This window comes from Xyrauchen texanus, chromosome 23 (genome assembly GCF_025860055.1).
Source record: "Xyrauchen texanus isolate HMW12.3.18 chromosome 23, RBS_HiC_50CHRs, whole genome shotgun sequence".
Classification (NCBI taxonomy): domain Eukaryota; kingdom Metazoa; phylum Chordata; class Actinopteri; order Cypriniformes; family Catostomidae; genus Xyrauchen; species Xyrauchen texanus.
The window spans coordinates 19,981,576-20,103,471 of NC_068298.1; the positions used below are offsets into that span (position 1 = coordinate 19,981,576).

Sequence of the window (121,896 nt, forward strand, 5' to 3'; positions counted from 1 at the left end):
TCATGGATTCAAGGTTTTGAAGCATTAATTAAATGTTTTGGGTGAGTTACTACATTTTGCAGACATGCAGAAGAATTGTGATGTCCCATAAAACAGTTGAGACAATTGCACCTAAAGTTTAGAGAATTTTAAAACTGTTTCAAAAAATGAGCCAAAGAGATTGAGATAAAATCCTCAAGAATCGTATATATGTGGAAGCCTGGGAAGCTCAGCAGGTAAAGACGCTGACCACCACACCTGTAGTTGCAAGTTTGAATCCAGGGCGTTCTGATTGACTCCAGTCAGGCTTCCTAAACAACCAATTGGCCTGGTTGCTAGGGTGGGTAGAGTCACATCGGGGTAATCTCCTCATGGTCGCTATAATTTCGTTCTCCCCTCTCGGTGGGGTGCGTGCATGAGTAGAGCATGGATGCCGCGGCGAATAGCGTGGGCCTCCACATGCGCTCGCTCAACAAGCCACGTGATAAGATGCGCGGATTAATGCCTCAGATGCAAAGGCAACTGAGATTCGTCCTCCGCCACCCGGATTAAGGCGAGTCACTACGCCACCACGAGGACTTAGAGCACTTTGAGAATTGGGCATTCCATAAACATTACCCTCAAATCTAAGCTATCTTGTCTCTTAGCTATCTTCAAAAACACTACAAAAAAGATGAGAATGATCCAGTCCTGTCATAAAATATACAAATTCAGTGGTCATTCAAGCATGGACGTCTCTCAAAGGTCTTTCCAAATGCTGAGTGTCAATAAATGCCCAGAAGAAAAATTACTTGATTGAATTTCCCATGGATCACAACATTACCGTCTTTTTTGATGCAGAGTGCATTCACATAATTTTTCTTTATGGGTTTTGTACTAAGTATCACCAAGTAATCTCCCAAGATGACAGCAACCTGTCACAAACATCTTGCAAGTCACTGAGCAGTATCATGGGAGAGAGTTTTGTCACTTTCTTGTTTTCCTCTGACTGTTGGGACAATAATTGAATATGAGGTTAATTTCGTCTGTCCCTCACATTTGATTGTGTCCCTCCCAAAACATACAACATTTGGTTATCTTTTTAGTGAGCAGATTGAAATCAGTTTTGGTTCATTTACCAGCTGCTGTGTAAGTGCCACAGGTGCAGGTGCTAATTTTATTTCTTGTAGGTTAGGTTGCAAGGAGTGGGTGGTCTATACCTGATTTGGAAACAAAACATAGATCAGTTGGCACTGATCATTGAAAATCAAAGAAATCAAAGCAAATGCCAAAGTTTCTGTATTCATAGTAGGATTCTGTAATCTGTCCAGTACTCTTGAATGGCTCGATTTCCGAAAGACCCAGTGAAATTGCTTGATGAGTGCATTTTTCTTTTCTGTGTTGATAAAAAAAGTACATTTTGAATTTATAAATATGTTAAAATGCATATGCACCTTTTAGGAGTGGTTTCAATGGCAACAAACATGGACTTCAAGCCACAAAACTTCCATTTTGATTTGATTTATTCGTGAGTGATTGTTTTCTCTCTTTCTTTCTCTCTCTCTCTCTTGCTATCTATAGATACAGCAGAAAACTTAACAAAAATGAATTCACAAGTCTGTTATGGGAAGAAAATGGAAGCATACTTGAAGGGTTAGTTCACCCCAAAATGAAATTTCTCTCATCATTTACTCACCCTCTTTCATCTGCTGAACACAATCAAAGATTTTTAAAAGTATTTCTTAGCTTTTTATGACCATACAATGTAAGTGAATGGGTGCCAAAATTTTGAATCTCCAAAATCCATAAAAGTGCTAAATAAAAGTACTCAACCTACAAAAGGGGCAAAATAAAAGTACTCAATCTACAAAAGGGCAAAATAAAAGTACTCCAGATGACTCTGGTGGTTAAGTCCATATTTTCTGAAGTATGATAGGTGTGGGTGAGAAAGAGATCAATATTGAAGTCCTTTTTATACTATACATTCTCCTCCATGCTCAGTCAAATTCCACTTTACTTTCACTTTCTCATTCTTCTTCTTCTTTCTTTGGCGATTCACATCCTTCTTGCAAATCGCCCCCTAATGGGCAGGAACCATAAGTTTTGCCAACTTATGACAAAATATTACTTAATTATTGATCTGTTTCTCACCCACACTTATCCTACCATGTCTGAATACATGGATTTAACCATTGGAGACTATATGGATTAATTTTATGCTCCCTTAATGTGGATTTTGGAGTTTAAAATTTGGAGTTTAAAATGTTTGCCACCCGTTCACTTGCATTGTGTGGACCTACAGAGCTGAAATATTCTTCTAAATGTCTTAATTTGTGTTTTGCAGAAGAAAGAAAGTCATACACATCTGTGATGGCATAAGAGTAAATCATATAATGTTTCATTAATTTCTGGGTGTACTATCTTTTAAATAATGTTTTTTACTTGAATCAACCCAGTTAAATAAAACATTAACACAGAAAGCATATTTTTTAGGTTTAGGTTTTTTTCATGTCTTATATTTCAACAAGTCATGGTCTTAAAAGAATGCCATTGCATTTTTTTTTTTTTTACATTATATTATTAAGCATAAAAAAGCATGATTAAACAAATTACAAATATTGGATGTTCCTTCATTAATTGTAACCTTCTACTAAAAACAACTGCAGTCCAGTATCCAAGATCACAAAAGTGAAACTGTTAAATGTGTGCCAGAGTTAATGTGGGTGAAAAATGTATTTGCAGACAAAAAGGCCTGGACCTCTGTGTATACCTTTTACATGCCATGGCATCATGATAAGTTGTCATACGACATACATTCATAATTACATACACTTAACTCCAACCCCATACAGATCCGCTTCCTCCAGCCCTTGCACGCTCTCTTTGCACGTCGCTACCATCTGTGCTTTAGACAGGCAGTATGCTGTGGTTAAAAAGAGGGCATTTAACAAATCATGTGTCTCCAGTGCCCCTGCCTCTCCTCAGGTCTGACCTTGGCTTTGACTGCCAGGCTGACTCAGAGCTTCATTGTGACTACAGGAAAACAATCAGTGCAAGGAGACAAAGCAGCTCTCCTCTCCCCTGTGTCCCACCACAATGACTTCCCTGTTTACCACCTCGCCAAGGGCTCTTAATTCCTCTTTTGTTTTGAAAATGGGAAAAGGCACAGCAATAGATAAATTCATTCATGGGATGGGGTCTCCTGTGGAATTTAAGCAAGCCCTCTCAGCTTTTAGCACAGACACATTTTTTTATACACAAAAAGCAATTAAAGCCCAGTTTCCCAAATGGCAGACTTTTGTAAGCTGTTGTCCCAAAGGCAGGAGGGATGAGTGCTGTAACTTATTTCCCATCTTCCCTGTGTCTCCTGCAAATCAGGAGGGATGGGATTAACTAAGTGACTGCCAAATATTAGTGCCTGTGAAGAATTTAGGATTATGGTTTGAAGAGGACTGCAGTCAAGTGCGGTATGCCAAATCATGCCCCCTCAGATTTAGTAGATTTTGAATGCAACCTTAAAATAAATATTACAAAGAAAAAAAAATTAAATGGCAAATTCGGCCATCATCTCCTGTCACTCGAAGTTATTGTCAAAATGTCAGTGCTGTTCTTTTCCATATAGCAAAAATACATAGTGATATTCTTATGCTGTCAAGCTGCAATTTAGCTTAGTTTATTTACCGGTATTGTTTATTTATTTCACAATCTGAAACACCCTGAAGACATCTTTACATTTTAAGTGAAATTATGCAAGCATATACAATTTCTCATTAACTTTATGGTCTTCATCATGAAACATCCATTCCCAGGTGTTAGTTTAATATAACATTTAGTGTTCCTTTATAATTGCATGTTAGCATGTCTTTTAGCATGCTTTAGATGTCATGGGATGTTCCAGGACACCCATGAGAGTGTGAAGGTCATGGTATGGGCTGAACTATTGTGCATCAGCATTCATATGCGAATGTACTGTACTGCACCTTAGCAACTCCAGTACATGAATAATAACCTAATCACTTCCCACAGAGAAGAGAATAAAAACCAGGCTCAGTCACTGTTTATCAGGTCAGAAGGAAAACGACGTGCTGGACACAGAATTTTTTATTTTATTTTTTTCAGTAAGAAGGACTTGAGTTGTGATAATCTCTAAAACAGCTAAATTACATCGAAAAATCTTTATGTTTGCACTTTGCAGGTCCAAAAATCTATTTGCATTATTTAAACAATGCAATGCATGTTGAAGCCATGGTGCTGTGTGTGTAGTGCACATGCTTATAACACATGTGTTAATAGGGATGAAGGTTCGAGACATGTAGAGACTGTGACGACTTTGACATCAGGATGTTCCAAATCTCATTCCTTCACGCTCTCCTTTCACTTTCCTGTTTCATACAACATAATCTCAGGTGTTACTGTATAAGTAGTGTTCTTTTCTTAAATGTGTCTGCATTTGCTGTGATTTATGTAAGAGAGTGTGTGTGCATCTATGTGTCTAGCTGTCACTCATGCTCCTCGGGTCTATTAAGAGAAGCAATTAAATAGAGAATATCTTTCTGTAAGCAGTTAATGAGGTTTGGTCCCTGGAGGAGGTGGCTGATTGGTTGGGACTATGAACTGGGGGAAGTCAAGGGCACCATGCAAAGCAATGCATTGTGGGAGAAGATGACATTATGCACCTATAGGAACCAGAGGACTTCAACAGTATCAGTCACTTGCCTTATTTCCCAGAAACAGTTTTTACATTTTTGAATTATATTTTCTGCTGTTTTTTATGATATCATAAAAGGCATTCATCACTTACAGGGTTTGTTCAGCCAAAAATGAAAATTCTCTCATCCTCATGCCATCCCAGATGTGTATGACTTTCTTTCATCTGCTGAACACAAACAAAGATTTTTTAGAAGAATATCTCAGCTCTTTAGGTCCATACAATGCAAGTGAATGGGTGCCAACATTTTGAAGTTCCAAAATCCACATAAGGGCAATATAAAATTACTCAAAATAACTCCATACTTAAATCCATATCTTCTGAAGTGATATGATCAATAGATCAATGTTTAAGTCCTTTTTCCTTGCCTTTCACTTACTCCTTCTTCTGTTTTTGGTGATTCTTATTCTTCATGCATATTGCCCTCTACTGGGCAGGGAGATGAATTTATGGCAAACAAAAGACTTAAGTATTGAACTGTTTATCACACACACCTATCATACCACTTCTGAAGACATGGATTTAACCATTGGAGAATTTTGGCACCCATTCACTTGCATTGTCTAAAGAGCTGAGATATTCTTCTAAAAATATTTGTTTGTGTTCTGCATAAGAAAGAAAGTCATACACATGAGATGCCATGAGGGTGAGTAAATTATGAGGGAATTTTCATTTTTGGCTGAACTATCCCTTTAATGCATGAAGAGAAGTTCCAGCGTGTCTATACAATACCAGGGTGCTTTGCATGGCAAATACAACAAGCATTTTTGCTTTATCCCTGATTTACATAGCTCCGAACATGCACAAATAGAGTTGCAACCTTTATTCTTGAACACTGTGGCAGCGGGGGCGTGGTCAAGCGCCCGTCCGGGAGAGAAAAGCGGTAAGGGCGCTTACACCTGAGCTAAATTATGTCTAACACCTGTCTCTAATTTCAGTGAGCACGGGGAGAGCGGCATAAAAGGTGTGCACATTAATATAATAAAGAACCTCACCTCCGAGCCACTGCGTCAAGTGTCATCCCTTGGAGGAGATCTTTACAAACACATTCAAGTTAAATTCACAAAGTGTCTTTATTGGGGTGACTATTTGCATTAGGTATAAATAGCACCTGCCACACAGTGTGGCTATTTGCACTTAAATAGGCCTTTTTCATACTTCCGCGTTTCTTGCTTACGGGGCTGGCCCTCGCAGGGTAAACAAACTTCTTGTATCAACAACGGGTATTGAAACGTGAGCAAGATCTGCTGAAATCAAAGTCTTCACACAAATTAAATAGCGTGTAAATGTTTGATCTGAATTTTTGCTTTGATGTCGCCTCTTCAGAGCTTTAATTAGGATCTTGATTATGGTAAAAGAACATTCTGACAACTATGAGGAAGGCATAACGTGACTGAATCCAGCATATTCATTGAGAAATTCAAGCTGCCACTTAGACTACACTGATTATAAATAACTTGTTAATTCGCTGTCATTTCATTCTATGTGTCTGTTTGGGTCAGCTCTGCATTATCGCAAGTGAAAGCAGCATGTTGTGTGCAGAGAAAATCATTGGCACATGGGAAGTCTGCTCCACTCCCTGTCCAGCTCCAGAAGCAGCGTGTCTGATCTTTCGCACCATATACACCTTCATAAAAAAGGAAATTTCTGTCACCTTTTTCCAATATTTCATCTCATTCACATGCTTCTGAGACCATCATTAAACGGGGTTTCAATAAAGTTAATGTTCAAGTCAACATTCCTGATAATATTCTTTAAACTCTGTACTTTCTACATCATGAAGAAAAACCAACTCATATATATATAGGTACACTCAAATGTCAAAATAAGATTTTTTTTATTATTATTATTATTAATATTTTATCATCCTTATAAATAAAAGAATGAAACCCTTACTAAAATGTTCAGGAAAAACATAAATTTCATGACTGTTTCTTCATGAGAAGTTTATACTGTATATATATATATATAGAGAGAGAGAGAGAGAGAGAGAGAGAGAGAGAGAGATAATATTCTTACTCTGTTAAACTGTAATGGCTCTTATGGCTGCTCATCATCATCTTAAAGTCTGCAAACCACACTGTAATATTCGATTTTGTGCTAATGTGCTTATGCCACGTTATGTACTCCTTGTTGTTATAATTAGTATTAAATACATTATTTAATGTACAGTTTCTTATTGCTCCCTGTTGATCTTTTACTTTGATGGTAATTTATGGAAGTAGGTAAATACATTTTAAAATGGACATGATGACTTGGTTTCATTATTAAATTTGATTATTTTTTCTTTAAAAAGAGTATTTCATATTTTTGGGAGTTTCTTACGAGGTTCAGTTAAAACAGTAGCATTTTATTTGTATTTTTGGTTGAATGAATGTTCCTGCTAATAAGATGGGAGCTGGCAAAGAAACCAACGCAGCGCTGCATTTGAGCACATAAACTCAAAAGAGAATGTTGCCTTAATAGCCAAATCAGTTGGGAAAATGGGATAAATCATTTCTGTGTAGCCTATATTATGTTGTGACTTGTTGAAAAACAGACCATACAGAAGAGGTAAGCATTATTAGATGCAAATGTTAACTAAAGCAATAGCCACAAACCCATAAAAGTAGCTTTACCCTGCGGTGACGTAGTTTCTGATTCTTGTGAAAAGGTTAATAGCACTATGTAACTGTCACGATTCCCTGGTTGTCTGCCCCGTGTTTTCCGTGTCACCGTCGCCATGTTTCTCCGTCACGGGGGGGTTAGCAGACAAAAGAGGGTACTCGGAGGCAGACTACCAGGGAATCGTGACGGAGAAACATGGTGACGGTGACACGGAAAACACGGGACAGACAACCAGGGAATCTTGACAGTAACACAATTTTAGTTCCTGGGTAGTAAGTGTTATTTCCTAATTTCTTATGCATAAAAAGTATAGAAAATGGCTATTATTCGCCACAAAATCGCTTTTGTGACCAGGACAGTGATATTTTGAAATGTAGCTACTTGTCTTTTCGTTCACATAAAGTCAGAAAAAAACAACATATGAATCCAAATTAACATGTATTTATACTAAAGTAATACACAAATAAATGACTACAAACTATTTAGAAGTGAGTAGTTTTTTGAGACTTACGATTACACTGTAAATCACTTTTACGAATCAGCCTCCAAATGTCTCCCATCTTGTTCTCTTTATACTATCCTTGGTAGCGGCATTCAAAGTCCATATATCCTGATGGAAGTGATCGCCTTGCACACACCCATGTTCTCCTTGAATTCATCAAGATAAGCATGTGTTGCTCCAATGGTGTAGTGAGTAAAGATGGTGTAGATGTGTTTTTCTCAGGGCCGTAACCACCATAGACATTGAGGAGGAAATGTTCCCCCTCAATATCGTAATAGTGGTCTACTGATATGGGTTTTTTTCCATGGTTGATAATTATATTATTACATTATTTATTACAATTACTAAAATAGTAAATTATTTTACATACTATTATCCCTATTCAATTTTAAGAAACCCTCAGGGAATGTACTGTATCTGTGCTTTTAAGAATGTGCATACTAATTATTTTGGTTTGATTAGTTTTTTTTAGTGATTCTATAAAGGTTCATATGACAGATTCTGTGGTTTTGGTAGAAAATTCCAAACAACTGTTTATTTTTTATTATAAACATGAACATTGATATGGGCTTGTTTTTACACTGACCACAGTGGACTTTTTAAAATAGAACTTCATCTGGAAATAGCAATACCGATATACTGTATCAATTATTTTACAGTAGATATACAATAAACCCTTTATTTTTGAGTAAAATATAAAAAGAAAAATGTTTGAAGCAAAAACAGAATTGTGGTTTTTATTACAAACCATGTCTATTTCAGAATAGAAATGTCTGCCTAGCAGTCAGAAAATCACATAGACGTCCACTGAAACAGTCCCCATGCATATCTAGGGATCATGAGTCTTGTGGATGGTTTCTTTTTGACTCGTAACCATTTAGTAATGCCCTAGCAACTCCCTAGCAACTCCCTAGCAACTTCCTAGTAATTATCTAAAACACTCTGACACTGCATAAATACAAACAAATATCCACTTTATTTATTTATTGTTGTGGATAATTGTCTCGTTCGTGTGTTTTTGTCAATGTTTTGATTTTCTTGTCTTTTATTTTGTAGTTTAGTTCATGCTTCCTGTTCCTGTTTCTTGTCATGTGTCTTGTCAAGTGATTTCCTGTTCCCACCATGTTTCATGTTTTTTGTTCTTATTGGTTCATTTGTTTATTAATCTTGTCTTGTTATTGGTTCATGTTTAATTTGTCTTGTTATCTTGTTATCAGTTCTGTTCTGTCATTGGTGGTCTTGTAATCTTGTTCCCCCGTGTCTGTATATTTAAACCCTCATGTTTGCTTTTGTCAATTGACAGGTATTATTGGTCTAATGTTTGTATTAATATTGTATTCTAGTATTTCTCAAGTCAAGTCAAGTCTGTTTAAGTTTTGTTTTCACTTTGGAGTCCTGTCTGCACATCGTTCCAATAGTACAAAGACATTTTCACCAAATATAAGATTAAGATTTGTTTTTCAGTTTTCAACTCCTAAACAGGTTGCAAAAATGGCCAGAACAAAACAGAATTGAGTCTATACACATCCATCAAACTTCTTCCTGGTCTTGCTGTGAAACTCACAAACACTTTTGATATTTACTTTTACATTTATGCATTTGGCAGTCGCTTTTATCCAAAGCAACTTACAGTGCACTTATTAAAGGGACAATCCCCCGGAGCAACCTGGAGTTAAGTGTCCTTGCTCAAGGACACAATGGTGGTGGCCGTGGGGATCGAACCAGCGACATTCTGATTAACAGTTATGTACTTTAGCCCACTACACCACCACCACTACATACCTCCATTTAACCTAGCCAGACTGCTGCCCTCTATAATTAATTACTCTTTTCATTCCTCAGGATGGTTGAAGTGGTTTGGGGTCCTTACCAGTCTTGTATCTCAACGCTGGAGTTTAATTGTCCTTGTAATTGACTTGCTTTCTGGTTAGGCCTGTAGTAGGTTTTGGATATTGGTAACAGGAGCTGCTCGCTGTAGCGTGGTTAGTACACCATTCATATACTGGAACATAGATGGCATGCTTACACTGGGAACTGTTACTTTGCCATTCACCTTTAGCACAATCCTCCATTCAACAATAAACCAGAGACTTGATGGTATATACAGCATAAGTGAGCATCCACATTATAGAACTACTTTACACAGAATTAATTTTTTTCATAAATGGAGGGATAGTTTGCCTTATTAGCTCATTTTTCATAAAAGTCTGTAATTTGGGCCCAAGTTTGTGAACAAATTACTTTTTTTTTACTTCTCATTCTTTCTTCCATGCACTCGGAATTCCCAAATCCCTTCCCTCTCTGATATTATCTCAGCCAGTTCTCTGCCTCCCCCTCCCTTTCCTCCTCCACTTCCTCTTTTCTGTCAGTAAAGCTGCCCCATTAGCCCCTTTGCAGGAGTGTTAAGAGTAATGGCCCTGCCAATGTGAGAGCCAACACAGGGGAAATAACGCTTCCCTCGCCTGGCCTGGAAATATCAGAGCAGTGTAATGAATCCTTATGAGAGTAAGGCAGGGGTATATTGTTCCCTTTTATGGGGGAGGAAGGTGGGCAACAGCAAATTGAAGAAACTCACGAGCTGCTGTTGGTGTTTTTGCAGGTCATTAAGTCTGTGTTAATCATCTTGGAGTGTTTTCATAAGTTTACTGGGGAAATGAAGACCAATGAAAGGATGTGTTAAAAGGGTTGCAAAAATACACCGTACCTGACCACATTCAATGTGAGCTAACTTACCTGAACACTTTGTACATTATGACTATTTTTTTATGTCCTGTAACGATGGCCAGTGATATGGTGTGCTTAGAATCACAGTAAACATCACCTGCCTGCCTCTCACAATGTGAATCCAAATATACATAGACTAAGACTTCTATAGTCAGGACAATAATGTTTTGTATTTTCAGGAATTGTTGTGTTGGTGCATCCACCGGGTGGTCTTGACACCAGTCTAAAATCTTATTCTGTCTGACTGTGGCTAAATGCCACACTTTTTCCAGTACCTCTTGTAAGGTACCTCCAGACAACTTTGTGGTCTTGCATACATCACACAGATGTGGGACAAACGTTATGTGGATAAGTAATGTTTAGGTAACACTTTACATGACTGTTCCCGCTGTTAAGTGTTTATAAGGGGTTCAGTAGTGGCTAATAAGTTATATACCAATGCATTATAATTCATTTATTTGCAGTTATAACATGATGCATTTAAATGCAACTTTCATCTAATACTTGCCGAATGAGCATTTGTACTTACCTGTTATAAATGCTTAATTAATACACTCATTCACTTATTTATATTAATCAGGAAGATAAAATACTGCCCAAATTCATGATTTATGTTGCAATGTAACAAAATAGACTGGATTAAAACTAGGGGTTATGCCAATTTGCGACAGTCCATATTTATGTTAACTGTAAGTGTAACATTATGTTAAGCCGTTCTTATCAGTCATCTAAATATGCCTGATAACCATTAAAGCAAACTGAATTTTTAAGTATCTGTAAAGGTTTCTAATGTTGGTGACTCCGTAATAAATTCTTCACATGTGTCCACTTTACAGTAAGGTACATTTTATATGTTACTGATGTTGAATAAGTGTTATTAGGCATTTATAACATGTGATGTAAAATGTCTCACTATTTGGCAGATATTGCAAGAAAGACACAATTTGTATGCATGTTGTTACAACTGCATATCAATGATATATAATGCATTTATAAATGAATTATTAGTCATTGATGAACCCCTCTATAATCCCTTAACAAAGGAAACATTATTGTAAAGATGTACCAATGTTTGTCCATGCATATCATATTTATTTTTGCTTTTCAGTTGCTACTGCAGAGATCCAGTGGCTCAATGCAGAGAATAACTTTTTTATGTTCTTTTTAGCGGCTGTATTACAAATTGAATGCTTCATTTATGGTTCCAACAATGAGAAAAGTGGCAACGGTATTCAGAATTAATGATGCCTTCCAACAACACATTTTATATGTGAATTCATTCTAAATAAACATAATCTATTCATATATAAAGCCCCCCCCATGTACTTCACACTAGCTTTTAAAATATTTTCCATGTAGAGAACATTTCTAATTGTAGCCTGGCACAAAATCTCTAGTAAACTTGCTCAGTGACCCCTTGTTTCCTATAACTGCAGTTGAATATCTTTATTTCTCTGGCTCAGTAAAATTCTACTGTTTATGTGAAACCAGCACATTTCAATTGACATAATTTGCACTTTTCCTGTGTGTGTAATTCCACACTCTGCATTTACTTTCTGTTCACTAAAGAGCATTGCACAAAACCTTAAAAAAATCATTTTTACCATCTAAAGTTATATATATTGTATCAGGATTGATAGAGCCCTTATTATCCCTTTGTTATATTGTTTTTGTTGAATGTTTGAAGATCAAATAGATTATGCATTCATTGTTGTATATGTCTTTAACCACCTTATGGACCAATTAAGTAATGGTTGTGGGTGTAGAAGTAACCCTCCCCAACACCTGGAGGCTTGCCAGCAATACCTTTCCACATCTGGCTCTTGTTTACTCATCTTATCTCAATTCCCTTCAGTTTTCAACTATGGAATCATTCCTTCTCTCGAAGCCAACAATACCACAGTGTGTTGTTTATTGTTCTAGTCAATGAGGGTGTGAGAAGGAAAGTGATTGCATATCCGTATCCCATAGACTTTTGCTAGTTGTCTTGAAAAGCATATTTCATATATTTTGTTAGGCCATCATTTAGGACATGCATGAGGTGTATCCTTCGGGGGCACTCACAACCCACAATTCTTTTCTTCAGCGGAAATGTCTAAAAGAAATGATGCCAAGTTGAAGTACCTCAGTAGATGGGTGCAGAGTATATAATATGTATCATTATATTAATATAAGTATTAGACTAAAAGTACACCTGTAAAATCTATTTTCTTTTCTCTTTTACATCATTATAACTCTCCTAAAATGTACCTCATAGATACCCTTCTAAAGGGACTTTGTTCCATTCCATAACAATCTGTTTGTCCTATGGAGGCTGTCTCATTTTAAAAGAGGCTCGTTTGAAGGAGGACACTTGGTATACTGTAGCCTTCAAAGGACACATCCTACCAAGCACGCAGCCTTCCAGACAAGCCTCTGTGTGCTCAATGTCCTTGAAAATTGTGCACCGTCATATTCTCCTAAACTAACTTTTTTCAGTTTATTACATTAACATGTAACTACTCCAGATGTTGACTCCTCTTCTTTTTATTCAGCTTAATTACTAATTGAATTTGCCCATAAAAGAGCAGATGCTTTCAGCTTCAGAACACAATATGTCAGGGCACAAAAATGACAGGAACATGTTGGGAATTGGACTAAAGCGCTGAGTGGTTTTTAACTCTTTCCCTGCCAGGGCTTGTAGTTTTTCTGTGTCTGTTTAAGTGCTTGCAAACAATTTCCAACAAACAGTATAGGCTATGTGTTTGTTGACAGTAAAAGATTGACATTTGTACAAAATAAAATAGGATGCTCAACACGCACATCATCAAGTAAACCAGCATGTCCAAATTATTAAGCATATTAGCATAAGTGTTGTTATTTTATTGACTTATTACACTGTTATGATATTGTTGAAATGAAACATTTGATATTTCCCAATGTTGAACTACTCTGATACACAAAATGTAGTTGGGGTAATCAGTGTAGGTTGCAGCCACATGAGGCCAATAAACTCTTCAATAAAGGAAGACCATGGGACAATAATCTCTTGTTAATTTCCACAACTATTAAAGTAAATGCTGTTTATGCTGTAGCCTTTCCCATGAAAAATGTGGTCAGAAAACCATTTCAAGTGGGAGTGGGAAATCTGACATTTTTATTTATGTTATTCACCACACATGTTTCCAATTTGCAGAATAACAGCATAGCTGGGTTATGCCCCCCCTCCATTACAATACCATTACAAAACAATGCACTTTCTTTATGGCATTTGCTATCATTTTAACAGCTCTTGCTCCATTTTGTACTCATTGCTTAGTCCTCAGCTTCACAATCCGTGGACTGGCTATGTGATCTGGGGAACACTTTTCATGCTGTTTTATTTAAGGATGTTATTGTTGGCCCTTGCACAGGCCACAGTCAGCCCCTGGGTCTTTTTCCCAAGCGACATAACCACCCATATGTCATCCATCATCTGACCCCTGTCTGCACGACAGTTCACTTCTGCTTTTCCACCAGGATGCACTGTGTTTGTTTATGAGTGTAAATGTTTAGAGGCAGTTTTGGGGACAGTGAGTATAAGATAAAGTTGAGATACAGATCATACATATGTGCAATGTTGTCAAGAATGTGGTTTACATAGTGTACTTTAAACCCTCTTCTTAATAGTGTTGTACAGTTTCTTGCCAAACTTTGCAAATGCTGTGTAAATTATATGCTATTTTATTGTTACAAATAGGTAGACTATTATTGTACTAGTTAAGGGTGTTTGCATAGAACTGTTAATTAGCATACAGTCTGAAAAATGAAGGTTTTTAATATGATGATAAAAAGGAAACGAGAAGAAATGGCTTATGTAGAGTAACAGTGCCCCCTACTGAACATTTCTTTAATTTCAAGTTGTACACCAATAATTGCCCAAAATCTGATATTATTAACCAGCTAGTGCAAGTAGAACTTTTGTTTCATTTTATTGTGCATTTTGAATGCCATGCTCACTTTATTCATGTTGCTTCATTTATTACAATTTTATCAGTACAAAATGCTCTTTCTAAAATCTGAATGTTGATTTTGAGACATAAGATCAAATAGCTCAGCAAGGAAGGCTTAAAATATTCCACTTTATTTCAAGGACCATTTGGTCAATGTGTTTTTACATCAGCTAAACGATCTCTCTTGCAGATCCTACTTTTAAGTCCATACAATTTACATTTTCAGTGTTTGAGATGTACCATTCATTTTTTTTACAGTATCACTTTCCTTATGTCTAAAACCAAAATAAAACTAAGACAACCATAACATATCCAACCAAAAAATGTTCTGTGACTGAAATGACATTTCTCATCATTTATATTTTATTTTCCACAATATATTCTTAGTTTCATCCATCTATTTGTGTTAAAAGTAAATGTAGTATTTCAATTGCATCATTATTACAAAGTGTTGACCTTTGAAAACAGAAATGCTTAAATTCATAAATAACATATTCAACTAAGAATATCATACTAGACTATAAAGCAATATTTTCCAGCTATGTTTGGTCAAAGCTGTACATAATATGTCCTTGGATATATCAGTGATCACAGTAATTTTGTTGTTCGTTTTTTCTTATAAAGTACTGATTTTAGAGGATATCCTATGGCCTAATACACTTAATGCTTTTAATATTTGATTACAATTGTTTAATAAAGACCTTTCTATCAAAGACACATTTTGATCCAGAAGCTAAATATTTTCTGAAGGATGCTTTACTGAATGTGTTTCCTTCAAAGGCTTGATCTTTGCAGTCAGACTGTCTAAGGATTTCTTCATTGAACTTGCAGCAGTAATTGAAGCAGTTCCCATGGGTGTAGTGCATTTGGGGACGTTAAGTGCTGTCTCTTGTCATGCTATGTTTTTTGTAAAATAGGCTCTTTTTGTCAGTTTCCTATGTTGTTCATCATTGTTGTTGTTGTTTTCATTTATTTATTTATTTTGTAAAAGTGTGCAAGAAGCCCCTAATGCTTTTTTTCCAGGAGAGACTCTCCTCTATCCCAGGGGGCTGTCGTTTGTGGAAGGGCCTCCATTTTCACCCATCATTAAGATAGCCCATCTACCAGAACACACAATGTCTTGACGTTTCAACTCCTGAGAAATGGACTGGCTATTGGAGCCGACACCCAGAAACTTACTGCGTTCTCCCGTGTTACTGTCCCAAATAGGCAGATGTGACTGATAGAACTTGGCAGTGGCACTCATATCTGATTTAAATGTTAACACTTTATAATAAGGTTATTTTTGTTAAAGAAATATTCTGGGATCAATAAAAGTTAAGCTCAATCGACAGCATTTGTGACATTATGTTTATTATACCACAAAAATGGAATTCAACTTGGCCCACCTTTTCTTAAAAAAAAAAAGAAAGCACAAAATGAGGTTACAGTGAGGCACTTACAGAACAATAGAGGTGAATGGGCCTACCCATAACCATTAAAACAGGCTTTTAGAAATAATATGCTACACATTTCTGTCTTTAAAGCCTCAAAAATTGGGTCAATTCACGTTCATTGTAAGTGACTCACTTTTACCTCTATTTTACTTCTTCTTCTTTTTCTCCAAGTTTAATTACATTTTTGTGGAATAATCAACATAATGTCATAAATGAAAAGAAGGGATAAGTTGAATTTTTTGTGGTAATTAACATTGTCACCAATGTTGCCAATTGATCTTGTGTTGAACCCGGAATATTCATTTAACATTAGTAAATGTATTAGGTATCATGATCTAACATTATTTATTCATCTTGGTTAATGCAAATTTATGAAAAATACAGCTTTGTTATTTCATGTTAGTTCATAATGTATTAACTAATGTTAAAATAGGCCTACAACTTTTAGTTTAAAAAACGTAATACATGTTGAAATAACAAGATTAATTAATTAACAGGGTTGGGGAGTAATGGAATACAAGTAACGGGATTACATATTTAAAATACAAAATAAAAGTAACTGTATTCCACTACAGTTACAATTTAAATAATTGGTCATTATAATACAGTTACATTCAAAAAGTATTTTGATTACTGAAGAGATTACTTAGCATTTTATTGTCATTTGTTTCATTTAACATTTAGTCCTTTCAGATAGAAAACATTTATAAATGATGCGATCCAAAGAGCATTTGAACAGTGGTGAAACAATTTCTTATGATGTGTTACATTTATATGAGCAGACAGAGAAGTAAGTTTGAAGTAAGTTTGGAGCAGAAGAAAAATAAATAAACCTTGTGTAAATTGTCAGCTTCACACTAAGCTAAAATGTTATTGCTAGCCATTTTACATGCACGTAACCAAACACGATCATATTTTCAATCAAGAAAATTCACTTTTGGATCATAATTTCTTTTTTCTAGAAAGGCCTTTGATATTAGGGCAAACATCGTATTCTTGATCATAATTTTTGTATTGTTTTCCTGTAAAAATATCTCAAAATCCTTAAAACAAGATACATTTGATTGATCTTGTTTTAGTAACAACACTGCATAAAATATTTCGTTTTTTCAGAGAATGTATTTTTAACATGTATATGGTCTTACTGTACTGGCAGAGCTTTAATAGTAAAAACAAGTGAAAAAAATCTAGTGTTGAAGAAGTAATCCAAAGTATTCAGAATATGTTACTGACCTTGAGTAATCTAACGGGATACGTTACAATTTAAATTTTATGGCATGCATTCTGTAATCTGTATTGAAATACACATATAAAAAAACAATACAAAAAGTAACCCTCCCAAACCTGTTAATGAATACATGTAAAAGTAAAGTTAGTTCATATTAACTAATGTTGTATCTAATGTATGTGAATTGCAAAGTGTAAATATAAAAATTGTATATATGTTTGTGTGTGTGTGTGTTTATTTTTTTATATATCTTGCTTTGTTGGTTTCCAGTGTTGCTTTTATTTATTTAGCTTACAATTTGAAACAAGTCCATCGGTATCTTTCAGTTTTATAAATTGAATTCATATTACATTTGTACTTTGTAGGTTCCTTTAATGTGCCTTTTGTCATACTCATATTCTCATCAAGGATGTAATTCTGCTGAAACAGCCTACGATATTTCCGTAAGTGACCGCGCATTTCCGTAGTAACCTGTATGGCCTGAAGCAGCGTAAACTTCTCAGAGTTCATGCTTTGGGTTTCCTGACAGCTCGACTGGCACGACCAGCGGATTTCAAGGGCTGGAATATCTGTTTTCGCGAACGAAAGCACCAACGACAGAGCCAAGATGTTGAACATGTGGAAAGTGAGGGAGCTGGTTGATAAAGCGTGAGTATTGTGATTGTTTTTGAAGGTATTTCGGTGTCCTGTCTCATACCTGTTGGAAAAGCGACACGTACGCACTCGCTGACGTCACATCGTACTCTCGAGGCAGGAGTTAGCACATTGGCTAACTGCAGCTTTGTTGACACACGAAAAGTCACTTATTTCGCTAGTTTCTACAAAAACAGCCGTCTCAGTCGGCTGTATTGCTTCAGAAGACATTTTCCACGTGTGCATTGTGGCTTAATGTTGTTTTCAAGACAACTCTGTCGTTAAACTGTGTCCTTACTACTGGTGGCTAATCCTGGCAGTTGCTAAAGTTGTGTCGGCTGTCAAAACAGACGCATCTGTTTTTAGATGTGTTTTGAAAATATTCTCCTATCAAATTAACTTATCTGTTGTTTTCCTCTCTGAGTGAGAAAATCACTGTAAAGGAAGTGAAATGTAATATTAACGACGTGTCAATGTTGCAGTAACTTTTAAAGTCAGACATTGTATGCAAGCTAACCTGTCAGCCAGTTATGAAAAATTACGCATTATGCATTCGTATGCCGTTCCTGGCTGAAAAATTGACATACTGTTGACTCTTTCTGGATGTAACCTTGTTACAAATACTGTACGGATAAAGACGGTTGCGTAGTAGGCATAGTTGAGCCAGTTTAGTTTCATGGAAACTGCTGGTATCGATGCTGCTATTAGAAACTTATTAAAACCACTTCCGGCTGATTGAAACATGGATCGGAGGAACACGGGAGCAGGAAGACGACGGAGGGGACACACAGCTGACGCTCGACTTTCGAGGAAGTTTATGTTGCAAGCCTGAAGCGTGACTGCGCCGAAGAGGGTGTTTACACGATTATAAATCACACTTTACAGTAAGACCAAACTCTTGTGATCGAATTGGAAGGGCGGTTGAGCACGACTGCTCCGTGAATGGATCAGAGGTAGGTGGCTGGAATAATATGGATTATGATGGAGAAGATGAAGAAAGGGAAGAAAGTAGGGGACGGATGAGTGACAAAAGAACCAAAGGGAATAAAAGAGTCAGGAATGAGAAAGATAATGATACAGAAAGTGAAGTAGAGGGGCAAGGTATGGTTCAAAAAGAAAGAGAGGAAAAGTATGTAGTCATAATAAGATTTAATGAAAAGAATCAGGGGAGTATGAAGAAAGTTAGCCCACTAGTGCTAACATCAACTCTGGCAAACAAGATAGGGGATATCGAATATGCAAAGGTTCTAAATGATGGCAATTTATTGGTGAGATGTGCTGATGCAGTGCAAATGGAAAAAGCGCTAAAAGTTAAAGAGATAGGAAAATGCAAGGTGGAAAATACGGGAAGGGTAGGAACTCGGATGGGAGGTGGAAACATAGGAGTGATAACGGGGTGCCAATAAGTATTAGCATGGAAGAATTAAAAGGAATATTAAAGGAGGGAAAGTACTTAATGTACAAAGATTGAAATCAGCAAAGGAAGGAGTGATGAGAGATAGTGAATCGGTGTCAGTAGAATTTGAAGGAGAACATGTTCCAAAGAAAGTATTCTTGGGTTTTATGAGTTATCCAGTCAGGATGTTTGTACCAAAGCCGATGAGGTGCTTTAACTGCCAGAGATTTGGGCACACAGCAAAAGAATTGTAATAGGCAGAGAAGGTGTGCTAGATGTGGAGGAGACCATGAATATGGGAAGTGTGGTACAGGGATTCCACCAAAATGTTGCAGTTGTGGAGGTGCCCACAATGTGGCATATGGAGGGTGTGAAATTATGAGACGGGAGACTAATATTCAAAAGATAATAGTGGAGAAAAGGATATCCTATGCTGAAGCTGTAAGAGTGTCAAAAGAGAGGGTAGATGTAATGAGAGAGCCAGAAGTTGTGGAAGAACAAGTACAATATCAAAGAACCAATGAAAGAATGTATGTGGGAAAAAGAGATCTAGTTACATTCATAGCAGGGGTGATTAATAGCACTGCAGAAGTTAAATCAAAAAATGAAAAAATCCAGTTGATAGTTAAAGCTGCAGTTAATCATTTAGGACTGGTAGGACTGACGTGGGAAGAAGTAAGAGAGAACCTTACTATTCAGTCAAGTCAAGAAGCGTCATGGGTTGGTTAATCATTTTAATGGTAATTCTTTTACAATGGAATGCTAGAAGCTTAATGGCGAATGGTCAAGAATTTAAGCATTTCATAAATGAATTGGAAGAGAAACCAGATGTGATGTGTATACAGGAAACTTGGCTGAAACCAAGTCTTGATTTTGTAATTCATGGATACACTGTGATTAGGAAAGATAGGATTGATGGAGGAGGAGGTGGGTGTGCAACATTTATAAAGCTTGGATTGACTTATAGGTTAATAGAAATGGGAGATGAGCAGGAATATATAGCGGTGGAGGTGTGGGAAAGAGGGAGGGATAAGTGTTATTAACTACTATAACCCATGTAAAAGGTTGATGATTGATAATTTATTAAGTATTCAAGGTCAGGATAGACAAAAAGTAATTTGGTGTGCAGACTTTAATGCTCATAGCCCTGTGTGGGGGGAGGACAAACAGATGCAAATGGTAAGATAATTGAAGAATTGATGGATGAAAGAGAATTGGTCAGTCTGAATGATGGAAGGGGAACTAGGGTAAATTTAGTAACAGGAATGGAATCTGCATTAGACTTAACATTAGTTTCTAACACTTTGGCTGGAAATACTAGATGGGAGGTATGGCAAACAACTACACTGGGTAGTGATCACTACCCAGTTTTATGCAGAGTAGGTGGGAGGGAAGAAATAAGGGTAGAAGAAAGGATCCCAAAGTGGATATTTGGGAAAGCAGACTGGGATCAATTCAAGAGGATGAGTGAAGAAATAATGACTAGGATTGAAACAGCAGGAAGTATAGAGGAGATAAGTAACCAAGTTACGTCAGCAATCATAATGGCAGCGGTAGAAGCTATTCCTAAGGGGAAAAACAGAGGTAATCGGAAATTGGTGCCTTGGTGGAATGAAGAGTGTCAAAAGGCAGTGAGGAAAAGAAATAAAGCGTTTAAACTAGTAAAGAGGGATCACAATATGCAGTCATTAATTCAGTATAAAAAGCGCAGGCAGAAGTGAGAAGAACTATTCGGCAGGCAAAGAGGGCAAGTTGGAGTAAATTTTGTGATGAAATTGGAAGGTCAACACCGGTGGGTAAGGTATGGTCTATGATAAAGAGGATGGGTGGAGATAGGAGACAGTGGGAGTACCCAGTATTGACATTAGAGGAGGAGATAGGTGTCACCAATCTGGAAAAGGCAGAAATAATGGCAAAGTCGTTTACAAAGATACACAGTTCAGAAAATTTATCAGAAGAAGAGAGAAGGAGAAGGTCAGTAACTTTAAATCAAAATATGCATCGTTAAATAGGAAGGAAGAGACTGGTAGTGTCATTGATGAGCCTTTTCTCTGGCGGAATTGGTTAGAGCGATTAAAAGAGCAAAGCCTACTTCTCCAGGAAAGGATCAGGTGTGTTATGTAATGTTAAAACATCTTGGTGAAAGATCACTATTTAAGTTACTGGAACTTTTTAACAAGATATGGAAGGAGGAAAACTGCCAGTTGCATGGAAAGAAGCAGTAGTGATTCCAATTAGGAAACCTGGCAAAGATCCAAGTAAACCCATAAGTTATAGACCAATTGCCTTAACATCTAACTTGTGTAAGATAATGGAGAGGATGATAACAGAGAGATTGTCGTATGAAATGGAGAAAAGAGGATTACTGGTAAGTTATCAGAGTGGTTTTAGGAAGGAAGGAACACAATGGATTCAGTAGTGAGATTAGAGACTGAAATAAGAAGGGCACAAGCAATTAAAGAGACTGTAGTTGCAGTATTCTTTGATATTGAAAAGGCTTATGATATGTTGTGGAAGGAGGGGCTATTAATCAAGTTAGATAAAATAGGTATAGGTGGGAATTTGTTTAACTGGATAAAAGATTTTCTGTTTGGTAGGAAAATTCAAGTGAGAATAGGGGCAGAAGTGTCAAGTCAATATGAGGTTGGGAATGGGACTCCTCAAGGAAGTGTGATAAGTCCTTTGTTATTTATTATAATGATAAATGATGTCTTTGCAAATGTTTCAGAAGACATTGGAACATCATTGTTTGCAGATGATGGGGCTATGTGGAAAAGAGGAAGGAATATAGAGTACACAATTAGGAAGGTACAGAAAGCAATTGATAAAGTGGTAGAATGGGCTTATGACTGGGGATTTAGGTTCTCAATAGAAAAGACTCAGACAGTCTTTTTACCAGGAAAATAATTCAGGAAGAAGTTAAGCTAATGATGTATGGGAGAGAGTTGGAGAGGGTAAGTTCCATTAAGTTTTTGGGAGTGATTTTAGATGCAAGGTTGGCGTTTGCAGAACATATAAAAGAAAATGGAAGACAAGTGCAAAAAAGTAATTAATGTGATGAGATGTTTGACAGGAAGAGTGTGGGGAGCCAGTCGGTCATCAGCTAAGAGTATATATGTGGCTCTGATAAGATCAGTGTTGGATTATGGTAGTATAGTGGTTGGGTCTGCAGCTAAGTCTCTTTTAATGAGGCTGGAGGTTATTCAGAATCAGGCTTTAAGAATTTGCTGTGGTGCTTTTAAAACGTCTTCAGTACCTGCCATACAAGTGGAAATGGGAGAACTGCCACTGGAATTAAGAAGGAATCAATTGATGGCAAATTACTGGGCTGGATTGCAGGGCCATAATGACTCGCATCCCACGAAAGCAGTATTGCAGGATTGCTGGGAAAATGGAAGAAAGTTAAAGGAAAACTTTGGTCAGATTGGAAATAATATAGCAAAAGAGTTAGAAGTATTTAATCTTAGAATAAGCCCTACGGTAGTTTTTCCAGAGATTGCCCCTTGGAAGATGACATGGCCTGAAGTAGACTGGTATGTGCTTGAGGAAAAAAGGAAGGGAAAGGAAGAAGTTAATCTGAAAAGTATATTTAATATCAGAGTAGGTGGAAACTATAATGAATTTATGCAGATTTATACGGATGGTGCAAAAAAACCAGAGACGGAAGAAACAGGGTTTGGGGTGGCAATTCCAGGGAAAGAAGTAGAAATGAGTATAAAAACATCTAATAATTTAGGGGTATATTCTGTAGAGATGTTGGCAATTTTAAGTGCTTTGCAATGGGTGGAAAAGGTTAGACAGGAAAAGGTTTTAATATGCTCTGATTCTTTATCAGTCTTGGCAAGTTTAAGGTCATTCCATTCAAAAGCTCGGCAAGATATCCTGTATGAAGTACTTCAATTAAACACAAGATTAAGTCATATGGGATGTCAGGTTAAATTTATGTGGGTTCCAGCACATGTTGGTATTACAGGTAATGAGATGGCAGATAGGCTGGCTAAAAGGGCTTAACAAAAGGGAATGTAGAAATGCAGGTTAATATTAGTAAAGCAGAGGTTAAAAGCATAATTTGGGAGAAAATAAATAAAAGGTGGCAAGAGAGGTGGGATAGAGAGAAGAAAGGGAGGCACTTATACCAAATTCAGACAAATGTAAAAAGAGGATAGGGTGGGAAGTGGGAATAGGAGAGAAGAGGCTGTGATGACGAGGTTAAGGTTGGGACACTGTTCAGCTGAACAAAACACTAAAGATGATAGGGAAGCACCAGACAGGGTTGTGTGAGGGATGTCAAGAAGAGGAGACAGTGGAGCACATAATTATGAGGTGTAGGAGATATGAAATGCAGAGGCAGGTGATGAAGAATAAGTTGAGGCAGATTGGGGTGCAAGAGATTACATTAAAAGGGTTATTAAGAGCAGTAAATGGGACACAGAATAGAATATTGATGACTTTTTTAAGGGAGGCGGGAGTTTTCAATAGGATTTAATTGATAAATAAAGTTTGTTGTTTGTGTGAGTGTTTATTTGAAGGGAATTAAGGTTATGTAAGTGTAGGAAAGAGAATGGACAATGATGTTTTTGTAGTTATAGTATCTGATCCACACTCCGGAGCAGAGGGGGCGGTAATGCACCAAAAAGCTGGATGCCAACCGCCGTTAAATTGGAAAGAAGAAGAAGAAGAAACATGGATCTCTAAACCTCTTCCGGCTGCGATCTCTGCCATGTAGACTTTCATCTAAGGTTGTTTGGTGGGAAGTACGGCAATTCAAAATTGTGTTTATCTTGAGAAGTGCCAAAGTCAAGGACGAGTAAAATCCCATATCTTGACATTCTCACGGTCATTTACAGACTTATTTCTCAGACTTGAGTATTTCATTTCAGAGCTTGCCCTTAACCATCCGATGGGAGAACCACTGCTTTGCTTTACGCTACTTTTACGCTTTACTAGTTTCCTATTGCAATTCATTTCACATTAAAGCAAGAAATTAGTTTGAAACTAAGTTTTCAACTTTAGTTTTCTATTGCAATGAGAATATATTGCCACATTGTCCTTTCACAACAATACTGTAAAGGTTACAATTCATAAATATGACATTGCTAAATAAAATTTGGGTGGATATATTGATATATATAATCGCAAGTCTCTGAAACTGTGTAGCCTACCTACTTGCTTCAGCTATGACACAACATTGTTAACACTGTTGTATATGCTGTTTGAAGTTTAGGGGTTGAGCCAGTTAATAGAGGCTACATTTAATTCCTGGAGAAGCAAATTGCTTTATATGCTAGGTGAGGTGATGGATAAGAAAGCATAAAGTTCACAAGCATCATCGTGACCTGTAAAAAAAAAAAAAAAAAACGTAATTTCCTGTATTTGTAAAACATGTTTGAAACAAATTTAGTTTGTTGTCTTTAAACTCCGTTTTGCTCACATCTCTAGCAGTCTGACCTTCTAACAGCCGCTTTGCCCATTAGTGGGCCTCAGTGTAACCATGGGTGGGCTTACAAAGTGAGGGAATTCAGCTTCATGCTGATAAAGCAATGAGCAGCTTGTTCCAGATAATAAATAAAAGGAGCCTGCATCATCACTGAGCTTTCCACACAGTTAATGAAGCTGACTGGTCTGGCATGTTGTTGATAAGCAGGAAGCATGTTCCTGTTCATTCCAGATCTTTTAGAAAAAAATTAATGATTGCAGCCTACAAGCACAGGCAAACAAATGCCTTCCCTATTTTGTCTCCTCTATATATGGTCAATAGATACATCTGGTTGTTTGTTTATGGGACAAGCTATCTGTTTGACCATAGTGATTCTGTCATTGTCCATATTATTGTCTTTTTTTAAACTAATCTGTTATTAAATGATGAAGACATGAGCATGGTAATATATTTTTAATCTTTATACTGTACCTGCTTACTTTCAACTTTAACATGTTTGATCTTCCACAAAGCAAGACAGTACCTTTATCTCCCTTTTTTTTTTTTTTAAGACGAGGCTTTACTTCTTATAGGCTGTAAGCTAAACTGCTAGAAAAAGGGCTGTGGTCTCTATTAAAACCACAAAAATCTCAGTGAAGGAAAGACTCAGGACTGCCTAGTGCGCTTGTATTTGATCCACCCTCTATTCTCAGTGAGTTTGTCCCACACCCCACCCATTTACTGAGCTCTCGTGTGTCTTGTATAACCACTCTTTATGTCACTCTAGGTACTATATGACCCTCTAGTGCTAAACTGGTTTCACATAATAATGGCTTTTGGTGGCCTATGGTATTTGACGGTGGTGTCAGAGATTTCTGATGTGTTAAGCAGTTAATTTGAATAACTGTTCTGAAGTCTCTCTTTTTCTACTTTGTTAGTCAAGAAAAAAGATTTTCCTTTTTGAATGTTTAGGGGATTTTATGTCGAGTAAGAAATCAGTTGAGGGCCCTAACATCATTCGGTTGACAGGGCTGTAATGACCCTCATAGCAGAACAGAATTTGGACACCATATAGTCTTATATAGGTGTTTTTGTAACAATCTGCTTTCTTAATACAAATGGTATTTCTGTCAGTTGCTTAGTCTGTAGGCATTAAACATACCTTTATACAGTCCATTCAAAACTTTGAATGTTTCTCTCATATTGCACAAAGCATCTGTGTTTTCTTGCAGAACAGTTGCCTGTAGGCCTAGCTTAGAGATTATCATTTCCATCTTGCTCAACTTTGCTTAAAACTTAAGTAATATAGAATTTACTCTTACACTCTCACACAAACTTGACAACCAGCCATTACTGATCTCCACTTATTGCATACATATTAAAACTGAATTATGTTTTGTTTTATTAAACTTTATGCTACTTTTATGTTGTGGGTCACATTTGAACTTCTAGCTATGATAGGCTCTTGCAAATAATGAAAGGCGTGAACTAGTTTAAGACCTGTTTTTGTTTTAATCTTTGTGTTGTAATCTGTTTTTTCAGAACTAATGTTGTGATGAACTATACAGAAACTGAGTCTAAAGTTCGAGAAGCCACAAACGACGACCCGTGGGGACCCTCTGGGCAGTTAATGGGGGAGATTGCTAGGTAAGCAGAGGGATTTGTAATTTCTTAGCACTCTTTCTTTGAACTTTATATTGTCTCTTTAACTGTCAATAAGATAGAGTTTGACTATGTTCTAATTCATTTCAGGTCCACCTTCATGTACGAGCAGTTTCCGGAGGTAATGAACATGCTGTGGACCAGAATGCTGAAAGACAACAAGAAAAACTGGAGACGAGTATACAAGGTATGCTCTAAGAAAGTATATTGATATTAAAGGGATATTTACATTGGGAACATACTAAACAGGTTACATAAATACTGTGTCCTAATATCAGCAGTACATGATCCAGATTGTTTAGTTGTGCTGTAATTTGTCCTGAACTGTCCTCTCCACCTCAGTCTTTACTGCTGCTGGCTTACCTGATCAGAAATGGATCCGAACGGGTTGTCAGTAGCACAAGAGAACACCAGTATGATCTGCGGTCTATTGAGAGCTATCATTGTGTAGGTGAGTCAACAGCACAGAGGCAGAGTAAAATTGTTCCTTTCCACTCTGCTGGGGTTTGAGGTCTATCAGATGCTGATCATGCATGGGGTTTGTGTTTCAGATGAAAATGGGAAAGACCAGGGTATCAATGTGCGCCAGAAAGTGAAGGAGCTGATCGAGTTTGTCCAGGATGATGACAGACTGAGAGAAGAGAGGAAGAAGGCCAAGAAAAACAGGGACAAATACATTGGAGTGTCTTCTGATACTATGGGGGGCTTTAGATACTGTATGTACTGAACTTGCTCTCTTTCTGCCACCCTCTATATACACACTGCCCACTTCATGTTTACATGTGCTGGATTAGTCAGCTAATTTTCTTTCATATTTTGAAGGAATAAGAGATGTTTTACTCCACAAAATAGTGGTCCATATTCATGAAAGGGCCTCTCATTAAACAAGCTCTGAGTTTTAATGTTACATGTGATAGTAAGGAGATACTTGGTTTCATCTCCACTGTAGGGGTGTTTTGATACACCATAATTTATGCATAAATTATGGTATGTGATGTTCTTGATTGGGAAAAATAACGAAATATTGATTTTTTTAATATTTAATTGGTATATTGTGTCTAATTGTCTGCCATATAGCAATATTGCTTGGAACTTATATGCATCTTTATATCTGTATATATTTTTGAGATGGCAACATATTCAGTAATGTATCCCCAGTTCTTAAATGATACTTTGAAGAATGGGGCAGTTTATACCGGAGAGATTTGGAAACCGTTCTGTAGGTTCAGAAGCATCTGTACATTGACAACATTCACTATTCACATCATCAGTGTTTTTCATCAATTAACAAGTACAGTATTTTTTCCCCTCATTTATATTCATAAATGTCAACATAAAATTACAATTCACAATTTTACTTTCTTGAAAATTTCAAACTTAAACCTCAAACTTTCTTAAAACTCTTTTTGTGAATTATTCATGCATGTTATTTGTTATCTTCCTTCAAAATGTTATGACTTTTATTACTCCTATGAATTTTTTTAGTTGTCATAGAGATTTTTGTTCCTTTTAATTGTCACATTACAGAAGGAAAATGGGTTGCAAACAGCATTTGTCTTTTAAGAGTTAAATGAAGCAATGCTTGTGCTTGTAATATCTCCATAGCAAACTTCCTTTCCTGTTTGTGTGTTCTCCAGTGGAGGATAGGTTTGATTTCCGAGACTCGCGCTCTAAATGGGATGAAGACTGGGACAAGAACAAGGGGGCTTTCCCATTCAGTGAGAAACTGGGAGAAATCAGTGACAAGATTGGGAGCACCATCGATGACACGATCAATATTTTCCGTAAAAAAGACAGGGACGACTCGCCTGACCGATTCAGGTCAGGACCCCTAGGCCATTTCCCCTTCCTCTCTCAGATTACCTCCCACAAATCTCCAAACACTGCCATTTCTTCTTTTGTTTTCTGAAGCACAAAGAGCATAACTAGTATAACTAATTATAAGAACAAAATTCATTGATGACTGTTTATTTGCATGCTCATGAACTGATAGTGTTTTGTCACATAATTTTGTCCTATTTTACTGATTCCCAAAGCAAGGAAACTTTTTGTTATTTATCTGGTGTGTACACTAAGAGAAAGCTTAACTTTCTCTTCTCTGTATAGTGATGCAGATGAAGACCGAAATCGGGCAGCACGAAATGGGCAGTCGGGGAAATCAGAATTTAAAGATGACGAAGAGACGGTAACAACCAAAAGTGTACAGATCGTCCAAGCAACAGAGACCACTGCCACTCGGAAGAGAGGAGGTGCCTCCAAAACGATAGATCTGGGAGCAGCTGTGAATTATACTGGCAATAAACCCTCCACAAACACTAACCAGGTAGCAAAGATAAAGAAAAACACTAGAAACAATACACATACCTTTTATTTCTTTTTTTCCTGTATAGATAAACCTCCCTGGTATTTGGACAGATAGATACTGCCTTTTATTCAAAGTCAACAAGAGACCGTACTAAATTAAATGTGAATGCTTTACTGCCATCTTGTGGCAGCTGTTGACAATGGTTTAAGTCCAAATGGTTTGTCCCCTCTTTGTTGCTGTAGACCACAACAGGAGTGAACCAGCCCAGTGGTGGTCTTGTGGACTTGTTCTCAGCAGATCCTGCAGCTACTCAGCCAGCCTCCAAAGGTGACAATAGTACACAATTCTTTTGGATTTCTCTACAAAGTTGACAAAATCTTAGTTGAAGGAATACTTAAATTTAGCTATGTTGCATGTACTGTGGTATGATATACTGTACTCCATCTACAGCTATTTTAAACTGCATTTGCTTAACATAATTGTTATGCATGCAGATTTTATGACCCCATGTTTATTGAAAGACTACATGCAATTTGAGAACCGTTTAGAACAGTGGTTCTCAACCTTTTTTGAACAAACGCCCCCCTGACCTCTTTCATGATCCTCTTAACAAAACAAAAACAAAAACACTTCAGAAATACTATTACAGCCAAACAATTGCAACACTGATACCTGAAGCCTGAGTTTTTGGTAAAAAAAAAAAAACTGAAACAGAAGTTTCTTATTGTATTTAAACTACATGTAAAAGCCTCAAGTTGAGTAATATTGTGTTTTGAAAAAAATGCAAAAACACATGGATTGTTTGAAAGGTATTGCAAATGTATTTAGAAATTCAAAGAAATTCAGGCTCACACACAAATTTTTTAAGATGAACCAATCACGTGAACAATAACGTAACTAACCTAAATGGCCAATGAAAAAGCAGCGGTCGTTCACAAGACTCAATTAGGCAATATATACTAGGCTTCAAATTTGAATGGCCTACAAACGGTCATTTGATTTCAAATGACGAACAAAGACGACAACAGCTCGGCCACCTGAACTGAACCGAAGAAAAACGACGTCAAAAACAGCCACTTTTTTTTAATTAATTACGGTCATTAGTGTGAGCCCTGAGCACTAATTATGCGCCTAATTATGTATTCCGCGTTATGTACAGAAAAAGCCGGTGAAAGCGCGCCTCCATTTTGCGCTGAAAATTCTCCGCCTCTTAAAAGCATGTGTAACTTAGGAAGCGGCTATCCTGGCATATCCTCCTGGTGAAGTGGCAGCAGCAATCCGAGCAAGATGAAGACATAGGCTAAGGAGAAGAGCTGAAAAGATTTTTGCGCAGGCCGCCTGTTGAGTACCTCTGAGTAACGCCCCCCCATTTGTGCCTGAGCGCCCCCCTATCTGCTGCCTCGTTCACACCGCCCCCCAACACTGTCCAAACGCCCCCTAGGGGGCGGTACCGCCCCGTTGAGAAACGCTGGTTTAGAACCTGTTTAGGAAGAAGTGATATTGAAGGCTTCAATTCTAATAATTGATGTAGGGAGAAAAGAGGAAGGGATGAGAAGATTATTGAAAGCAGTAGAAAGCTTTTGGATTCTCCTGTCATTAGTTTGTGGTTTTTCAGGGCCCTGTGGCCACAGTGAAGTTTAGCATATGTGCTCTCCTGTGCTCCTGTTGACTGCTGTAGCCATCAAGTCACTGGGGCCAGATGTTAAAGTGTTCCCTGGTGGGTGTGTAATGCTGAGCAGATGTGTAGCTCCTTCTCCTAACGGTCTAGCTCTCTTTTCCTCTACCAGCCAAATAACAGGCTGCTGGAATTTAACATGGACAGTGTGTTTCCCTTACAGACACTAACAGGTGTTTCTTGTTTCTGACTGTCCTTTAAAACCTTCCAAAGACTTAATCTCAACTGCTTACATTGGAAGCTGCCTTCTAAGACATCCTGACTGAGATGGAACCTCATAAGTGGCAGCAGATCTGTGAGCCAAACACATAGCTCTCTGCATAGGAGACTCGACTCATGCTACACGTTGTTGCTAAGCTATGTCATGAGACTCCAATAAGCATAAAAATATATAGCACACACTATATCACAATATATTTGGGTAAAAAAACAATTTTTACCAATACTTTTCAATATTGAATGAAATATAGTCTGTTTACCATCTTTGTCCTCTGAGATAAGTGGAATGCATTATGTCATTGCCTTCTCTGTGAAAGATACCTACAGTACAATGCTGCCTTAGTCCACATCCACACTAATTCATTTTTATTTGAAATGAGCCATATTAAGCCAGCATCACACTAGCAGACTCCAAACAACTGGATTATTGCCAAGTGTGTCACACATGCAGACTGTTTTGTTGAGATCTCACTCTCTTCAGTCGGAGGTACTTCCCTGTCATGTGAAGCTCTCTGAAATAACAACAGGAGTACCATGTGAGCATAAACTGTTTAAATCGAGTGATTTAGGATGTGATTCAAAGAGTAACTTTACTTTGTGAAATTATGTTTTTGTGTATTTATCCCCTCGATGCTTGCCGCAGAATGCATGCCCATATGCAGCTTTAAGTGAGTAAAGAAATTACATTCAATAAAAACAGACTGTTTTACCTCCGCATTCTGATTTCACAAGTCGTGTAGGAGAAAAATGCAGGAAAAATGTATGGTAACAGAATCCCTATGGATAGCAATCAGCATTTGTGATGCGTGCAATGACAAAGTTCAGATCAGTTTGATGTCTTGTCATTTCTTCAATAAAAGAAGAAACTCATTGGTCACGTCAAGAGAACACAAGAGCCCGCATTGATGATAGAATAATTTTTTTCTGTCATGTTGGATCCTTTTTTCCTTTTGCTGGAAACATTATCTCAGCAGTAAGTCCCAATTGTCAAGTGATTAACAACCTCTGACTGGCAGATGCTAATGCTCACTTTGTCTCCCTCTGTCTGGCTGGTGATTATGTAAAAAAAAGCTTGCACATGAAAATCACTGGAAACATCGGCTAGTGTGGTGCTGACTTTATTGTGGTCAAGGCATTAGACAAAACAAGGCAGTTTAGGATGCAACATAAATAAGTTGCCTACCTGTTGGAACAGCCTTCACATCAGTTGCCTTAAAATGCTGCCTATCTAGGCAGCTCACTAGGCTTTTGTGTAGAGCACCTTCTGTATTTCCTGACAATGTATCTTTTTCACTAGACAAGTGAAATCTGGCCAATATAGATTGTCAAATTTGTGAATCTATTTCTGTGAATCTCTTTCTTTCCCTGTTTTTTAGGTTTAAGCTCTGATCTGATTTGCGGTTTTGCTGATTTCACTTCTGAAGCTGCTGCCAGTCTTCCATCAACGGCTGGTATGTTTATGTTACCTCTCAAAATTCCATCAGGTCAACTTTTAGTTCTCCTCATATGTAGTAACTTATACTACCTGAAACATTGCAGAACCAAAAGAAAAATCTTGGTTTTTAAAAAAATATGTGTCTATATTAAAAATCTTTAGATTTAAGCCATAAAGAAGTGCAACTTGATAGACACTAATGGCCTTGTTTTAAGAGCCCTATCCCATAAGTCACACATGCAATGTCAGCAGGCATGGCATCAAAGTTTTCATATTTTAGAGCAAGCATACGCTAAGTCTAGGCACAAGTGGGTTGGTGAAATCGCACGTGCAAAGCGCTAATAGGTGTGCAATTTAAGCAAATCAAGTGCAATTTAATTCTGAGGTTCTTCTCCGGTTATTGCACCATCTGCATCTTATTATATATTTAATTTCCTGTCAAGCACCACTGATATAAACAAAAACAGCACATTCATAAGAATTTTGTCGTGTAAATGGACTGACTGTATGCAATGAATTAGAAGAATAGGAAAATGGACACAATCCTTTTATACACATGGAAAATGTGGTTCTCCTTGTAATTTGGATGTATGCTCTATTAAATTATAAAGAATGTGTATATTAATCATTTTCATATATTAACACACAAATCATGGCTAGTGTTAACAGTGATTGTATCGGCACACACTTCTACCGGTCGATTTTTGAATATAATTCATTTATTGAAACACAAAAAAATTAAACCAAAAATATTTCTAAATTCAAAATACATTTCTAATGAAACAATATATATATAATCAAAATAAAGTACTCAAAATTATTATACAGAGTCCAGACATTTTAGCATCTCCAACTGCTTCCACCGGCCTCTTTTGCAGTGAAAAATCAGGTGGAAAAATACCAATCAGATCATAAATACAACTGTAAATAAAAGCAAAATAATAATAAAAATAGAAAAATAAACCATGACCTATAGATAGTTTAATAGAAATATCACACATGTTTGTTTCATAAAATAGTGATTGTCAGGGTCATAATTGGATTGGTTTAGACCACCTGCTAGTGGAATCTCAAAAGTGCGAATGCAGGAACAGAGTTTGGACTTTGTGCTGAAATGCTTTTGAAACGTCTTAGCGCAATGACCTACTTCTCAGGAAAATAGCAAATTGCGCTTTGCGCTACTTCATTACCATACAATAGCACAGATAGTGCAAACACTCCCATTTGCACTGGGATTACAGATTACACTTTTTGCGCTGGCACGAAAATTGCACTTAGAATCAACGCTCTCGCAAAAAAAAATGTATCTCAGAAATAGCTCTTGTTTTTTTATTATGGATATTTAAATGTAGTTCAGTGATTATAACAGAAGGCTGTTTGTATTTTCTGCTGGACCAGAGGTTGCCATCCTTAGCTGCCTGTTTATGAAATACTCCATGCACAAAGCTCTTAAATAGTGACAGGGAGGGTGGCCATATGGTGGGGTGCTGTGCTTAAAAGCTAATGAGCACAGACACATTTCAGCTCTTGTTGGGTGTGACATGTCACTCTGTACTTTTCTGGGACTGAGTTGTAGTGACGGAGTCTGAGATTCTTTTGATATTTATGCAGCATGTTCTTAGAGTCATGATGGTTTCATTACCATTTATCTTATGTCTCTGTAACTTTTTATTGCTAATTTGAAATCAAATGAACATTCTTTACTTTGTCTGGTCTATGATAGAGTCTGAATTGATGCTAGTTTGTTCCTTTTGTGCAGTTAAACACAAAGTTGCCTTTTGATCAAAAGGCCTCAACACTATTTTTGTGTCCTGCTGTGTTGCCTGTACTCTCCATCACTCTTATTAACACAGCAACAGTTTAGGCTGCTCTTTTCACTTTAATTGTAGATTTTTGTCTTTCCTCAGCCCCAGCATCTAGTGGGAGTGGAGACTTTGGCGATTGGAACGCTTTTTCTACTGCCCAGCCAGCCATGCCTGCAGCCCAGCCTGTCAACCCTCCAGGAATAGACCTTTTCTCAGGTCTACAGGCCACATCGTCTTCTGCCTCTGTTTCCACAGCACCATCCGCTGACCTCTTTGACCTCATGGGCTCCTCCCAGACCACTAGCATCAGCTCCTCCCAAAGCATGAACTTCTCCATGACCACCACACAGAACATTGGCCTGCCAACATCTACATCACAGGTGTCTACTGCTTTCATTAGTTTTCCCTTCATTAGTATGTGTATGAGCATGACTGACTGTTCTTAATACATCTACTTATACATTTATAAAAAATTAGTACTTAATACCTGATGCAGTCATATTTATCTACTTCAAGACCCCATGAAGTGATTGATGAAATCAGTTTTCTTTCCTATATCTATATATATTATTGAAATTATTGAGGAATTTGAGGGAGAGCATATGGAAGTGTTGTCTTTTTTTATAGCCAATAGTCCATTACAGCCTGACAAAATCATGACCAATGAGTCAAACTTAAGTGTCACTATTTGAACTATTTAACCATAAATAATTTCAGATTAATTTACATTAGCACTGTTGCATTGCCTTAGTTATCGTCATCTTATATACTTTAACTTTTACATATTACTGTGCCTCAACATTACATTTAAAAGACAATAAAGAATAGAGATGAAACAGCAATAAAGGGCCTATGTTTTACATTGATTATGGGGTTTTCATTCGGATCATCCATATGTGGAGTACTTAATACTGCTCATTTCAGTGGTACTGTACACTAAATCTATTTACGCAATTAAAGACAATTCTTGCCGAGGTTCAGAGCCAGCGGTGTGCAGGCAACATGAAAGTTAAACAAGCGAGGGTTAACGAGCAGCATCTGCAGAATTTTCCACCCACCCCCTCCACATTACCCATCAAGCCGTGTCCCCTAGGGACACACATCACAGAGAATGGCAGAATGAGGAGGAACAAGCTTAAGTCAGAAAACCATTAAATCGAAACAAAAGCCTTGAACAAAGATAATATTTGCATGCTAAAAGCCTGACCTACTTTAAAATGGCAACTTTTGTTAGGCTTAAGAAAAAAGCATGGTACAATAAGTGGTGCTTGAGATGCATTTGAACATGCTGAGATAATTTTAGGAAAAGACAATGCCTTTCATCCAACAGTTTTGTCTTTTTTAAATATCTTCATAAATCTTGATGACCACAGTGGAATGTTCTGGTGTAATAGTACTGCCTTTAAACTTTTACTTGTGTCATTCTGCCATTGACAAATTGAATTGCCATTGTAGAATGTATCATGCTTGAACTGTAGCAAAACAGTATCATTTTAACAAAGTTGTCATCTCATATGTTTGTAGATCTACAAACTGACTCTATTTTCATTTGGACTTTGCAGCCACTTCAGACTATGGGGGGCCCCCTGGTGCCCCAGCAGCCAGTGGCACAGAAACCCAATCCCACAGCCTTTGTGCCTTCCACTTGGTCCAATTCTAATGTAGACATAAGCCTGGACTATCTTGGCCCAGGCATGCAACCACCCAAACCGTCTCACCCCACACTCAACATGATGCAGCAACATGGTAAGCTGGGATGCAGATTTGGAGTCCTTTAAATCTGGATGCTGTTAAGGATGAAATCAAATACATTTCTCCAAAATCAAGACCATTAGTATAAGAACTTAAACTCACCCCCTCCCATGTTTCTCACTGAATTAATATTTTCACTGGGGCAATTAACATGTTAATGCATGTGAATAATGAAATATGTTTACACTAAGGCTGTTGATTTAATGTTAATTCAGTGCAATTAATAAAATTATAAAAATAACCTGTTTAAAAAAAAAAAACATTAATGCAATTAATCATGCTCCTTGACTGTACATAATTTCCATAAAAAGGAATTTTCCTATCAATGGAGCAGTTCAGCAAGTACCACATCCATGTTTTTGCGAGTCACAGTCAGCAGGGGGCAGTCAGAACAACTCCTGCAGTGACACACACAGTACAGGCAACATGCAGCTGTAGACACAACAAGCTGACAGCTGTTCAAAGAGGGCTGGTCAGAGCAGAGTGCATGAGTCTTGAGACACGTTTTTTGGTTGTGTTGTGTTTCGTTGTGTTGTGTTTCCATGTTTTATGGGGACTTTCCATAGACATAATGGTTTTTATACTGTACAAACTTTATATTCTATCCCCTAAACCTAACCCTACCCCTAAACCTAACCCTCACAGAAAACATTCTGCATTTTTACATTTTCAAAAAACATAATTTAGTATGATTTATAAGCTGTTTTCCTCATGGGGACCGACAAAATGTCCCCACAAGGTCAAAAATTTCGGGTTTTACTATCCTTATGGGGACATTTGGTCCCCACAAAGCGATAAATACACACTCACACACACACACACACACACACAGTACTGTGCAAAAGGCACATAAGATGTTTCACAAAATTGTGGGAAGCGGTAGTGTAGCGGTTAGCATGCGACCCGAGTTCGATTCCCGCTCATGGCCAACACCAGTGACGATTATCTGAACCGGTCCCGGGCCTCCCCTAGGTCGACTCAGCCTAAAATGAGTAACTTGTGCGGTGTGTAAAACATCGCCACTGGGGAGACAAAGGCGGTTGGGCGTGGTGCTGGCCACCCACCCCCTCGTGTACTGTTCCGGCCTTCATAGGTGCTCGCTAACAGCACTTGCTCCTACAGTCTGTTAAGGCTAAATGGGGGGTCTTTGTCTTTCTGTGTGTGTATGTGTGTGTATGTATGTATGTATATATATATATATATATATACACACATACACACACAGTACTGTGCAAAAGGCACATAAGATGTTTCACAAAATTCTCAAGATGGTTATTAATATCTTCAGTGTCAATAGGAAATATAAATGTTAACCTTCAAAACAGTCCTTTTGCAAATAGAAAATAGTTTAAAAACAGGGAGCCCTGCAACAGATGTCATGGCCCCCACAAAGCCCCCCCACTGAACATCTTGTCAGTTTGAGATTACATATATAGATAGAAGCAATTGAAGAACTATGGCACATTCTCAAAGAAGCTTGAAACATCCTATCTGCCAACAACCAAGAAAAACTGTTCAGGTTTACTTAGGAGAATTGGTGCTGTTTTATTGTGAGTGTATTAGTTTTTTTATGTTAATTACACTTTGTATGACATTAAGTGATAAATGAAAACTATTTATGTCATTATATTTGAAGACATCCTCACTATGCAACATTTTTCACAAGTGCCTAAAACTTTTGCACAGTACTTTATATATACATATATAATACAAATATTAATTCACATACACTACCAGTCAAAGGTTTTGAAACACTTTTCTTTATTCTCTTTATACTATTCTCTTTATATAAAATGTATTTATTTTTCACATTTTACAATAATAGTAAAGTCATCATAACTATGGTATGACATAAATGGAACTATGGGAATTATGTTGTGACTAAACAAAATAAATCAAAACTGTGTTATATTTTAGTATCTTCAAAGTAGTCACCATTTGCCTAGAATTTGCAGACATGTACTCTTGACATTTTCTCAACCAACTTCTTGTGGTATCACCCTGAGATGCATTTAAACAGTATTGAAGGAGTTCCCATCTATGTTGGGCTCTTATTGGCTTCTTTTCTTTAGTATTTGTCCAAGTCATCTGTTTCAGAAACTTTTTTTTTTTTTTTTTACATTTTAGTTTATATTTAAATAAATGAATATGGTGGCACAGTTATATTTTTGTCTACAAAACTAATTTCAAGCATTTAAGCATATGCCTCAAGATCAAAAGAATTTTAAGATTGACAATGGAAAATGTGGCTTTAGAAGTCAATTATTGTTTGGTTTATATATATATATACACAGTGAGGAAAATAAGTATTTGAACACCCTGCTATTTTGCAAGTTCTCCCACTTAGAAATCATGGAGGGGTCTGAAATTGTCATCGTAGGTGCATGTCCACTGTGAGAGACATAATCTAAAAAAAAAAAAAATCCAGAAATCACAATGTATGATTTTTTTAACTATTTATTTGTATGATAAAAATCAAATAAGTATTTGAACACCTGAGAAAATCAATGTTAATATTTGGTACAGTAGCCTTTGTTTGCAATTACAGAGGTCAAACGTTTCCTGTAGTTTTTCACCAGGTTTGCACACACTGCAGGAAGGATTTTGGCCCACTCCTCCACACAGATCTTCTCTAGATCAGTCAGGTTTCTGGGCTGTCGCTGAGAAACATGGAATTTGAGCTCCCTCCAAAAATTCTCTATTGGGTTTAGGTCTGGAGACTGGCTAGGCCACGCCAGAACCTTGATATGCTTCTTACAGAGCCACTCCTTGGTTATCCTGGCTGTGTGCTTCGGGTCATTGTCATGTTGGAAGACCCAGCCTCGACCCATCTTCAATGCTCTAACTGAGGGAAGGAGGTTGCTCCCCAGAATCTCGCAATACATGGCCCCGGTCATCCTCTCCTTAATACAGTGCAGTCGCCCTGTCCCATGTGCAGAAAAAAACCCCCAAAGCATGATGATACCACCTCCCATGCTTCACAGTAGGGATGGTGTTCTTGGGATGGTACTCATCATTCTTCTTCCTCCAAACACGGTTAGTGGAATTATGACCAAAAAGTTATATTTTGGTCTCATCTGACCACATGACTTTCTCCCTTGACTCCTCTGGATCATCCAAATGGTCAATGGCAAACTTAAGACGGGCCTTGGCATGTGCTGGTTTAAGCAGGGGAACCTTCTGTGCCATGCATGATTTCAAACCATGACGTCTTAGTGTATTACCAACAGTAACCTTGGAAACGGTGGTCCCAGCTCTTTTCAGGTCATTGACCAGCTCCTCCCGTGTAGTTCTGGGCTGATTTCTCACCTTTCTTAGGATCATTGAGACCCCACGAGGTGAGATCTTGCATGGAGCCCCAGTCCGAGGGAGATTGACAGTCATGTTTAGCTTCTTCCATTTTCTAATGATTGCTCCAACAGTGGACCTTTTTTCACCAAGCTGTTGGCAATTTCCCCATAGCCCTTTCCAGCCTTGTGGAGGTGTACAATTTTGTCTCTAGTGTCTTTGGACAGCTCTTTGGTCTTGGCCATGTTAGTAGTTGGATTCTTACTGATTGTATGGGGTGGACAGGTGTCTTTATGCAGCTAACGACCTCAAACAGGTGCATCTAATTTAGGATAATAAATTGAGTGGAGGTGGACATTTTAAAGGCAGACTAACAGGTCTATGAGGGTCAGAATTCTAGCTGATAGACAGGTGTTCAAATACTTATTTGCAGCTGTATCATACAAATAAATAGTTAAAAAATCATACATTGTGATTTCTGGATTTTTTTTTTAGATTATGTCTCTCACAGTGGACATGCACCTACGATGACAATTTCAGACCCCTCCATGATTTCCAAGTGGGAGAACTTGCAAAATAGCAGGGTGTTCAAATACTTATTTTCCTCACTGTATATATATATACTGTGTGTGTGTATATTTATATATATATAAAAGATGTATTTTAATGAATTGACAGCTCTAATGTTCACATATATTGCTGTTATGTCTGTTTCTCTATTTATCTTGCAATAGGAGTTCAGACCCCAGTCAACATGATAACTCAGGGCTTCGCGGGAATGAACCTGGGTATGCAGGCCACCCCAGCAATGGTCAGACCACCGGCAAATACCATGATGGGAGGAATGAACATGGGAATGCAGCCTGCAATGATAGGTAGTGCTATGGGCATGCCACTTGTAGGAGGAATGCCACTTAACCAGGGTATGATGGGAATGAATATGAACATGGGCATGTCTTCAGCTGCCATGGGAATGCCAGGAAACATGGGTATGGGTCCAGGAATGCCAGTCATGGGGATGAGCCCTGCTGTGGGACAACCTAAGCAAGATGCCTTTGCAGATTTTGCCAACTTTGGGAAATGAATTGCAGAGAAAGTTGTGAACAGTCCTTTTGGAGGTATGACCATGAAGAAGCTATGAAGAACTACAAGACAAAGACTACTTGAAAGATGTCAAATAAAGTAATGCAGGAAAAACTTGTTCAAAAGATTATGATGTACAACTGGATGATTATATTATTTTATATGTTCTGATCAGCTGTACCAAGGAGCCCTATTTAGGGTGGCTGGTTTGTTCTGAGAATCATGTCAGTCATTGCATATGCACAGCTCACATTTCTGTGGCATTGTGATTTTGCTTTAAGTCTAACAACAATTCTAACTGTAGAGGTACATTTAAGGAATGTGATGACAATGAATTGCTCCGGTTGACTGTAGACTTTACCCACTCACACAACATAAAGTTCTTAAATTAACCCAATAAGTATTTGGGTTCCCAATGCTGTTGACAGATCATAATAATGAATTGATAGAATGACCTTGACTCATGCCTTAAAATAACCTGTAAATATTTTTACACAAAGGCCGTAACTTATTGAGTTAAAAAATTCTTAACAAATTATGAACATAAGATTTTTTTTGAATGAAGTACACCCTGTAATCACTTGTCGTTTTGTATTTGATTATAGTTTGTATTTAAATTATCATACTCTCTAGTGAAATGAAGTACTTAAACATCAAGATGATAAAATCCATCCATCTGTCCATTCATCTTTTGTAGCTGCTTGTCCTATGCAGGGTCATGGGTAGTTCTGGAGCCTATCCCTGATGTCTCAGGCCGAAGGCAGGGAAACACCCTGGACAGTTGGCCAGTCTATCGCAGGGCAACTCACACAGACATAAACATTAGATGAAAGAATGACAATTCTAAAGTAAAACCATTGTGGCCTTTAAAATGGTTAGCCTGTACGTTTTGAATGGAAACTTGATTTGCTTTGCAGTTTTTATGAAAATATAAAAGTTTGTTATAGGGATGTGATTTTGCAAAGCCTTAACACTTGGTGCCTGTCAGTCTGTTGCCTTTCTTTTTTCTGAATATTTCTTCCGAGACAATACGAAAAGTACAGTATTTATTAAATGTACCGTTAAAGATCTGTATCCAGTGACGTACATATATGCACATGTTCTCTTTTTTTTTTTGCATGGTTAATTTATAAGGAAGAGTTTGGGCGACTACATGAAATATATATATATAAACCTAATATGGGTTTGTATTTTTATGCAGGTCTGCTCCTGCTGAGTGTATAGTGTGAGGCTATGTGCTGAAACCAGTGAATCTGACATGCCCAGGTAGCACTGATGTTCAGAGTTTGATTCTGTATCCAGAGGACCATCACTGTATTGTCAAGATCATCTCTTTCTATCCAAAGTGTGCACTGACACTGGCTAAGCCCCTCCCACTTTCATTCTGATATTCTGATGCTTTTTATAGCAATATGACCAAATTTTTTTTCTTTTTTTCTGAAGGTTTTTTTTTTGTCTGGTCCGTTAGGAACTTTTGAGTGGTTAAGGGTGAGGGAGTGTTATTGGAAACACAATATGTTTATGCAAATATACAGCAAGCAACAAAAAATTCTTCCACTGAGAATATTCATGTTTTCAATTTCATACAATGACTTGATTGTACTTATGTTCTTTTATGAATGACAATAAAGAGTTGATTTCCATTGTCACTGTTATGCTTTCTTTTTATATTAACATTTTATTGATTCATAAGACAGGGTTGAAGAAACAGAACATACACACAAAATCAAATTATATTAAATGATATGTCCCTCCCCCTGAACATTGTGTCATGGTTGGCTGAAGCTTTCCATTTTTTAATGATTCTGTACAAACTTATAGCAAAAGTGGAGCCAGTTCTGGCATAAGATCTAAAAACTTCAGCGGAAAAGCCATCTGGCCCTGGAGCCTTGCCTGTAGGCAAGGCCTTAATTACCTCACCAAGCTCCTCCAAGTTTATCTCAAAATCAAGAGAATGTTTTTGCTCAGCCGACAGTTTAGGAAATTTTAATGGTTCCACAAATTTTCTAATATCCTCTTCAGTAAACGAAGACGTGGAAATATAAAGATCAATATAGTATTCTTTAAAGGTATTAATATCAGTGGCTGAGGTAAATATTTCACCATAGTAGATTTCACTGAGGGAATGGTAGAAAAAGACTCTCTCCAATTTACATATCTTGCCAGAAGCTTCCCTGCTTTGTCCCCCGACTCAAGTATGACTGCCTTGCCCTGAACAGCCAAAACACCACCTTCCGTGCCAAAAAATATTATATCTGTATTTCAATCATGTAAATTCTCTGAGGCCTATAATCTGGCCAATAAGAACTGCCTTAAGTGCCTCCCAAGCCACGCCCACAGAGGAACAGTTGGTATCCATTTAGACATTGATTTCAGCCTTAAGCATTTGTTGGAATTCAGTATTTTGCAAGAGGGATACCTTTAAGTGCCAACTATATGATATAATTTTCTTCATATTTGGCAACACCTCTAAACACGGACCCTTCACCATTAAACTTTTTTAAATGCCGTAAAATTAAGACGTTTCTTTTGGTCAGTATGGAACTTGTACTTAATGACGATAAAGGACACTGGCAACATTTCCAGTGTCAGTGTTGTGTTTTTTTATTTATTTTTTTCAGTACAGAATCATTTAAGATATTCTATAACATACTATGTATTCTCTTGGCTTGCTGTGGCCATTGCTAGGACACACAGTGTCTAAGATAATCTTCCATTGAAAAAGCAAGCAAATTATGTTCTACAGTATGTAGGATTTCATGTTTGCAATCTCAATATTTAAAGACAAACACAACTACAGCCATTTGAATTGTCGTTACTGTTAAAAATATCTACAGTACTCATTACAAATATCAATAATACTCATTAGTTTAATTGAGAATTGTGGAATGTTCTGAAACAGAACAAGTGTAGAAATAAAAGATATAAAGCATAATTTAGTATATGCATGTGACTGCTCATTTAACAATGAGACCTCAACAGATTAAAGAGAAAAGAAAACGGGTTTTAGAAAGGATAAATCATTTTTAAAAATTAAGATGAACTTCCACATGCAATTTCCAGCTTTCCAAATTTTGATTAGCTGGTTTATACAGTTTTATCCATTGAGAGCTAACCATCATTTTTAACATGGAAAGAAGTGAATTACTAACAGTTTTATATGTCTATATCTATCTATCTTGATATATATAATTTATTTTAAATGGTCCGACTACACCACGTGTAGTGATGGATATGACTTCTTTCTTCTGCAGAATATACAAAGATTTTTAGAGGAATAAAGTTTCCGTGGGACTAATAGATGTGCTATTATTATACAATAAGTGAAGTGAATATAAGCAATAATTTTAGTAAGTACATTGCCATTTTCCTCTTGACAGAATAGTACAAAAGAAAACAATTTTTCATGTTGATGCTGACTGAGTATTGGTCTTACTCCCCCTAGTGGTCATTTGAAAACAAATGGCGTGTGAAACTTAATCCACAACCACAATTAAAAAGTTTATTTTCCTTAATATGCATATTATCTGGTAGAAAAATGTATATCAATATGATACAGTAAGAGACCTAAAGATTTTATTTAATAAGTCTTTAGTCCTTTTGTATATTTACGAGAAGTACATTTTCCCCTCGAATAAAAAGCTGATTGACATGACATGTGTGCACTCTTCCGTAAGCCACCATAGGCTTGATATCAGATTTTGGTGTCACTTTTGATGTACTCTTGACTGTGGATCTTTCCAGGGTATGTTTGGGGTTAGTGCTCCTCCTGGTTCTGTCTCTGGTGCGATATTGAGACGAACAACTCTGGGTGTCTGGCTCAGAAGGGTTATCCTCTGTCTTTCTTTCAGCCACACTGAGAGCCACAGTCTCTTGCACTTTTAGCTTTTCAAACAGCTGTGAGGAAAAAACAGCAATGAAATCTATTTAAAAATCAATATAATAACAATAATATTTTGGAGCATAGAAACAAGATTTAAAAGAAAAATACAATAAAACACAAAAGGTGAGCAACCAAATAATGATCTTAAGTTACTTTTAAGGACAACCTAAATATTTATAACATTTCTTAAAGGGTTAATTCACCCAAAAATGAAAATTCTCTCTTCATTTACTCACCCTCATGCCATCTTTCTTCTGCAGAATATACAAAGATTTTTAGAAGAATATCTCAGCTCTGTAGATCCATACAATGCAGGTGAATGGTGTTCAAAACTTTTAAGCTAAAAAAAGCACTTAAAAAGGAAGCATAAAATTAATCCATATGACCCCAGTGGTTGATTCCAGGACTTCTGAAGCGATCCCATCAGTTTTAGGTGAGAACAGACCAAAATATAACTCCATGGCAATCATGATATCAAGCTCATTTACACTTCCTATAGCGCTACCTGGCACTTTGCAGATGCATCCAGAACTAGGAAGTGCAATCAAGCTTGAAATAATGATCGTGCATAGAGACTGCAAGGGCAAGATTTACAATTAAAAAAATATATATATTTTGGTCTGTTCTCACACAAAAACAATTGGAATGCTTCATAGAAATGGATTAAACCACTGGAGTCAAAGTGCTGACGAAGGGTTTTTTGATTTCATTAATGATAACATATGAGATGAAAGACACATAATGAAAATAATTTAACAATTTTATTAAAGAATACGGTTGATGAAAATATGATGATAAAAATCATTCTGCTAGATAATAACAGTGCAAGATATAAACAAAAGAAACATCTGTTTATAGAAGAAGATATTACATATGAATTCATCTAATCCAGTATTTTTGGTATTTCCATTTTGGGCTGAATGAGTTGAACGTGCTGAACAGCAGCAAAATGAACCACTTTAAAACAAGTTAATTACCTCACTCAAGTGCATCTCATTTACACATGAGATTAATCACTATCCACAACATATATGTAAAATTACAACTTTCACCTGTGTAGACAGTGAAGTGAATGCACGGGTGATCTTGAACTAATTTAAGCGCTAGTCAGAATGTGTAACTTCAAGTTGTGAATAAAAAAAACGTGCAACATATCCTAAACTAAAGCATGAAGAATTCAGAATTCAAAAATAATTAATTATTTTGTATGTACAGTAACCTCTTGTATATGTTTGGTTTGAGCTATAAATTAAGAAAAATGTTATATTACTTTTCTACATTTATATATATATTTTATTTAAGTTTGGCACATTTTTGTTATCATCAACTAAAAGATTTTTTTTTTAGTTGTTTAAAATTAGAAGCCATATCAGGGTAAAACTGATTTAATAAATATGACATGTGGAAATATTGGCTTATTTTAAAGGACATGTTCATCAAAAGACTAAAACTGACAAACAAAAAACTGTGTGAATATTAACACAGCTGTTAGGTTGCCTTTATGTGCTTTTTGGAACTTCCAGTTTTGGTCACCATTCACTTGCATTGTATGGACCAACAGAGCTTAAATATTCTTCTAAAAATGTCAGTCTGTGATGGCATGACGGTGACTCCTATAATGCGATTATGTTGGTGAATATTGGAATGATGGTTAAAATATTGGAATAAAGTTTAAGGTTACCCTTGTGACAGTAAGTGCCTTCTCATGGTAGAGAGCCTCTCCCAACAGGGGCTCCCTGTATGTTTCATCCACATCCATCATTGCCTGGTACCACAAAGAGGAGTAGAATAAAAGAAGAGACAAGCATTTAGATTTATTAGTGATTATAAGAAATGATTATAAGTAATCATCATAAATTAAGCTACTTTATTTACCAGGTTCCAGAACTTATCAAATGCCACCACAAAGCCAGAACACACTCCACGAAGTCCTTTAAAGGTTCGAATGTGAACTCTGACTCTGATTTTCTCCTGGACACACCTGTTGAGCTCCCCTAATGGACTGCCAGCAAGCACTGGAAAAGAAGACAGATACTATGCTTGAAAACGTAATTGAGCTGCCCACCTAAAAATCATTCTTTGGTGACCTCTCATTTAAAGGGATTGTTTACCCCAAAACGAAAAGCACCCTCTTGTTGTTTCAAACCTATATGACTTTCTTTCTTAAATGGAACATAAAAGAAAGCAGACTATTAGCCTCTCATTCACCATTTACTTTCGTTCTATGGAAAAAAGCAGCATAAACATTCTTCAAAGTGTTTCCTTTTGTGCGCTACAGAAGAAAGTCTGGGTTTGGAACAACATGAGGGTGAGTAAAATGACAGAATTTATATATTTGCGTGAACATTCCTTTTAAAAGAATATACACAAACAAATGTTTACTGAATAAAGAGTTAAACATACGTGGCATTCTTGTAAGCACATTTTTGGGAACTTTTCGCTGTCGAGGAGGTCGTTTTACCCCGCTGCCTTCTCCCTCCTCAACCGGGTTGTTCACCATGAGTTTCTTCAGTCTCTCTATCCTCTCCAGGTCTGGTTTCCCTCTCTGTGCTTTTCGAAGTCTTTTCTCCACATTTTCAGGTTTGGCCCTGCCTCGACCGCCCTTCATAAAGCTCTGGTATTCGGCGATGTTATTAAAGCACTTGATATTCGGGTAAGGTAAAGGCACTTGTGGAGAATAAAGGGCAAGCAGTGGGTCAAACTTATCCGAACTGATGTCCATTTTAGTTTCGACATCATCTTCGTCAATCTCTGGGTTTTGACCGCAGATCTCGGTTGTGGTTTGCTGATCAGATGTCAATAAAAGCGTCGGCCGATGTGTGTCTGAAGAGGGATCACGATCACTTTCTGACTTTCTTCTCTCATCTTCCTCTATGTTTGAACGAGCCGCAGTCTCCGCGTAGAATCATGGGTAATTTAACAGTGTGTGAAGCCAGAGATGAATCGCATACATAACAGAAAAGATAAAGTCACATTTGAAGATCGAACAAATGAATATATACACACACATTATAAAACTTATACTTAACTATATATTTCTTATAACACTTAAGAGCTATAAGTAAATCTAAAAAAAATATATTTATTGATTCTTTTTCATCTTTCTTGTTGTTTTTCTCCGTTAATAAACAAACTACTAATAAATACTAAATAACTAATAAAACAGTTGTAGTTCTGTTTAGGTGAACAGTATTTTAGTGCTATAAGATAAGAGACTCTCTGTATAAAAATAATTACAAAAATATTAAGACCTCTCGGTGCGTTCTTGTAATCGTTCTCAGTTAATTATTGTGTTTTATAATAGTGGTGTTCAATGAAATAAAATAAATAAATGCTCATTTGCTTTTAAAACAAAAGCGGTAATTCATAAATAAATAAATGCTCAAGTACTAATAAAACATTTGTGGTGCAATTTAAGTGAACAGTAATATTTTAGTGCTATAAGAGAAGAGACTGAATATATAAAAACAAAATCTTCTAAAAAGTATTTATGTTTCATAAGTGCTTTTCTTGCTGTTATTATTTGTTATCTAATGTATTTTTAAAATGGTGGTGTTCAATAAATAAATAAATGTTAATTTTCTTATAAAACTTTTGTGGTGCTATAAAGTGGAGTACATTAGCCCTGTAAGAGAAGAGTGCATTCATCAAAATATTTATGTGTTTCGTATATTCTTTGGCATTTTTTTCTTTTTTTAACTGTTTTTTTGTTTTTGTTGTTTTTTTTTTCTTGTTTTTCTGCACAGTTGATTATTGTATTGTATAATGTTGTTATTAAAATAATTAAATAATATTATTTTAAGATTAGAAAATTATTATATTCTCAGTTGTATAAAAAAGATATCAACATTTGTATTATGTTATATTATTAAATTCAATATCTATTTATTTAAATGTGCATCATATACATTTACTTTATAATCAATTGTATTGCATACGCCAAAAAATAAATAAAATAGGATTGTGTTTTGACTTGTACGTCCTCTGGATTGGGTGATCTCCACGCCAGTAGATGGCAGAGCAGGCTGCGTACACATACATTGAACACATTACACGTATAAGTGTATATTTTTGATGCATTGTCCAAAAGGAAAACATTCCCGTAGCGCTTATTCGTTTTTACTACAAATGCATCAGTAGGCATTTATAAACAGCAATATATCACTTGTGAACCTCTTGATTAGTGATTTTTTTTTTTTATTGAAGACGTCTTGCTCATTTGGGGTCTATATTACGGTGTTCCAGTGAAAGTATGGTCTAATCATCAAACCATAGAAGGATGTTGTTTATGAAGATAATAAAGCGGCTTTAATTCCTTTAGGCTCTAAGGTACCATGTCATTATTACTAGTTTATTAGTGTAGAATAGTGAATGAGTGCTGAGATTCAGTCCTACAACTCCCTCCTTTCAAAAGGGAAGCTCAAGCTATAAGCTGGTTTTTGCAGTGCATTTCGCCCATGAAAAGGAAAGACAAAACGAATATGATGGTGGATCAAAGGAGCTGACTTTAAAGCTGACGTTGAGACATTGTCAGGACTCTTCTGTAAGTTTAAAAAACATTTCAACTCAACATGGAAATATATGCTGATGTTATGCATTTCTATTTATTACCTGTGTAAAATAGGTTTATTTTGGAACTACAAAATATCTTATGGAGAACAACATGAATGAACACTAGTTGTCATTAACTCTCGTCTCCACAGGTTTGTCTGTAGAAATGGAGTTTCCAGGTCATAGTCAGCAGCTCTTGGCTTGTCTGCGCTCTCAGCGTCTACAAGGTTTCCTTTGTGACTGCGCTGTGCAGATCGGCCCGACTCGCTTTGTAGCTCATCGTGCTGTGCTGGCATCTTTCTCTCCCTTTTTCCATATGTTCTACTCCGATCAGTCAATGGGAAATACGAGCTCAGTCAACGGAGGGCCCCTGAGAGACACAGTCACCATTAATGGCGATATAGTGACCCCTCAAGCCTTTGGACTGATTCTCGATTTTATGTATGACGGAGTGCTTCGTTTGGAAGCCCACCCCCCTCCAGAGGACGTGCTTGCTGCAGCCAGCTTCTTGCACATGAATGATGTGGTGCGAGTTTGTAAGAGAAGACTGCAGGGTCGTGGACTGGCCGAGGCGGATAGCACAAGAGTAGAAGTTGGAGCAAACGAGTTAGCTAAAACTGGAGAAGGGCTTGATGGGTCACCTCAAGAGGACATGCCTGGTGCCGAAACAGAAAGTGTATTAGGACGAGATGGACCAGCGACAGTTGGAAATCCATCCTTATCCTCTTTAGCACATTGTCCTCAGTCAATCCAACAGATGTCACTTTATATTGATACCAAGACTGAGACACAAGCAGGCATGGGCAATGTCCTCACACACAGTGGTGTAGAAAGTTCAGAGATGGCTGACACTACTCAGCCAGGAATGGACTCTCAGTTACCCGTTAGCAATTCTTGTCCAGGTTTGCCTGCATGTAGTGCTTCACCTAGGCATGACAAAACAAGAATATCTGCAAGATCAGCTAGCCTTGAGTCTGCATTTTCAGGTCCATGCAGTTCGACGGAACAAATTCAGATAAGCACAGAGATCCAACCTGTTGTAGCCTCTGCAATGACACTGAACAATGTAGACAACACCAGCACTGCCCACTCGGTCTCCAATGAACCTGGCATGTTAGTGCATACCAACAGTCTGCCGAGTCAAACCGTAAAACCCATTCAAGACCAGAAAAATGGGCGGTTCACTGGAAATCCTAGGTTGTCTCAACACATACCGTATGAAAGGAGGCCAGGGCACAAAAAGCCTCTCCCTCGAATTTCAACCAATTCCTCAGCAGTAGGGGAGGAAAATGAGGAAGGCATCAAGGTGAAAGTGGAAGCCATTGTGATTTCTGATGAGGAATCTGATGAAATGGATGAGGTCTTGGATCATGGTCAAAGGAGAAATGCAGATTTAGTTCACAGTGATGATTATGAAGACAGTAACCATGATATTGAGGAGCTCACCAACACTCAGTTCATACCTGCTCACCCAATAATTCACCTTTCCCATCAAGAGCCCATCTCATATCCTTCTTCGCCACAAGGTCCTGGTACTTCTGCGACAGACAATACTGGATTTTCATCATCTCTTTTTCCAGCCATTTCCCAGCCAGAGCAACAGGCCATGTACCTTGAGGATTTTCAGGACTCTATTGGGAACTATGTAGATGATGTACCCACCTGTGACACCTGCGGAAAGACTTTCTCCTGTGCGTACACCCTGAGAAGACATGCCATTGTACACACCAGGGAACGGCCTTATGAGTGCAGCTACTGTTATCGAAGCTACACACAGTCAGGAGACTTGTACAGGCACATCAGAAAGGCACATGATCATGGCCTGGCGGTCAAACGCAGCAGGGTAGAGTCGGACCCTCCCCCATCGCCGCCCTCTCCTCTACCCAAAACATAGGCATTATTTGTGGCCCAATCTTTTTATCAGCTCTTTCAGAAAATTACACAAAATGTATATAAAGGGTTTTTCACAAATTACCACCTCCACACTTCTACATTGGTGTAATGTTTTAAAACAGGGCTGATGCTTTGGAAGGGAATCCACTTGACTGTCCCCATGCGTCCACAAACTTTTTTAACATAACATTTCTTTGGAATTATTACACTTTAAGAGTAACTTTAAGTTTTTACTTTTTTTTTTTGTAGTGGACATTCTGGTAAGAGTTACACATATTTTTACGTTTTTATCATAGTGTATGTGGACAATTTGGTTTGAATATTTATTCCTCAAGTATATCTTTATCTATAAAGTGCCCCAGAAAGATTGGAAAGGTAAGAAGAATATGTGAAACCACTAAGAGTGGTTCTATCACACAGACCCTAGCACATTAAAAAGGCCTTTTTGTTGTTAATCACCATTTATGATGGTGTTCTGCTGAAATATAAGCTTGATGCCCGTTTGCAAATTGGTTCCAGAGATTATTTTTGTATTTTATGGAGTACTGTAGCTGTGATTAAAAAAAAAACATCAAAGGAATAGTTCACCCAAAAAGGAAAATTCTCATTATTTACTCACCCTCATGTCATCCTAGATGTATATGACTTGCTTTCTTCTGTAGAACACATAGAAAGATTTTTAGAAGAATATTTCAGCTCTGTTGGTCCATACAACGCAAGTGAATAGTGACCAAAGCTTTGTATCTCCTAAAAGCACATACAGGCAGCATATAAGTAATCCAGAAGACACCAGTGGTTAGAAGAGAACAGATCAAAAAATCTTTATTTGTGTTCTGTAGAAGGAAAGTCAAACACATCTGAGATGGCCTGATGGCGAGTAAATTCTGAGAGAATTTTCAGTTTTGGTAAAACGGTTCCTTAAGGTCCAGCACATCAGATTTTACATTACACACTTTCTACATTACAATGAATGAGTTTGTCATGGATGTGTTTGGTGAATTTTTTTATTAAAAAAATTGTGACAGAAATGGTTACTTTTTTTACCCCCTTTTCCTCCAATTTCGAATGCCCAATTCCCACTACTTAGTAGGTCCTCGTGGTGGCGTGGTTACTCACCTCAATCCAGGCAGCGGAGTACATGTCTCAGTTGCATAAATCCATGCATCTTATCATGTGGCTCATTGTACATGACACCATGGAGACTCCGCACGTGGAGGCTCATGCTATTCTCCGCGATCCATGCACAACTTACCACACATCCCATTGAGAGTGAGAACCACTACTCATGACCACGAGGAGGTTACCCCATGTGACTCTACCATCCTTAGCAATCAGGCCAATTTGGTTGCTTAGGAGACCTGGCTGGAGTCACTCAGCACACCCTGTATTCAAACTCGTAACACTAAGAGTGGTAGTCAGCTTCAATACTCGCTGAGCTACCCAGGCCCCAGAAAAGGTTACTTTTAATTAAAATTTAAAAATCAGTGCCTTTGAATCAAAGGACCCTTTTCACATTTTGGAATGTATAAGTAAATTATAGCTGGGAAACCTTCTGTAGAGGAGAATGGAGTCCAAAAGCAAAATAATAAAAATCCACTATTATTACATTCCCACGACTTTCCAAAAGAGGAAGAAAAAGAAAAAAATAGATCTATTACAGCAGTCAGAAGAGAGAAAATTACTAAATTTACTGTAAATCTCTCAGCAGATGGATTAGAAACGGGATGAAGCTTCATGCTTTTTTTTATACATGATGCCAGGGTGATATAACACAGATTACCACTATAAATGTACACAAATAATAAAAAAATATATTGTCTTATTTTAACTCTAAAATAATGGTCATATATGAAAGTTAAAATTGACAGAGAAAACAATAAAATAAATCTTTAATAGTTATCCATATACAGTTCAATAAAAAAGGTGGTTAATACCACAACCTAGTAAGTTGTTTTGTTTTCACATTTGTGTAACTGTAACAGTGTACTTAAGACGAAGAGTCAAGTAATCATGTCCATAATAAAACAATGATCAGTCGTCCACTGGTCCATGTATCTGCAGATAGAGGGATTGATTGAATCAGTTTAATAATATCAATTATTTGTCAGATTTAAATTGACATTAAGAAAAATGCTTTTCAGTAAAGCAGATTCTAATTATTTATTAAATTGCTCGTGTTTTAAGTTGTCACCAAAAGTTACTTACCGTTTCTGCTAACTGAGGCCATGCCATTGCCATCACAACTCCATCATCAGATGTTGGGGGTGTCTCCAAATTCCAGTATTTGAAATTATGGAACACTGAAGAGACTTTTACTATTCTGTCCTAATAAACAATTATGAGGCGGTAAGGATTTTTGTCCTACAAACAGAACTCAATGTTTAGGCCTATGCCTACAGCAGTAAACCAGCTAATTTAATTGCACTATACACCAATTCCTTAAATGGATAGTTCACCCAAAGTTGACAATTCACTCATCATTTACACACCCTCACGTCATCCCAGAAGTGTATTACTTTCTTCTGCTGAACACAAACAAAGATATTTAGAATAACATCAGCTTTGTAAGTTCATACAATGTAAGTGAATGTTGGCCAGAAATTTGAAGCTCCAAAAAGCACATGCAGGCAGCATGAAAGTAATCCACGTGATTCCAGTGATTCAATCAATGTCTTTAGGAGCAATATGATAGGTGTGGTTAAGCAACGATCAATATTTAAGTCCCTTTTCACTATAAATTCTCCTCCCTGTCCAGAAGTTTGCGATAGGCACAAAGAATGTAAATTGCGTAAACAATGTGGAAAAAAATAAAAATGTGGAGATTTATAGTAAAAACAAACAAAAAGACTTAAATACTAATCTGTTTCTCACCCACACCTATCATATAACTTCCGAAGACATGGTTTTAACCACTGGAGTTGTATGGATTACGTTGAAGCTTCAACAAGCACATAAAGGCAGCATAAAAGTTCTTGCCACCCCTCACTTGTATTGTATGGACCTACAGAGCTTAAACATTCTTCTAAAATCTTCATTTGTGTTCTTCAGAAGAAAGTCATACACATCTGGAATGGCAAGAGGATGAGTAAATTAGATAAAATTAGGGGGGGGAGGGACTATCCCTTTAAGTTCTATATAAAGTAACATCCTGATGCTTACTCGTTGCTTATCAATTTATATCAGTAAATGTAAATACAAAGTGCAGTCCAGGTCACCTCTTGATCAGATGCAGGCCTCTTAACCTCTTTCAGCACCAGTCCTGTGTGTCCTTTTGGGCAGTTCAATGTTTGACCCTTCAGTCCTCGGCCTCTGAATGACACAGTTATTTCTGCAAAACAAACATGTTATCTTCATCTGACAGTTCTGCAGCGTGTTTCATTCGTGAGCAGTGCATTGATGTTCGTCTAACCGTGTTCACGCTCCTTCACAGTGGAAGTAAAGAACTTTGAGACTTCGGCAGGCCCATCATGCTCCATTTCACAAGATAACAAATGGACCTGAGCTTTGTCCGCTTGTTTGATGGAGTCAAGCCGGATAGATGTCACACAACTGTTCGATGACATCTAATAAAACAGAGTGCAACAGAAATCTGGTGCACAACATTTTCTTCTATATATACATTGTCAACGTAATGCGTAAATATAAAAGACTGTTAAAAGTTTACTAGTTTTCATCCTTACCTCCATTGTTCGCAACACTGTTTACAAAGTGTCTCATGTGGCGGCAGCGTGCGCTGTGATTGGACCCGCTGTATTTCTTCGCTGACACAAAAATGGTTTTCGCGGTAAAATGCAAAGTATGCTGCCATCTATCGTTCCCGGGATGAAGTCGGTTGATATTTTGCAATTGACTTTTTTTAATGCTTGTTATATGGAATGATATTATGGAATATCATTCCATAACGTCAATGGCCAATGGGTAGATAAAGATAAAGCTTATACAATTCTTTGTTCAGATAGATGAAGTTATGCAATCATAAAATGAAATGGTCTGGCATTTTTTTCTTTTTCTTTATAGATGATTTCATTACAATATTGTAATATTTTGAACAATTGTAAAGACTACTAGTGCCTGTAATGTTACATGTATGTAACATTGTTACTCTCTATCTTTTTTTTTTTTTACATTTGAAAGAATGTTTCTTTTTGTATACAGTTGTGGCCAAAAATATTGGCACCCTGGTTAAATATGTGCAAATAAGGCTGTGAAAAAAAATCTGCATAGCCTTTTGATCTTTCATTCAAAAAAATCACAAAAATCGAACCTTTAATTTAAGTGAAATAATTGAAACAAGGGAAATATCTCATTATTAAATAAATATTTTTCTCCAAAATGCATTGGCCTTAATTATTGGCACCCTTTTATTCAATACTTTTTGCAACTGCCCATTGCCAGGATAACAGTTCTCATAAAAAGCCTAATGAGGTTGGAGAAGAACAGGCAAGGGATCTGAGATCATTCGTCCATACAGAATCTCTACAGATCCTTCAAATTCAGAGGACCATGTTGGTGGACTCTCCTCTCCAGTTCACCCCACAGGTTTTCTATGGGGTTCAGGCCAGGGGACTGAGATGGCCATGGAAGTACCTTGATTTTGAGGTCAGTGAACCATTTTTGTGTTGATTTTGATGTTTGTTTTGGATCATTGTCCTGCTGGAAGATCCAACAAGGGCCCATTGTAAGCTTTCTGGCAGAGGCAGCCAGGTTTAGATTTTTTATCTGTTGGTATTTGATAGAGTCCATGATGCCATGTATCCAAATAAGATGTTCAGGACATCTGGAAGAAAAACAGCCCCACACCACTAAAGATGCACCACCACATTTAACTGTGGGCATTGGTTCTTTATCTCTGTGTGTGCCAAACCCATCTCTTGTGTTTGCAGCCAAAAAGCTTGTTTTATCTGACCATAGAGCCCAATCACATTTGAAGTTCCAGTATTGTCTGGCAAACTGAAGATGCTTGAGTATGTTGTTGGATGAGAGCAGAGGCTTTCTTTTTTTTAAACCCTCCCAAAAACTTGTGGTGATGTCTGAATTTCTATTTTTTATTTATTTATTTTTTTAACTTTCTGACCCCAAGACCCAACTAATTTCTGTAAGTCTCCAGCTGTGATCCCTGGAGATTCTTTGGCCACTTGAACCATCCTCCTCAACAAGCGTGAAGACAATACAGACACACGTCCTCTTCCAGGTCGATTCTTAAAATCTCCAGTTGATTGGAACTTGTTAATTATTGCCCTGATGGTGGAAATTGGTATTTTCAATGCTTTCGCTATTTTCTTATAGCTACTTCTCATTTTGTGAAGCTCAACAACCCTTTTCTTTAGTTTAACCCTCTGTGATTGATGATTAAGGGAATTTGGCCTGTGTGTTACCTCATATTATACACCTGTGAAACAGGAAGTCATGGCTGAACAATTTCATGTTCCTAGTCACCTAGGTTCACTAAAAAATTTAAAAGATGAATGAGAATATACTTCAGATAAATTGTACACATAAGAATTTCTAAGGGTGCCAATAATTGTGGCCAACGTGTTTTAGAGAAAATATTTATTTAATAATTACATATTTTCCCTCTTTCTATTGTTTTACTTCAATTTAAGGTTATATTTTTGTGATTTTCTTTAAATGTAATATCAAAAGGATAAACAATGCAGATTTTTTGTGCATATTTACCAAGGGGGCCAATATTTTGGTCACTACTGTATATTGTTACAGCAATATAATGTAATTATATAATTTCATTTTTATTAAAATAATCATACAGTTTATATTTGTAATAAATGTATGGTCTAAAATAATTAAACTGTCTCATAGTAATGGATAAATATTTAATTTAGGAATAAACTATAATTAATGATTTGGTCTGACATGTATTAATTGCTTAGAATATCAATAAATCAATTGACTCAATTTACCAGAAATTACATACATTTTAGTATAACAATAGAAGATTATCACGTATCAAATATTTGTTATTTTGGGGAAATGTCATACACATTACTGGAAGCCCCTAAAGACAAACCCTATTTATATATATATATATATATATATATATATATATATATATATATATATATATATATATATATATATATATATATATATATATATATATATATATATAATAATTCTTGTAAATCCTTAACATGTAAAAAATAAAAACCAGAGAAAAGTTGTTAATTTAAATATTTGCAAGAAGACCTAGCTACATTATTATTATTATTTCGTTTTTATGTGTTTTGTATGTGTGCTTTGTTTTTGTACCCTTATTTGTCACAGCGCCTTCTTGCGTTGAAATGGAACATTATTTTGAAGCTCCATCTATGTGATGTGCAACACTGAGGACATTCCGGCTAGAAACGCCTCTCACTTTGAGGCGAATGTGTTCCATTGGTGTCCACTACTTTTGTAGTGTCAAAAAGCAACATTAATCCAACGCAATCTGACGTATAATTATTTGGCTAAGTAGTGAAAATATTTGGAATGGTTACGCCTCCGGATAAATATGGTTGTTATTCCGTGTTTAAAGGTGCCGCAGCGTCATGCTGAACTGTACAGGTAGGTTACTGTCTGGCACGTTAAAACTAGTCAACTTTAGTGGTTACACAAATGTTTAATTTACTAACTGGATAGTGTATTAAGATGTTCAATTGTTCCGCAGAAAATATTTACTGTCACAAGGTGTTTTGGACCGCAAGTACTGTACACAAAAGCACCCAGATGGGACAGTAACGCTTCCACTTCGAGCATCTGATCTGCCACAGCTTGATATCGTGGCACTAAAGGAGTATATAGCACAGGACAGCTTTTTTGAAATTGTTGATGTCCAGGTAAGCAGCATTGATAGCTGGAACCAAAAATGCCCTACATCCCATGGGATAATTTAACCCAAATAACTTTTCTCTTTAGTCCAGTCTGAGCATTACTCACTCTTTTTATTTTTCACTATAGGCACCCCAGTTATCAAAAAGTGTGAGAAATAAATCAGTGCATGAGAGACTTGTAGAGACCACTCAGTCCCTGGTGGTTTCCAAAAGTGAGATTTGGAGTGAAGAACTTGAGAGAGATGTGCCTTGTCGCTGGCAGTGCCATGGGGATCTTGTCCTGTTTGGTGAAGGCTGCTTCTCTAATGCAGTATGGAAAGACATTGGTGGGTAATAATAAATCTCAGCCCCTCTGTAGGTCCAGTATATATAAATAAGTAGAATGTACAGTATATTCTATATTGAGAGTTTTATATAAAATAAGAACTTTATTTAGTTAGTTTGTGCTAACTTTTTGTCATTTATTTTAGGATCTGAATTATGGACTGCAGTTGCCCAGACCCTGGGAGTAAAACGTATAGCACAAATTAAAAAGATTTCCCAGGATGGGTATCGCACACCTATAGTAACAATGCTTTTAGGAGACAGCAGCTATGTAACACACATCGACAACCACATCAGGTAGCACAAAAGTTGTGGTAACATTTTGAAATGAGGTTACATTTGTTAACATGAACTAACAATGAACAGCATTTATTATCATGGTTAATGTAAATTACAATATATATAAAATCAAAACTTTTATATGTTAACATTAGTTAATGCACTATGAACTAACATGAACTTACAATGAAGATTTTTTTTTATTAACTAACATTGAGATATATAAATACTTGAAAAATACAGTTTTCATTGTTATGAAACCTAATGCATTTACTAATATTTATGAAAGGAACATTTCTTTTAAAGCTACCAAAGTTGAGCACTCCATCTGACTGAAATTTCAGGTACGAGTTTGATGTCACAAAGTGCATGTTCTCATCTGGGAATATCACAGAGAAGCTCAGAATAGCTTCTTTTGACTGCAGCGGAGAGACTGTGATTGACTTATATGCAGGTAAAAGCAATTAGATTTATTTTCCATAGTTGGAATGTTTTTTCACCCAGGATGTAGGAGGTTATGTACCAGTCTTATTTTGCTTCAATGTACAGGGATTGGCTACTTCACTCTTCCATATCTGGTACATGCAAAGGCTGCACATGTGCATGCATGTGAATGGAACCCAGATGCAGTAAAGGCTCTACAAAGAAACCTTCAGATCAATGGTGTGTTAGACTACTGCACTGTCCACCAGGGAGACAACAGACAGGTGAAGAACACAGTTTGTAGATTTAGTGGGCGGGGATTGTCATTGTCTTTTTATTTAATTAATTATTTTTTTCACATCTGATGTTTCACATTTGTCACAGTTCACAGTTTTTGTGAATGAGAACTCTTCCATTGGGTACTTGATACATTAAAGATTTATGGAAGTCAGTGATATCACTTCTTAAATACAAACTTGAAGCATCAGGCTGTTAGCAGTCCAAAAGTGCAATTAAAACAAATGTAGGTCTGCAGACCTTGTGAGATGAATAAAGTAACTCTCCACATTCTTTTTAGCTTCCTTTAAGTGATCTTGCTGACCGAGTGAATTTGGGTCTCATACCAAGTTCAGAGGAGGGTTGGCATGTGGCATGTCGTCTGCTTAAGAAGAGCACTGGAGGAGTCTTGCATATCCACCAAAATATCACTACACCTTTGCATCATCAAACACCTGAACATTTATCTGCTATAGATGTCGAAAAGAGCTCTGCTGTGAAAGAATCTCCTCTAAGGATACAGAAAGATATGGAAGTGTGGACTGCCTGGGCAAGAGACACAGCCAGCCGTATCTGTTTACTGTTGTTAGACATCACTGGGGCCACATGGAGGACAAACATTATGCACATAGAGCATGTTAAAACATATGCTCCACATATCAGTCATGTAGTACTGGACTTGGAGTGTAGACCTCTCTCACACAAACACAATTGTTCTGATAATTAGTAGGCCTATTTAGGAGAGATTGTAAACCCTGATTTTTGTAAATATTGCAATCTTTGCATATACATTTTAATAAACATATGATTAAATGTGTTTTGTGATCATTTTAATTAGAAACAATTGTAAATCTGCTTGTATTGCTTACATATTGTTTAACAATTAAACATCTACCTATATGAGAGTGGACTGTTGAGATCCTTTGAAAATATGGTTCAACATTTTGGGATTCCCAGGTCTCAATTCTTCAGGTATATACTGCTGCGCCACCTGCTCTGTACTATTTTTGGGAGTAGCATACACCCCCCTACTGCGGCAGATACTCTGGGAGTGGTGATTATTGCTTTTGGAAAAGGTCAAGAGGCATTTATGTATTACTCCCTGCTAATTCAGTGTCTGGGGGATGGATCTTTTAACTTCTATCAAGAGATTATGGGAGAAAGATTTACACGTGGTATTGGAGGAGGGAGTGTGGGCTAAGATTGTAAATAAAGACACCCAAGTTCTGGTAATGCCAATCAGAAGATGGGGACACAACCCATGTTTTTTGCTGGTGTGTTAAGATCCAAACATTTTGGTTGAGGGTTCAGAGTTTTATGTGTAACATATTGGGCGCTCAAATTTCATTTTGCCCCAGACTCTTGTGTTTTTGGCGATAGGGCGGTCATTAATATAGGGGATAAATACATACAAAATTTGGTCAGGTCATTTTTAGGGGCTGGAATTAGAACAGGTAATTCTTCGGGGCTGGAAGTCTGCTGGAGCACCCTCATTTCAAGGGTGGTACACAGAGATGGGCAGGGTAGCGGCATTCCATGAAAAGTCATTAAGAAATGTAGGCAACTAGAACTTGTATTTGTTTAATGTTCATTTAGTATACTATAGCTTTGACCACAGGGATATTTGTTGAGGGTTAGGTTGGGGATTGGGAGGGGGAAAGGGAATAATGGGGGTTAAAAGTTGATTGGTGTATATGTTTTGCTTTTCTGTTTCATTTATGTGAATAAAATAAAAGTGTTCATCTGGAAAAATAATTCAACATGATAAAATAATATTTATTAAAAGAAGGTTTAAGGGAACACGAGGAGAGGCTAGGCTATTGGCTCAAATCTACACAAAACCAAGTGTCACTCTTAATAAATATTTCATGTTCTCCAAATTTGTAAAACAAAAAAAAAACAAACAAAAAAAAAACATTTTAAACCTAGTGTTGAGTTGCTGTTAATTCACAATACTATTAAATATCTACATTTGAGCCTTTTTTAAGATTTGTGCATTTCAATTTTATTTAACACAATTTCATCAAAATGTGATTTTAACACAATTACATAAAAAAATAAAAAATAAAATAAAAATTCATTTTAATGGAATTTTGTAATGAAATAAAAATGCGTAAATCTAAACAAGAAAAAAAAGTGTATCTTGGTTGTCACAATATTATTTTCATTTTATCTCTTTGCAACATAGTTTCATAGACGTTGCTGTGAGGATAGTGCTTTATGTCCCAAAAGACATGCTTTTTTTTGTTCATTGACTTCCCGGAGGAAAGTTACGTCTACGCGCATCGCAGATGCGCACCTGTTCGTCGATGTTCCAGCCTCTCTGACGCGCAGAGCTGCAGTAGTTACTGAAAAGATTCCTTTTGTTCCGGGACGAGGTTTTTAATTAGGCAAGGCTGGAAGTCGGTGAGTTCGCACGGAGAAGCAACAGCAGAGGAAATTCTTGCACCATTTGGTAAGTGGAGAAATGTTTAGTTGGACACTTGAGAAGATTTGGAATGTTTGATTTGTTCTACAGCAAATCAGGCACCTTAGGGGCCGTTCTGACCGAACGCGTTGTTAAGCTAAAATAAAACTAGACGCAGTGCGACGAATAAAACAGAACGAGCGTGTGTCGAGGCGCCTTTTTTAAAGTTGGAATTATTTTTTGCCTGCATGTTTACTCAGGAACAGTTTTTCAAAATAGCACAGACGGACTGAAAACACGTTTGGCGCGAACGGCCCCTTAGTTCGCTCTGCGCTTCTATCGACTTTAGAGTCTCAGAACATTACTTCTCTTTGACCATTATTGAGAGTTTCTTAAAATATTATGCCTCAACGCTTGCTTTATTCACTCTTTATTTGGCTATATGAATTTAATCTTTGTATATATTGTTTCCTCTATGTAAATCTGTTTTTAATGGTTTTAGTGGTTTGCATTCACATGCGCTTCAGTATATTTATTAGGCTGTTTCGAACTGTAATGTTGGAAACGTTATTAAGTTAATAAGTAAGTAGTATGTTAGTCAGTATCTTACATTTGCAGCACAAATCCTTGAAAACTTTCAGAAGTTGTAGGAAGGTCCATTATTTGCGTTGTTCCTTTTAAACCCCTCAGTATTCTCGTTAAACATTTAAAGAATGAGGAAAAGTTGGACAGCGAGGGTCGATATGTTCTGTAGGATATACACACCAAACCAGTTTTAATTGAAGGTTGCTTGGATCATTTGTTTTTGTCCCTTTTTCCTCACACCTTTATTGAGGTCAAATGATACTTAAGGGTGCTATTGAGTTGCCTATAATAGCCATCATATGTAGACCATACATCATTTTAAAAAGTAGGTTCGCTAAAGATCTCCACCCATGCTGTGTGTCCATAAAGGGCGGCAACTCTTTCGTTGTTTTCCTACTTTCCTGATGACGTTCCACTGGTTGGGCCATTTTCCCTGGCATGGCTGACCTTTAGCTGTTTAATCTCAAACAACATAAATTGTATTTAACTTACTGTCAACAATTTCACAAGCAACACATCAAAACAGGGTTTTCATGCTCTCTGGCCCACATCCTCCCATGCACCACAACATTATTCCTTTATGTTGGTCCATTCAGTAAGAACAATATGAGAAAAATCCACATGTATCTTATAAAAAATCCCCTTAGTTTTTGCCAAATGCAGACGCTTATTTGCCTTTGAAAAGATTTAATAATCCAAAGATGCCTGTGCATGATTTACGACTTTAAAGTGACTTTAATGTGTCCAATCTGAGCTCTGTGTGGTAGATACTGAGATGGGAAAATCTCTACTTGCCTGCTGTGGTATTGACATTGCATAGCTGACTAAGTTGCATGTTGATCTACACATCTCAGGGTGTTCTTGTGCCTTGCTTAATTACTCGTCTCCTGTAGAGCGGTGTGAGGAGCTTCTGACAGGCTGGCACTAACAGCCACACTGCATGGAGGCATTGAGAAAGGTTATTGCCTTTAATCCAGAACTCTACCTGTTTTTGTTTTTTTCTTTTCAAACAGCAGGTTTTCTTTTATTTTTTTGTAATTGTTGCACTATATATATTTCTCTTCTCTGATGACCCATATTTGGTTTTAGTTGACTTCTTTATTATCGTAGGTCTCTAATACAGTAGCTTTTTATTTAGTGATACTGGTACCCTACTCAGTAAATTGTTCTAATGTATGGTCTTACAAATTTCTGTAATCTGCACGTTTGTTGATTTATGAACTATTCTGTTGACTTTATACATCCATACCCATTTGGTTGTTTCTGTGTTTCTAAGAAGCTGGGTTTGACACTTGAGGATGGTGCAGAACATGGAGATCACCGTATCTTTGCTGACGGACTCGGAGCAAGGTTTCATTCTAGAAGTCTTACGGCGGGATGAGGAACTGAGGCGCTTGGAGGAGCAGCGTGTGAAGTAAGCGCAGGGTCCCTGTAGCCCCGATAAGAATTAATCAAATTTAGAAATTTTTTGAAGGATTTACTCTTATTTCAAATCTGTTCCAGTCAAGAGTTTAGACACATACTCTCTTTTCTTGCCTTCATAATATTAATTGGTTTCAAGCATTTTACGGTATTGTTCACAAAGCAAATAAAATTTACTATAATTGTTTAATCATAATTCACACACCCAAATTCAAAATAAGGGTGAGAGAGTGATGACAGATTTTTTTAACTTTGGTAGAACTATCCTTTTAAGCAAAAGCCTTTAGATCAAATTGTTTAGATGATGAGAAACGGATTCAGTCAGGTGTGTCTAAACATTGACTTGTACTTTGAATCATCTGTGTACATATATGTTGATCTAAAGTTTTAGACATGTTTGATCAATGATCTAAAATTGTCTGTCAGATAAACATAGAATTCTGAAGATTAGATAAAGGCTTTTTTGTGTACTCTCAGGAGGCTAAAAGCTGAGTTGCTGGTAATCCGAAGAAAGGGTGCCAAACATGGCAGTGGGAAATACAGTGAACACAGCTGTGGCCGCTGCCAGGAACCTATGGGACTTCTGGCCCATGGTAGCCAGTGTAGGGGGTGCAAACATCACATTTGCAGAAAATGCCAATCCGTTCGATCCAATGGGTCTTGGTTGTGCACAGTGTGTGCCAAAGAGATGTAAGTTCGGCTTTCCCTCTGTTTAGTCTCTGTCCATTTAGAAACCTTACTATTAAGAGGCACATTGGACTGGAAGATCAAGCCTTTGCTTAATTGAAAAGGTTAATGTTCAGTAGAAACTCAAATTCAGTGTTGCTGTTTTTTCCCCCCCAGAGATCTTAAGATGAGCACTGGAGATTGGTTCTATGATGAGAGGGTTAACCGCTTCTCTACAGCTCCTGGACACAATTTAGTCCGAGTTTCCCTCAGGAAGAAGTCTCCAAGTAAGTGCAGGAAGCAGATGCCAGACAGTCTGATAGAGCAGTGTGAACATGCACTCATTGTTTATCTATCGATTGATCGAGAGCGAATGTAGATGGATGTTTTCTTATTATGTGTACAGAAGAGAGAGGACTTGGGTTAATATCCTGTTTGTTTTAATTTCCAATGGACTAAATAGATTTTCTGTAATCTAGAAAAAAGCAGGTAGTGTTTTGGGTTTAACCATTAAATAGTGCTGCGTAGCCACTTCCCCATTTTGAAATTTACATCTTTCTGTTCTAGTTAAAAGGCGTGAGACAGCTGGGGAATTTCTGTTAAGCAGAACGGAGTTAAATTCCCACCAGGCAGTGCCTGTGCCCAAACCTAGACTGAAGGACATTGCACTAACAAAAAAGAGGTGTCATCAGTACTTCATATTTGCATTGATCAAATAATATAATGGTTTTCTTTAAAGTGTTTTAATATTTTACCAAACATATCTTTAAGCTATTTATGCTAAATAATTTTTTCTTATTAAAAATCATACAGGTAAATTATTGTTTTGCCAATATCACAGTGGTTTTAGAGTGAGTGTAAGGAATTTACAGAACAAGTTTACTTGACCCTGATTCTTTCTCACAGCTCTCCTCCTGAGGTAATTGAGAGACTTTATGTACGAGAGCAGCAGCGTAGTGACACAGAATCAGCTGAGAAATCCAGTCTGGGCAGCAACTGCACAGAATCATCCCACAGTACCCCACTAATGCAGAGGTAAGGTCTTATCCAGAGATGCAGGGTTCCATGAGTTATAAAGGTCGGGTCACACTACACTTTGCACCATTCACTTCCATTCAAATGCATCTGGAGATGGGAGACCTGCCAATCCGCTGCAGACAAAAGTTAAAGTTTAGTGAACTTTGACCTCAGAATCCAGATAATGAGAAGACTTGACAAAATTGAAACGTCACACACTGACGTCTTTGCTCAATACAAACAATATATATTTAAAAACTGGAAAGTGAGTAGATGGTATTTTTAACATTTTGAATTTAATATAATTTGTGCTTTATTTATTAAATCCAAAAGCCCTCATGCATGAAATCATATCCTATCCATTGTGCTGTCTGAAATAATTTTGCATGCTCAAAGTCTAATGTGACTTTCCCTTAACACAGGGATAAATTAAACCCTTTAATCATACAAATTTAAAAACAATATCTGTTCAATCACGTGCTAGTTTACACAGAAAAATTATTGAAAAACGGCACAGATGGGCGCACAAAAGTTTTCAGTGTGAACAACCCCTTATTTGTTCATTAATGTGTTGTTGTCTGCTTATTTTACTGTATACTGTACATTGTCATTATTATTTTATTTACCATTACTGGCACCTTTTTTGTTTCTACCACTGGTTTTATTTAATTGATGCTTTTACAACGTTGTATGTATACAAATGTAATTTGAAAAAAAGTACTATAAAGTACTTTGAAATAAAACTGGTGTTGTTGTGTTATATATGTCTGATTTTCTCCTAGAAAAGAGGAGATGACAGCTAAGATCAGCCCAGCAGACTCCACTGTGTCCAGTCTGACAGAACCCACTAACTCTAACAGCATTTCAAGCTCCACCTCAGCCATTGAAACAGTAAGTGTTTATTCTTCCGTCATGCTGTTGATCCATTTCCCCCCCTTTTCTAGTTCTGCTCAATTAAATTCTCTTTAATTTTCCATTATCCATCCTCCAAAATAAGGCCTCTTTAATTCATCATATGAATTTCTGCTCTGAATCATTGCCTGACGTCGATGGGATTTTCAAGAAAAGCATCAGAAGAGTGCACAAACTTTCAGGTGAAGTCATATAATGAATACAGTGTAATGTGTTTGACATTTATGGGCATTCATTGCATTCATATACATTTTAATTATTAATTAGTAATTAGATTTAAATGTACAGACACTGTTTTCTCATAGATATTAAACCAGCCTCCACACTTGATTTGCGTGAAGATGGAACAGAGTGTACTGTATCCTCTATAAGAGACAGAAGCAAGTCCGTCCCTGGCCTTAATGCTGTAAGTTAATTCATCAGTAATTTATCCATAATTCTGAGCATATTATTCGTAGGAACAATTTAAAGTCTGTAGCTGACACATAAAATGTCCAGGAGCTATTTTTTATCAAGATTTTAAGATGAAATGTATATGAATATATAGTAAAGTAACATTTTAGGCGCTGTGACTGGTTACCAGTTCTTTTATGTTTTTTGCCATTTTTAAACACCTTTTTGACTTTACTAGTTCATTTTATATGGTCCAGTGTTGTAACAAATTACATTTTGAAAGTATTCCAATCTGTGGCCGGTTGCATAAAACCGATTTAGACTAGTCTTACTAGTTAGTCATCTAAAATGTTGGTCTTAATTTTTTCAGTCAGTTGCATAAAAACTTAGATCAGTCTAATTAAAGACCAAAATGTAAGATGGCACACCTCAGGCTAACTTTTGTTTACATTCCATTTTGCCATTGAAAATAACTGTCAGCTGAGCCAGTGGGGGCTGAAAGGGGCTTGAGTTGAGACTTGGTTGAAGACTTTGACTTCAAAAATGGTAACAAAATGTTGTGTTTTTAATTATTTGGGTTAAATCACTAAATGTGTTCATTAAAATACATTTTGAAGCACTGTAATCCGCTAATAAGCAAATATTCTCAGCAAATAAAAAATGTATTGAGCGTCCACTGTCGGCCATTTTTTTTAAGCTGTTCAGTGTCTTATTTTTCCCACAATGCAATGCAAATTAGACTGTCTTACTAAAGACAACTGTGAGCTTGTTTTATGCAACAGGCTTTCTATGGCGTCTTTAGCTAGTCAAACTAATTGTTAGATGCAGTCTTAAGTTAATGGCTATGTTTATGCAACCGGCCCCAGAGCTCATCAAAGCTGCATGCATAATAATTATTGAAGAACTGGCAAAATTCAGTTAAAAATGGTTTTAGATGGAGTGTAGCTTATGGTATATAGTAAATGTCACACACTGCAGAAATTGTCAAATTTGATGTAAACTATCCCATATTTTGGTATGTGACTTACATGTTTCATCAGGATGAGGAGGAGGAGGAGGAGGAGGAGGATGATATTGATAGCTTGGTGAATATACACAGACAGAAATTTGGTGATAGCTGGGGAACTCTGCAAGGCTCAAGGGTAAACCGTCTTTATACTTCTAATATAACAATTAAACTAATTAATCACACAAAAGTAACTTCTAAGTGATAAAGAAAATAAAACAGAATATTTGACTCTTGAATATGCTGGGCTCCACAGACCACTCTGGGTAGTACAATGAGTGTGTACAGTGAAGCAGGAGACTATGACAGTGTTGAAGTGAGTGGAGACATTGTCTTCTCTCTCTGCTACGATGATCCCAGTCAGAGCCTGACTATCTTGGTCCGTGAGTGTCGAGGGCTGGCTTATGCTGATTCAGCAAAAAAGAAGTGCAATCCGTAAGTGGGCCTCAACACAGTGTGTTTGCCATAAAGTCTTTTCAAGTGATTTCCTGAGACAGCCACAGTTCCTTTTAGCCTTCCAAGAATAGTATTTTTCCATTTATGAATGATAGCACTCCCCCGTTACAGAGGGAAAATCACTCAGTTGAGGGGTCAGCTGAACTCCCCTGACTTGTTGATTTCTTTCCCTTGGTCACATTCTCCAGATATGTCAAGGCCTACCTCCTTCCAGACAGAAGCAAGAAGAAAACATCTATCAAACATAACACCATCAACCCCAGTTTTAAGGAAAACCTGAAGGTATTGTTTAATTTCAACTGAAATAATCAGAGTTGGCTTGGGAAGATGATCTGAAAAAGTAGTATTATGAATACATTGATTGTTTAATCATCCCAGCAAAACTACATTATCCACAATAACACATTGTCATGGCTAGGCGCAAGAGAGATAATGTCCATTGAGTAAAACAGGGTTTACAGTTATTCATGGTTTCTTGATAAGAATTTGTTTTAACCGCTATTTCCCAGAGACTGCACTTATAAAGAGCAAGTTCTCACAGATGAAATAATTTAGAGCCAATCAGAACTAGAAACATATATATATATATATATATATATATTCTCTATAGAAATGTTCTAAAATTCTGTCATATTTCCAGGTTTTAAATGATCACAGACAGTAATCCCATAGTAATAATAAAATTACTCTCTCCATATTAACCAATCTTTCATGGCCTGAAATGCGATATAGTTGTATAGCATGAAATGCTGTATAGCATGATAAAAAAAAATATAGCAAAACAAACAAACCCTTAATTCTTGATGCATTGCTCAAATTAGCATGATATTGACACTGAATATATGTGCACTGTTAACAGTGAGAATGACAGTGAGACAAATATTGATTTTTGTACTTGCCCCATTTTAATCTAGAGTAAACAACATGTACTCACTCCACGGAAAGACTAAACAAACCTGCCAAAGAATTGGCAACCTCTAACATTGAAAAACAGTTTTCCTTTTGACAAGCTGTTACATAATTTTCTATTTCTGTGTACATTTAAAGAGATAGTTCACCTAAAATGTTAAATACTGTCATGTAGTCACCCTCTTGTTGTTTTAAACGTGATTGGCTTGCTTTCTTCTGTGCAACACAAAAGGAGATGTTAGGCAGTAAGTTAGCCTCAGTCACCATTAACTTTTCATTCTATCATCCATGCAAATAAAGTTTATGAGACTGAGGCTGTCATTCTGACTAACATCTCCTTTCGGTGTTCCACTGAAGGAAGAAAGTCAAACAGGTTTAGATCAACAAGAAGGTGAGTAAATATGACAGAATTTATCTTTTTAAGTGTACCATCCTGTTAAAGTCTTGGCCATCTGCTTCTCTTTTCTTTTAGTATTCTATTAATCACACCCAGCTGCTGACTCGCATACTACAACTCTCAGTTTGGCACTATGACCGTTTTGGCCGCAATACTTTTCTGGGTGAGGTGGAGTTGCCAATGTATAACCATGACATTGACTCTGCCAATGACGAGTGTATGGCTCTTAGAGAAAAGGTAATAGGCTTCTGTGGAACTGCTGCTTCCGATTTAATCAAATATAGTGTTTATTTATCTTTGGTGGATTATCTGTGGTTATCTCTCTTCATAGGAATGTTTGGTAATGCTTTATTTGGATGGTCCCAAGTAGATATTTAACTGACTGTAAGTGACTTATCAACTGGCTTGCTATAGCTAGTAAACAGTGTTTCAACAAATATTCAGTAAACTTTCAGTAGCCTGTATATAGATCTCTATTAATGACCTACTGTACTTGCATTATTGTTGAGAACATCAGTTCATTTTAAAGGTCATCAATAAAGATCTATATACAGGCTAATGAAAGTCTCTGAATGTTTGTTGAAACATTGTTTACTAGCTATAGCAAGTCAGTCGATAAGCTGTTATTTTGCTGCTGTTATACAGTTTATTGATAGTCTACTGAATGTTTGTTGAAACATTTTACTAGCTATAGCAATCAAGTCATTTATATTCAGTTAAATAGTCATTTATAGTCAGTTAAATAGTCACTTATAGTCAGTTAAATAGCTACTTGGAACTATCCAAATAAAGTGTTACCGAATGTTATTCTTTAAAACGTTTTTTTCCTTTTTAGGCAGCTACCCCATCAGCACCATCTCCATTTGATCAATACAAAGGAGAGCTGGTGATTTCACTTAAATATGTCACATCAAATAATGCAAAGAGTGCTAAGGGAAAAGGTAGGTAAAAAGAAGGTTGACAAAAATTGTATCTACAGAATTATATACAGGAGTTAATGGAAACGTTGTCTCTCCACTTCACTATAGGGAAAAAGACCAGACCTGAGGATGGTGCGGAGCTGCATGTGTTGATCAAAGAGGCCAAAAATCTGACTGCCATGAAAGCTGGAGGCACATCTGATTCCTTTGTGAAAGGGTTTGCAAACAGCTGTTTCATTACCTCTACCTAAACTGCTGTTTTTAGAGAAGCATTTTCTTTTCATTTCTGCCAATAATTCTACCCCTCAGGTATCTGCTGCCATCGAAGAACAAGTCTTCCTTGAAGAGGAAGACTCAGGTGGTGAAGAAGACACTGAACCCACACTACGTCCACACATTTATTTACAAAGAGTTGAGTCTGGAGCAGCTGAAGGACATGTTTCTGGAGCTCACTGTCTGGGACAGAGAGGCTCTGTCCAGTAACGACTTCATGGGAGGAGTTCGCCTCAGCTTGGGAGCAGGTAGGTGTAGAGGTTATTTTGTATGACTTGTAATTACTTACTTGCATGTCTTTTGATGATTAAGTGGAAATTACCTGAGATGTATTACAAGTTAAGCTCAATTAACAGCTTTTTTGGCATTAATGTTGTTTTCCACTAAAAATAAGCCTAAGTAGGACTTGTCCCTCCTTATTTTATTTTAAGTAAAAATCTTGGTCATACCTAAGGCACTTTGTAGGTGAATAGGGCCAGTCCATAAATGATAAAATACATGTTGTTTCAAAATTATGGCCACAGAATGTAAACTTAACTTGATTTTATTATCTGTTTCAAGTTATAACCAAATTAAAACCAAACTTTATTGTCATGGCAATAAAATCCTGTAATCCCGGTATTAGATATACTGTAACTTTACACAGATAACGATGTGTATTTTAGTGTTTATGGACTGGTCACATACTCTTCAATTTTAAGTGCCTTACTGGAACCATGTTTTTAATAAACAATGGAAGTCAAAATAATTTATTGTGACAATCAATATAATGCCACAAATGCTGTTGATTGAGCTGTCGGAATATTCCTGTAACATTCAATCCTTGGGATTCACCCAATGAGGACACTAAATTCAGAAAGTTGTAATTGTGAAACATATCTCAAAATTTGCATCCAGTGTATGTTTTAAATTCAAGCTTTATTAATATTCATAAATCCTGACTTGATAACACTCTAACAGTCAAAAGTTTGGACATCTATTCATTCTATATTATTAAAATAATCCACATTTTAAAATAGTGGAATTTATGAAAGAACACACATGGAAGTATGGGAATTATGTTTGTAAAACTTTGTAAGAACTAATAATTTTGTGTAGATTACACCTCTGTACGACCTTGGGCATTCTCTAAACAACTACATAAGTTGTCCATCTGGGATGTGGTTTAAAAAAATATTACTGAAGTTCTAATGTATGCTGTTAACTTGTTATTCAAAATAATTTAAATTCAAAATACTTTTAGTTTTGTTAAGAAATGAATATACAGGCACAATTTATTTTTGTATAAAAACCCATTTGAAGTAAGAGTGTAACAAGCATGTCAAGTGTGTCCACACTTTTGAGTGGTAGTGTATATCATTAATATTGCAAATATTCTGTGAAGGAGGCCTTTTTTTAATCACTTTTTGGAGTTCACATTTTGCACAGAAAGTTAACTGAAACTTGTTGCACAGTGACTGTGAAGGAGGGAAAGGAAGAGTGGGTGGCAGACTCGTCGGGGGAGGAGATCTCACTGTGGCAGAAGATGATACAGTATCCAGACTGTTGGGCAGAGGGCACTCTTCCAATGCGCTCATCCATGGGAAGGGGCAAGTAAGGACATGGCCATATTCCCACCCTCAGACCTTATCAAGACAGGGGGTTACACTTTTCAAAAAAACAGAATGTTTTGTGTTACAGTTGTGCAATGCAAGAACAATAATGCATCACACCAATCGTTTAAAAAAGGATTTTTTTAAGGTTTTAAGACATGATGTGGAAATTTGCAGTATGGACTATATTTACGTCCTATAAATGTTGCAGCTGAATGGATGTCTTCAAATACAACATTGTTTGAAATATTGTTCTTAAAAATGCAAGTTTATACACATGAAATGTTTGGTTTGAACTCTTAACACTGTTTTAAATATACACTTGATGTATTTGCCTGTTGTTGTTTTTGTATTTTGTTCTTACCACCACTCAGCAAAGGTTTACATATTGATTTACATCATCATAATCATGCTGTAGTTTAGTCCACCTATGTAAGCAACTTATTTTAGGAGCTACATGATCAGCATTTAATAAATATTAAATATTTTCAACAATCCATGTTGTGTGCTGTGCAGTAGATTATTAAGAACCGTCACCCCATTTTACAGTTGGTCACATTCAGAAAAAACAGTTTATGACTAAATCACTATATCCAGTTTTGATTCTCTGCTAATAATCCCACAATATGTTTTTTTTTTTTAATTAGTGCTTGTCTTGGAAACAGGCTCTTGGAATGCATGCATCCTAATAACATATTGCTATGTTTTCACCTCTGACAATCATATAGTAAAAAAAAAATTTATTTAGCAACTACAAGCAAAAGTAGTTAATCTCTTTTGCAGTAAATCCCGCTGCATTTATTCATGAATTTCAGACATGGGTCAGTCACAGAAGTTCCTGTTCATTTCCAGTCTCTCGCGCTCCTCCTCTGTGAGGAGGTACTCCTCTATGTATGTGTAGAGCTCATCAGAGGTGGTGGGGTGAACAAAACGCTCCCGATCCACACCGTATTCATCTAGCAGCACCATGGTGAAATATGCTGTAGAGATATGCAGCGCTTGTCTGTGACATAGAGAAAAAAAATCGCATACAGTGATTTAATTTATCACTTTAAAATTGGAAAAATGCATATATAGTGAAGAGCTTCTGGAAAACCATTTCCTTCAATATAGAGTTATTGTTTTGAAACTTTATTTTTCCCAAGATTGTCATATGGATTTTATCAAAATAAGACTGTGAATATGTCTCATTCAGGACTTAAAGAACATATGTTTGCCATATTGCAGTTGGTATCTGCTTGTGGGTCATTGACAAATAAGGTTGTCTGAGGTGATAAATGAGAAATCTTTTAAAAATCTAGTTTAGAACACATCAAATTTGTAGAAATGTAATCTTCATTTACAAGTTGTGTAAAAAAAAAAAAAAAAGCAGTGGAAAACCATTGTCCACCAAATCAAAGTCTTGTGTTTAACCAATATGTAGTTTGTCATTTTTTGCCATGTGAAAAGAGAGGACTCCTTTAGACTGACATTTTTTTTTTTATATATATATATATATATATATATATATATATATATATATATATATATATATATATATATTGATACTATATTTTCATTCTTATGAAATGGCAAATTTGTTTTCAAGTCATTTATTGTAACCCTGAGATTTTTTGTTTTTGACTGTTTATGAAAAAAATTATAAAAATATTTGTAAAAAATATTAGGTTTTTTTTTAAATGACGAAGATATACTGTATATATATTTAATTACTCTAAAAATGTCATGTGGTGTAACCACATATTATAATACTTTCCTTGCACATTCAAGGTGCTTTATGTAAGACTGACAACAAGCTCACCCCAGACTTTCATACCGGTTGCCAGAATTAGCTAACTCAGCTTCCGTTTTAAATACATTTATGCATTTGGCAAACACTTTTATCCAAAGCAACTTGCAGAGCCCTTATTACAGGGAGAATCCCCCCCAGAGCAACCTGGAGTTAAGTGCCTTGCTCAAGGACACAATGGTGGTGGCTGTGGGGATCGAACCAGCATTCTGATTACCAGTTATGTGCTTTAGACCACTACACCACCACTTATTTATATACCACAAATAATTTTTGGTATATAAGCTGTCTCCATCTTCCAATGGCATTCCAATATTTAGCCTTGTTTTACTACATCTCTGGTCCTGGTGGTTTTTATATGGATGGCGAGGCTTTTTAGGTCGGGTGGAATCTGTTATCTCTGATCCAGTTCGTTTGCTGTCTTCCATGGCTACAGCACACTGTGTTGTTTGCCTGCAAACTTGTCAAATCTGGCAACCTGGCGGTGTAGAAATACTATTGGTGAGTGGGAAGTGGGTGGGATCACACAGGCCAAAACATAAACAGAAATTCAGCCCGGAATGGAAACTTCAAAATAGAATATACTGGCTTTCTAGTATTTCTACTTGGCATGATTCCTACTTCTCTAATGACATATTATGGTCATTTTATGATTTAATACAGTAAAAATATTACATATAGCACCTTTAAATACATTTACACAACATGAATAAGTGAACACAACTTAATCATTAATTTCAAAAAGGGGTACACCATATGACCTGAATTTTTTTTGCCCTTTTCATAAGAATGAAAATATAAGCTAATAATCAAAATATTAAAATGTCGGGTTATGTTTGTTTGTTTTTTCACATGACAAAAAAATGGCAACCTACATGTAGGTCACACAACACATGATTTTGAAAGTTTTTCATTTATTATTAAAAAAAAACATTTTAAGATTATTCTGCACTGCTCATGTCAACATCTTTGTTTGTTTGTTTCTTAATACTGTCTCTAAATCAGGGATCGCAACCATTGACCATGAAAATAAAAAACGGCACTCCATATCAAAAAGGTTACACTAGATGGAAATTGTTTTGTTTGAATTGTATTTTTGAATAACCTGGATCTGGACAATAAATAAGTGTAATGTCATTGACTCTTGCATGTTAAGTACATGGTAAATACTGCTGTAGATTTCTAGAAAGTTACCTAAGACCCTCTATTGTCTCGGGCTCTAGGTGTTGTTTTTTGATGCGCCCCACCGCACAAGGTGCCGTTCCTAATAGCTCGATCACTGTCACATGTCGCAGATCCAGACCACATCCAGCCCTCTGTCATAAAAGTCACACACAATCTTACAGCTGTGTATTGTAATAATTAAAACTCATCTGTCTTGCCATATTTTTGCTTTAGAGTTTATATCTGGCCAACCTGCAGTATCATGTTCTGAAGCTTGTAGTACTGGTTAGCGTTATCTGGTGTAGACACAACGAGAAGCCTTCTCTTTTCATAAAACTGGTCAAGTAGAGAACCAGCAGACCTGACGTCTGTTTTTATCTCCATTACTATAAGAAACGTTTTTGAAGAATACAAAATCTCAGAAATCTTTCAAACAAAAAGATTGATACAAAATTGACACATATTTTAATAAGTGAATTTATGTACACATAACCGATACTCACATACACACTCTGCTGCTTCATCAGACCAGCTACGGTTAAGCTGACAAACACGTGTGGAAAATCCTGTCCTCTCATAGCCAGGCTCACAATGGTATTCACATATAGCCCCATAATTATTGCCATCAGATGAACAGGTCAGATATCCATGCATAGGAGTCTTCAGCTTTGGACACCGTCTCACTGAGGGAATGGAAATATCAATTGAAGAAATATATACCTTGGTTAATGTAAAGAAAGTGTACCTTACCAGATCTAGAGTAGGATTTACAGAAGCATATTAAAACTTATAGTAATATAGAACCTTGTTTATTTTACTAGTTGCAATGGAGTAATATTCTTTCTAGATTATGCTCTGAAATAGAAACCCATTAGAATTCTATGCTTTCACTAAATTTCCTTTCAGAAACTTTCTTCCCAAAATAAAAATGTTGTCATAATTTACTCATCTTCATAAAGGTTTACTAAACAGTGCAAGTTCTCGCATGGACACGTGTGCCTCTGTGAACAAGCTTCTTTGATTGCACTCATAAATGGCGAACAGTCCTCAAGATTTTCACTGAAAAAATCCTTAACAAAACCTATTGTATGCTCTTCAATAGTCTTGGAATATGATACTGGAGTTGCTTGGACTAGTTTAATGATTTTAAGCTCTAAACTGCCATTTTATTGAGCAGACGGACTGAGATATTTATTAAATCCTTTTGTGTTCCGCATTAGAAAGAAGTCATATGAGTTTGGGGTGACATGAGGCTGAATAAATTATGACTACATTTTCATTTTTGGGTGAACTATTCCTCTAACTTACCTTCAATACGCACAGTAAACTTGCAAATTGCTGAGTTGCGAGCCTGGTCATAGGCTTTATATCGAATTACATGAATTCCATCAGGAAAGTCGGATCCAGACTCAAGTCCACTTCGCAAGACCCTGATGAGGGATGAAAGGAAATTGTTAGTCTATAGGTTGCCTTTAAGTCATAGAAAGAGTTGGGTGGCTTTCATACAATGTAACACACATACTGTAGCGCTCTGTCAGCTGTATCCTTGGCAACAGGGCGGTCCCAGGACACCCTGGCTGTTAGTTTTCCTGGTTCTGCTACTTTCACTCTGGACAAAGGACATTTCAGTATGGGGGGGTCATGATCTGAAACAATGCAAATGTTGACCTGGAGAATGAAAATTTACCTAAAAAATGAATCTTCTAAACTCCTGCACAACATATAGACATCTAAGATTTTACTTTACCTGCACAAGTGGGTTCTGTGCCACTCCATTTTCCATCTTCTTGGCACATACGATAGCGATCTCCCTCGATCTGGTAGCCTTCATAGCAGGTGTAGTCACACCTGGAGTCTGCCACAAAGCCATGAGTACAACTGTATGTGCTGTGGTCAATCAGAGGCAGAACATGGCAGCGTATCTCTGAGAGATTCAGACATAATATAAACAGTAAACCACATGGTTCATGCAAGGAACGATTTGCCCAGTACTCTGAAGCACCTGGCTAATTACAAGGTGTTTTATGACACCTTTTATCTCATTTAAGTATACTTACTTCGACAAAGAGCAGTTCCAGACCAACGACGGTTGGGCATGCATTGCACTGATGACCGGCCCAGCAGTTTATGTCCTCGATCGCAAGAGAGCAAACAGCGGGTTCCAAGTGTGCTTTGGTGATGCCTGCCTCGAGGGGACGAACAAGCTACCTCCCCATTGGCTAGCTTAAATGTGTGGCACCACTGTGGATCTGATGGGAAAATTGTTTGAAAATAACTGTTGCATTTTACTGTTAATTTTAATGTGCAAAATGTGTGAGCCATCATCACTACTTACGTTTGTAGTCCAACTGAGGGGTGTAGTAAGTCTCTTCCTCATGCACAACTTCATTATTGTCATAGTAAGTCGACCCAGAGCCTGAGAGCAAACATAAAATGCATGAATTTAAGTACCTTCATGCAGGATACAACAGAAGGAATTGTTTTGGCAGGCATGCTAGGGCAAGTAGTTCAGATTTGTACATTTTTTTTTAAATATTACTGCCTCATCACAAAAACTATACAAAAAAAGTATTTAGCCTATTTTTAAGATTTACGCATTTCAAATTCATAACAAATTCATCATATTGAACCGTGCAATGTTTAACAAAAACAATTTAATACAATTTTAATTCAGTTGGATGGAATTGTGTTTGACATTGAAATGTGTAAATCTTTTTTTTGAGAGTACAAAGTTTTTAATTTTCAATAATTGCAAAAATGTATACAGCTATAATGTAAATATATGACAGCAAAATGTATACACCTCTTTTTTATTCAACAACAATGACACAATGCTAAACATTACTAATTGGTTTGTAATTTTTAATCCATTATTGGGCCAGTATCACTGTAAAGATTAAAAGATACTCAAGGCACCATTTGGGGATTCAGTTCTCAGTGAAATTTTAGCGTCTACAAGAACTCTAGACACTGTTAACAGTTTCTTTAATAACCCCATCAAAACGGTACCATAGGGTTTTAGGCACTAGAAATACTGTATATCTTGAGAAATAATATAAACCCTTGAGAATATAAATAGGATTTATTTGAAGCTCCTTTAAAGGTTTCTGGTGGATCTCAAAAGGGTTCTGCCAAATGGTGCCACGAGTATCTTTAAATTTTTGGAGTATGGGCCATCCTTATTGTCAAACCTTGATCATTACTACCAAAAACCTCCTAAAAGTGACCTCCAAGAGTTCAAAGTAATTCTGAGTCAAAACACTGGCAAGCATATTACAGCAGCAAACTCATCATCAGTATCTTCTGGCCTCAGTGGTAGAGAAAAAGATCCCCAAGCACCCCTGGTTTTTTTTGTTTGTTTTTTTTTTTCCCTTCAATGCAGCACAACCACCATTATCATTCTTTCCGCTCACACACACTTTTCCGGTTTTACATACATAAACCTCTTTAAAGCTCTTTGGGAAAGCTTTCTGTCTATAACCATGAGTTTTTCAGTATATTTTTCCAGAAAACATACTGAGAAGAATGTTAAAGTGAACATTAAAAGCAACCAACTGTTTCAACTAATGGCAAGCTAAATTTGCCAAATTCAAACTCTGAACAAATTACAGCCCTGTTTGAGAAGGAAATTGTTGGCATTTACAGTATTGGCCAAAAATATTGGCACCCTTGGTAAATATGAGCAAAGAAGGCTGTGACAAATATTTACATTTACATTTATGCATTTGGCAGACACTTGGCAGTGGGGATCGAACCAGTGACCTTCTGATTAACAGTTATGTGCTTTAGCCAACTATGCCACCACTACTCCTTGTCTTTATTCTTTATTCTTATCCATAAAATAATTTTATATTATTGTATAATTGTAAATATTTTTCTCCAAAACACGATTGCCACAATTACTGGCATGCCTTAAAATTCTTGTGAGTAAAATATATCTGAAGTATATTTCCATTAATATTTAACTTTTTTGGAAAACCTGTTACAAGGAACATGAAATTGTTCAGCCATGATTTCCTGGTTCACAGGGGTATAAATATATTAGGTAACACGCAAGCCAAATTCACTTAGTCATCAATCACAATGGGTAAGACCAAAGAATATAGTTCTGATGTGCTGCAAAAGGTTGTTGAGCTTCACAAAATGGGAAGTGGCTATAAGAAAATAGCTAAAGAATTAAAAATACCCATTTCCACCATCATGACAATAATTAAGAAGTGCCAGTCAACTGGAGATATTACAAATCCTGAAAGAGGATGTGTGTCTACTGTCTCCACGCATGGTGAGGAGGATGGTTCGAGTGGCAAAAAATTATCCAAGGATCACAGCTTGAGAATTGGAGGAATTAGTTGGGTCTTGGGGTCAAAAGTCTCCAAAACTACATTCAGACATCACCTATATCACAGCAAATTGTTTGGGAGGGTTTCAAGAAAAAATGCCTCCGCTCTCATCCAACAACAAACTGAAGCATCTTCAGTTTGCCAGGCACTACTGGAACTTAAATGGGACCGGGTTCTATGGTCAGATAAAACAAAAACAGTGCTTTTTGGCAGTAAACACCAGAGATGGGTTTGGAGCACACAGAGAGGTAGCCATATGGAAAAGTACCTCATGCCCACAGTTAAATATGGTGGTGGATCTTTAATGTTGTGGGGCTGTTTTAATGCCAGAGGTCCTAGACATCTTGTTTGGATACATGTCATCATGGACTCAAATCAAATACCAACTGATAAAAAATAAAAACCTGATTGCCTCTTCCAGAAAGCTTAAAATGGGTTGTGGTGGATATTCCAGCAGGACAATGATCCAAAACAAACATCAAAATCAACACAAAATAGTTCATTGACCACAAAATCAAGGTTCTGCTATGGCCATCCCAGTTCCCTGGCCTGAACCCCATAGAAAACCTGTGGGGTGAACTGAAGAGGAGACCACTAGTGTAGACCTCTGAATTTGAAGGATCTGGAGAGATTCTGTATGGAGAAATGGTCTCAGATCACTTGCCATGTGTTCTCCAACCTCATTAGGCTTTATATGAGAGGACTCAGAGCTGTTATCTTGGTAAGGGAGGATGCACAATGTATTGAATAAAATTGTGTCACACATTTATTTGACAAGAATATTTGTTTTTTGATAACACTTGTGTTGTGTTTGGAATTGTTTAAGAACTATTCGAGGATAGATGTTTGTGAATATTTTGAATGAAAGACCAAAAGGATAAACAATATGGATATATTTTTCACAGCCTTCTTTTCTCATATTTACCAAGGGTGCCAATATTTTGACCACAACTGTAAGTGTAATTGCAATATTCAATCATTTAACGGCTTACATACTTCTAAAGGAACAGTATAAACATTTTCAAGAAGTAGTACACTGTTCATTGTAAGCAAATCTAGAGAACATTTCCTTCTAGTCTTCAAAAGATGGAGAAATGTTTGAGTAAAAAAAAAAAACTGATTCCATATCACTTATAAATATGGAAAGAGGATACCAGCAGTCTTGTGTCATATAAGTCCTAGAGGAATCTTACTTAAAACAGATTCATTTAACCCTTAAGTTCTGTTTGGACATTTTTTTCAAAAATTTGTTAATAACTATGAAAGTAATTAGTTTAGAGGTGTGACACATCTTTTGGAAAAAAAAACAGGTTACACAAAAGACTGCTAGTATGAGTATTACTCCAATATGAACAGAACCACAAGGGTTAAACACAAATCTAAAATGAATAGGCTGACTGCAGCTGTGTACATGCTCTAAAAGGTTGTTAAATGCCAAGACTATGATTCAGTAATCAACACAGAGACTGAGCTAACCGCACTGTTTTACACTAACAGGAAAACATGAGCTGTTCTTAAGGGACGACTTTCCGATTTGCATAAGGAATATGTTCATAAACAATATAATAATTGCTATATGGAGTTCCAAATTTAAGTCTCGGAAAGTCTCTTGGTCAAGCCCCATCAATGGACATGTCAATCCTGGTTAACCTTTCCTAATTGCTCTTGTATGTAAATAAGATAACTTGTAAATAATCATTTGTGAGTAGTCCATTAGTTCAATTCAATTACATAGCCTATACATGACAATACTTTTATAGCTACAAACAATCAGTAGGTGACTTGGGTAGGCTCTAAATAAGCCACCTTTACACTGCCAGGGTGGCACAGAAACTGCATTTAAACTGGCATGCATTTACACATACTGTTTAATACTTCTCAGAGCAGGCATAAATGCATTCACACAGAAATTACAGTTGTATAAATAATATGAGTTTATTGTTTGAAATATAACATTTTGAATATAGAAATGTGAAATGAATGAAAATGTGAAATGATACCTTACATGTGAAATTAAATTATGAAATATAAGCGCTATCATGACAAAAAACAATTTTAAGGCTGCTCCGAGGTGGGTTAGAGCAAGCATAATTTAGACTGGCTTGTATGATGCACTGCATATTTACACAGGATTTTACGCAGGCATAGAGCAGGATTAACTCGACAGTGTAAAGACGCCTTAACAGTCTAGCTTTAAAAGGTCAAATTAGTGTCCTGTCACAGCTACCATTTCCTGGGTCACTGCGGCTTGTAATTACTAAAACGGTTTTATCGTGAACACAGCTTAATAAGAAGCGAACATGTTAATAATATGTTTCCAGCAGCATTAAACTCTAAACCCTTTATAGATTCAACATAAAAGTACGTTTATGTCTATGTGTTGGGTTAAATTTAGCACTGGGCTCACGTCATCAAACGGTACCTGACTAAGGGGTCGTTCACACCAAAAGCGAATTTGCGTCCGTCTTTGAACGTTACGCTACCTCTCGCTGCGTTACGCTGCCATCTCGCGTAGCATCACGTTGCGCTGTGGCTAGTAGGCATATTTGTTAGCACAAACACAAGTTCAGTCTGAGTGAACACCCCCTAAATTCCTCTGGAGCCTGAATCATTTCTGTTCCATGACAAACTACAACTGGAACGCGACTGAGTTACAATGGGGGGGGGGTCAATCATTAGGTTTAAGAAAAAGGAGAACAAAACAGAAATATATACAATATATAAACATCTTTTAAAGACTGTATATTTTAGCCTGCTAACAGTGCTACTATATGTGGAGGACTAAATATAGGCTATTTCATTAATCCGCAAATGCTATACTTCTCCACTGGCTTCTTTTAGTCTGTAACGACAATGCGAACTCAAACAAAATCACAGCTGTTATATAAACCGTATTGCTGCGGAGGTATTTCCTGGCTTAATGAAATACGCGAACGGTTCTGGAGGTTTCACGAATCTTAACAGATTTAAACAAAAAATAAAACTTAATTTTGTTTTGCAATCCAGATCATTTTATTCACATAAACAAAATTACACAAAGATGTCTTACCCTCAGTGATATGTCCCAGAGTCTGATATGTGATGGACAACTGAACAAGCAGATTAATAAGAATTTTTACCATTGCATTGACTGCCAGGCAGGCGGATGTGGCTATGAATGTTGACAGTAACCTTTACAGTTAATATCTTGCAATACCTGACTATCTTGCAATTACTATCGTTCGGACAACTATCTCAACGTTAACAGTGTAGTCGCATTAGACGTGAATCCCACGCAGTCCGCAAACTACTGGAGCATCTGCCAATCTCAGCGCAAATTTCTTCCACTATTCAACTCTGCTGGTTATTAAGCACTTGGACGAATGGTGGCGTTGTCGCTGCACTAACCGTTTCTCCTGTCGTTATTGAAAATATGAGCAAAGTAAAAACTTCGTTCTTAATCATTTTATAATTTGATCATTGCGAAGTGAAATTTCAAGTTTTTAATCACTTTGAAGGTGTTATGTTTTTTTTTAAATAAATGTATAGCCTAATTGTTGATTAATTAAATGGATCAAGAATGACAGTAAAGACTTTTATAATGTTACAAATTACTTTTAATTAAATAAAGGCTGTATTCGTCAAACTTTATTCATAATAAATAATTAATAATACAATTAATAAATACAATTCAAGCAGTTTGTTTATTCAGATAATTAGGTGAAGTTTAATTTCAAGATTTCCAAGAACTTCCCGTAAATGGACGTCACAATAAAACAGCTCAACACCTCAAAACTCTTTTTGTAATAATTTACCATCTTATACTGAAAATGTTGTTCATTGTACAATGTTCCTCTTATTTGTTAGTGCAACAGTAAAACTTGAAACGCTGGGTAATTTGAAGTTCGTTAAATAACAAAAGAGGAAATTTTTATTTTCTGATGGGAAATGTAACTTTTTCAATATAATTGTCTTAAATATCTATAATGTTCATTTTGTATTATTATTTTTTTTTTCTGTAAAAAAGAGAGTATTCTGTCCCATTAATGTATAAAATGCGGCCTCTAGTGGGAGAAGGAGGAACATCCGGTAGAGTTTTCTCGCAACTTCCATCACCTTTCCTTACGACTTCAGTCCACTTGACATTGCATTTATTAACACATATGGGGAGTGCCTTCATACACGACCTATTGAAACCTCTCTACAATAACACCAATATTCAAATATTGCTATGGTGTTTGAGCCCCACCCGTTTTGGCGCGAAACTGACCACTAGTTTCGGCGTGAACTGACATCTATAAAACAGGTGCACAGACACCATTTCCTCAGAATTTCTTCCTTCAAGACAGCGATTACCTCTTGTCTTGAATCCCTCTACCTTCGCTGTCGATACACACCAGTCAGCGACGGAATCTTCACGGCAGAGAAAAGACTCTCCACTTCCCTGCAGTGCTCCGGCGAACATCACTCCGCTTTGCCGCTTGACGCTTTGCTGGTCAACGGACCTCAGCATCCTGATTGTCCACAGCGTGTCGGCAGGTGTAGAGTATCCTTTTATAGCAAAATTGTACTTGTGTGTTATAAATATAAGTTATGTAATTTATATAAATATAAATCAATATATAGATATCTAGAAGTGCCACATACGTGTTTGCGTCTTTTTCAAGATGTCGTTCCGTAAGTCTTCCATGTGCGAGAGACACATCCCGCTGTCAGACAAGCATGAGAGCTGCGTTTTCTGTCTGGGCCGCGCCCATGCAGAGTCAGCTCTCATGGAGACTGACTGTCCTCACTGTGAGGACATGAGTCTCAAGTTGCTTCGCCCTTGTTCTGAGGGACGATTCAGCCTCTCGCGCCCTCCCACCCACCTCTTCTGTGATTCTCGAGGGTTCACACGAGGGGGCATGGCGGGGCTGCGAGGTCGAGCAGGATGAACATGAGGGGGATTTTACGCCAGCACATGCCCCACGAGCCCTTCAATCTCCATAAAGCACATATTTCCCCATACGCTATATGTGCGAGATGAGCTCCGGCCCACTAAAGGAGCGTGCGGCCTCATTTCGTTTGGTGGATCTGACACTGGGAATGATAAGGATGATAATGACGATATCATGTTTCTCGCCGCATCGGGCGACTGGTCAGTGGATGATGCTACTGCCCCTCCCCCAGCAAGGACTGTGCACGCCCCAGACAGGGAGATGCTTCGCATCCTTGCAAGGGTGGTCAAAGAACTCAATCTCGAGTGGTCTCCCCCAGAGGTACCTGGACAGTCTCGCCTTGATGAACGGTTCTTGCAGTCCGGACTCCGTCATTAGGCCGCACCCCACAGAACTGCCCCATTCTTCTCTGAGGTGCACATTTAACTAAGTCCTGGCACGCGCCCCTCTCAGCGTGCACACGCAGTGACTACGGTCTCACGAACGTGGACCATGGGGAAAAGAATGGCTATGCCCAACTACCCCCGGTGGAGGAGGCGGTAGCAGAACATCTCTGCCCAAAAAGCAGGGCATGGAAATCACGTCCCATTCATCCTTCTAAGCCATGTAGGCAGACGTCCACACTGACGGGAAAAGCCTATTCGGCAGCAGGACAATCTGGATCAGCACTCCATGCAATGGCAGTGCTCCAGGTGTTCCAAGCGAAGCTCCTCAGACAAATGGACGAGCAAGGCTTTGATCCGGAGACTTTTAAAGAGCTTCAGGCTGCTACAGACTTGGCGTTGCGCGCCACGAAAGTCACGGCTCAGGGCATCGGAATGTCCATGGGTAACTTGGTCATTCTGGGAAGGCATGTATGGCTGACCCTCACGGAGATGTGACAGAGAGAAGACATTTCAATTGGCTGCCCCAGTGTCTCCAGCTGGCCTCTTTGGCGGCGCAGTGAGTACATTTGCTGAGCGTTATGTCACGACTCAGCATCAGTATAAGATTATATATGTAGAAGAATTCCACCAACATGATTTGAAACGAGAAAAATACCAGCCTTTCAGTTTGGAATGTTTCCACATCATAAATTACCGGCTTTCAGACGGAACCCCCACACCACGCTGTTCTTTGTAAGGTTACAAGGATCATCAGATTTGCATAACACTAAGACATTTCATCTTAATCTAGCCTTGCTAGATAATGCTGAAAATCACTTTGAACTGTGGTAACGTTTGTACCTGACAAATTAATGATTATAGACTGATGAAACTCTTTAAAATGTGTGTAGCGATGTGCAATCACCTATAATTGATAAATATAATCTTTAATTTTGTATGATTCATCTCATTCTACTAAGAATGGTAACTATAAGGCTTAACTTGATAAAATATAATGTTTGTAACCAGGGATTTTGTAACCAGGGATTTTAATGTTTTGTTACCTACACGTATAACATCCATAAAAAAATGTCATGTTTAGTATGTAAGCGTTTGCTGGCGTATGCAAAAAATGCTGAAGAAAACGAATATCCCATTCTCAATATATAAAAGCTCATGATTAAATATGCACTATATTTGAGCTGGACATTTTTAAGAGTCTGAAACAAAGGACCATAACTCAACAGTCGGAAAAGACAAGCCCAGTTGACCATGTGACTCTGAAAAGACACATCTGTATTGGGAAAATGCATGGAAAGATTAATCTAATGAATTCTGTGAGTGACGTTCTAGATCCATTGCAATTTGCATATAGAAAATCTAGAGGTTCTGATGATGCTGTGTTAACTTTATATAATTCAGTTGCTGAACATGTACAACAAACTACAAACTACGCTAGGATTTTGTTTTTAGACTTTACGTCAGCTTTTAACACAATGAAAATCCATATTCTTATTCAGCGATTGATTAATTTGGGGATTAATGGGGGACTTGTATGGTGGATTAAAGATTTCCTTTCTATACGTCCACAAAGAGTGGTTGTTAATGGCAACGTGTCTGGAACAATTATATCAAACACAGGAGCCCCACAAGGAGCAATTTTATCACCATCTTTTATCACAGTCTTTTTAAATATAATGATGATATGGCTCTTGTGGGTCTTTTGCAAGTAGGAGAGATAGGTAGGACTCGCACATACCAAGAGCACATAAAATCCCTTTTGAATGTGTCAGCTGAGTGCACTTGTGGTAAATGTGGATAAAACAAATGAATTGGTAATTACTGGAGATAAGCAGAATATTTTGAAGTTGGAACCTGTAATGCTTCGTGGGATTCCAATTGAATTTGTTTGCAATTTTAAATATTTGGGAAAACACACATTCTCTCTTCCTCTCTTTGTCGCTCTCTTCATCTCTTCGCTCTTCTGCCTGCACGTGCTTCGTCTGGTCGCTCAGCTGACGGCCAGGTCCTCCCATGTGAGATCCAAGGGAACTCAGGACTCGACGTACCGAGAAGGAGTGAGAAGGCCTCGCTTCACAGCTAACCTCACCATTCATACAGACAATAAATTCGGTCACAAAGAGATCAAAACATCGATGGAACGAACTTTCGACCAAGAACCAAGCCACACAAAGTACGCAAGGAAACACCACGAAGACAAGCAAGTACATCACCGGCAGGGGCCGGTGCAGGCGCTGAGTTTGTGGGCATGGGTCTTTTTGCCGGGTGCTGGCTTGAGACAGAGCGGGGCCGAGCCGCCTGTGCTATGCTCCGTTTGAGCATAAAATGTTTTATGGCTTGTGACTGCTGTAGGCTATTACATATATAATTTAGAGATGTGGATGGGGTCAGTTAAAATGGGTATTTTGCACACATTTTACCACCATTGTATGTAGGGTAATTTGCACGCGTGCTAAATTAAGAAGGGAGTCTTTAGAGTCTCGAAATATGTGAGCTATGAACTAAATTAAACTGTCCTTATTGTGCCTTATTAGGTAAGGAAATGTATAACGGAATTAGTCGCGTTCGACAACCAATATAAATTATTCGCACCAAAACAGGTGGGGCTCAAACACCATAGCCAATATTAGAATATTGGCATTACTGTAGTGAGGTTTCAAATAGGTTGTGTATGAAGGGACTCCCCATATACGTTAGTAAACGGAATGTCTCGTTCCCTTCATCTCAGGGAACCGAGGTTATGTACTTAACCGAGACGTTTATCTCACTCAGTCTGAATTTGGCAGTGAGAAAGACGGCACGTTCAAATGTTCACTCCACAAGTACTAAATAATTAATTCTTTATTTTATTAATTTTACATGTGCATGTCTAACCTGTTAAAAAAGTGCTTAATGAACAACTGAAAAGGTATTAGGTGCAAAATTTAGCTTAGTATTTCAAGATTTCAGTGTTTTCTTTATCAGCTAATTTGAGAAAGATATAGGTTGGTTTTGCTAGCACTGTGCAACATGAGGTTGGAGTGTGCGTGATAAAACAAATGCTTGATTTTTGTGCTTTTAGGAGTTTTGGAGCGGAGAAGGTGTTTTTGGCTGTTTATTTTGTTTTGATTGTTGATCTCACAAATCGTGAGCAGATAAAAACAGATATACCTGCTAGGGGTGGGCGATACCACTTATTTTCTTTTCGATCCGATATAATTTCAAGCCCAATATTGTTGATATCAATACCAATACCTTTCTTCTATTGAATTTATATGTTTTTTTTTTTTTTTAATTTATTTCTTAGGAAAAAATTGGTAATTTAAAATATTATTTTTAGTCATAAGTCATTATTATTATTATTATTTACATTTGTGAGCCTAAACAGAAAATTATTAGACTTCTGTTTTGTTTACCCATACAAAAATTAACCATTGTTTCACTACAGTAACTATAGTTTAAAAATGGGATTTAGTTAAACGACAGAGAAAACCAAGGGCGTAGATCCAGGGGGGAACCTACTTTAGGATCGATTCGCCCATCCCTAATACCAGCTCAATAAAGAGGATAAACTCAATCTGCACTTGACTAGCATCATCATTGACAAGGTAACAGAAAAGAAGGGGTTACGCTAGTATCAGAAGTGACTTTTTACTTTAAAACAATGTTTAAAGAACTCCCCAACAACAAAGCTGCTGACCAACGATGATGGGATTGGAACCCACACATGCATAGCACAACTGAGTCATCAGTCCATCAACCACTCAGCCATCTTGTCATATAACAAGTCAATTATAGGTGAATTGTGGTGCTTTCCATAAGCCAGTATCAATAGCTCAGAGGTTAACCACAATGCGTGTGTCGATTTTTCACCTGTTTCTGCAGATACGAGAATAGACCCATTTTAATGATGTACCAGGAGCTCAGCACAGCAGCATTTTGTGCTAGTACTTAGGTAGATTTTCGGGGGTAACTTTTCAACACGGTCTTCTCCGACAAAGCTCACAACTGACAAGGATGGGATTCGAACCCATGCTTGCAGAGCAGAACAGACTGGCAAACCAGCGCCTAAACGTAGCCACCTCAAGCTAACAATAATGTATTGTGCTGCTTTTCAGTATACTGAATCACTTTTTTAATTACTTTTCAGCAGTGTGCTCTTCAACAAAAAGGATTTCAACTGACGAGTATGTGTAGTAAGAACAACATTTGAAAAGATCTGTTATATGTTTCCCCTACTATGGCAAGGACACAATTTATTTTGCTTATTCAGCTGCTGTGCAGAAGTAAAATGAATTGAATTAATGATATTGAAATTTGGCAAATTTGACAGCAAAATTCAGAAATTACCAGATGTAAATGAATGGTGATAAGGGTTAAAGGAATATTCCAGATCAATGTAAATTAAGCTCAATCGACAGCATTTGTGGCATAATGTTGATTACCACAAAAATGTTTTACCAATTCCTCCTTTTCTTTAAAAAATCAGAAATAAAAATAAAATTAAAGTGAGGCACTTACAATGATAGTGACAATGATGACATTTTTAGAGGGTTTAAAGGGAGAAATGTGAAGCTTCTAATTTTATAAAAGCACTGACATCAGTTAATATGTTAAAACTCATGTATTATTTGAGATGTAAAGTTGTCTAAATTGTAATTTTTAAAGTCATTTTAGGGGTTAAGGGTTTGTTGACATCGTACATCATGGCAACATTGTAAAATTGGCTATAATTTTACACAGAAAATATTAGCAAGCGATTTTATCACACTTAAATCATGTTTACACACATACTGTTTATGTCGTGTGGCTACTGTATACTTTTGAAGAAGTGAGTATTTTTATGTTCAAAAATACTCACAAGAAACAGATTAGTTTGGGCCAAATTAATTTAAATATTTTGTTATAAACATGCCAAATATTCACTTCCATTGTAAGTGCCTCACTGTAACCCAGATTTGTGCTTTTTTTTAAAGAAAATGAGGGGTAAGTCAAAATAAATTTTTGTGGTAATCAATGTTATGCTACAAATGCTGTCGATTGCGCTTAACTTGTATATAACCCGGAATATTGCTTTAATGTAGATGTGTATTATAATGCATGGTAAAAACATACGGTAATACAAATTATTATTTAAATACTTCCTGATTTAATAAGAGCCACTCTTAACTGTGCTCTGCTTGAGGTTTTGTTTATTGCCAAATGTGTTATCTTTTATTTCGCTAAATGTAAGTTGACATTCTAATGAACTTCTGATAAACATTTTTTAAATGAGCAGATTTACATTCTAAATCGTAAAAACATGCATGCATACATACATTCTAAAACATGTCTCAAAGACATCTGAATGTCTTTTTGCCATTCAAGAGAAAACATCTTACAGATGCATTTCAGATGAACAAACAGCCTAAAAAGATATGTCTTCCAGATGTAATCACACACATCATATACGTCTGGTGATTTACGTGTGATATCAAAGAATGCGTTAAAGGAAAAGTTCACCCAAAAATGAAAGTTATCTCATTGTTTACTCACCCTCTACCATTCATAGATGTGTATGAATTTCTATCTTCTGCAGAGCACAAATGAATATTTTTAGAGGAGTATCTCAGCTCTGTTGGTCCATACAATGCAAGTGAATGGTGGCCAAAGCTTTGAAGCTCCAAAAAGCACATAATGGCAGCATAAGTGATCCATACAACTTCAGTGGTTAAATACATGTTTTCAGAAGCAATATGATAAGTGTGGGTGAGAAACAAAATAAATATTTTGTATAAATATCACACCCTTTTTTTACTATAAATTCTCCTCCCTGCCCAGTAGGTGGCAAAATAACTTTTAGGAGAGAAGAGAATGCTTAAGAGGGCTGTTTGAAAGTTTTTATAATATTGATATTAAAAAAGGAATAAATATTGATCTGTTTCTCACCCACACCTATCATGTCATTTCTGAAGATTTGGATTTAACCACTAGAGTCATATGGATTACTTTTATGGTGCCTTTAGATGCTTTTCAGAGCTTTAAAATTCTGGTCATATTCACTTGCATTGACTGAATATTCTTCAATATTTTTGTTCTGCTGAAGTAAGAAAGTCATTTCTGGGATGCCATCACGGTGAGTTACTGATGAGAGAATGTTAATTTTTTAAGTGAGCTATTCCTTCAGTAGATGCTGAGGATTTCTATCATAATTTCATCTGAAACACTGACCCACCGACCCGATTAACTGAATCATTATTAATGTCTCTGTCGCTTTAATAAACGAATTACTCCCGATCCGCCTCCTCCTCGGCCGAGAATAAGTCTTCCTGGTTTCATGGCATAGCAAACTGCCTTCCCCTTTAAATGTATTGAGGACCAATCCAATGCGAAAGTTGTGTTCAGAGGATTAAAATAACTAAGATTTCTCCTGGAAGATGACATAAGGAGTGAATTTTCATAATTCCGCAGGGTTTCCACGGATCAGGTAAGCGAGCGAACTGTCCGTGTTTAGTCCGCCCTCTTTTGCTTTCCATAAGGAACTGGCCATGTCAAGCCTCGAGTCGTGTTTTTGGTTGAAACAGCTGTGGCTTACGAGCAACATAAGTATAAATCATCAACCTACAGTCATATCAGCAGGATATATTAGGTATTTGGCATATTTTATCATTAGGTTTTTTCAAGCAAGTGATGAAACCGAAAGGTCTAACAGGTAAATACGTTTGTTACTCTGACACCTGACAGTCTCGTGAAGCAGCAAACGCTTGAGCTCCGAGATATTGTATACAGTATCAGCATCGTGCACAACGCCTTTACTACGATATAATTACAGCTTCAGCCACTTAAAACATCGTGCATATTTTGCGACGTATCATTTTGAGGTTTCAGGGCGTGTGGGAATAGAGCTCTTATGTTGTGTCATATATCGCAAAGAAATGCATGGCAAGTCTCCATCTCAAACCTGGGATCCGTTTGACTGTTTAAACTGGAATAATGTTTAAAATGAGAGAAATGACAGTTGATGATTTGAGAATGTAGAAATAATTATAAGTGGCCGACATTGCACATGTATGTGTGTGTACACTATATTTAAGTAATATCACACGAGCAAGAGTGCAATATGCACGTGTGCCGTAGGTAATACAGCAGTGCTGATGTAGGGCCATATTGCAAGATTGCGAGTGTAATATTGCTTATATACACAACAGTTCAATTAACAAGTACGTTTTAAAAAATTAGGAAAAACTGAGTACGGTAAAAACGCATTTGTGCATGGCAAATGCATTATTACGCGACCGATCAGAATCTGATGTTGCTGGTTCGAAACAAATGATGCGTCCAAGCCTCCGTTAGTAGCCTAATTCAAAATTTTCACTTCAGAAATAGTATCACTGCTTGTGCTGAGTTATTGGATAAGCAAGGATAGACGCATGGATGTGTGTGTTTGAATGTGAGAGAGAGAGAGAGAGAGAGAGAGAGAGAGAGAGAGAGAGAGAGAGAGACAGAGAGAGAGAGAGAGAGAGAGAGAGAGAGAGAGAGAGAGAGACCAGGAAGTGAACGCTGAGAAGAGTCCCATAATCCAGCTGGTCCTGAGGCTCCAAAAACAGACTAACAATAATCAGCCTCAGGACATGGACACCCTCATCCACACAAATTTTAAAATGATTTGTCCCAACTTCAGAAAGTTGAAGAATGATGCACAAGCTCAATATTTACTTGGTGAACAAAGAGACTGCATTTCACTAGCAGCAAAGTACATACATTTCTGCCACAAAAAGAGGGAAGAGTCGACCAAACAGTGATGCGCCCATTTACACACACACACACACACACACACACACACACACACACACACACACACACACACACACACACACACACACACACACACACACACACAAGCACACAAACACCACTGAAAGTATATACATTTTTTTTTACACACTTGTTCAATACAGAATTTGTTCTACTCTGTTATTTTTCATGCTCATATAAATGCTTTGGCAATACAATGTACAATTTGTCATGCAAATAAAGCACATTTGAATTGAAAAAATTTAATTGAGAGAGAGAGAGAGAAAGAGAGAGAGAGAGATATGGAGCATGTGCGATCACCTGTTGCCATACCCAATAAGAGATGCTTACAGCTGTCTGAAGGTCAGCTTTCTCAGTGGAATATAGACGTCCAAGTGGGGTATTCCTCTCTATTTCGGGGTAGCCAGTGCGCAAATGTCATTCACTATAGAAACAGCGATGTCCTCCCCCATTTTAAACAGTATGTTTCCAATGTGGAAACTCACAGAGCGCTGTTCTATGTAAGCAATGACAAACGGATTCACTTTACGTCGTGCCAACTGGCTCATATTACACACAAAAATTATCTTTTGCCACCACCTGCTGGCTAACATATGTAATTTAAAAAATAAAGACAGTAACTCCTAACACATATGCTTACACTTTAGTTTAGAACAGCACGAACACAATGGAACGTCTCTTGTCCAATCAGATTCGAGGACCGGAACTAACTGTGGTATATGTATGTGTATCACTCCGCTTGTGTTCGTGCTGTTGTAAACTAAATATAATAGCCTACAAAATATAATATAATTATTATACTTATAAAAATATTGTTTTATTTTGATCAATTAAATGTAATTTAATTAAATTACATTTACATAAATACAAATAAAAAATATTGTATAATTAAAATAGTTTATATATATATATATATATATATATATATATATATATATATATATATATATATATATACTGTACACACACATTTACATTTATTTAATTAAAATAAATGTAAACAATAAATATAAAATATTTTATTATGTAACATAATGTGTACATTTATTTTAATTAAATTAATATAAATTTGTTATTTTTGAAAAATACTTTATTATTTGTATTAATTTGTGTCATAGATTCTTCACTCAAGCCAGTACACTTGCAGAGACTCTCTGCCGGTGTTAAGGCAAGAAAACCAGCTGTGGAATGGCTTTGCTGACCTTTTACAGAAAACCGTCTGTTTGCACACAGGTGAGATTTGTTGGGTCTAAGAAGTAAAAATTTACATTTAAAACCTCCCCTCTTCGAATGATTGGCTAGAGGAGGAGCTGTCGATCAAGAACTAGTGGACCAATAGGGATGCAAAACGCCCCCTGATTTACATGAAACTCAACTCACAAGCTTTCGAAAGCCAAGCGCAGAACTTGGAAACAAAAGCAAAGAAAAATACAGCGCAAGCTTACAAAAAATTGAAATTTGATCCAAATGGTCAGAGCACAAAAAACAGCAATATAACCAAGGACAACAGAATTTGTTTGCAATTCTGATGAATTTGCAGCATATTTTAAATGTTTATATATTTTTTTGATTCATGTTTGTTATTTTTTGATCTGGGCTTATTATTTTGTTCTGCACTTTTTATTTATTTTTGCACTTATTATTTTTTAACTGCACTTATTATTTTTTGATTCATGCTTATTATTTCGATTCTCGCATATTATTTTTGGATCCGTGACCGCAGTACTTTTGATGGGATTTTGATCCCATATTATGAGTGCCTTCTTGGTAGTATACCAAAAGCTTCCCAAACTTTAAAGGAATATTTATTTAACATATTTATTATAGGCCTAAATGTAAATGCTCATCCAATTCTGTTCCAAATGCCCCAGAAATTTGTTATGATTCTGCGATAACTTTCATAGTTGCTCTTGAGAGGTTTTTGACAATGTCCATTAATCATTCTGTGTCTGTGTTGGCAGGATGGTAGTCTACATATCTATAACATAACTCAACAAGATTTCTTTTAACCCATAAACTGTGCATACTATGTAGTGTACTAGAATCTTCTTGGACAGACTTTTTTTAAACTGCTTTGAGTAAAATCTCACGTGAGTTTGAACCTAAAACCTCATTGCCCCTCCTCTCCAACCCCTCTCTTCTCTTTCTACCTGTCTCTGGCTGGACACGTCAGTCACATAACAGGTAATGTTACTGTCTTCTGTTTCATTCCATACAAGCACTGAAAACAGCATCTTTGGTGTCTTCTTCTCTGCCAGTCTTCCTCTTTCACTGTCTGTTAGCCTCTATCGTCTTCAGTATGAACTTCCTTCGTGTCTTAGCACACTGTCACAGCATTGCAATTGTTTTTTTGTTTTTTTTGTCAGAATGCCTTGTTATTCTGTTTCTAGGTTTCCTTCCCCTATCCAAAAACTCATCTGCAAATGAGTTGGGTGAGAAAAAAGGTTAAAGAGCCCTTCACTGGTGCAAGTGTGTATTCAATTATTTTGGCAAACTCAGTCCTTACTGTTACACTGAAATGTAGTGCCTACACAGTCAGATGATCCAAAGGAGTTAAGCAGTGTCTGCTGGTCTCCTTTGGTGTCTAGCTTTCAATTTCATTCCCATCACCAATCTTTAGCATTGCTTGACTCCCACAAATTTCAATTTGATATACTTAATTTAATCAACTGATTTTTTTCAAGGATGAACCTATCCCAAGACGAGGAAGATTTCAGAAAAGGTGATTTTTCCTGATACAATTGTAATCAAGCATGTATATTTTAGTGTATATAGTGTTACTAGAAATGCTTAACTGATTAATCTTTCATTTCCACACACCAGAGAAAGTTTCGCCCTGGTTAAGGGGGCAGTGCTCCTGCTGGAAGAGAGAGAGAGGGAGGGATTACGAGAAGAAACCATACGCCCTCGAGCCTCTGACACTCAACGCAGACATTTGAATGCAATGATTTCATTACTACGACCAGAGGACATAGTCAAACTGGTTAGGATCCCCCAAACCTCACTTCATGTTTTACAACATTGCCATTTTTATACTACGATTTTCCACTCTCATGAAAAACCTGAAAATATCATGGAATATCACAGTTGTAAATTCCAGGGCTGCAAAAGTTATGGAAATCTTATAAAGGCATTAAAAGTAATGGCGATTTCTATAGTGAATATATGGTCAGCTCTAAACTATTTCATCAGCCAGCCAAATTGCTCTTGTAAGTACAAATGTTTAAAATTATTTTTAAAAGTCATTTCACAGTAATCATGAATGAGTGGAAAAGTCATGAACATTTTTCAGTCAAACAAATATGTGGGAACCTTGTATAGGCCTAATACTTTTACACTGTCAGTCATTGTGCAATAAGTACCTTAAGTATTTGTACAGACTGTACACTGTATTGTATTATTTTCTAATTTACTCTGACTTATAGAAGTGTTAGTACTTACTGCAAGCATATGTCACAACTCTGTCACATGTTCTTCAATGTGGTTTCTGTAAAACACTTCAGTTTTTCTATCTTCTGCTACGCAGGAGAAAAATGACAGTTAAAGGGATAGTTCACCCAAAAATTCTCTCATTATTTACTCTCATTATATCACGGTTGTGTATGACTTCCTTTCTTCTCCAGAACACATTTGAAGAAAAATATCTTATCTCAGTAGGTCCTTAAAATGCAAGTGAATGGAGATTTCCCTTTTGAAGCTCTAAAAATTACAGTCAGCATATACCTCATCCATACGACACCAGCTGTTAAATTCAAGCCTTCTAAAGCGACACAATCATTTTTGGTTCGAAAAAGATACATATTTAAGTACTTTTTTTACTCTAAATTATGCTTCCGTTCTGCTGTGGTATGCACGTGTGATATAATCTCATTGGCATTTGAAACACACGAGAACTGACGCATGTGAATCACAGCCGGAAGAGCAGCGCTGTTTACAACTGTGTAGGAGGAACACTGTACAGTAGCTTGGTTGGTTTTGGTTTAGATCTGTATTTATGCTTCTTTACTAACAATGGTCTGTTTGTGTGCTTATCCTGGACGTCTCAACCGCATGAAAAAGATTATCTCTGTATCATGGCAACATGAAATACATCACACGAGAAATGGAAGTGATGGTTTATAGTTAAAAGTACTTAAATATGTATATTTTTTCGCTCCAAAAGTGATCTTATCACTTTAGAAAACATTAATTTAACAGCTGGTGCCATATGGATGAAATTTAAGCTGACTGTCTGTGATTTATTTTTTTGACCTTCAAAACAAAATCTCCTTTCACTTGCATTTAAGGACCTACTGAGGTAAGATATTTTCACTTTTTCTTCTGGTGTGTTCTGGTAAAGAAAGAAAGTAATACACACCTGGGATGTCATGAGGGTGAGTAAATCTTTTTTGGGTAAACTATCCCTTTAACCCAACTTTGCCTTGACTTGAACAAATATACACATGAATAAAGATATGCACAAAACATTTTACAAAGCTGTACTAGTCTATATGCTTGCTCAAAACAGTTGGGCTATTACCATGTGCTATGCTTGAATTATAATAATGGGAAGAAAATCAAATTTCATCTCTCACTAATATGAAATGATTAAAATCAGTCCGGCTCAAACATTTACTGCTGTGTCTCATTTATTCAGGTTAAACCTGAGTTAAACTTTCTGCATTTTAATATCAGAGTTAAAAATGTCTCTCTCCCTCAGGCTGTGCGTTTGGAGTCGGTGAGCCCAATTAGACTGAGATATTTGCTCATAGTTGGCACCCTTAATGAAAAACAGGAGAGTCTACTACTTGGCATGGACTTCTGTGACTCTAACAGGTAGTAAGTCTTTATAAACCATATTATTAAGTAATCATAAGTACAGTTCATTACACTTAGGATCTTCTTTAGAAATGTTTCTTTTTTAGCAGTGATGGCATACACTCCAGCTTCCATGTCACGCATGCACTTTTAGCAAGCAGTTTTCATGCAGTTACCACAGCCCCATGTCACTGACTGATCGTCTCCTGATCCACATCAGCTCCAGACTACACACCGATTGCCCTTACCCGCTCCTTGCAAACTTTTTACCTCCTGTTTGCATCACCAGTTCCCCCTACAGCCCAAACTATGACAATACAGAAAGCATCTCCAGCATAATTTCAAAACTGTTGTTAAGATAGAAATTTCTCTAATATTGAAACCGTAATTTCTGATAGAAAGATCAAAGCACAGACACAGTTGAGGAGAAGATCTAACCTGATTTCTGTACCCCTAGGAAAATCGCAGCCCAGCTAATCAGGCTATGTTAAACATCTGGGCACTTACTAATAAGACCTTATTAGTTAGCCTCTCTCTTAATTTAATTTTGTTTTGTGGATTTTCGCTCCTTTTCTCCCCAAATTGGCATGCCTAAATTCCCAATGCACTCTAGGTCCTCGTGGTGGCGTAGTGACTCGCCTCAATCCGGGTGGCGAATGACCAATCTCAGTTGTCTCCGCGTCTGAGACACTCAGTCCACGCATCTTATCACTTGGCTTGTTGAGTGCGTTACCGTGGAGACCTAGTCAGTGTGGAGGCTAATGCTATTCTCCGCGGCATCCATGCACAACTCACCAAACGCCCCACCAAGAGCGAGAACCACATTATAGTGACCACGAGGAGATTAACCCAACGTGACTCTACCCACCTTAGCAACCGGGCCAATTGGTTGCTTAGGAAGCCTGACTGTAATCACTTAGGAAGCCTGACTGTAATCACAACGCCCTGGATTTGAACTTGCGACTCCAGGTGTGGTAGTCAGCATCTTTACATGCTGAGCTACCCAGGCCCCCCTAGAACTCTTTATTTTTAAACTATTGACCACCTTTTAAATCCTTCTCAATCATGTGATCAAATACACCATGCATCACTGTCAAAATGTGAGGCGTTTGCATCGTTCTTTGAAAACAAGATTGATAATATCCGTGCTAGTATCATAAATTCTACTACGTGTCAAAATCCTGCTGGTGCCTCTTGGGGAAATTTTTATAATTATTTTATAAAATGAGTAAAGGGGGAATCATTAAGCAGCTGAAATCCTCCACTTGCTCCCTTGATGCCATTCCCACTTTCTTTTTAAAGGAGGTTTTAGATAGTTTTATCCTTGACGTATTTCACACTCTTGAGATGGGCATTTTTCCAGACCTACTCAAAACAGCTCTAGTCAGGACTGTACTGAAATAGCGCACTCTTGACTCTTCTGTTTTGATTAATTTTAGGGCCATATCCAACCTGCCTTTCCTAGGTAAGATTCTAGAAAAGGCAGTGCAAAAACAGATACAACAGTAACAACGAGTTACATGAGAAATTTCAGTCTGGTTTTCGAAGAGGTCTCTTGTAAAAGTAATAAATTATCTCAGAGTGAGCACAGATAATATAAACGTTTCTATTCTTGTCCGTCTTGATCTAAGTGCTGCATTCAATACATTTGACCATGAGCTACTTCTTAACTGACTTTAATGTTTGATTGGATTCTCTGGAACCGCTCTAAAATGGGTAATACCTACCTCACTGGCAGAAGTTATTTTGTTAGCCTTGGTGGACATGCCTCTGACTAGCGTGATTTTCTCCATGGCGTTCCTCAGGGTTAAATTCTTGGTCTGCTACTATTCTCCCTGTATATGCTTCCGAGTGGAGAAATTATTTGTGACTATGTTGTAAACTTTCATTGTTTTGCGGATGACACCCAGTTATACAAATCTGTAGCGCCAGATGACTAGGAGGCCCTAAATCCATTAATAAATTGCCTCTCTATCATTGTAGTGTGGATGAGTGGCAATTTTCTTAAATTAAATGAAGAAAAAACAGAAGTTCTTCTAATTGGTACAGATGCTTACAGAGAAGAAATCTTAAGCAGGCTTGGAAATCTGGCTCTACAGATTAAGCCTGAAGTAAAAAACCTGGGTGTTATCCTCGACTCTGAACTGAATTTTAAAAGTTACATCAGCAACATTACAAAGATAGCTTTTTATAAGAGTTCAACTTTCAAGTGTTAGAACATACCTCTCTCTGGAAGATGCTAAGAAACTGACTCATGCTTTTGTATTTTCATGCTTAGATTACTGTGATGCACTTTATTCTGGTTTGCCAAAAAATAAAACATTTGATCAGCTGCAACTTGTTCAAATTCAGCAGCAAAAATTGTAACCAAAACCAGGAAAAGAGAACATGGTAACCCAGTTTTAGCATTTTTGCACTGGCTACCTGTAACGTGGAGAATAGACTTTGAAATTATCTTATTTGTTTTTAAATCCCTAAATGGTCTAGCACATATTTTTCAGACTGCTTGTCTGAAATGTATGTTCCAAACTTAAGGTCACTTAACCCTGGCCACAAATAAGTTGCAAAAAGAATGGCGATGCAGCTTTTTGTAGCTGTGCACAGAGGATTTGGAACAGAGTCCCACCACATATTAGACAAGAAACCTCTTGATAATTTCTAGAAGCAGCTTAAAACTTATTTTTATGGCCTTTCTTTTCACCCTCTGATATTTTTTTGTTTTTGTTGGTTAAAAAAATTATTTTTTAAAATCTCTGTCTATATCTGTCTTTTTTGTTTTAATACCCTTTTCTTGTAAAGCACTTTGAGCTGCATTTTATGTTATGAAAGGTGCTATATAAATAAAGTTTATTATTTTTATTATAATATTCAAGAACTCTTTTCTATGATATTTTGGGATCATAATTTTTTCTATATCTCAAACTGTAATTGGCACTCTGAGTTTATGAGATCCCATGGGGATGTGGACTAAAGAGTCTTCCAGTTATTGAGAGGATATTAGAATCTCCTTCTAGAGGTTTTGTTTTAATTTTGTATTCTTGGCTTTTGGAAATATAATCTTCTAATCTGGGTGTAAATAAACATTGGGAAGGGGATTTAGGTCACATCAGAGTCTGTAGCTTTGGAGGTAGTTTGGGAAAATATTTTTAAGGAATAAAAAATCCAATCCATCAATTAATGCATTTAAAATTTTGTCACAGAGCTTATTGGTCACCCATGTCTAGATATAAGGCTATGCAAATGTCCAGTTCAATTTGTGGTCTATATACACATTTTCTGGTACTGTTAAACATATGGTGTGGGATTGCCTTCTATGACCAGTGGCCTACTAATTTTGGAAGAAATTAACTTTTATATTGTCAGGATTACTGGGAAAGAACATTCCGACAGAACCAATTATTGTTTTGCTTAATGACGATTCACAATTTCAACTAACAGAAAACAATGTAAGATCTTGCTGGCTGGTTTAATAGTAGCAAATAAGTTAATTGTACAGCATTGGCTACAAGTTACTTATTGTGAAATGGTTATTGTACCTTTGGGGTGTTATTATGATGGATTACAATAGAATTATGGGAAAAGAGTGCAGTAAAAATCAAGAATCGATTTACTCCAAACATGAAAGAATTCAATCCATGGAGAGATAGGCCAAAATGGGTTCTGTCAGCTAGTCTAGCAAGTTCATTGTTGGGTTTTGATTTGTTAAGTATAAAATATATTTGTGTTAATATGGGTGTGGTGGGGATTTGAATATCTGTTCATATGTTTATACTATGTATTTATATACAGTATATATTCATATATTTTGATGTATTGATGTAATTTGTATATTTATTATGATTTTTTTTCTTTATAGATTATGTATTTACTTTTAGTTATAAATAGTTTCATGATCTGTGTTTATTTGTGTTGTATACTCAACTGGGGCAGGGGTTATAGGAGGGGATGGGGTAAATAGGATTGCATTTTATTTGATTGTATATATATATATTTTGTGCTGGTAAAATAAATACAAATTTATGGAAAAAGAAACGCAAAATATAATATATATATATATATATATATATATATATATATATATATATAAAAGTATTAAATATTTATAAATCGGTTATAGGATAAATATTGTAGCATTTTCGATAACCTCAAATATCAATCAAGTTTTCACAAACACGAACAGATCACTTAGGCTCTTTTTATTTTTGATAACAGCTATTACTACTTTTTCCACATTGAATTTGCAGTTATTTTATTATTTATTTGTTTTACATGTATAGTTGCAGTATGAAATGTTGTTGCAAATTACTTTATATTTCTGAAAGCCTGTCTTCTCCAACTCACTTTTTCACTCTATTTCTTTTATCTTCCTTAGTGATGAATGCACCATTGGCCTTGTCTTGCCGATATGGAGTGACACACAGGTTTACCTAGATGGAGATGGGTATGAGCATAAAACTGAACCACTCTGACCAGAAATCAAATAATAATAATAATAATAAAAAAGACAAACAGCAGGGAATGTAAATACATGGTGTTTAAGTGTTAATAATAGAGAGTATGTTTTGAATGTAAGTAATATAACAGTAATCTTAGTCTTATTGTCAAAGTCATCTTTTTACATAATAAGTATTTAAGAGGTCTACTGAATTAGAGCTGTACTTGTTGATGTATTTTAAGGCCTACCTTCAAACTCAGTGCCTCTTTTGAAAATCAAAAGGAATCAGCCAAGACCTCAGAAATAAAATTGTGGACCTCCACAAGCCTGGTCATCCATGGGAGAAATTTACAAATACCTGAAGGTACCACGTTCATCTGTACAAACAATAGTACTCAAGTTTAAACACCATGGAACCATGCAGCCATCATACTGCTCAGGAAGTAGACACATTCTGACTCCTAGAGATGAACATATTTTAGTGTGAAAAGTGCAAATAAATCCCAGAAAAACAGCAAAGGATCTTGTGAAGATGCTGGAGGAAACAGGTAGATGAGTAGCTATATCCACAGTAAAATGAGACCTATATCAACATAACCTGAAAGGCTGCTCAGCAAGGAAGAATCCACTGCTCCAAAACTGCCATAAAAATCCAAACTACAGTTTGCAAGTGCACATGGTGAAAAAGATCTTACTTTTTGGTGAAATATCCTCTGGTCTAATGAAACAAAAATTTAACTGTTTGGTCATAATGACCATTGTTATGTTTGGAGGAAAAAGGGCAAGGCTTGCAAGCCGAAGAACACCATCCCAACCGTGAAGCATGGGGGTGGAAGCATGATGTTGTGGGGGTGCTTTGCTGAAGGAGGGACTGGTGCACTTCACAAAATAGATGGCATCATGAGGAAGGAACATAATGTGGATATATTGAAGACATCTCAAGACATCAGCCGGGAAGTTAAAGCTAAGTCGTAAATGGGTCTTCCAAATGGACGATGACCCCAAGCATACCTCCAAAGTTGTGGTAAATTGACTTGAGGACAACAAAGTCAAGGTATTGGAGTGGCCATCACAAAGGCCTGACCTCAATCTGATAGACAATTTATGGGAAGAACTGAAAAAGCATGTGCGAGCAAGGAGGCCTTCAAACCTGACTCAGTTACCAGTTCTGTCTGGAGGAAAGAGAAAAGATTCCAACTTCTCATTGTGAGAATCTTGTGGAAGGTTACCCAGAAAGTTTGACCCAAGTTAAACAATTTAAAGGCAATGACACCAAATACTAATACTAATACAAGTGTATGTAAACTTCTTACCCACTCGGAATGTGATAAAAGACATAAAAGCTGAAATAAATCATTCTCTCTACTATTATTCTAACATTTCACATACTTAAAATAAAGTAGTTAATCCTAACTGACCTAAGATGGGGAATGTTTTCTACAACTAAATGTCAGGAATTGTATTTGAGTTTAAATGTATTTGGCTAAGGTGTATGTAAACTTCTGACTTGAACTAACTAACTTTGTTAGTCGGCTGATGAAGTCTTTAGTTGGCAATACAATAATAGTCTATGCAGGCAGAGATCAATGAGGTACATCGCAGTTCATCCGGCAGGTCATTTCGGTGAGGTTCGGTGGGGTCTATCCAAAGTCCTAGGTTCAGCAGTGGCTTATGAAGGATTTGATGTCTTACAGTTGGAGTTGGCATTAGTTCATCCTCTGAAGTCCATCGTAAAAGACTGAAGTGTTGTCCGGCTATCACCGGGGCATTTAGTTGTCATCACTCAGAGACACATAGCAGTGGAGTCCAATACCAAGCAGGAACGGAGCTGGATCTTGCCGGCTCTGGTAACCTCGAGATATGAACAGAATACTATTAGTGTAGATGCCATTCAGTTTTATGCTGAGTATCATGATGTTTCTGGTTCCAGCAAACCTAACTAAAGGAGCCTAATTGTGAGTTGATGGATACATTCGGTGCATGCTTGGGTAAATAAATGAGTCTTTAGTTTAGATTTAAACTGAGTGAGTGTGTCTGCATCCCGAACAGTGTTAGGGAGACTATTCCATAGTTTTGGAGCAAAATAGGAAAAGGATCTACCTCATTTGTGGATTTTTATATTCTTGGAATAATTAACAAGCCAGAATTTTGTGATCATAAGGAACATGATGGAATGTAGTGTGTCAGAAGGTAACTTAAGTGCTGTGGAGCTAGACCATTCATAGCATTGTATGTAGTTAACATCATTTTAAAATGGATATGAAATTTAACAGGTAGCCAAAGAAACAACTATAAAATTGGGCTAATATGATCGTATTTCTTGGTTGTAGTTAGCACTCTGGCAGCTGCATTTTGAACCAATTGAAGTTTATTTAATTCAGCCACCACCACGGGGGCAGTGGTGGCTCAGTGGTTGAGGCTCAGGGTTACTAACCAGAAGGTTGGGGGTTCAAGCCCCAGCACCACCAAGATGCCACTGTTGGGCCCTTGAGCAAGGCACTTAACTCCAGGTTGCTCCAGGGCTATTGTCACTGTAATAATTGCACTGTAAGTCGCTTTGGATAAAAGCGTCTGCCAAATGCATAAATGTAAATGTATTTATTGAACTTGCTGGACATCCTCCCAGTTATGCATTACAATAATCTAGTCTTGAGGTCATGAACGCATTCATTTGTTTTTCGGCATCAGCAACAGAGCGCATGTGTCGTAACTTAGAAATATTTCTGACGTGGAAGAATGCTTTTCTACAAACATTGGAAATGAGATTTTCAGAGGACAGATTGGTATCAAATATAACACCTATGTTCTTCGCTGTAGAAGACAATGCAACAGTACATCCATCGAGGATCAAATTATATTTTAATGGCTTATTTTTTAGAGGTTTTTGGTCCAATAATTAGTACCTCTGTTATGTTGAAATTGAGTAGAAGGAAATTTCTGGCCATCCAATCTTTGATTTCTTTGCTAATTTGGAGAATTGTGAATTTTTGTTGGGTTTAGAAGAATTATAAAGTTGGGTATTGTCAGCATAACAGTGTAAACTTATTCCATGATTCCTGATAATATCTCCCAGGGGAAGCATGTATAAGGAGAACAGCAGGGCCCTAAAACTGATCCCTGTGGCACTCCATACTTAACTTTTGTTTGATTTGACAATTCCTCGAATACACATACAAAGTGGTTGCAGTCTGATAAATAGGACCTAAACCATGCTAATGCAAGTCCACTGATGCAATATAATTCTTCAGCCTATTCAAGAGAATGTTGTGATCTATCGTGTTGAAGGCAACACTAGGATCTAAAAGCACTAGAATTGAAATGCAGCCACGATCAGATGATAAGAGCAAGGAAATTGAGTGACATTAGCTGATCGCAGCAAACAAGAGACTAGATAATGATCTGAGATGTCATCGCTCTGCGGTAGAATTTCTATAGTATCAACATCAACTCCATGTCACATTTGTCTGACTCCAAGAGAGTTGAGAATATCGATAAATGCTAATCCCAATGTTTCATTTTCATTGTCTATGTGAATGTTGAAGTCACCAACAATTAAAGCTCTATCTACATTAACTACTAGATCTGATTAAAAATTTGCAAATTCACCAAGGAAACCAGTCAGCCCTGAGTGATCTATATACTGTAGCAAAAAAAAAAAAACGACGGTCTTATCTGATGGTGTCACATTAAGCATTGTTAGTTCAAAAGACTTAAACTTATATCCTGTCCTATGAGTAACACCAAAAACTTCACTGTGAATTGTAGCAACATCTCCTCCTTGACCCGTCAGATGAGGCTCATGTTTATAACAATAACCTGTGGGAGTAGATTAATTTAAACTAATATATTCATCCAGCTTAAGCCAGGTTTCAGTCAAACAGAGCACAACCAAACTATGATCTGTAATAATTTAATTTACAATGAATGCTTTGGTAGAAAGAGATCTAATGTTTAGTAACCCTATCTTCCATTTCTTTTCTTTTCTTTTTTTAAAGTTTGATCTTACTCAAATTTTTTCAAAATTATTTAGTGAGAGTTTTGTGTTTGGTAGTTTGGGGAATGAAAACAGTCTCTATATTATATCTAGGTGATACAGTCTCTATGTGTTATAGTTTATGTGACCTGTGGGACATCTCAAGGCAGGCTGCTTCTAATATAATTGCTGTTATGTCCAATAATATATCCAATAAATAAAAGGTAACAGGAAAATGTGTTCTGTAGGAATGTATCTATCTGCACAACTCACCAGAACTTTATCCACTGTTGAAGCCTTAGCCTCAAAGTTCTTCTTTTCTAACAGTTTGTTTCACTCTTTGTCTTACAGAGGTTTCAGTGTTACATCAGCAGAAATGACACGAATCTTCAAGCCTGTGTCCATTCAGACGATGTGGTAAGCTTTAAAGCAGGAAATGCTGAGGAAACAAACTTACCCTTATTTCCTTAACCAAAAACAAAATGCAATGTTTGCATTGCAGTATACATACTTCAAACCACATTAATTCATTAATTCTTCTGTTATTTATACATTTTCTTTTAATAATTTAAAAAAATAATTTGGTTGCCTTAACCTGTCTTTGTTATGGACTTGGTCAATCATCTCATAGTCCCTATAATACATCTATGAAAAGGTACTGAATTAGCTCTGTGACTTGTAACACTGTACTTGTGGTTTACAGACTGCTTGTACACAACTTACTGTTGTATGTCACTTCATTGTCTCACTCTGCACAAGGTCAGTGTTGCAGGCGCTGCATGGTTGCTGTGAGCGTGCTCTGCGTGGTGCTGTCATTCCTGGATGTGGGCTGGAGTGGGCACAACATTACAGAGTGCATGTGGAATCTGACCAGCACTGCCTTAATGAATGGGGGGCCATGACTGGCCTGGAGTCAGTCAGAAAGCACACTGGAGGAAGTTCATCATCTGATCGGCAGTCAGTTGAGAGGGAGATCAAAGCACAGCTGCGGGATATCATGAGGACTGAGGACTTGGAAAACATTACCTCAAAGCAGGTAAAATGATAGAAAGCGAAAGAGAGACAGTCATACAGACACAAGAAGAAACATTCTGGGCCCTATTTTAAGAGCGCTATTCCTTAAGTGCAGCACTATGCAATCCGTCATATGTGCAACGTCAGTTGGCATGGCCATGAAGTTTTGTGATTTCATGCACTTAGCTTGCACTAAGTCTAGGCGCAGGTGGGTTGAAGAAATTGCACACGCAAAGTGACAACGGGCTGGGTAAACTGCACTTTAATATGGAGGTTTTTCTCCGGTTATTGCACCCTCTGCATCCTATTATATAATCCATTCCCTGACAAGCAACGTTGATAAAAATGAAGAAAGCCCATTCATAAGAATTTGCTTGTGTAAATGGGCTGTATGTAATGTTTTAGAAATAGAAATGCATTACCAATAGGAATATGGACCATTTGTGTCCTACATTCTTTTATGCAATAACTACGTACTTGCTGTGAACTGTCTGCTGTTTATCTCCCATCTTTCCCATGCTATGGTGTTTAGCGGTTAAATGCGAGAGGATATTTATTTTTCTTCATGCCTCTGGCCGCAATGTATGTTCTCTTTTGGCCAGTCTCACCTGCCGTTTTGATGGTGTTAATAGATGCTTAAAAACATGCTTTGCTGCTCTCCCATTGTTCTTTGTTTTATAATGTGTATTTGTTTTATGTTTCTCTGTTTAATGTTTTATTTCTGTACAGCATCCTTGAGCTTTGGAAAGGCACTACACAAAATAATACTAATATTATTATTAATATTATCTATCTACCGACACACATATCTTAGTTTTAAAAGTGATTGATATCTCTTTAATATCATCTGCTGGTGGAATCCCAAACTGCAAATGCTGTTGCTGATATTTGACTTTGTGCCGAGATTAGACGTGCTTCTTAAATGCCTTACACAATAACCTATTTCTCAGGAAAATAGCAAATTGCACTTTGCACCACTTCTTTAAAATACAATACACCCAGAGTTTGCACACAAACACCCACAGACAGCACAAACACTTCCACCTACGCCCACTTGTGCTTTGCGCTGGCATGAAAACTGGCTTAGAATTAGCACACTCACAACAATAGAGCCCTCTGTTTACTAGTAGTACATATACTGTCTCTTTTAAACAAAAACAATCGTAATTTAATTTTACATGTCTTCAATTTTTTGTCCTTCTCTCTGACACTTGAAATTAACCATCTGTTTCTGCCTCTCTTCCTTTAAAGGATTTTCCTTCAATTTTGGCATCATTTACTCACTCACTCAGTATGTACTGTATTTGACAAAGGACACACTTATCTGCTTGCAAAACAAAAAGATATTTTAGGTATGCATGCAAGAAGTATGAATAGATTTCAGACATACTTCATGTGGGTATTGTCACGTGACTAGAATATATGACATAAGAACAGCAACCGCAAAAACAATCCACTCTGGTTTTGTTACACAAGCACCATTTAAGCACAAGGAACAATTATCTTGGGATTCAGAATATAGCACTTACAGTTGAGAAGAGCCATTCTTTTAAATCCAGTGTTTTAAACTTGACGTCGCCTCAGCTCCCGAGGGATTATTGGATCGTTAAGTGTCCAGTCGATCGGCACTTCAAAATCTCACAGGAAATAGTAGGTCATCCGGGCGTTTCTCGCTTTCTGCTTCATGAATACTGTGGATTCGAACATACTACTCCATTGGCATACTGTTTTTGGCATACTATATAGTAGGGAAGTATGGATATTTGGACGCAGCATATGTCATCCATGTAGCACAAAAGGAGATGTTAATCAGAATGTTAGCCTCAGACACCATTCACTTATCTCTTTAAGATCCCAATATTCAAATAAAATTTGTTACGATTGCTGTCTTTGCCTGTGAAATTAGTAATAACGAGTTGTGATTATTTTAGTTTTTTTTTTGGGCCCAGTATATCTGGCAATGCACCGTCCCTGAAATAATAACAGCCTCTTTGCAAAGCCAGTATTATACTGTATTGTGCTGAAATATGCCACACAAACTGTTAAAGCTTGGTGGAAATGAACATGGGCCTTGTGTCACAACTATAGCAATTTTTGAATTACATGCTTTTTTACAACTTAGTTTCAAAAATTGGTCTGGCTGGACTAGAGAGGGAGATTTATGTAGTGAAAATTGCCATATATCTACATAGTACATTAAAGTCTTGTTTAAAAAAAAAAAAAAGCAAGGGCATTTATCTTCTTCCTATTATGGCACTTTTAAGGTTATTCAACTGAAGCCTCAGAAGACACACCTTTTAAAGACACTTACCTATTATAGAACTCAATATGCCTGGGCTTGTTATCTTATTCAGAGAATCTTCATGGTATGCACATGTACAGTATAATGATATACAGGAAATATTTTAGTGATATTCATTCTATTGATGTTTTTTTTTTTTTTAAATTTCTTTTGGCAAACAAAATAAATAAATAAAGTGTGCTAAAAACATAAATGATAAAGATATTCATAAGATGTTTTGTGTTTCAAATGATATGATTCATGTTTCAGATTTTAGAGTATTATAAAAGCAGCTCGCGAGAGGAATATATTGAAAGCGTTTGTGTGTAATTTAGAACTATAGAAATCTTTATCTGTGTTTGTAGGTGCGAACAGCCATGGAGTCCAGAATAGGCATAGACATGAAGGACTATAAAGAGTACATTGACAATGAAATGATGGTCACAATGGCACAGATGGACAAACCCTCAAGAATATTGGACTACCTTTATTTGGTAAGTGTGGGCATTTGTATTCTATCTCATCTGCTGTATTTTTGGAACAATAGACAGTAATTTATGCCCCTCTTTTTTCCAAAGGGTTCCGAATGGAATGCAGCCAACTTTGAAGAACTACAAAAGAACAAGTACACAAAGTCATTTTATACTAATAAAAAAAAAAAAAAAAAAAATGTATAAAATGCAACAGAATGTTATAAAATAATTGTATATGATTTATTTATTTATTTTTATAGTGTGGGCTACATCCTCAATGTTACCATGGAGATTGACAACTTTTTCCCACAATCCTTCACCTATATGAATATAAGAGTTTATGATGTGGATTCGACGGATTTACTCTCACACTGGAACAACACATACATGTTCATCAATGAAGCAAGGTGCGCAACACGCTCATTTATTTACCTAGGGTTCATGAATGGCTCACATCCAGTTTTTCTGTTTGCAGAAATACCTAACAATTGTCTTCAAAGGCATCAGTTTACACAGACGAACAGATAGTATGGCATTCTTACAATAAAGTCAGCCTGATCTCATAAACATTACTTGACCATTGCAACATGTTTTCTAAACCAAATTATGTTCCTAATTACATGTTTTGCTGCAGTTTTCTAGTGAAATGTCCAAAGGGGGGTGCTAAAAGTGAGTGAACTAGTGCGGTAATCAGACAAGGTTTTTAAGGTGATGATTACAGAAGATGGAGGTTTTAATGAGTAAAATGTAACCTTAACCTAACCTATAACTTTAACATAAACCTAACCAAGAGTGTTAAACAAAACATAGTATATTCTTACCATAAACCAACACATAAACCTAACTAATAATGTCCAAAAATAAAAAGCAGTCACGTCATTTTGTGACGCTCTTATGACACTTTTGTCTCAAGTGTCAGCTCGTGTGCTTGGCTTGAACCGCAGACTTCCAATTTTAGTGTCCAACACTCTCTCAGGTGAGCTTTTGCGAAAGCTAATCACACTGGAATAAGTGTGTAAATGTTGGTGAGTCTGTATATAAAAGCGTTAAAATTTATTGTTTTTCAAATAATGCATTAAAGTAAAAGTGTTTCGATATATATGGAATGATATTCTGGACATTATTCAAAAGGAATTGCAAATTGTATTTGCAACTGCGTTTTCAATTTGTGGACGCATAAAATGTGACATAATCCAAACGCAATTGCAAATCGCGCATTACCGTTTGCATTTTCGTTTAAGCGAACGCACAGTGACTGCCAGATTTCAAATGGAAAACCAAAGTCCGTTTGCAACTGTGTTTCCCATATCTTAGGAGTTTTGACCCTGTCATATTTAAATATCAATTTCAATTACCACGTCTGCTTTTTCACTTTCTCAGCGTCGCGTATGTAGCCAGCCAAAACTCAAATGGAATACTAATTTTTTTTTATTTATTTATTTTTTTTTTATTGCAATATTAACAAACAGAACAAGACGATACATACAAGAAATATAAACAATCTTTCAAAACAAAAGAGAAATTATGGTTCAGAATACATTAAGAGAGAAAATGTGAAAGAAATTTAAATATATTCAACAATAGTCTAAAAAGAAAAGAGAGTAAGAGAAGAAAGAAAAAAAAAAAGAAGAAGAGGGCACAAAAGAAAAAAACATTAAGAGAGAATATTAAACATGGCACTAATTCTGGATGTTTTCATTGCTTTCTTGTTAACAGAAGTTGAAATTGTATTTAAATACATCTTCAATTCTTCTTTGAAAAAGCTAAAGTGGGGTTTACTTTTCATATATTTACATTTATGGATATGAAACTTTCCAATATATAAAAGAAGGTTTATTCAAAAACATGGCCTTGAAAACTATATTCAATTCTTTACTAGATACTGGGAATTGGTATCCTGAAACAAAATCGGAATAATTAAATAAATTACCTTCACTATCAAATAGCTGGTTTACTAATATCACCCCATTATTGAACCAGTTTTCAAGAAAAAAAGATTTCCTCTTATGAAGAATATTACAGTTGTTCCAAATTAAAAAATTGTGTGGCGAGAAATTATGCTTGTAAATAAGTTTCCAAGCCATAAGCATCTGCTGATGATAATTGGAAAGTTTGACAGGAAGTTTACTAATTGAATAATTGCACATTAAAAGAAAATGTATACCTCCTAATTGAGAAAAAATATATCTTGGGATTATACTCCAAATAGAAGATTGATTGTGAAGGAAACGTTTAAGTCAATTAATTTTCAAGGTATTGTTAAGAGAATTAAAATCAATGAAATTTAAGCCACCTTTATTATAAGAATTCAAAATAACTGATTTTCTAATACTCAAATGGAATACTAATTCCCTTAGTATTTCCATTTCCGATGCCTTACACAGAAACCTGTCAATCAGGGTCAAGGGTGGGATTATGCTATGGGGCGTGTTTATCTTGGGAAGTGACGTCACTCACAGTCGACGGTCAAGAGGTGATGCCCTGAACAGACGCCGGTTTATCAAATCAAATCAAATCAAATCAAATCACTTTATTGTCACACTACCATGTACACAAGTGCAACAGTAGGTGAAATTCTTGTGTGCAGTTCCGAGCAACATAGCAGTCATGACAGTGACGAGACATATACCAATTACAGTAAACAACATACTTAACACAACACAATAATTATATACAATGTACAGTAAACAATACACACAATATACAATACAATAAGTAGGAGTATATGAAATATATATATATCTATGAAGTAGTATATTGAGGAGAATATGTTGACAGTCCAGTGTGAGATTATAGATTAATAAAGTGCAGTGCTAATTATTGATCCTGATAGACTGTGAGTGATGTCACTTCCCAAGACAAACACGCCCCATAGCATAATCCCACCCTTGACCCTGATTGACAGGTTTCCGTGCAAGGCATCGGAAATGGAAATACTAAGGGAATTAGTATTCCATTTGAGTTTTGGCTGGCTACATACGCGACGCTGAGAAAGTGAAAAAGCAGACGTGGTAATTGAAATTGCTATTTAAATATGACAGGGCCAAAACTCGTAAGATATGGGAAACACAGTTGCAAACGGACTTTGCTTTTCCATTTGAAATTTGGCAGTCACTGTGCGTTCGCTTAAACGAAAATGCAAACTGTAATGCGCGATTTGCAATTGCGTTTGGATTATGTCACATTTTATGCGTCCACAAATTGAAAACGCAATTGTAAATACAATTTGCAATTCCTTTTGAATAATGTTCAGAATATCATTCCATAGATATAGTAACATATCAGTGTGTGAGTAATAGTGCAAAAAAAGTGCTTAAGTCATAATCAGCTGTTGTAGTTGTGATTTGTGTGAAAGTGAATAAAACGTACAGTTGTTGTAGTGTCTCTTGTGTACATTTCACCATAGGCGGAAATCGCGGGGGTCAGGACCCCCCCCATCTGAGGGTTGCCCCCCCCTAAAATATCATTAAAATATGTGTATTGTAAATAATATAATGACATATTCTTAAAATAATTGTTTAAGAAATAAAAGAATACAAATGCAAACGGGGCAACAACAAAAAAAACCTTCAAAAATTGCTCTTGAGAATTGTTATGTTTATTGTCCCCCCCAACATTTTGATGAAATTTTCGCCCCTGCATTTCACTTTGTGTGGTAATTGTGATTAACCGTAGAATGAGGCATGTAAAAGACAGTTTGAAAAAATGCAGTTATAGTAATGTTCATTCTATGAGACGTTCAACTTTTCAACATAACTCTATAACTCTCTGTCTAATGTTGAGGTTTATGTGTCATTGTTTCCTACGGACGATAATACAGGAAGAGTGGACAGGCCGTACTGGTGCATTGTAAGATGGGCGTCTCTCGCTCTGCCTCCACAGTAATCGCTTTTGTGATGAAGCAGCAAGGTTGGACTTTAGAACAAGCCCTTAACCACGTCAGAGAACGACGGCATATAGTGCAGCCCAACGAAGGGTTCCTCAAACAGCTGCAAACATATAGTGGCATCCTCAGTGCCAGGTAACTTACATTGTCAAAATAAATTTTTTCATATGGATTCATATGAATGTACACTCACATACGCATGCACACACACACACACACACACACACTCACACGGATTCACACAAAAACACAATGCATATTTGTTCCATATACTATATTTAAAAAATTGTATACAGTGTACACTGTGCAATAAGCAGTATGCTAGGAGTATTACATTCCAATCATTGCAAGAGTCTGTCTTATCGAGTGGAGTTCTACGTGCCTTTCAGTAAACAGCGCCACAGTGACCTCTGGAGGAAGAAGTCCAAACCAGAGGTCCGTCAGCCATCTGTCCACAACACACCAGCCACAGAGAGTGGGCATGAGCAGAAAGAGGAAGAAGAGGAAGATTCAGAGAGCCCAGAAGAAGAAGAAAGCAGCGAGGAGGAGGAGGGAACCGATGTAAGTGTTCATTTCATGTTCATTTAACACTCCTCACATTTTATGCATTTCAGGATCTCTTTAGTTTCTATAGAAGCTTGACCAGACATGAAAGTGTTTTACTATTACTGCTGTTTTACTCAAAAATTATCGTTATAACTTTTATAATTTTATTTTTGCTGCCCCCAAGTTGGTTGATTTTTTTCTTGCAGATTATATACATTGTACACAGTATATTGTAAAAAAAAAAAAAAACCATTTAATTAAAAACATTAACATTTATTCGGGGAAAATTATCATTTTTAAAATCTGGAAATTATACACACATTTTTTAAATCTAGTGCTAGAAATTCACATTTGATGCAAAACTTTACTTATAGACCTTATTAATGGTAGCATCCCTTTTTCTCCCAATTTGGAATGCGCTACTTAGTAGGTCCTCGTGGTGGCACAGTTACTCACCGCATTTTATCACATAGCTTATTGTGTATGACACCGCGGAGACTCCCAGCATGTGGAGACTCGTGCTAATTTCCATGATCCATGCACAACTTACCACGCGCCCCATTGAGAGTGCGAGAACCACTATTCGCGACCACGAGGAGGTTACCCCATGTGACTCTACCCTCCCTAGTTACTGGGAGAATTGGGTTGCTTTGCTGGAGTCACTCAGAACACCCTGGATTCGAACTCACGACTCCAGGGGTGGTAGTCAGCATCAATACTCGCTGAGCTACCCAATCATGTTTGATTTTTAACAGGAATGAAAAGGAGGCTGTGAGGAATAGACTGCCCATCTCTTCAATGGCACGAATGGTATAAAGCTCCTAGATCACATCTGATTTTCCACAACTCAGGTTGTCTGGAGTTTTATGTGTACTGAATGCTCTTGGAAAGATATTTTTGCAATGTTTTGTCTGTGGAACGATCCAAAAACACTTAAAACTGCAGTACAGACCATTGAAGAGACTGTAGTCTATCCCTCACAGCGTCCTTGTCATTACCGTCAAAAATCAAATATGGCACTGCTGTTAATAAGGTCTGTTGGTTTATAATTTTTAACCCATTCTAATGATGATTCTAAGACTATTATAATTCAGTCTCACAAGTTCATCAAAACCTCATCTGTGTGTCATGTTTAAATCAGCAGAATTGGAACAAAACTGTTCAATACATAACAAAAAGAAATTTGCAAGGCATAAAACCATATTTATGTGATCAAAGAATGTAAGATAAAGTGCTAATGCAGCACTGGCCCGAAAGTCTCTCATACTATCGAACCTTGAAAGATTATAACCATTATTTATTCCTCTTCCTCTCTCATTCACACAGGTCTTTGATGAGCAGCTGGATGAGAGTATTCCTGACATGCCTGCCGGAGAAACAGTCATATCTAACCCATTTATTGCTGAACAAGAAAGTGATAAGGTAGACAAGTCAGAAGCTGACCATCTCGTTTGCTGATGTACTGCTGGACAGTGCATTTTAAAGGCCATCCATAGGTTTCATGTGGCTCGCATTACTTTGTAAATAATATTTGTGGAAATAAATAAATAATGACTTCTGAAACACTTTCTCTCCTAGGTGTCTTCAAGCCCCAGCAGAAGTGGTAGGATGGATCTGTTTTCTCTTATGCAGTCTATACAGCTTGACGATGAGGACAGAGGGATCGATAAAGAGGTGAGAGAAAGGAGAGTTTGCTTTATGATGTGAGATTGCTCGATAGAGATCTCAGAAAAGTTTAACATGTTTGCATGCTGATGCTTTCATTGGAAAAACTTAGTCAAAAGACATAGAAACAACCCAAATAAAATAACTGAAGTATTCCTGTTTGTTTAAATCACTTTTGGGCAGAGGCATTCTCGTGCACAACGAAGGCGGAGTCACGGACTGAGGTGGCTGACGTATCAAAAAACACATGTAGATGTTTCACCTGAACCAAGCAGCAGACAGACACAGAACAAAAACCAGGATGAAGCGGGTCTCTGAAGCTCTTATAGGTATAGTTCACCCAAAAACCATTTACTCACCCTCATGTTGTTCCGAACTTTCTTTCTTCTATGGAATGCAAAAGGAGATGCAGTATTAGGCACTTTGTTTCTGTTCACTTCGACTGCATCTCTTTTCCATACAATGAAAGTGAAAGGTGACTGAGACTGCCATTGTGCCCTTTCGTGCCCTTTTCCACGGAAAGAGGAAAGTCATACAGGTTTGGAACAACATGAGGGTAAGTAAATGATGGCATGATGTTATTTTTTGGGTGAACAATCTCTTTAAGAAAGAGTCATGTTAAAGGGATAGTTCACCCACAAATAAATGTTCTCTCATTATTTATTCACCTTCATGATATCCCAGGTGTGCATGACTTTCTTTCTTCAGCAGAAAACATTTGAAGAAAAATATCTCAGCTCAGTAGGTCCTTAAAATGCAAGTGAATGGTGATCCAAAAATCACAGACACTCACCATAAATGTTATCCATAAGACACCAGCTGTTAAATTAGTGTCCTCTAAAGCTTTTGGCATCTTTCTAAAGCTTTTGGTGTGAAAAAGATAAATACAAGTACTTTTTTAACTCTAAATCATGCTTAACAGAACCAAAGATTTTGGTTTAAATTCTTCAATATTGATCTTTTTTTCTCACCATAAGCGATCATATCGCTTTAGAAGACATTAATTAAATTGCTAGAGTCTTATCAATGACGTTTATGCTGACTGTGATTTATGGAGCTTCAAAAACCAGATCACCATTCACTTTGCATTTTAAGGACCTACTGAGCCAAGATATTTTCAAGTTAAAATTTTTGTTATATTATTAAATTTCTTCAAATGTGTTTTGGTGAAGAAAACAAGTCATACACATAGGATATCATGAGGGTGAGAAAATAATGAGAGAATTTTAGTTTTGGGGTGAACTGTCCCTTTAAATAATATGGAGGGAGCGGAAGAGGGTGAAATAGGGAAAGAAAATATAGGACACTCTTGCACACAAACCTCATTCCTCTATATCACCCCAAGGGTCATACCATGGTAAAAATGAGGGAAATCTACACAGTGAAAATACATATCAGTTCAACAAGCAATGGATATATCTCATTATATTCACTCACCTGTCCATCTACCCCAAAACTCATAAACTGGTCAGTTTCAGGTGGATTATTATTAAAAAATAACCTCAAAGGCTGGTTTCTTTCAGCCAACCATTGTCAAGTGATTATTAAAAACTGTTGTGCCTTTTGGAATCTCATTTGCACCTTCATGCTGAGCCATATAATTCAGTTTATTTCACACATTTTGTTATGGTATTACAAGGGAGGTAGAAAATTCCTTAGCTGTTTTCTCTCATGTCATTCCACATTAAACATGAGATATTCCTTTCTCTTATAGCATTAGTTTTGTGTTATTCTCAATAAATAAGTGACTAATGTGTGTGATCTCCCCATTCCTGGTGATATTACTCATTTTGGGAGTCCTATGCAATAATCTACTCATCTTTATAGCTGTTTCCTCTACACAAATGTGAAGCTTTATGCTGGTGATTTAAGGTATGGTAAGTGTTTTCAATAAAGCAATCAAGGATTAAACATTGACCTCTAAAATTTTGAGCTTCTTAAACATATTTTTAAAATTAGACAATGTTGTCTAAAATGTTATACATTTAACCTGTACAAAATACAGGAGATGTGCCACAATTGTTATGTGACTCACTGCAAGCAGTCTCTGCAGGCTTAGGTAATCATTCTGCATGCCACACTTCTGGTGCTTAAGTGCCTTTGATTTAGAGAGGTGGACCAAAATAATATTCTTTTAAAATACTTGCAGTTCTAACACAGCTAACTCCAACATGTTTCTTTGGTTAAATGGGTTGTCGATTTGTTTTCTTGTAAGCACCTGTGCATGATGTCCTATTTAAGTATTGTACTGTATGTAAGAGTGTCTTTGTAAAGCATGTGTCCTGAGAATATGTATAATGAATATACAATATCTGCTGTAAAACACATTTGTTAAAATGTTTAAACTGTCCTCGCACAAAGTGCCATTTTTGTGAAATCAAAGTTATGTTGTGGAATGTTCTTAATATCAATGCACCACTGGTTTGCAGGTATTTCCCATGAGAACAAATGAAACCTACATAATGTGTATTAGTGATAATGACTGATGGAGCCCCACAGCCTGCAAAGTGCTGATTTTCTTTATGTATCAAATGGATTTTATTCTGATGTTTCTCCCATTTCCATTTTTTGGTATCAGATGCCATTAAATATCATGGTTTCTGTTTTTCTATTTATGACTGATCTGAACATGTATCTTTTTAATTTGACATACAAGGTTGCCTGTGCTTTAAAAATAAAAAAATGAAATTATAATGGGTGATTTGAGAGATGTCTAATGAACAGTCTCATTCATGCACAGAGTTTGCTCATTATAACAAATAATGCCAGTGTAAAATAACTGGTGTTTTACAGGTTCATTATTAGTTGTTTTGCCAGATGAACAAGGCAAATATTGTATCATCATTAATCGAATTAAATCCTCTCTCTCTATGTAATATTTCTTCCAGAGAGCAGTACATCTCTCTCTCTCATATATATATAAACAATAAAAGATAAAATGTGTAGAAATGTAATATCTTCTGCACTGGGAACCAATCTGTAATGGACTCAATGACCACACGGTTTGAAGGTGAGAACACAGTTATATTTACAGACAAAAATAAAACAAGATGAAACTTAAATGAATTTTCGCCTCGGTTCACTAAGTGCAACACCACCCTCTTTCATTGCTGTCCAGAACGTCTGATTCTACAGTGAGGGGAAAAAAATTATTAGCTCAAGCATTTACATCATTAATTCTATCTCAATGTATTCAAATTTAAAAAATGTAAAAAGATACATTTTATTCAACAACTCACCGCCTCTGAGCGAAACTTCCACGGTATCTCTCGATAAACAACTCGTGTTATGCCTGCTTCTAGACACCGCTGAGCAAGCACCTCACCTATGGCGCGGCAGGCTGCTACGGATCGCGTGGAGCCCAGTTCCTGCTTCAGAGCCCACTCCTTCGTAGAGCAAGAGAGTACGGGTTCAATAGAGTCATTTGAGAACACCTCAGCTGTGACATGTTGCTGCGAGCGCCTGAACACCAATCTGAGGAAAGGAAGGTTATAGAACCCGGTAATATAGGTGTAAAGCTTTTTTGCATCACTGAAATGTGCAATCCTCTTTGTATCTGTAAGATTATTAAGATGCTGTATCATTTGATAAATCTGAAATGTTTAGAAAATCTAAGGTTCTGAAGATGCCAAAGAATACAATTTATTGTGGATTTAATACAGATATAATTCAGCATCTCACAAAGCTATGACTCCAATGTTTTATTTGTACATTTTCATCATTTGATTTCCTACCTTTTCATTGATTTGATACACTGGAAATGCACACAAACCTGTGATAATATTGTCTAGAAGGCCACACCGTGCCCCAGCCCCGATCCTTTACTGCGAGGGCCATCTGTTCCAAGTTCCTTGGGTTTCGGTTGACAAATGTTTGATTGATGGCTTCATTATCACTAACTACTGGCGCTGTCTGGCTGTATTTCCGAGCTGCTGGGAAGAAACAATTAAAATAAACTTTACCCTATGTTATAATTAAACATTCAGTTCCCTTGAGAGGTTTCAAATCACTTCTGATTTAAAGTGGAACAGTCTCTACATTTATGTGCAGACCGTCTATTTTTAATCTGGATATTTTTGGTCTGATAGCTTTGTAGGTGAAACACATTCTTTGTAGGTGATGACTACCTGTAGTCTTGGATTTAAACATTACCCAACAGACCGATCGGATAGATAGTTTCCTACTTATTTTCTGCCACATGTGTTGCTGCTATTTTCAGTCCCCTTGTTTCAGGGATGTGAAATGAGTATTAAGATAACAAGACAGTGAATTCACTGAATATTTTAGTTATGGTCTTAATTAAAGGGATGGATCACCCACAACTATCACATCACAAATCAGTACCATTTAAACTATTTAAACTTATTTAAAATGTTATTTTAAAAAGTTTACAAAAAAAAAAAACGTTACAGGGCCAAAGTGATACACTTTACCCTATGGATGAATATTGTAACCTTGATGTTAAAGGGACAGATCACTCAAAAAAGAACATTCAATAATTTTCTCACCTTCATGCCATCCCAGCTGTGCATGACTTACTTTTTTCTGCAGAACACAAATGAAGATTTTTTTAAATAATTCCTCAGCTCTGTAGGTCCATACAATACAAGTGAAAGGCGGACAGAACTTTGAAGCTCCAAAAACACAAAGGCATCTTAAAAGTAATCCACACAACTCCAGTGGTTAAACCCATGTCTTCTGAAGTGGTCCAATCAGTTTTGGGTCAGAATAGACCAAAATATAACTCCTTTTTCACTACACATGCTGACATCAGCAATCTCCATTGCAATCATGCTTTCAAGCTCGATTACACTTCCTAGCACCATCTGCGCATGCATCAGTCACTAGGAAGTTTAACTGAGCTTGATATTATTGTGTGCCTAGAGACTGTAAGTGCAAGATGTACAGTGAAAAGGGAGTTGAATATTGGTCTGTTTTCACTTAAATACTATTTGGATCACTTCAGAGGACATGGATTAATCTACTGGAGTTGTATGGATTACTTTTATGCTGCCTTAAGGTGCTTTTTGGAGTTTCAAAGTTCTGGTCACCATTCCCATGCATTGTATGGACCTACAGAGCTGAGATATAAAAAATAAATTATAATTGTGTTCCGCAGAAGTCAGTCATACTCATCTGGGACTCATTTTTGGGTAAACTATCCCTTTAATGTATATTGGTGAACAGAAGCCGAATCCTCGTATATCCACACCAAAGAAAATGATTAATGTTACAAAATATTTCTGTCACCTGCAATGAATCGAAGACTTGCTGAATATGTTAATTAATACAGTTGAAGGTTATAGTGTGAACTTACATGACTGGCAATGAATCCACGCTGCTGCTGCTGCTGCTGATCTCTGACATTGACCTAACAGCGCGCGGACACTACGGCATACATCACTGAGCAAAGCCATTTGACAGCTGTAAAAAAATGCCTCAGATTCTGGTGACAAATTCTAGTTGTTATTTCTTGGCATATGGAGATTTCATCCCGTTTGGTCAATTATTCGAAACGTTTGATCGTTCTCCAGCGCGCAGCCATGTTGATGGTTTTGTTACATGAAAAGTGTTCCGTGGGGAAGCGTTCAGACGTCACATGAGTTCCGCTTAGAATTCCTAACTAAGAACGGATAGACAACACTAATGATGTTCACTTGTTTTTAACATTACCATTAATATAAATCGTGATTTAACTATCTTAATGAATGTTGAAGTATCTTAACTTACAAGTAGAGTAACCAGATATACTGTCCACACGAGGGCACTACTAGTACACTTCATCCTGGAACATAAACTTTCACATTCGGACGCGGTGAGGAAATTGTTCACATCTCCACTGTAAATACTGTAGGTCAGTAGAAATGCCTGGTTTTGAATAGTGGTCAACCAATCTAAAAAACAAAAACAAATAAATAAATACACAAGGTAACGTTTAACGTAACACAACAATACAATACTAAAACAATGAGACACAAAATACAAATATGAATAAATATAGGGTAAAAATATTGATTTTCCAATTAACCGCAATTTAATTTGACGATCCTTATTTCTATTCTAGATATAAAGGAACTTTGTATTCACTCTCATGCAGTGCTCTAAACTGCAACTAAAATGGTCGCAAATGTGACCGAAAATAATTGATTGCGAGAATAATTTAAACTGCATTCGGGTTCTGTGCGTTCATATGTGATTTCCTCAGATATCTTGTGAGTTATCCACCTTTTTCCTGGGGGTCTTACTGGGGAAACGATCTGGTGGGATTTTTGCCGGAAGTCGCTCTATATCATTCCCTAAATCTGGCTGCAGTCATTTTAGACCCTTTAAAGTTTAAAGCAGTGCGGTAAAGTTAGTTTTATATTTGACATTCGTTTGATATTCGCGACAATACCCTTTAAACTCATCACATTTTCAAGCGAAAAGAACTTGGACATGCATGATGGTTTTCTTGGTGCATGATGGTAGGTTTTCTTTATCTAGCACAAAGCTGAATTTTTAAAAAAGCAGATTTTTTTTTTTTCATATCAATTTTATTAGCCCTATAAATCAATTAATCAATTTAAACTTTTGATATTATGACATCACAACAAATATGAAATGTTCTTAAAAATATCCCTTTCATGACACAAGGCATTTGTGGAATTTACATTCTATATGTTTTCAAATAAATATAGTAGTGTAAAAGTTTGTAATATTCTAACTCCATTAAACTCAATGACCGTTTGACCTAGAGACATGACACCAACTGTAAACACTCTTTATATAGCACAAGACTTGTTTTTGGGAGTAAATGTTACGTACATTTTATACAAATATTATAATTCTATAGTCATTGAGTTTAATAGATTTATAAGGATAATTGAATCTGTATAAAAAGTACTGAACATCTACTCCCAAAAACAATTCTTGTGCTATATAAAGAATAATACTACTACTGAGTGTTTACTGTTGGTTTCATGACTCTATAGGTCAAACAGTCATTGAGTGTTTCATTCAGTCGTGTCACCTCAATGAGGAAACTTGCTACACACTCCGGTACAGTAGGTGCACCTTTAACGTTGGTAGTCCGCCATGCCAGTAAAACCAAAGGAGAAGAAGGTAACGTTTTCATTGTGCACTGCAGATTAAAACACAAGTAAAATGAAAGGAAAAAGGAGAGGAGTGGAGAATTGTTGAGTAGAGGACAGAAGTGGAAGTCTGGATTTTAGGTGTGGGGAAGAGAGAAGAATGGGAGGATTGAA

At 36.8% G+C, this 121,896-nt stretch overlaps 9 protein-coding genes across 15 annotated transcripts; 5 read left to right on the top strand and 4 right to left on the bottom strand.

The window, feature by feature from the left end:
• Positions 1–17,622: 17,622 nt before the first annotated feature.
• LOC127663505 (clathrin interactor 1-like) lies at positions 17,623–41,440 on the top strand. 2 transcript variants are annotated; one of them, XM_052155107.1, is made up of 12 exons: positions 17,623–17,782; positions 26,122–26,226; positions 26,332–26,428; positions 26,584–26,692; positions 26,793–26,957; positions 27,879–28,062; positions 28,348–28,564; positions 28,789–28,873; positions 31,817–31,891; positions 33,783–34,060; positions 35,243–35,426; positions 39,455–41,440. In XM_052155107.1, the coding sequence occupies exons 1-12, from the start codon at positions 17,742–17,744 to the stop codon at positions 39,802–39,804; spliced, it is 1,890 nt and encodes a 629-aa protein (XP_052011067.1). In that variant the 5' UTR covers positions 17,623–17,741; the 3' UTR covers positions 39,805–41,440. The 2 variants fall into 2 exon arrangements, with proteins under 2 accessions (XP_052011067.1, XP_052011068.1); XM_052155108.1 differs by lacking the exon at positions 17,623–17,782 and adding an exon at positions 18,544–18,720.
• Positions 41,441–43,341: 1,901 nt separating this feature from the next.
• Positions 43,342–48,027, bottom strand: LOC127663452 (U7 snRNA-associated Sm-like protein LSm11). Its single transcript, XM_052155060.1, has 6 exons — positions 48,020–48,027; positions 47,660–47,711; positions 46,090–46,579; positions 45,562–45,701; positions 45,368–45,451; positions 43,342–43,700 (listed from the first exon to the last, which is right to left on the bottom strand). Exons 1-6 carry the CDS (start codon positions 48,025–48,027, stop codon positions 43,395–43,397), a joined length of 1,080 nt encoding a protein of 359 aa, XP_052011020.1. The 3' UTR covers positions 43,342–43,394.
• LOC127617069 (zinc finger and BTB domain-containing protein 3-like) lies at positions 47,783–50,146 on the top strand. The gene is made up of 2 exons (XM_052088945.1): positions 47,783–48,229; positions 48,390–50,146. Exon 2 carries the CDS (start codon positions 48,404–48,406, stop codon positions 50,129–50,131), a length of 1,728 nt encoding a protein of 575 aa, XP_051944905.1. The 5' UTR covers positions 47,783–48,229; positions 48,390–48,403; the 3' UTR covers positions 50,132–50,146.
• Positions 50,147–52,037: 1,891 nt separating this feature from the next.
• LOC127617070 (ribonuclease H2 subunit C-like) lies at positions 52,038–53,858 on the bottom strand. Of its 2 annotated transcripts, none has more exons than XM_052088946.1 (5): positions 53,811–53,858; positions 53,540–53,693; positions 53,346–53,458; positions 52,336–52,455; positions 52,038–52,185 (listed from the first exon to the last, which is right to left on the bottom strand). In XM_052088946.1, the coding sequence occupies exons 1-5, from the start codon at positions 53,814–53,816 to the stop codon at positions 52,162–52,164; spliced, it is 417 nt and encodes a 138-aa protein (XP_051944906.1). In that variant the 5' UTR covers positions 53,817–53,858; the 3' UTR covers positions 52,038–52,161. The 2 variants fall into 2 exon arrangements, with proteins under 2 accessions (XP_051944906.1, XP_051944907.1); XM_052088947.1 differs by having other exon boundaries at positions 53,540–53,719; positions 53,811–53,828.
• Positions 53,859–56,497: 2,639 nt separating this feature from the next.
• On the top strand, positions 56,498–59,154 carry trmt12 (tRNA methyltransferase 12 homolog). Its single transcript, XM_052089180.1, has 7 exons — positions 56,498–56,691; positions 56,795–56,963; positions 57,085–57,283; positions 57,428–57,578; positions 57,905–58,014; positions 58,110–58,267; positions 58,561–59,154. The coding sequence occupies exons 1-7, from the start codon at positions 56,639–56,641 to the stop codon at positions 58,984–58,986; spliced, it is 1,266 nt and encodes a 421-aa protein (XP_051945140.1). The 5' UTR covers positions 56,498–56,638; the 3' UTR covers positions 58,987–59,154.
• A 1,416-nt stretch (positions 59,155–60,570) lies between these two features.
• On the top strand, positions 60,571–71,224 carry LOC127617280 (synaptotagmin-like protein 4). The gene is made up of 17 exons (XM_052089229.1): positions 60,571–60,714; positions 62,528–62,665; positions 63,151–63,363; positions 63,517–63,626; positions 63,907–64,021; positions 64,246–64,374; positions 65,139–65,247; positions 65,354–65,450; positions 65,574–65,674; positions 66,702–66,803; positions 66,924–67,102; positions 67,312–67,405; positions 68,505–68,666; positions 69,265–69,370; positions 69,458–69,566; positions 69,659–69,870; positions 71,077–71,224. Exons 2-17 carry the CDS (start codon positions 62,550–62,552, stop codon positions 71,217–71,219), a joined length of 2,097 nt encoding a protein of 698 aa, XP_051945189.1. The 5' UTR covers positions 60,571–60,714; positions 62,528–62,549; the 3' UTR covers positions 71,220–71,224.
• Positions 71,225–71,245: 21 nt separating this feature from the next.
• LOC127617281 (sushi repeat-containing protein SRPX2-like) lies at positions 71,246–81,862 on the bottom strand. Of its 2 annotated transcripts, none has more exons than XM_052089230.1 (10): positions 81,557–81,860; positions 76,503–76,583; positions 76,225–76,416; positions 75,915–76,091; positions 75,690–75,813; positions 75,476–75,597; positions 74,671–74,850; positions 74,420–74,553; positions 74,198–74,319; positions 71,246–72,217 (listed from the first exon to the last, which is right to left on the bottom strand). In XM_052089230.1, exons 1-10 carry the CDS (start codon positions 81,627–81,629, stop codon positions 72,037–72,039), a joined length of 1,386 nt encoding a protein of 461 aa, XP_051945190.1. In that variant the 5' UTR covers positions 81,630–81,860; the 3' UTR covers positions 71,246–72,036. The 2 variants fall into 2 exon arrangements, with proteins under 2 accessions (XP_051945190.1, XP_051945191.1); XM_052089231.1 differs by lacking the exon at positions 71,246–72,217 and adding an exon at positions 72,803–73,481 and having other exon boundaries at positions 81,557–81,862.
• Positions 81,863–90,077: 8,215 nt separating this feature from the next.
• Positions 90,078–117,524, top strand: LOC127617099 (protein phosphatase Slingshot homolog 3-like). Of its 3 annotated transcripts, XM_052088984.1 has the most exons (16): positions 90,078–90,254; positions 92,701–92,815; positions 94,267–94,304; positions 94,406–94,565; positions 96,282–96,397; positions 100,752–100,820; positions 105,139–105,204; positions 105,547–105,823; positions 108,448–108,576; positions 108,661–108,707; positions 108,816–108,962; positions 112,376–112,576; positions 112,831–113,002; positions 114,314–114,409; positions 114,566–114,661; positions 114,836–117,519. In XM_052088984.1, exons 2-16 carry the CDS (start codon positions 92,771–92,773, stop codon positions 114,968–114,970), a joined length of 1,794 nt encoding a protein of 597 aa, XP_051944944.1. In that variant the 5' UTR covers positions 90,078–90,254; positions 92,701–92,770; the 3' UTR covers positions 114,971–117,519. The 3 variants fall into 3 exon arrangements, with proteins under 3 accessions (XP_051944944.1, XP_051944945.1, XP_051944946.1); XM_052088985.1 differs by lacking the exon at positions 100,752–100,820 and having other exon boundaries at positions 114,836–117,524; XM_052088986.1 differs by lacking the exons at positions 90,078–90,254; positions 92,701–92,815 and adding an exon at positions 92,880–94,051 and having other exon boundaries at positions 114,836–117,513.
• A 63-nt stretch (positions 117,525–117,587) lies between these two features.
• Positions 117,588–120,222, bottom strand: mrpl18 (mitochondrial ribosomal protein L18). Of its 2 annotated transcripts, none has more exons than XM_052088988.1 (4): positions 119,970–120,222; positions 118,425–118,581; positions 117,892–118,126; positions 117,588–117,781 (listed from the first exon to the last, which is right to left on the bottom strand). In XM_052088988.1, the coding sequence occupies exons 1-4, from the start codon at positions 120,067–120,069 to the stop codon at positions 117,710–117,712; spliced, it is 564 nt and encodes a 187-aa protein (XP_051944948.1). In that variant the 5' UTR covers positions 120,070–120,222; the 3' UTR covers positions 117,588–117,709. The 2 variants fall into 2 exon arrangements, with proteins under 2 accessions (XP_051944948.1, XP_051944947.1); XM_052088987.1 differs by having other exon boundaries at positions 118,425–118,584.
• Positions 120,223–121,896: the final 1,674 nt, after the last annotated feature.

Coding starts and splice junctions, on each gene's coding strand:
- LOC127663505 (XM_052155107.1), top strand. CDS start 17,742: ATGTTGAACATGTGGAAAGTGAGGGAGCTGGTTGATAAAGC. Junction 26,958..27,878: donor TATGGGGGGCTTTAGATACT/GTATGTACTGAA, acceptor TGTGTTCTCCAG/TGGAGGATAGGTTTGATTTC. Junction 28,874..31,816: donor TACTCAGCCAGCCTCCAAAG/GTGACAATAGTA, acceptor CCTGTTTTTTAG/GTTTAAGCTCTGATCTGATT.
- LOC127617099 (XM_052088984.1), top strand. CDS start 92,771: ATGGCTTTGCTGACCTTTTACAGAAAACCGTCTGTTTGCACACAG. Junction 108,963..112,375: donor ATGTTCATCAATGAAGCAAG/GTGCGCAACACG, acceptor ACGATAATACAG/GAAGAGTGGACAGGCCGTAC. Junction 113,003..114,313: donor AGGAGGAGGAGGGAACCGAT/GTAAGTGTTCAT, acceptor TCATTCACACAG/GTCTTTGATGAGCAGCTGGA.
- LOC127617069 (XM_052088945.1), top strand. CDS start 48,404: ATGGAGTTTCCAGGTCATAGTCAGCAGCTCTTGGCTTGTCTGCGCTCT.
- LOC127663452 (XM_052155060.1), bottom strand. Junction 45,452..45,561: donor TTGATAAGTTCTGGAACCTG/GTAAATAAAGTA, acceptor TTGTGGTACCAG/GCAATGATGGATGTGGATGA. Junction 43,701..45,367: donor AGGCACTTACTGTCACAAGG/GTAACCTTAAAC, acceptor TTTTCCTCACAG/CTGTTTGAAAAGCTAAAAGT.
- trmt12 (XM_052089180.1), top strand. CDS start 56,639: ATGGTTGTTATTCCGTGTTTAAAGGTGCCGCAGCGTCATGCTGAACTG. Junction 56,692..56,794: donor CGTCATGCTGAACTGTACAG/GTAGGTTACTGT, acceptor ATTGTTCCGCAG/AAAATATTTACTGTCACAAG. Junction 57,284..57,427: donor TGCAGTATGGAAAGACATTG/GTGGGTAATAAT, acceptor CATTTATTTTAG/GATCTGAATTATGGACTGCA.
- LOC127617070 (XM_052088946.1), bottom strand. Junction 52,456..53,345: donor GGCCTGCATCTGATCAAGAG/GTGACCTGGACT, acceptor ATTGTTTATTAG/GACAGAATAGTAAAAGTCTC. Junction 52,186..52,335: donor GGCCTCAGTTAGCAGAAACG/GTAAGTAACTTT, acceptor CTCTATCTGCAG/ATACATGGACCAGTGGACGA.
- LOC127617281 (XM_052089230.1), bottom strand. CDS start 81,629: ATGGTAAAAATTCTTATTAATCTGCTTGTTCAGTTGTCCATCACATAT. Junction 76,092..76,224: donor TGGAACTGCTCTTTGTCGAA/GTAAGTATACTT, acceptor TGAATCTCTCAG/AGATACGCTGCCATGTTCTG. Junction 75,598..75,689: donor ACAGCTGACAGAGCGCTACA/GTATGTGTGTTA, acceptor ATCCCTCATCAG/GGTCTTGCGAAGTGGACTTG.
- mrpl18 (XM_052088987.1), bottom strand. CDS start 120,069: ATGGCTTTGCTCAGTGATGTATGCCGTAGTGTCCGCGCGCTGTTAGGT. Junction 118,585..119,969: donor GTGGATTCATTGCCAGTCAT/GTAAGTTCACAC, acceptor GTTTCTTCCCAG/CAGCTCGGAAATACAGCCAG. Junction 117,782..117,891: donor GGAAGTTTCGCTCAGAGGCG/GTGAGTTGTTGA, acceptor CCCTCACTGTAG/AATCAGACGTTCTGGACAGC.
- LOC127617280 (XM_052089229.1), top strand. CDS start 62,550: ATGGTGCAGAACATGGAGATCACCGTATCTTTGCTGACGGACTCGGAG. Junction 68,667..69,264: donor GTATGGCTCTTAGAGAAAAG/GTAATAGGCTTC, acceptor TTTCCTTTTTAG/GCAGCTACCCCATCAGCACC. Junction 69,871..71,076: donor TCGCCTCAGCTTGGGAGCAG/GTAGGTGTAGAG, acceptor CTTGTTGCACAG/TGACTGTGAAGGAGGGAAAG.